We start from the raw sequence: 144,179 nt of genomic DNA, 5'->3' as shown, positions 1-144,179 counted from the left end.
CAATGCTAACAGCTGTATTATATTTTGTGTAAATTTAGCATCATATCATTAATTTGCCAACAATATCTTTTCAGTCTTTCTATAAACAATGTCAACAAGTATTTTTGTGCTCTGTTTATTTGGAGGGCATGATGCTAGACAATTCCGTGAATAATAATAAAAGCCAAGGCTTCCTTAACACTCATTCCCCGCAAGCGTTGCTCTAAGCGCTTGGGCAGATTAGAGTTCTTATAATAACCTCGCAGAGCTGGACCTGTTCTGATTTGTATTTCGCAGATGAGTAAACTGACCACAGAAAGGTTCCTTGGCTGTGGCAAAAGTCACATCAATACAGTGCCCTAACAGGGCCTCAAGCAATGCCTGTCTGGCTTTGCATTCTGTGCCTCTAACAGTTATTCTCTATTTGCACCAAAGTGCAGAGGCCCTGTTCTCGGGGAGTTTCCCGTCCATCCTGCTACTGTGTTTTAATCTATTCCAGAATCTACTTTTGTAGAAATGAGTGCATGCATTTTCCTGACTTTTTTTGCTTTCTACTTTGGGACACAAATTTGTTCAGAGCATATATGGTGATGAAAGTTTTTCATCTGATAAAATCTTCACTGTTCATCATTTTTTTTTGTTTTCAGTTTTTGTTAGTTTACTATAATGTGTCGACTGTGTTTAAATTCTAATGGGTTAATTTGGGCAAGTTTTTTTTTAAGTTCAGTAAATGTAAGCTTATGCTTTTTTGCTCTTCCTTTACTGTGATAGTGCTGGGTCTTCAGCGTTCAGCCCCTTCTCTGAAATACCTCTTCGATTTGTAGTGAGAATTGAGAGGTAATTATCACTGAAAGTGAGATTAAAGCAACAAAAATTCCATGAAGCAGAGTTCATTAGTAGGGTGGCATTTCACAGAAAGTTTTTAAGCAAATACGAAGGTGTCATGAGCATGTATGTCCCAGGATTGACATTTATAGTTCAAGATAATGATGATGAAGATAACCTGTCTTTCCAGCACCTCTGTCTCTGTCCCCTGGAGGCGTGGGTACCTGTCTGTGCAGGTACAGGAGTGAGGGTGTGCTCTCCGCCTCACAGTTCGTCCTGTCCTTATCCTACAGGACAGCAAATAATTACCCTTCTCACTTGCAGGCCCAAGTATGTTTCCCCTATACCTGGTGGACATTCTCTGATTTTTTTTCTGCAGAGAAATACAATGGTAACCGCTCAATATATACTTATGTTTATATATACCGTTTTGTAAGGGAGCAAAGATTTTGACAGAGAAGAGTGACTAGGTTTTGTTGTTCTTCCATTTTTCCTGTGTCCAAAGCCGTTTGCTCACATACGTCATTGAGCGTGATGATTTAAAATGTGCCCCACATACCATACATTAGCTGATGGTCCCCCCCAAGCCGTGCTGTATTTTGTCTCAAGAATAAGTGTGGTGGTTAATTTTATGTATCAGCTCGACTGGCCACAGGATGCCCAGATTAACCCTTTCTCCTGTTGTGTCTGTGAGGCTGTTTTGGGGTGAGATTGGCATTTGATTTGGTGGGTGGTCCTCCCCAGTGAGGCCGGGCATCATCCAATCCACTGGGGGCCTGAATGGAACAAAAGGCAGAGGGAGGGAGAAGTTGCCAAGCTGGGACATCCCACTCATCTCTGCCCTTGGACTGGGAATTTATTTCACCACTGGGTCCCTGGTTCACGAGACTTTGGACTCAGACCTAATTGTGTCATTGGCCTTCCTGGGTCTCCAGTTTGCACATGACAGATCTTTGGAGCTCTCAGCCTCTGTAATCATGCGAGCTGATTCCTCATAACAAATATGTATGTATTCTGATTATCTGGAGAATCCCACGAACACAACAGATTCTTTAACTCCTTCACCTTTGCTTGCTGTGACTTGAGAGGTTATCGTAAAAACACACCCCAAAATCCTTTCCTGCAGCAAGGTGACTCAGTCCCTGACTTTGAGTTCATCCTTTAGTCCCTGAATTTTCACAAGTATCTGAAACGGAAAGGTACTAAAAGGACATAAAACAAATCTGATATGATCCTTGTCTCGGAAGGACTTATAATAAAGTTCCCAGGTTACCGTGAGCAGAAGGTGTCTTCTCCTTCAGAGGGGATCAGGTAAGGTTGGGGGGTATTAGACGCAGCTTCATGGTGAAGGTGATGCTTAAACTTTAGGCGGCTGGGAGAGCACGGGTTTCCTTGCGTTCGGTCACACTTACTTGTATGTACTATGCTCCAGGTTCCAGAAAACTGGAAGGCAAGGCCATTCAGGATACATCTGGGGATATAACGGAGCATTCCATTGGTTTGGTGTTTACTCAAGGAAAAGCCAGTATCCAGGGGGAAGAGTAAAACCAGGCTGCATCTAAACTTGAGGGGCTTGAATGCCAGGAAAGGGGCCTTGGTAAAGCCTGGAGGAATTGGAGGAGCGTGAACATTTCTGAGCTTTGGAAAATTTAAGAATAGCGTGTAAGATGGATTAGAGACAGGATGAGAGAAGAACTAGGTGACGGCATATCGAGATCCAAGGTAACTAACACCTTGGTGCTTTGTGCAGCCGCTGTTTAATTCAATTAGAGTCTTCTGTTCTGATTAGTTTTTTTAATGAGGTGGTTGAACTAATTTTTTAGGAGGCTTAATCCACTTTTTAAATTTCCTCCTTTTGATTAATTATGAATTTGTAAGAACTCAGAGAGAGACATTAATACAATGACCCTTGGCTATATTTCACCACAGGGTTCATAAATCACTTCATGGAGAATTGTAACATTTAGGAGAATTCTTCGTAGCAAGTGTATTTTAGTTCACCTGATGTTTCAAACTCCATTTGTGGCGCATGGCACTTGGTGTTGGGGCATGTTAAAGAAGAGAGACAACTGCATTTATCGAGACGATAATGACACAGCTGTGTAAGTTCCGATTTACAGAACATGAAAAGCTGTGTCTTCCCTCCTCAGCCAGTACAGGCTGCTTTTTGATGATGGAATGAAGGACTACTTGTGTTTTTCCATCCTGGTGTACTGCTGAATCCTGACAAGAACATCTCTTGCTCTTATTATTTATGTTAATCAAATTGCATGGTGCACCCTGATTAAAAGGAACGTTTAGACCAATCTTGGGATGATTAGCAGGGGTTGGTTGTAGAATGCAAGTTCTAGGCAGGTTGACATCTGACTATGAAAGGGTTTCAGTGATTTGAAACTTCAGTCGTATGTCTGTACCTCACTTTCTCAAAAATATTTCTCTGCTTATGTGGTGAGTAAGAGGCTCTACAAGGATGTCACCAGGCAATTGTCAGCTCCAAGAAACAGTTTCAGTAACTATTTATGGCCCGCAGGTGGTGCTGCAAACAGACATGCACTGAAACATGCCGCATTCTTTCTCTAGTGCATGCATGTCCTGTTGCACTGCATTATGTTTCTTCAACATCTGGCCCTTAGTGGCCTTGTCTGATCTGAGCAGTGACTTGCTTCTCAGGACACATGTACTTCTGTTAGGTGATTGTTTCTGTTCTGGAGTTTCCAAGATAATCAATAATAAAGTGTCTATTTCATTAGAGAAATAGGCATTTACTACCCGAATCCAAACTATAGTCAAATATTTTTCATTTTTCTTTTATGGAGAAAGATATAACTTATGCAGTTCTAACCACCATGCTCTAGAGAAGCATCCTTCTGCTGTCCTAGATCCTATAGCTACTGAGCCCGGTCAACAGCTGTTTTCTCAATGCTGGAGACCCCTTTTCTCCTCGTTTGCAGCTGTGGTGAGGGAGTGACCCATGTCTAAGCAATGCTGACTTGAAGGTGCAGAGGTTGTGGAGGACCAGACTCACTGTGCATGCGTGGGAGACGCCCTCCAAGATAGAGTCTGTCTGTTTCAGATGAGATGAAATTCACTGCTCCAGTTTGATGAGTTCCAGTTCTCATAAAATATGCACCAAAGTGCTCTAAAAATTAAGAATAATTCAAGCAAGTCTTAAAGATGTGTAAAAAGAAGTATATGCTGGAAGAAAAGAATATTCTTTGAATGTATTTAGTATTCATTCAATATATTTCAGTATCTAGATCAAATCGATTGGACTTGGGACGTCAGAATAAAATTAGAGATGCAGAGGTTGAGAAAGGAATGTTTGGAGGAAAAAATGATAACAACAATGATAACTCCGATTCTGTTTGGTAACATATATAACATTTCATTTCAAAAAAACAATATTTCTACAATTACTCTAGCCATTGCATTAGGTTCTGTGTTTTAATTCAGATGAAGTAAGAGAGGGTTCTTGGTGTTAAGCACATGACCGTCTTAGGGGAGAGAGAAGCACATCAACACTTCACTAGAAATCCCAATTTTCCCGTTGCTAGACTGTGAGGCTGCTTCCTCTTTGAACACATTAAGATCATCCATTAGTTCAAGTTTTTATATTGTTATACTAGGAAGTATGCTGTTTTCCAAAGTGAATGAATATAGCTTCCAAAATTTCAAATCATCCAGTTCTCTTTTTGTTCCTGTCTAGAAGCACTGGCCAAACTCCATTAGCAAAGCATAAAAACTAAACACTGATAATACAAATTACCGAAATCACCTTAGATCTCCAAACGGAGGTCAAGAAAGTAAGACAGCCACCAGAACAATGTTAATTAGTGAGCTTAGATCTCCATGTGCCTAGAGTTCTTTTCTGTACTGTTAGCTTATTTGACCTCTCAACAATTCTATGAGATAGGCAGATAAATTAAAACAGCTTTTTTTCTAGAAGGGGAATCTATATTCCCAAGGAAGTCTGGTTAAAAAGTAGTACAATTAGCCTCAGGCCTTTTGATTTCAGATGTCTTGCTCTTTCAACCATTTCTCAGGATGACTCATAAGGGATTTTTTATTTTTTATTTTGGTACCAGTAGGAGAGCCTCAGCCTGGAATTGGAGAGCACAGCCCTCGCGGCCAGGTCAGCGACTTCCTAGTGGTGTGACCCTGTGGCTTCCTTTACCAACTGTAAAAGAGCTTAAACTAGATAATTTTCAGCTGTTAACACTTGGTGATTCTATTCAAAATAATTCAAGAGGTTTCAGAAAAAGATTACACCTACAATAATATATTTTATTGATGAAAGTTTCCCAGGAGGTATTCTGAAGACGTTAGTTTCACGTATGTCAATATAGATTAGGTCATAAAAGAGCTTTATGGGTGATTTGGTTTGGGATACACAGGGTGGAACAAAATTAGACATACTTTTATTTGTGGTAGAATCTGCAGTCACTGAAACAGAAGAATGCAGAGGGAGACTGGAAAAGAGCACATGGGACGAACACATGAGCACATCAAGAAGGCATCACGGGCACCTTCTGGGTGAGACGGTCCAGAGGGTGCATCCTGGGAAGACCCATCCCAGCCAGACAGTTGGAGATGGTTCTCAAGCAGCAAATCATCGCTGTATCTCCCCGTACTCTGTCTCTTCCAGTACGGTTTTGAGGGGGCTAATGGCTAAAGACTGTGCATTTAAAGACATCTTTGGTGGAATAAGAATTAAAGAAGATTCTTCCCAAATATAACTACAAGCATAAAATTTAGAATGTCTTCATTCATAATCTCCTCAGCTGTTGAGATTATTTTAGTTCTTTATTTATGACAGCGTTGGATGAAAGGATTTCTGACGTTTCCTGGAATTTCATCCTGAGAATCCCTGACTTAATTAGCTTAGCGTGCTTTCTGATGTTGACTTTATGATACAAACCCATTAAATTAAATCTCCCAGGGTTAAGATTTTAGTTAATCACCAGGAATTACACAACAGCCTTTGCCTTCCAGATCACTGGAGCTGTGATGGGTAGTTGCCTTGGTGCACAGTCTCCACAACTCCTGAGGATGTTTTTCCTTGTTACCATTTTCACCATAAGAAATCTGTGAAGCTGGCCTGAGTGTGTCTGGCATCCCCGGGCCACCTGAGAGAGCTCACCAGTAACTAAGAGAAACGTTCTCCGCACCCTAAGTCACAGGCAGTCCCAGGGAGGGGCGCCTTCCTTCAGTGTGGTGTTGAGGTTAGCGTTATCCTGTTTAAAACGGCATCACTGTGTGCCTGCAGTACCTCAGAGACAGATTTACACACGAAAAGCCTCAATTTGTTGATACATAATTTGAAAAAATGTTGTCCTCGTTTCTGACAAATTAATGGGGAACTTGTCATGTTGCCTTCTTTCAGCATTTTTTCCTCTTTTTTGTATTTGGTTTTTGTTCCTGTTGGTGGTGGGGTGCATGGCATTGCTTCATTTACTTTTCAATTAACAGCTTCTTTACAAAGTATACTTGCTTCTTGAGTTATTTCTTCTTATTATTTCAAAAATTGGGAAGGAGAGAGCTGGAAAGAAGATCTGGTACCATTTCTGTCAGCTATTATTAATCTCAAGATTCACAGCCCAGTTCACCACAGAGCAATGATTCATCCGGAGGCACCTTGCAATCAGTGCAAATTTAATTGGATTTTACATCTTTTTTAGGGGAAAGTCAGGCCTTCTTTGAAGCTCAGTGTGTGAATATTTATGCGGCACGCAGAAAGGAATGGGAAGGGAAGCTCTCTTTTTGTAAAGTGAGGTGTACACAGCATTATTCAGGTGCCTTTGATAAAGACTGGAAGAGTTGCAAGGCGAGCACTCACTTATTCCTATGTTTTTGCATTTTTATATTTATTTCCAAAATCTTACCTGATGTTTTCCAGGCCATGAGGCTGAATAGGGCAGACTGCTTACTATTTTCATGAAACTGACCTCCCAGGGGGTCCAAGAGGGACCAGGAACGTGAAATAAGCAAATGGAAAGATAAAAATATGACACTGATGAAGGTGATGCAGAGAATTTTACAATATCAGGAAAAAAGAAAAGCGACAAACTCGTCCAGGAAGGCTTTTCTGGGAAGGAAAGACCTCAACTGAGACGTAACTGCAGAACAAAGCCAGCTCTGTGATGGGGAGGCTTCAGGGGCAGCAGGAGGGGCAGTGGCAACGCCAAGGACGGGGTTCCCACCCGATTCTAAGTACCACCGAAGCCACCAGCAGGGTCTCGGCAAGATTCAGTGGCACAATTCCATTCCTCTTGTCTGGGTCTCGTGGGCAAAGAGAAATGCAGCGACAGGAAGGCAGCTCAGAGTCCGGAATGTGGCTCTGGTCGCTGCCCCGCTGGGCACGAGCTCAGGCTTTGCACGAGGATGTGCTGGTAGGAAACGCGAGCCTGACTTAGTCGTGAGGCGAGGTGTGGGGAAGCTCACCCAGGTCAGAGGAGGGGGACCAGAGTGAGAGAGGAGGTGGGCTGGGAGTGGAAGCTTAGGCTCCGGAGGGTGAAGGGAGGGAGGGCCTCGAGTCCTCCGCACCCAGCACTAACCACAGGCCCATGACTGCGAGACCTCTTCACTCCTTGAATGGCACCCGTGCGTGTTTTAGACCATTTTCTTCCACCATAATAATATCAGTCAGATGAAAGGAACAGTAAAGAAAATGCAGGGACTGTACTTTTCTTTGTTCTCACTCTGAATGCAGAACCCTGCAGTGGAGACAGAGGGATCCTGAGGCTGTTAATCCCACCCTTCCTCTGGGCCTGTGAGGATGCTCACCCCGGGAGGTGGTGCTGGGTCCTCCTGATGCCCCTGTTCAGTACTAATTGTATCTGTTTTTATACCAAGTTAATAATCTGTATAGATTATACATCTACATAAGAACACTCACAAAACTGAAGTAGGAGAAGACAACACAGGAGTGGCACGTGCCGACAGGAGCTGCTGAGGCCGAGGGGCTGGGCGGCCCTTCTGCTGGGGCCAGGAAGGGCCTGCCTCCTGGAGGAGCCGCCCCCGGGGATTCCACCCGGGTCACTGACCTTGCCTGGGAGGGAGACGGACAACACACATGCGTCCTCCCCTCGCCTCTACTGTCTCCCGCGCCGTCAGAGCGCCCGCTGCTGCCCTTTCCTTTCCTGCCTCGACAGGGGCGTCTGATGCTCCAGCACCACCTCACAGAGCACCCCCCCCGCCCCCCGCCCCGGGTGCCGAGGTCGGGCCTGCGTGTGGCCTGTGCGCCCTGCACCCTCGCTCTGTCTCCTGCTGGTGCTGAGGTGCTGGGACGCAGGAGCTGTCTGGATGGAGACCAGGCCCGGAGGAGCCGGTCCCTCTGCACGGACGCCTGGAAGTCTGCGTCCTGATCGCGTCACAGGCAGAAGACAGAGAGGGAGGAAATCACAGCCAAGGTCAATACAAGAGAAGGTTGGAAAACGCAGTTAGAAGACAGGAAACAGCTGGCCTCGGAGGCGGAGACACACCTTGACCGGGACAGCAAGGGGGTTCAGGAGGCCCTACACGTGCTCCCTAAGAAGCGGCTTGCCGGCTGGGTGCCCCTGGGCAGGTGACCGCTAGTCCCTGCCTCTCTGTAACGGGAGGTGTAACCATCAGGTGACAAAGACGTTCGGAGCGTCGTCTGTGTCAAGAGTGGATGCGGCGCACAGAGCAGCTCAGACGCTGTGCGGCCCCACGTGGGCTGGTCCGTGGCCTCCACCCCTGGCTGTGGGCACTGCGCTCCTCTCCCTCCAGGGCAGCCTCCCGTGTCGCTGCTCCGGCCGGACCTTTTCTCCTTCCTCTGGCCCCGGACCCTGTCTTCATCTGTCTGCAAGCGTAGCTCCTGGGGCCTGCTGTACTCGGGTCCCTGGCCGGGTCTGGCTTGTCCGGGCTCATGGACGGCACCTCACAGACCAAAGGACGGACTGCCTGTCTCTCTAGGTTGCAGGCTTGGTGTGGCAGGGCCTGTTCATCAGCGACCTGGGCGGGGCTGGGGGGTGGCGAGGGGCCGCTCTGCGTCCGGGCTGAACGTCCAGCAAGACAACCGTGCAGCATCCGCACTCGCAACCAGGCGTCTGTCATGTGTAGCTGTGGGCGCATGTGTGCGTGTGTGCATGTGCGTGAATGTGAGTGCACGTAACGCATGTTTGTGCATGTATGCATGCATGTGTATGTGTGTGCAGACAACCTGGGCTATGTAATGGTTATTTTACATCTGCAGATTCTTTGGGGAAAACTCTATCCTCGTAAAAGACTTGATGTTAAAAAAAGCAACACTGGGCCCATGTCGAAGGCATGCGATCCCTGAATACTGCTTGACAGACACACTGCTTTCTGTCCGGGCAGTAGGCGGCCGTAAGCCCTTGAAACGCAAGTGAACAGAGCAAGTGAACCAGGGTCCTTCCTGTCCTTTGATTCAGTCCTTTGAACAGATACATTTTGCACCTGCATTTTCTGGATAATCACCCTAAGTTTTCACTTGCTTTGCTGTGGAACTCCGACCATCATGTCAGATTATAAATAATGCCTCTTTTAAGAAAAATTTTAACTGTGGTAGAAAACACATCAAAATTCACCACTGTTAGTGCAGCCGTGTCAGGAATAAATTGTTATGCAACCCGTGTCTGCGATCCAGAACTTTTTATCTTGAAAACGTGAGGCCCCTCACAGCAAACTCCCACTCCCGACCCGCGCCCCCAGCATCCTGTACTCTTTCTACTTTAATTACGGCCGCCTGACCCTGTGGGGACCCTGAGTACTGGACCAGTGACCGTCCCCCTGACAATCTGTCCCCCTGAGACCCTCTCGGTGGCCAGAGCTCCGAGCAGACGGACCTTTCCGCGTGGGCCGCGTGGACCTGCGGGGCCGATGCTCCCGCAGGCGCCCTGCCCAGGCCCCGCCCCTGCCACAGCCCCGCCCCCCGCCCCGGCTCCACCCCCCGCCCCCGAGCTCCCGCCCGTGGCGCCGCCCCGCTTGGCCTCACACCTGGCAGCACGAGTTACCGGACATTTTCCTATAAAAATGTGTTCTTGAATTACACTCGGGGGAGGCTAGAATAAACTTCATTTCGGGCACCGTTTGGTGAGTGGTGCTGGGGGCGAAAAGTTCCCTGTGCACGTCCTTAAGGAAATGTGTCCCAACACTGAGGAAACAGTAACTTCGGCTGGCGCTCAGTCCCACGCTGGACACACTCATGGTTTCCATCATGGCTTTCTTGATATTGCTTGGGGAGGAAAAGAAAACTTCCGAGAAGAACGGTCCTTCTGAAGGAGCGGCTTCCTACCATTCGCCTCGTCTCTCTCCTGCCCTCGAGGCGCGGGGCGGGGCTGGAGGCGCCTCCCTCGGCTGCGGACCCGCGCGCTCCGGCTTCAGGCTCCGGTAGGTGGTCGCGTTCCGTCTCGCGGGTCCGGGCGTCGCGGGCGGCGGCGCCGGCTGTCCCGCCCGCGGAGACGCCCCGTCACTGACAGAAGCGCGCTCGGTGCGTGTGTGCGCGTCTCACGGGTCCTGTGACGTGTCCCTCGTCCTTCCAGCCGCCCGGCTCTCCTCTGCTTCCCGTAAAGAAACTACGTGCGTTTGTACAGAACCAACCCTTGTGCCGTCGGGCTTTGCGGGGATCAGCGTCCCTGAAGTTGTCCGCGGCGGCGCTGACGTCGGGAGACGCGGGGACCCGGGAGGCGGTGGGCCGGGGCGGGGCGGGGCCGCGTCGACGGGTCGGGTTCGCGCTGCTGGCGCCGGCGCGGGGCTCCTGCTTCGCAGCTGTGTGTCAGTGAAGCGCAGTAACCGGGAGAATGTAAGTGCTTCTTTAGAAGCACTGGTTTAGGCTGGTTTCACTAGGGAAGTCCTGGGGCGACTTCCGGGTCCCAGCGGGTGGGGCCGCGACCCCAGGGCGTCCCGTCCCCGGAAAGGGAGCCGCGCGGGAGCTGCGAGGGCGGGAAGGACGCGGGATTACAGCCGCGTAGACGCGCGCACACGCTGCGTGGGTGATACGTGTGTACACGTAACGTATAATCAGCGTGCGTTGCTAGCCATGTGGAGGCGCGCACGCCGCGTGGGTGATACGTGTGTACACGTATAATAACCAGTGTGCATTTATAACTGTGCGGACGCATGCACACTGCATGTGTGACATATATTTATATGTAATATGTAATAAACAGCGTGTGTGTTCATACGTATCAAATGACAGGCACGTGACAAAGGGCTAGAATTTTCCCTTCTCTCCTACTGACCTGGAGGAAACAGATGACTCAGTCTGGTCTACATTATGTCCCGTCTGGTTTTATTTGAGAAACAGCATCAAATGGACGCATATTGGGTCACATTTATGTCCAGTGATTAACATCCCAGAGTCAGGATTAAACCACAAGAGGCAGGAGATGTGGTTCAGTCCATGTAACTCCATTCAAGTAAGTTGGGAAGCTATTAATTTCTAAATAAAAGGCCCTTAATAGTGTGCTCTTCGCTTTAATGCGGTTTTTCAAAGGCTGAAAAGCTGTTTAGGTAAGACTTGAACCTCCATAAATACTGGCTCTTCTCACGCTTCCCCGAGGAGACGCCTCGGAGAGAGGAGCGTTTATACCCGCGGGTTCGGGCGCGTGAACCGTCCAGTCTCTCCACACTCCCGCAGTCACTTTGGTGCCTGGCAGCTTGTCCTTGACGGGTAATTATACTTTATGGAAACTTAACCCCAACTGACGAGGGAAAATTTTAACACAGAAGTTTTCTGATTAGTCTCTGTTAAGGAGATAGCTGTGGAAACATCAAGTGTAAAGGTCAGATAATTTGTAATTAAAAGTTCAAATAACCTTTTTGTAAAATCATACATTTATTTTTTTGTTTTTCTAAAATTGTACATTTAATGTGACTCACGTGTACGGTATTGTTTATTCCTTTTAAAATATTTGTATTCACTATTATTTATTTTTAGTGAAGTTTAGTTGATATACAGTGTTGTGTTAGTATCAGGTGTACAGCACAGTGACTCAGTTATACATATACATATATATATATTCTTTTTCAGATTCTTTTCCCTTATACAAGATATTGAGTAGAGTTCCCTGTGCTATACAGTAGGTCCTTGTTGTTTATCTATTTTATATACGTCAATCCCAAATTCCTAATTTATTGTTTATTCTGAGTTCATAAAAAGACTAAATTCAGACATTTGATACAAGGAATATGCATGTTATATATTTAAGGAATCCTTTATTTTCTTTTTGGATCTCTAAATACTTTATAATTAATCTTATTGACCTTGTATTATTGAGAAATGTATGAGGTACATGAACTTGAATAAGTAGGTGAAGTAGCATGTGTGAGATAAAGGGGGTCACGATGGTGCTAAGTGGCCAGTAACTTACTGCTTGTGCCTTTCTGACACAAACCCATCTGCTGAGGGAGACACAAACCTTCTCATTGTAGAAGAAACCACCGAGGCTCCAGCACAGGTTGTCTGTGTCCTGGTGCTTTTAGAAGGTTTGCAGGAGAGCAGTGTAGCAGGAAACCAGTTTTCAGACTTGCAGTCCTTTACCCCCCTCCACAGTGTGCAGAGAACTCTGCTCCACTTGAGACTTGGAACTTCAGTGCAGTTTTTTTTTTAATTAATTAATTTTTATTTTGGGCTGCATTAGGTCTTCATTGCTGCGCGCGGGCTTTCTCTAGTTGCAGTGAGTGGGGGCTACTCTTTGTTGCGTTGAGCAGCCTTCTTATTGCGGTGGCTTCTCGTTGTGGAGCACAGGCTCTAGGTGCGCGAGCTTCAGTAGTTGCAGCACGCGGGCTCAGTAGTTGTGGCTCGCGGGCTGTAGAGTGCAGGCTCAGTAGTTGTGGCTCACGGGCTTCATTGCTCCGCGGCATGTCGGATCTTCCTGGACCAGAGCTCGAACCCGTGTCCCCTGCATTGGCAGGCAGATTCCTAACCACTGTGCCACCAGGGGAGTCCTCTACTTCAGTTTTATTCATGAGGAGATTTGACCACAGTGAGTTGAATGGGGTGGGCTGTTGCCCTGAGGCTCTGCTGGGACATGCTTTGGGCTTGTGCAGATTCCCTGTGTCACTGGGAGGGCAGTTCTGTCCTATTCCCTTCCAACCCACTTTTCTCTGACTCCACACCACTCGTTTCCTTTGGGGGCATTTTAGCTTCCAAGCCGTGGATTTTAAAACAAATTGATTTAGAATAAAGCACAAACATTTAAAAATATAACTCATGCTGTGACCAACTTTTGTTTTATTATTTCTAAACAGTGTAATTTTCTTGGATTGGAGGGAGGTCAAATGTAAATTATTTCCTATAACATTCAATGAACGACTTGAGTGATAAACTTTTCCCTAATGTCTTAAACCTTAATGTGTAACTTATCTTGCTAAATTACTGTGTTTTGTTCCTTTTTTTTTTTTCTTCAAAACTATCACTAAATTCCAGGGGAAGTAAATTGAAGAACTGACACTTTGTAATAGGACAAGGTTACCATGCTAACTGTTGTACAACTTTAAGAATTTCTGTGTAGCTGATTTCATTAATGAAATGGCAAATTTCCCACACAATAAATACCATTAGAAATTTTGGCTGGGGAACTCTCAGGAAAGGTGAGTTGCTTTGATAATGTTACATTCTTAAGCAGTAAAACTTAGTAAAAGACTAAGTGTTTGTAATTGAAGGAAACTGTGTAAACACTTAAACTATGGTATAAGTGGAGAAGATGTTGATGTTTTCCTAAATGACACTCCTCGCCTCCCACTTGTCTGTGGACCTTGTCAGGATCTAGACGTTGAATCAAAGAGGAAACAGTGGTGATTGTTTTGTTCCACTTTTTTTTCAAATGGATCAACCCTGATTTTAATGTTTTATTTATTCCTTCAAAGCATCTTTCCACTCCTGTTCTTGAAAACCTTTCTTCAGTTTCCTTTATGAGATAGAACGGGAATTTAGCTTTATGTGGACTGTAGTTCATTTACGTTTTTTTTTTTAATTTAAAGATAAATCTCTACAAAAAGTACTTTTTGCATCTCTGTTAACTGGCCCAATAGTACACTATTTTTAAATCTTGTGAAGTCTTGAAGTAGGCAGAGTTAGCTTGTTTCTTAAAACAAACGCAGCACAAAATTATTGTTGAAATATTAAAGAGCATTTCATAAAAGTTGCAGTTTCAACCTGTATAGAGTGATGGGGTCAAGGGTCATACACTGGGAGGCTATAAACAATGGAAATTTGCTTCTCATCGTTCTGGAGGCTGGAAGTCCAAGACCAGGATGCCAGCACGGTCAGAGTCTGGAGAAGACCCTCTTCACAGTTTCAGACAGCTAGCTTCTCACTGTGTCCTCACATGGCAGAATGGGCCAGGGATGTCTCAGGCCCCTTTTATAAGGGCACTAATCCCATTCATGGGGGCTCCTCCCTCATGATCTCATCACATCCTAATGCCATCACACTGGGCAGTAGGATTTCAACGTATGAATTTTGAGGGGAAACATACATTCAGAACATAGCAGATCCCCCCAAAATATAAGTAAAATTCTGATCCTCGATTAAATCAGCTGTGGTTAAGCTGGATGCATTACATGGAGCGGATCATTGGCACTGTGCATAATTAATGACTTTTAACAATTTTCTGCATAGAAGCTTTCATCAGAACAGGGTTTTGGGTACGGTGCATACTCAAAACAGCCCAAATTAAATGATAAAAACACCTGCACATTAGAAATGGATAAGAAAAGACTTCTATAACACATTGGGGATTAAAATTCAAGGTTAGCCCCAAATTTCTACCTGAAATAATTCCATTTGGCCTTAGTTGATATTGGTAAATAAGGAATGTGGAAATTTTTTCTCCTACTACACCTGTCTAATATTATACCTCCTACCATGCCCCCTTACAGCATGCAGTCCATAGCCAGAACAGGATGTGAACAGCCCTAAAACTTGTACATACAGTACCTGTACTCATGGAGTTACCTAGTATAGATTTCCAAATGTTTAAGGAGGAGAACTTTCTTTTTGTAATTTCTTTTTTTAAAGATTTATTATTTATTTATTTTTGGCTTCATTGGGTCTTAGTTGCAGCCCGCGGGATCTTTCACTGCGATGCACGGGCTCTTCATTGTGGTGCATGGGCTTCTCTCTAGTTGTGGCACACAGGCTCTAGAACGTGTGGGCTCTGTAGTTGTGGTGCGCAGGCTTAGTTGCCCCACAGCATGTGGGATCGTAGTTCCCTGACCAGGGATCGAACCCACATCCCCTGCACTGTAAGGCAGATTCTTTACCGCTGGACCACCAGGGAAGTCCCTAAGGAGGAGAACCTTCAAATGCCATTATTGTAATGGTTTTCAAACTATGAATGTAAGAAAATAAGGAATTTTCAGAAATGGTGTCATGTTGTAGTATAGATCAGGGCATGTAGGTGGAAGAGGCAAGCGAGCTGAAAGGAGGAAGGACAACAATGACCCTACACTCAGCATCAGCAAACCCACCACAGCATCTTGACTTTTAGTGATTTTACCTGTTAGGATTTGACATACTCCAATTCTGAAACTAATTACAGTGTGTTTTTTCCACACCACCAAGCAATTCTCCAACTCTCAGTGGGCACTGACCGGGTATCCCACGAATTTACTTCAATTTTGACACTGTCTACCTGGAGAGTGACAGATCCCACAGGCAGAGGGCTCAGCTCCACAAGACGCCCCACTTCAGACGCTGATCGCAGGTGCAGGTTGTCACCTGTGCCTCTGACCAACTGGCTACAAATCAGGGGTTTTCATAACCCCCTCCTTGGGTTAAACTAATTTGCTAGAACTGCTCACAGGACTCAGGAAACCGGTTTACATACCAGGTTACCTGTTTATTGTAAAAGGGTGTAACTCAGGAACACCCAGATGGAAGAGATGCACAGGGCAAAGAAGTAGGTTGGGGCACGGAACTTCCATGCTGTCTGGGCATCACACTCTCCCAGAATCACCACCACCGGTTCATCGACCTGGTCCTCTGAACCTTGTCCTTCAGAATGTTTATGGAGGTTTAATTACATAAGCCTGATTGTTAAATAACTGGCCATTGGTGATTGACCTCCCGGGAGGTCAGTGGGGTGGGACTGGAAATTCCAACCATCTAGTCACATGGTTGATTCCCCTGGCAACCAGTCCCATCCTCAGGTGCTGTCCAAAGGTGATCCATTAACATAAACTCCGGTGTGGTTGAAGGGGGTTTATTATGAATATCGAGACACCTTTCTTGCTCTTATCACTTAAGAAATTACAAGGGCTTTAGGAGCTCTGAGCCAGAAAAGGGGGCAAAGATCAAATATATATTTCTTATTATAAATCATAATATCACAACATATTTTTTGGAGGGAGAGAGTTTTTACTTCAAATATAGCTTGAAAGCCAACATTTTATTACATGGGATTTTTTTTACACAGACTTCCACAATACTAGGTTTGAAGCATGTTAACTTTTAGCATTACTCGAGGTGCCTAATAGTAAAGGAAAACTTGATGGGTAAAAGTCCTAAGTGCACCCAGAGAGCCTTAGAAAACTAGTTAACTGGAAACAAACTCCCACATGTTTGCACTGACCAATGGGAAGTGTTGGAAGAAACTTTAAATTGGGTTTCATGATACTGCCTGACATCAGAAGAAAGGTGGAATTCTAAATACTATCAGTCCTGATTAAAACACTTTACTGTCCCTGTAGGGTAAAAGTGGATTTCACCTTTAAATAGACCTCTTGAGAACAATTAGGTTTTATGTATTAACTTAACCATTAATTTACAGATGTAATTCAAAATGTAATGCTAAAAATTTATTCTTAGTAAATAAAAAGCCCACAGAAATGCTAAAATCAGCCTTTTGTGAATGCCAGCAGTGGTATTTATGTTGTGATTTTTGCATTTGCTTTCTTGGCTAGACCTTAAATACATATAGGCATTGGAAACTCGAAAGCAGAGTAATTTCTACAGGAATATGTTATCCAGGTGTACATTTTACATGCTCTAAATCTCTTCCTTTGTGAAGAAAAAACTAGCCATTTTATGTATGCTTACATGTATGTATGTATGCATTTACAATTATTACATCTTTATGGATGAATATGTGAAGGTCTTTTCATCCTAAGGTGAGGATAACACTTTTCTGTGGGCTCTGTGTTGAAGAAAGGGCGGTGTTGGTTAGCAAATGGGTAAAATGTCAGATGAACCATCATATTCCTGTTGAAAACAACTTTGATTTCTTATACATGTAAACATGCAGGGAAACTTCTCCTTCCGTACTCTTTTCTACTCTCTCCCTGTAACAACATAGGCTTCTAGTTCCCCAGGATATTCATCATACCATCTGTAGTTTACTGAATTTTACTACATGCCCTTTTCAGTGCTTTAAATTGTTATGGATGTGTGGATAGATAGATATAGAGGTATCTGCATATATATGTAAGCATATGCACATACAAATAAAAATTACTTTTTCATGGTGTACTGTATTTACATGGTATAAGTGAGATGTGAAAAATAAATTCTTTTCTACTGTCCGTCTAATATTAGGTATAATTCTCAAGATCATTTTTCTTACTAAGGAACATTATAAAGAGCTGTGAATTGAATTAAGATAATCTAATGAAATAACATTATTTCAAAGTTGAAAAACTGTTAAAGCTTATCTAATATAATCCCCCCATTTTTTAATAGTAATACCCATTTTTTCTCTCTGAACCTAGAGAACACTTCATTGTAATGAGATGAAAGATGACAGGGTTTATGATAGAAAAGTCAGGAGTGCAAGACCTTTGAGTGGGTTAGAGGAGAAGTCAAAGATAGTTTATTAGAGATAATAATGGACACTTCTTGATTTCCTTTAGAATCATCCCAGATCTTAAGAAGCGGTAAAGGATACTTTCTTACCTCAAAGCCTTGTAGATCTTTTAACTAGTAGATGTAAGTGCTAGAAAAAAATGTAGTAATTGCCTAGCAATATCACCTCATCATTTAAATATGAATATTGAGGTCCAATAGTAAGATGGTTTGTACTTGGTTTTTGTTTTAAGATGAGAGAATCCAGAGATTGAGAAAGGGAGATATGAATGAAATAAGAGCAATGGAAATGACTGATTGATGAGATTTCAAAAATTCCAGAGTAGAAAAATGCAAAGTCTGATGAAGAGTTTGATTTTGAATTAAACAAGGCCACTCAATATAGTGTAAAACAGAATATTTAAAAAGAAAAGATGGATGCAGTTCCCTACGTATTTGTTGGATTTGGGGTAAATAGTAAGGATATTATTTTTAGATGGCTTTTTTAAAGGAAAATGGGAAGTAAGATTATTTTCTGAGAATAAATATGGCCACAGGGTTATAACTTTAAGAAGAATGGAGAAATCGGAAGATACCCCTGCTGAGGACTGGAGACAATATTGATGCAGAAGGATTGGTGGGCAGAGTTTGAGAACCCAGCTGAGTTTGGAAACCATAAAACAATGGTGGCGTCAGCGCGCAGCCCTGTGACTTTTCTCCAGTAGCTTTCAACAGTTCAGGGGTTTTGCACATTTATCCGTCCGAGTTTCCCCCTCACCCAACACAGACGCGCTGTCTGGTCAGTATAAAAGAATACCGTAGCAAAAATGTTTGGGATACCGACAAAATAGATGCCATCGTCTGTGGTCTGTGCTGGATAAGGAACGTCTCTCAAACGGTCTCTGCTGCTGTGTCCTCAAAGCTCGCGGCTGGGCCTGTGGGCTCAGGCCTCACTTACTGCCTCATCCAGCAGCCCATCACTTTCCTCTGCTCCGTGAACGCCCTTATTCAGTGTCTTCGTAGTAGATGGTCAAGGCGCTCCTGCCCTAGAGTTTCAACGCTTTTCTAGACCTGAATGCCCATTCCTTTACACTTAAACATTGTCTGAGTTCTGCTGAATCTACAAATTCACTCTGACAGTCAGAGTGTATAACTACAGGGAAAATGTGTCAACTCTAAATTTGAAGAGAAAAAAGGCTTTAGAAATTCAAAAGAGTAACCGAACCCTGGAAAATATATATTATTCAGTTTAATGTTCAAATTTGCATTCTTTTGTTTTGCCAATTTAGAAAACAAGCCACTTAGCCCTTTTCATTTATTTCATCTTATTTCCCCAAATTTACTCATAAGACTAAATAAAATAGAAGGTTGTAGTTACTATTTACAACAGCTGCTTTATTTCCTCCAAGTGATAAGATTTTTCAAGGGAATAGGAACATGCCAAATTACCCGCAGTGTTAAAAATCTTGGAAATGAGGTTTTTGCTGCTCATTATTCTTGTATAAATGTATCAAGGTGAACTGGTAAAGAGAAGCTGTATGTGTTCTTTTCCCTCCCCGCTATTTGCTGAAACATCCTCAAAAGAAAGAGCTTCGTTCTCATGTCCTTGTCCTCTCCTGTTCCTTCCGTTCTAATTTTATCTACGAACCTCACATTACATGTCGGAGAGAATGATTTTGTTACTCCAAACCTTGGAAGTAAGGACACACTTAAAATACAGAATACACTTTCTAAAACAATAAAACCCCTATAAATAAATAGAACACAGTATTTCTTAAAATACTAACCATTCAAAAAATACAATTATTTGAAGAAATGACCTAATGATAATCAAAATGTTTATTAGAATTTGCCCCCGGAAATGATCTTGATCTACTGTCAGTGCTTTCAGTACTCAGTACTATGAGTAGGGGCATAGTTTGAATAACCATCATTTCTCATAACCCTCAAACTTTTAATATCTAGCACCTTGATATTTATAGGGGACTTAGGAAAGTTTCTTTCTTTCTGGTCTAAATTTGAAGATGGAAGTCAGTATTGCATACTTTTTAGACTGACAATGCTAAAATAGTTTTATTTAATATACTTATTTTATCCACCGTATGTGTAACGAGTGGCACATCTAAAATATAATTAGCCTTTATAATAGTAATATTCTGTGAGCTACTTACTCAGTTTATCACTTGAGAATATAAAATTGAACTTGGATTTACTTGAACCAGGCAAATATGTGAGTCCGTGAAGCTGTTCTCTATATAAACTAGCACTGTGGAATGAGAACTCTACATGTTGTAAACCTAATTCTATGTATAATATTACATAATGTAACTTATATCATCTCTTTGCCCTATTCAAGGGCATCACCCTAGCAATTCTTCCCTCTGTCCACGGCATCCTCATCTCCATGGTTTATCCTTTATCGCCGTGAGCACATAGACAATTTTTTCCACCAAAAAATTTAACTTTCTTGATTTTCTTGAACGACCACTTTATTCCGCTGCTTCCTGTCTCCAATTCTTTCCCACTCCCGTGTCATTATGAACCCACTCGAGTCATGTGTCTCCCTCACCCCGTTACCGAAACACTCCAGTGTCAACACTGAGATTTGTGTTGTCGAAACCATAACCAGTTCTTAGTGCTTATCCTGGTGGGTGTCAGTGAGGCAAGTGTTAGCAGACTTGTTACAGTCGCTCGTATCCTCACCTGGAAATATTCTATCACTCGACTTCCAGAAAAAAGAGGAGTGTAGCTTTCCTCCAGTCTCACTAGTTACTCTTCCTTAGATTTTTGGAGGAGAGGAGTTCCTTCTTTGCTTTTTGATCTTGACATCTTGGAGAGTCCTGGGGGTCAATCCTTGGACATCTCTTATTTCATCCAGTTTCATGTCTTGAAAAACTATACTAACTGTGAAATTTGCATCTTCACTCAAGATATTGGCCCTAAATCCAGCTTCATATAGATACAGCTCAACCTAGCTCTTTGGATGCCCAAAAACCGTACTAAAATTAAGATGTCCAAACCTTATTCTTTTTTTTTTTGTGGTACGTAGGCCTCTCACTGTTGCGGCCTCTCCCGTTGCGGAGCACAGGCTCCGGATGCGCAGGCTCAGCGGCCATGGCTCACGGGCCCAGCTGCTCCGTGGCATGTGGGATCTTCCCAGACCGGGGCACGAACCCGTGTCCCCTGCATCGGCAGGCAGACTCTCAACCACTGCGCCACCAGGGAAGCCCCAAACCTTATTCTTGATTGTTCCTTTCAAAACTTCTCTTTTGCATTTAAAAAAATTGTGTCCAGCTTTCCACTTGTTGGAGCCAAAATCTTTCTTCTCTCTCCCATTTTTCATTTACTCCACTGAGAGAGCATCTCTTCTCTCAAAACATATCAGAATCCAACCATGTCACACTACCTCTGCTGTTACTGTTTCATCTGCCGGGATTATAATTCTGGCTCCGGACGGGGTTTTTGTCTCTGTCTTTGGCCACCCCTTTCCACTCTGTTCTCAACACAATAACCAAAGTGAACTTATTAAAATAAACTCCAGTCACGTCTGATCAATATCTCTTGGTGACTTTCTACCCAACTCTTCCAATGGCCTGTGATGAGTCTGACTGCTCAGCCTACTGCCTTTGAGCAGAGCTGCAGCCCAGCCCATGACCCCTTCTCCAGAGCCACAGGGGCCTGCTCTTCACACATGGCCTGTACTGCTGTTCTGTCCACCTGAACAGCCTTTCCTCAGATGTTTGCATGGTTCCTCCAGGACTGGCTCCAGTGTGCCCTCACAGCCAGGCCTTCCCTGCCTCTTCTCTGAGATGAGCACTTGCCCCCAGCACCATGCCCCTGCTTCCTAGTCCCATTTACTGCTTTTTCTCCATAGCACTTGTCATCAGCTGGCGTACTACCTACACTAAGCCATTTTATTTGCCTCTCCCAGTAGGATATATGCTCCAAAAGAACTAGGGTGATTTTTTCCCCATTTTGTTCCGTGCTGTATCCCCAGTGCCCAGATTAGTTCCTGCCTTAAATACTGTTGAATTGATCAATTAATTGTAGGTGGTGTTAACATCTAATTATTCTTCACTGCAAGGCAAGTGAAACCGTAGCCTGTTATGGCCGGGAGAAAGTCTCCTCATGCATTTAAACGTATCAGAATCCATTTACTGCTGGCCGTAATCACTAGCACTGTGCCAAGCCGTCCAGACGCCCTCTTTGCACATGTCAAGCTCCAAGGTCTGCTTCTGTTCTTGCCTTTTGCCATTTGTGTTGAAGTGATTGATTGCTTCGACCTGGGCTTTTAATATCTACAGCAAAGAGTTTTCAGCCTTTTTCTCACTGCCATTATTCCCAGTTCAGATGTTAAGCCCAGGTGTCATCAACTATATTCCTAAAACTCTATCAATTCCAATTCCTCCAAGTTTTTAAACAACAGAAATGCTGAAAGAGTTTGTGCGCGCTCGGAACACGCCTGCTTCTTCCTGTTATCCTGGAATGTTCTTCTGTTTCTCATATTGTGTTTTAGCTCTGCACGTCCTTCTTTATCCCTCCAAATGCCTGCTCATCTGTGACATCACGGGTAGCCTTACGTTTTTGTGAAAAGAAAGAAGCTTCAGTGTTGAGCCTGACCTGAGCAGTGCTAGCCCATAATGCAAATGTCACAGACTCTGTGCTGCTTCTTGTGAGCAACATCACATATTCGCCCTGGCTCCAGTAAACCAAGCTTTTGCTCTTTCCTGCCCCTGTGTCACATAAATGTACGAGACCAGAGGTTGTGCTTTATAAACACAGAAATAACTGCATCCTGCTAGTTATTTAATGTACTTCATTCCATTCCTGTGAGTCTGCTGTAGATTTGGAGAAGAGGTTATCCTTGGCGGTGTGGCATACAAATTTGTTTATTTTAGCTGATTGAAGGAGAACTGTTTCACCATGTCCGAACTTCTGGCCCTTTGAAAGCATCGGAGCATAGTTGCCAAGTAATACAGTTGTCAAAGTTGTTTTTTTTTTCCTTTCATTTTCTTTCCAGACACCTTATCATCTAATTTAGTTGATGCCTCTGGCTCACCATTACTGCTGGCACCAACAGCTCTCAGGCTCTGTGGGCACAAGACAGGCCTCCTTTGGCATGTTCAGAACAGAACGTAAGTGAGAGAGCTGTAAAACCAGGGGAAGGCTCTGGTCTAAATTGTGAACGGATTACAGCTTGTAGAAGGATGGGGACAGCCTCCCTGTCAGTGTCGAGAAGCAGCGTCCTGTGCCAAAGCAGGTGGTTTGTTGAAGGTTAAACAGCTGTTTGCAACAGAAGTTACAGTTAACAAAGCATTTCACAAGTATCAGTTTATTCGATTTATAAACCCCTATGTGAAGAAGGCGAGGCCCTGAACCCTGCTGTGTGATAAGAACACTCAGCTCAGAGGGATTAAGTGCCTGCCGAAGGTGACACAGGCAGTGAAGCGCGCTTCAGGCCAAGAACTGAGGTTTGGCGCTCCTTCCAGCTCACACCTCATTTCTTGTCATGCTTGTCATGTGTTTGGCACGTCCAGCTCTAGACATTTTATTATATTGAAAAATTCTGTTAACTGAATAACACTCTGGAAACTATGAAGAAACAGAGGTGCAAATTGAAGTGATGAGATTAAATCATTTAGAAGAGTGATGCATCAAAAAATAGATATTCTTTTAAAAGATTTTTTTTTTTGATGTGGACCATTTTTAAAGTCTTTATTGAACTTGTTACAATATTGCTTCTGTTTCATGTTTTGGTTTTTTGGCCAACGGTCATGTGGGATGTTAGCTCCCCAACCAGGGATCGAACCTGCACCCCCTGCATTGGAAGGTGAAGTCTTAACCACTGGACCACCAGCGAAGTCCCCCAAAATAGATATTTTTAAAAAGACCTAACTTCAGATGTTTTTATCCTCCTCTGAATATAGGAACATAATGTCATTACTATTTAGCCCTGAAGACAGTCTACTGCATTTCTTTTTTCCTTTCTTTTTTTCTTTGTATTGTCTCCTCAACTATTGATAAAATGTGACCTTCTGGAAGACATGGATGATATCCTTTATTTGTCTATATTCCTAATGTTTCATACTTGTGTACGGTGTGACTAAAGCTAAGTTATCGGTGAAATTTATTTTTAAGGTTTTCTGTACCCCCTGCCACACATACACAGATCTATAAAAGTTTGTTAATTTGAAATATGATTCAGTGCGAAGATTCCTCTGTTGGCGGTTGGAGTAAAAATGGTCAAAATTTTAGTAAATGTGAAAAGAGTACATCCAACTAAAAACTCTTGGAATTGTTAAAGAAATAGAAAAAATGACTGAAAAGTTTAGTATTGACTATTTCTCACTAAGGTGATTGGAGTATTTTCAACTAAAAACATACAATATTTTATAATATGAACAGTCATTTAAGTTCAACAATAAAAAATCGTGAACATAATTTTAATATCTTAGTACAATTTTTCCCTTTGTTTTGTAAATAAATGTAAGAGTATTGGGGGGAATGGCTCAGTTTGCTGTGAGCCTTGTTCAGGTTTCAATTCTTAAACTTTTTAAAGAGATTACATATAATACCTCCTCCAAATTTCGTAGATTTGAGCATTATTTGTCATAATAACAAAATGAAAGTGATCCTATGACCCAGAAATTCCACAGCCGAGTATATACCCAAGAGAAATAAAAACATGTATTCAGACAAGAACTTGTACAAAACGTTTATAGCAGCATTGTTTACAATGACCAAAAGGTGGGAACAAACCAAAAATCCATCAAGAGATTAATGGATAAGCAAACTGTTGATACTCACATAATGGAACATTGAACAGCCGTAAAGAGGAGTGGCGTTCTGATACCTGCTACAACACGACAAACCTGATGTTGTACTACACAGAAGAAGCTGTTACAAAAGATCACATATTGTATGATTCCATTTGTATGAAATGCCAGGAATAGGCAAACCTAAAAGACAGAATGTAGATTAGTATTTGCCCCGGGTTGGTGGGATGGGGGATGGTGAGTGACTGCTTAATGTAGGTACAAAGGTTTCTTTTGGGGTGATGATGATAACGTTCTAAAACTAGATTGTGGTGATGGTTGCACAAATGTATGAATATACTAAAACCCACTGCATTGTACACTCTTCAAGGGTGAATTTAATGGTATATCAATTATATCAATAAGGCAGTTATATAAAAAGTGTAATTACACTTTATATTTGTTTATATAAAATAAGCAAAGGGCAAGGAAATAATTTTTTCTCATTACATAAAATATAAATGTTAACTACTGAAGTTTAAATATTAATGCTTTCCCCCCCAAATAATTGCAGTGGTCTCATGGGAAAAACAGATGCTTTAGGAAAATCTTTGTGGAATCTAGCAGCAATTACCATTTTTGCATTAGGTACCCGTACTAAACAATTTCTATTTCATTTAATTTAAAATATAAAATTTGAGTTCAAGGATAAAATAATGCATTTCAAAATTTTGATGTAATTACCTTGGAAAGATTTATTTGTCTTCCTTTAATTAAAAAGCAAGATTATTGTGTAAAGTTTATTTTTTCCTTTTAAAAGAAAATTCAATTTAGAAGATAGATGTTTTTATTGCCGAATTACTTGATATTTTCCTTTTTTTCTGCAAGAGGATCTATCCTTGCATATATTAGAACACTGTGCTAATGCCTCCAGGGGGATAAAAAGGCTTTGGCCATTTTCTTTCTGGAAAATGCCCAAATGAAAATTGCTTGCTCACTTGGCACCATCATTGAGAATTAAGTCATGGGTCCAGGCGTCTCCATCCTATTCCCAGAGCCTGGTCCTGGTCCAGAACAGTCGGGGGATGTGAATTTCATCGTGGTTGACACAGGGTTATTGCTCCACATACAAGATTTTGCCAAAGATTCAAAATCATTTAGAACTTTTATTCCTGTTTGATTTTCACGTTTGCAGAAGGGTACACATTACGGTAGTGGTTAGCAGCATATATATTGGGATCATGTAGTCCTAGGGACATTATTTAAAGTCCTTTAACCTGAATTTCTGGTATTTTATTAGAGTAATATGCATCCGCCATTAATGGTTTTGATAATCACACAAAGCTTTAGCATAACAGCGGAAGTGGTTGTAACAGTGATAATACAGCTGCTTAAATTCTATCCTCCCTTCTGTCCCAAGGGTTTATCTCCATTCGGTCAACAAACTTCACATGAACTGGGAATTACTAAGCTCCAAAGGATGTTTATTCTGGAATTCCTAGTAAATTTGGAAAACATAGTCACTTTAAATACTTGTAACAAAGGCTGGTGGTTTCCTAAAACTCAGCAGGGTGACAATGGCAAGTCACGGTTACTGGGAGTTAAGGTTTTCGTCAGGATGCAGAGGATCTGTACTTAGTGCAGATCTGCCGTGGATCCTGTGCGTTCCCATCTAACACCATCCCCACCTCTTCCCCTTCCCTTGTTAAGCTCCCTGACTGCCCCACCCTGACACGGCCAGTTTCCTTTCAGTGAAGTGGACCCCATCTTGACTGTAGAAAGGGACCAGTGTCTCAGTCCCGCCGTCCCATCCACCGGCAGCACTTCCTGTTGTAGTGATTGGCGTGTGACTCGACTCCATGTGGTCCAATAGTGTCTGTGTAGGGATGCCAGGAGTCTTTAGAGAAACAAATAAAAAGCTTCCTTAGTCTCCTGAAATAACTTCCAAAAGAAATCCTCCATCCTTAGAAGTAGGTGATGTAAAAGCAAGTAGCCCTTTAGCTACTTGGAGCTAAAAGGGGAGCTGGCATTGGAATGAACTTGCTGTCACATGATGCAAAGCAGAGGAAATGAACAAAGACTGGAATCTTTATGATGTTATTGCTCCACTGAATTAAACCACGCATGAAGACTCCCTGCCCATTTACTTGCTGTTTATTTGAGCTAATAAATCCCCTTTATTGCATGAACCAGATTGAATTATATTTAATTTGTTTGTTTTATTTCTGGCAACAGAAAATATACTGAAATGCCAGGTAGAGTCATATATGTATTTTCTGTTGTTTCTTTTGGATATGAATAATTCAAAAGATATAGCCTAGTGCCTAAAATCTATTTTTTCATACTGTTAATCATAATTATTACACTTTAAAACAAAAAAGGAAAGTTTACACTCTCGACTAGGGAACAATGAAAATAGTGTGTGGCTTACATGTTATCATGAGTGTTAAAGAAATAAAAATAAAGTCATTCCAAGGATGATAACAATTGACAATATTTAGTAAGAGACCATATATTTTGTCATGATAATTTGTATGTATATTACCTTTAATTGAGTGTATTTAATTGAGAGTAAATGCTTTATTATCCTCATTGCCTGTTTGTTACGTACATGCATATGGCCCACAACATCTTCTGCAAGTAAGTCTTTGCATGTGATGGATTCAGGTGGTTACGTGTAAGAGCAACATTTAATGTATTTGTGGAAGAAGGTTAAATAAAGTTGGCAAAAGATGGATTATTTCCACACACATGTTAATTCTACCTAAAAAAGTGCTTTTTTTTTTTTACTTAACAGTTTTTACTGCTTAGACGTCTTGAACACACTGGCCTTTTTCTGTGGATGTTGCCTGCATGTCATTTTCTGTTTGCCTACCTTCTTGCAGGAAGGTGCAGCTGTGCTTGTCTTACTGTCTGTGTTTTAATGGCGTGTGGGAGTTGAGGATGGATTGTTTAATGATCTGCATCGAAATTTGGTCCTGAGGCACACATAAAAAATACTGTCGCTCTTCTGTCCATATCCAGAATCAACACTGGGCAAGGCCTGCAAAAAATGTGTGAACCACAAAAACGCTGGAAAGTGAAGGGTCCTGATAAATACTAATCACTCACATTTGTGCAGACGTTAACATTTCAGACAGGTTATGTATCTGTTATTGTCTCATCTTGTTGCAGTGAGTCTGAGGTTGGGAAGTCAGGTTATTAAACTTGCTGGGAGGTTAGGCCCTGTTTTACAGTGCAGGTTGTATTATTATTCAGGTATGGGGAGGCTGACAGGTCAGGAGACTATGCCGTGGAGAAGATGGCTTGTAACTCTCCGTTCCCAAGAGCGGAGGACACGCCACTCCATGGGGGCCACACGAGGAGGCACCAGGCTCCACCAGGAAACAGCAGGAGAGGGGCAGCAGTGGGCAGGAGTCTCTCTTGGGCTTTCCTGGGAAGGAGGAGGGGAAGCAGGTAAGCAGGCTTAGGACTGGCTGGTTTGAATATTTCAGTGGGCTCTGGGGCAGAAGGGCTGTCCCTAGTTGTCTGGTACCTGGCTCTGGGGTTATTCGGGCAGATGGATGGTGACGTGGAGTGCAGGAGCCACAGAGGAGGTGGTTCGAGTGTGTGCTCAGGATTGGTTTGTTTCAATATGAAAGGTGCACTCACAGGTGTGGGGTGAGGTGTCTACTACGTCTGGGACTTGGCTGGCCCTGGGAGGGACAGTCCTTCCAGGATAACAGGGCCCAGATAGCAAAGCATCTGAATAAAAAGACGTGCTTAATACAAGCCCAAGCACTTTGCCCACTAAATATTTTTTAATATTATAATCATGTATTATATGATTATAATCATATTATAATCTTATGAGCATTTAATCTTGGTGAAGAGAAACAGTACTGTTCTTTTTTTTCTTTTTGTTTTTGCGGTACGCGGGCCTCTCACTGTCGTGGCCTCTCCCGTTGCGGAGCACAGGCTCCGGACGCGCAGGCTCAGCGGCCATGGCTCACGGGCCCAGCCGCTCTGCGGCACGTGGGATCTTCCTGGACCGGGGCACGAACCCGCGTCCCCTGCATCGGCAGGCGGGCTCCCAACCACTGCGCCGCCAGGGAGGCCCAGGACTGTTCTTTAATGGAGTGATTCGCTGAATGTGTAGAAGACTGCAAAGATGAAGAAGGCTTTTCCCAAAATAGGAACAAGCAAAATAGAACTGTGTCATAGATTTCATTTGCTTCCACATTTCTCAAGTCATATTCTTTGTGGAAGGTTTGCCTGTAATCTTTAATTTATTGCTTTCTTCTTTACTTTGTAAAATTTCTCTTTATTAAATCTATAACCTTCAGGATGAGGCTGAATATATGCATATTGTATCAATAGGGCTTTCTGTGAAAGTAATTGGACAAAAATCAGGTAAAAATGGTGTTTCTTTTTAATGGCACTTTTATATAATTGTATAAAACTTTAAACATATTTAACATATCTTCCTGGGGAAATTACAAAGAGAAAACATAAACATGGGCCCAGGGTTGTATAGGCACTCATGCTGGGAGAGGTAGACTCGGAACCTGTAAAGTTTACTCTGGGGAACAAATTCCAGAACTGCAGAGTAAGGACCTCAATGAACTCAGTTTTCCTTTAACGCAACACAAATATGACAAAATGAGGATAATCAGCCATTTCAGAACTTCGGCAATTAACCAAGGCCGCAGAATGAACTGAAGATCTTCTGTCCAAGAGGAAATATTGAACCACAGCATGACAGCAGGCTCTGAGCTGTCCTAACGGAAGGCTGTTCCCATTCTCCCCTCCACAGCACACACACACAGTAGCTCAGTGACACAGTAGCTGAAAGCCAAACTCATGGCAGACGATGGAGAGATGTGACCGTTTGTAGGACTCCATTAAAGCGCTATCTTCAGATCACAGTTGATATTTTGTCCAAGTTTGCAGCTCCCTGGGAAATCTCAGAGTATTTGACTCAGAGCTCATCTTGGGGTGAGGGGCAAAATAAAAAGTCGACCCCTTATTATTACAGAAACAATAGAAAACGTCTGGTAATACTGTGGGTAATTAAGCCTGCAGTTTCTATTGGGGAAACATGATAGGGATCAAAAAAACTCTGACAATTCCTGTTTATCTAAAAGGATGAGTGAATGTGCAGAAAACATCTGAGAAAGGAGAAGGCACCCATCACTGACCTTGGGCTGATCTCAAGGCTCTGCACAAGCAGGAAGTGAGAGGTACAGCTCTCTTGTAAACTGGCTAAAGTTGGAAAGTATGTCCTCACACACAGACCCCCTCACCCAGGAATGGAAGATCTATATTGGAAAGGCACTTAAGGAAATCTAACCAATCATTGGCTCACCAGTAAATTATAATGACCAAGGTGTGCCTCCTCGGAAACCAAACTTTAAAATAGTAACAAGAACTTAAAAGACAATGTTAGAAGACAGCTCAGTGGCCACAGACCTCAGGAAATACAAATTCTGTTTTTTTTCAAGAGTTGTAAAATAACAACAAGAACAACAGTGACAAGAGACTTGGTGGGGTGACACTAGAGAAGTTATAATACATAAACTATCTAATTTTCAACAAAAAGTATGAGACAGGCAAAGGAACAGAATATTATGCCGTATGCACAAGGGAAAGAAAGGAGTCAACAAAAATGCCATGAAGGAGCCCAGATTTGAGACTTAGTAGAAAGAGACTTTAAATCAATCCTAATAAATAGGTTCAAAGGACAAAAGGAAATCATGTCTAAAGAATTAAAGGAAAGTATAAAACAAGTCTCACTAAAAAATATCACTAAATAAATAGAAATAATTTTAAAAAGAACTGAATTGAAGTTCTGGCATAGTAAAGTAAAATAATTGAAATGCAGAATTCACTGGAGGACTTTGACAACAGATTTGAGCAAGCAGAAGAAAGAATCGGGGACCTTAAGGGTAGGTCAGTAGAGATGCTGCAGTTTGAGGAACAGAAAGAAAAAGCAATGAATAAAAATGAACAGAGCTTCAGTGATGTGTGGGACACTGTGAAGCTTCTGTGTGTGTGTATATATACACATACATACAATGTGATCGAATACACACACACAGAAGGAAAAGAGAAAGGGAAAGGAACAGAAAACATATGTGAAGAAAACAATGGCTGATAATTTCCCAGATTGGATAAAAAAATTATTAGCTTCACTCTAAAGATACTCAACAATTTCCAGGTAGAATAAACTCAAATGGATCTACCCCTAGACACTTAAAAAATGACATGTACAAGGGATACCTAAGATTAATGGCTAACTTCTCATCAGGAATCACGGAAGCCAGAAGACATAAGATGACATTTTCAAAGTGCTGGAAGAAAAAGGCTGTTGACTGAGAATTCTATATGCAGCTAAACTCATCTTCAATAACAAAGGAAAAATTAAAACATTTGCAGAAAAACCCAAAAATCGAGAGACTAGCAGACATGCCCTATATGAAATATTAAAGTGAACCCTTCAGGCTAAAATGAAAGGACAGTAGGTGATTTCTCAAATGCATACAAAGAAAAAGCACCAGTGCACTGTTGTAAGGAAAAGCAGTATAAATGTACTTTTGGTTGTATTTTTCGTCGTATCTGCTGTAAATATAACTGCATAAAGCAGTAATTATAAAACAGTTTGATGACCTTTAAAGTATAACAATGTAATTTGTATGATAATACGAATGAGTGGGGAAGAAACAGAAGTATATTAGAGTGAAGATTTTATATGATATTTAAATTAAATTATTATTAGTGTGAACTGCATTGTTTTAAGCTGAAATGTTAATTGTCATCTCCAGGGCACCCAATAATAATACAACTGAAAATAAAATACAGTAAAAGAAACAACAAGGAAATTTAAAATGTATGCCAGAATAGATCTACTTGAAAAGCAGAAAAAGGCAGGAATGGATGAGTAAAGAAAAGAGACAAAAGACATGTATTGATAGAAAGCAAGTAGCAAAACGACTATAAATACTACGTTAGTAATATATTAAATTTGAATGACTAAACAGCTCAATCCAAAGGCAGAGATTAGCAAAATGGATAAAAAATAAATGTGATCCAACAATATGCTGTTCATAGAAGAAACACTTTACATTTAAAGAGACAAGTTGAAAAATAAAAGGTTGGAAAAGTATACAATGCAAAGTTTAACTGATATGGGGCTGGGAGAGCAAGACTAAATCAGACAAAATTGATTTTAAGACAAAGTTGTTACTAGAGACAAAAAACAAACTTTATAATAATAAGGGTGTTAATTAATGAGAAATATATATGGTTATAAACATAGATGCACCTAAAACTAGGTCCTCAAAATAAATGAAGCAAAAATGGAAAGAATTAAAGAGAGAGATAAGTCAACAATTTAGTTGGTGATTCAATACAGATTTTCAGTAATGGATAAAGCAACTAGACAGAATATGGATGAGAAAATAGAAGACGAACAACATTGTAAAACAACTAGGCTTAGAAGACATATATAGGACACAACACTTAACAGAAAAAAAGATATTTTTCTCATGTGCACATGAGATACTGAAAAACACAAAAGTTTTTGAAAGAAATTAAAGTATTTTAAAATAAATGGACAACCAGTTTTCGTGAATCACAAGACTGAACTTTACTGAGATTGCAGTACTCCCTGCATTAATCTACAGATTCATTGTAACCTCATAAAAATGCTAGCGAGTTTTTTATAGAAACTGGCATGCTGCTCGTAAAATTCATATGAAAAGGCAAGGACTCACAACAGTCAAAATAATTTTAAGAAAGAATATTGTTGGAGGATTCACCCTTCCTGATTTTAAAACGTACTGCAAAGCTGCGGCAATGAAGGAGTTGAAGTATTGGCGTGAGGATGGACGCGGCTCGCTGGGACATACGGATCGCTGGGACATGCGGATCGCTGGGACATACGGATCGCTGGGACATGCGGCTCGCTGGGACATGCGGATCGCTGGGACATGCGGATCGCTGGGACATGCGGCTCGCTGGGACATGCGGATCGCTGGGACATGCGGCTCGCTGGGACATGCGGCTCGCTGGGACATACGGATCGCTGGGACATACGGATCGCTGGGACATACGGATCGCTGGGACATGCGGATCGCTGGGACATGCGGATCGCTGGGACATACGGATCGCTGGGACATGCGGATCGCTGGGACATGCGGCTCGCTGGGACATGCGGCTCGCTGGGACATGCGGCTCGCTGGGACATGCGGATCGCTGGGACATGCGGATCGCTGGGACATGCGGATCGCTGGGACATGCGGCTCGCTGGGACATGCGGCTCGCTGGGACATGCGGCTCGCTGGGACATACGGATCGCTGGGACATACGGATCGCTGGGACATACGGATCGCTGGGACATACGGATCGCTGGGACATGCGGCTCGCTGGGACATACGGCTCGCTGGGACATACGGCTCGCTGGGACATACGGCTCGCTGGGACATGCGGATCGCTGGGACATACGGATCGCTGGGACATACGGATCGCTGGGACATGCGGATCGCTGGGACATAATCGAGGGTCCAGAAAGAATCTTCATGTTTATGCGGAACTGACTTATAACAGCAGTGTCAGGGTCACTCAATGGGGAGAGAAGAGTCTTGTTAATAAATGGTTCTGACACACCTGGATATCCACGTGCAAAGAATGAGTTTGCACCTCTGCCTCTTAACATACTCAAAAATCAACTCAAAATGGACCGTAGCCTAAAATACAAGAGCTAAAGCAATAAAACTCCCACAAGAAAACATAGGAGTAAACCTCCGTGACTATGGTTTCTTACATATGACATCAGAAGTAAAAACACTGAAAGAAAAAAGGTGATAAACTGGACATCATCAAAATTAAAAACTTGTGTGTCTAAGGGCACCATCAAGACAGTGATGCTGATGTGTATGGGGTTCTTCTTGGGCGCTGAAAAGTTCTAAAATTAGTTTGTGGTGATGGTTGCACAACCCTGTGAATACACGAAAAAGGCTGGAGTGAATACTGTACATGAGTAAATTTTATGGCATGTGAAATACGGCTCAATAAAGCTGGAGGAAACGTTTCCATTGTCCTTCTGATAGATTTGAGGACAATTATGTAAGTTCTCTTGCTTGTAAGATATCCAGTCTTCAGAGACAGTGATCGTGGGTCACAAATGAGTGTGCAGAGGTAAGATGTATTAAGAGGGAGGAAGAACAGTCTCCTTGTTGAGTGACATCCAGAGAACTCTTTTTACACTTTCTACTTATTTTCAGCAAAATCTGTTTCACTCGCTTTCTATATCTGGGAAAAATTTATCTGTGCCGTTCATTCATCCCTTCGTCATCCATTTATGCAGCCATTCATTCATCCTTCCATCCATGGGTCTATCCACTACACTTTATGAACTTCTTCGCTCAGAGAAGAGTCCTGATAAGAATGTGGCTCATACATTGAGTAAGAGCATAAACAAATGAACAAAATAACTCCCCAAATACTCAAGGATACTTTAAGAGCAGAGAGCAACATCATAGTGAGGAAGTGACTGTAAGCCTGGGAGCTTGGATACAACTATACAGGCAGATACTTGGCTGGCTTTTATCCAGGCTGAGGTCCCACTGTGGGACCCACACAGGGGCGCCATGTATTGCAGGAGAGAGAAAGGTGCCTCCAAACATGGATGCTATTTCGCCCCACCTGTCACATTGAGATGTGATGAAAATGATGTAAGTGAGAGAATAAACCAGATGGCAGCGTGGCAGCAGGATCCACGGTCTGCACAAAGGATCAGCAAGCAGGCCAGCCTCGGTGCCAGTGTGCCCCTCACTCACGTGGGCTTCCTTGTCTTCTTGGTGTCAGAGAGCCCGAGGATGGTTCTGTCTTCCTGCTCTTGACCAATCTGAAATCCGGAAGGAAATATTTGCTCTGATGGACAGCTATTCTCCTCCTCCTCTGTCTTCTTCTCCTTGTTTTTCATTTCATTAGAAAAGGTGAAGTTCCTGCAATGCAGAGTGAATAGAACATGTCCTCTTTCTTAGGTGGCTTGTGACATATTTACACCAGCTCCTCTTATGCAGAAGCAAGCCTTCCTACACAGCTGCCAGCTTGCTCTTCCTTTCACTTTTAAATCCTCGGGTGGAATGCAAGCAAAGCTGTGTCGAGTTTATTAATTACTTTGGATAATAACTTTACTAAGTACAATGTGATCAACTTTCAAGTATATGCCCTTTGAAATACATTTTTCTGTAAAATATTTTCTTCTGGTAATAATTGTCACATTTATTTGGGCACACCATGAATCTGTGTGGAGGTTTGGTTTTGTTTTTTGATGCACATATCTTTTCGTTTTTGGCTGTGTTGGGTCTTCGTTGCTGCGCGTGGGCTTTCTCTAGTTGCGGTGAGCGGGGGCTACTCTTTGTTGTGGTGCGCGGGCTTCTCATTGCGGTGGCTTCTCTTGTTGCGGAGCATGGGCTCTAGGCATGTGGGCTTTAGTATTTGTGGCTCGTGGGCTCTAGAGCGTAGGCTCAGTAGTTGTGGCACACGGGCTGAGTAGCTCCGTGGCTTGTGAGATCTTCCCTGACCAGGGATTGAACCTGTGTCCCTTGCATTGGCAGGCGGATTCTTAACCACTGTGCAACCAGGGAATCCCTGATGCACATATCTTTTTATGAAGGGATTTTTTTTATTGGAATGCAGATGGTGAAAACATCTGTATCCCTGTATAGATTGATGATTTGTACTGTGATAAGCTGTGATTGGGAGGGGCTCCAAACTCTCTCCTTTCTCTGATTATAACTGGAATAGTCAAGGCACTTGGGATTTTGCCTTTCTTCTTTATGTAGAGCATGAAGAATTGACTTTTGTAAATTCTAAGAAATATTATGAGGAAAATCTCTATTTGGTAGGATTAAAATATTTTGTGGGGATAAACTCTATTATAAATGGATAAAAATCTTAGATACAGCAAAATCCAAAGTTTCTCAAATTGTGGCCTAAGTCCTGCTAACTCAGAATCACCCAGAATGCCTTTTAGTGATGGATGTGATGAACGGCCACCCTTCCCCATAGAATGTCTCTGGTGGGGAGGGGGGCGGCTGCATCGTCACTACAGATCCAGGTATTACCTGTGCCCACAAAACCTTGAGAACTACAGAAGCTTGTAGGACCCTCCGTTAGAGCTCAGCCTACTTGAAAAGCTGGCTCTGATAAATCCAATGAGTCCAGAGTTGTTTTCCATGGGAAGGACTATAAATTCTGTCTAAAATCTTCCAATCTGATAATGCTCTTCCGACTGGCTTCCTTGATTCTGTCTATGTTGCCACCATTTCTCACCACCTGTATTTGAATCCTGTCATCTCTATCCCTTTTTTTTGCCACTCCTTTCTCAAAACAGGTGCAGTCTACTTATCCTTTCCAGATTCTAGACTTCTCTTAATCTCTTCCACTAATATCATGTATGTGGTCAATTACCCATTTTTTCAAGTCCTTCTTAGATGGGAACGTTTAATTGGATACATTTATTTTTCCCATGGAGTTAATGAAAATAAATGACATTTTATATAGGTACATTAGTGTCGGGACTCCGGAAACTACACAGGCCTGGAGAGTCAATCCTTAGCCGTGGTGCTGGTGAGCCACATGGCTCCATGACCATCAGTAATCCTCAGCAAGCACCTTCTGTGTGCCGGACACTACATGTGTGCTGGGTTACAAGAGGAATATAGCAGTTACTTTAAAGAAACTCCATTCTAACGAACAAAAGAGTAATGCAGAAATTCACAGGAAATGGCAGGGTGCATCTTAATGTAAAGAACACAAGTGGGGTCAGACCAGGGACCAAGCACCATCACTTCCTTGTGTATCATGTTTAACAAGATTCAGAGTCTGTAGGGACTCACTAATGGGGAGTAAACCCAGTGACGGAGATCATAACAACCGCTGAGCTTGCTATGCAGATAGATTAGATAATGATGCTGATAACACTAATAGAAATTTGTGGAATGTGCTTGGGTTTCAGGTGGTAAAACACCCAATTATGTCTTGCGTTGTGGTGGAGGAAGGCCCAGGACCAGCTTTCCCAGGGCAGCTAGGCTGGAGTCCAGTACTGCCATAGGAAGTCACGCCAACAGTCTTGAAGTGTGGGACAAAGCGATTGTCATCAAATTCTGGGAAGCCACAGGGACTAAAACAAGGCAGATTATTAGACAAACCCATGAGAGCTGCAGGTCCACTCTGACACTGATGGGTCTCCTCGACGGAGGCCTGCAACTTGGCCAGTGTCTTATATATCAAATTAAATTGGATGGGACTGGCTTTAATGAGGTGGAATGGATTATCTCTAGCCTTCTAGCCTTCCTGGACGTGTGAGAGGAGAGGTGTTTTTCACTACTTACTGTCTGTGTGTTTGGGAAGAGCTACGATGCCAGAGAATACCTAGAGTTCAGAAACAGTGTCCATGCCAGCCCTGTTCCCATGGGGCAGAATCTGAAGTGCACCGTTCCTGGTGACGTAGAGGGAGATGGTGGATGTGGGGGTAGATCTTAACCTTTCAGTCATTCTCACACAACACACATGTTGATCTCCAGGTTAGGATTGTCTTAATGGTAGGTAAGTAGATAATCCATGGGATCAGTGCAGAAAAACAAAGACATACAGAACAAAGACAAAAACTCAGTTACTTAATGTTTTCTGAAAATGTATGGTAGGAGTATCTCAACAGCAGTCTAAGAGGCCATTAATGGAAGGATCAGTGTGGTTGAAGTAGATGGATCGTGAAGCGACAGTCTTTTGTAGGCTTGGGAAGAGTTAAACTTGTTTGCCACCCATCAGGAAGAAGCCTGTGGGGATGGACAGGTGGATGATATGGGACAGGGACAGTGAATCTCAGAGGTGACAGTGGTGTGTTAACAGTTAGGACTGAGATGAGCCAGCATCCCACGACTTAGACTTCATCGCTCCCTCCAGGAGTCTACTACGGTTAGATGCTCTGAGTTTGGGGAAACATAGCTGTGCGTTAGAACAGGTAAGAGGGAAGGGAAGGAACAGTTTTTAAAATTCTCATCAAGAATAGCAGATTTATAAATTTCAAAAAGTCAAGCCACACTTAGGATGGCACTGTTTTGCTGATGATCGTTTTCCAAATACGGACACCTTAGGCTACCAGTATGAGGCTCCGAGGGCAAAGAGCACAGTTCATTTTGTGTTTGTCACAAAACGCTATACACGTGTGCAAATGTGGCTTTCAGAAAATTTGATTCCATGCATGGAATTTTAACAGGCTCTAGAGATCTCCCCAGTATTTTGACCACAGAACTTCTCTGGCAGCTTCCTTTTTAGCATGATGAGCATCTCCCAGCCCTTCCCAGCAAATCCCAGGTCTTTCTCAAAAGATTCCTGGGCCTCAGGGCAAAGGAAATGCAGTGTCACTCATGTCCAATATATTCAGTGAATCAGTCTTTCCTAAACTAAAAGAACGAGTGGCGAGAAAAATAGCAGTAGGATCTTTTTAACCATGAATTTCCATGAAACCCAAATAATCACTGAGATTAACAGGGGACTCCAGTGGTATCTAAGCCTGCTCTTTCCTAACCACCTGGGCCGGCCTCGTTTGAGACCACAGGCTCTCAGGCTCCAGGCCTCCTCCAGGCTCAACTAGGACATCTCTGAGTTATATTAAGTACTGGCATGTGTTTATGTGGCTGGCCAGGGAATGTACTTTAATTCTGAGCTGGTTCTATATTTAGGTTGTGTCTTTTGTCAGATTGGATATAGTTTATACAGTGGATATTCTCGTGTTTTACCCCATATGTTCTCCATGTGTGATGCCTGGACCAACTCCATCAGCACCACCTGGGGACTTGCTAGAAATTCAAATTTTGCCTCCACCCTAGAGCTACTGAATCAGAATCTCTGACAGTACAGCCCAGCGATCTGCCTTTCCATGAACTCTCCAGGTGATTTTGTTGTACAGTAAGGTTTGAGAACTACTGTTCTAGACAAACGGAATCCAGATCTAGGAAAATGAGTATGTGATACCAAAGCAAGACGGCATTAAACACTTCCTAAAGGAGACATGCGGAAGCCTGAATCCTGGATGTCTTTTAGGGACGCTTACTGTTAAACACACAGAAGTGACTTACTCCTTTCAGTCATACTTCACTACCCTCCTTGTTTTCCCTCCAGAAGTTGACACTGTGCTGTTACTTTAGTAACCCGGCTGTCTCTATTGAGTGGTAATCTCTTACACGTTAGGTCTCTATAATATTGTTTTACAGCAGCTGCTTTGGACGATATGGAAAACTGAGAAAAGACATGTTTTGGATGAGAGTTTTTAAATATAAAAGTACATTCACTCTGGGGCTTTTCTGCTTACGAAGTAGAATACTACTTCAAATTAAAAAAAGGTTTGTTCGTTAATTTCAGCCATCTACATTAGGCTATTTTATCAGTAATCTTAATCCTAATTTATCCAAAAGTCTAATTACTAGGCATCTTTTTTCTGTACTTGCCTTACTGTACATTCAACCGTGTATGTCAAACTATTAATTAGTTTACAGTGATAAATTTGTCCTTCCAGAAATTAATGGAAGGTGAGATGTTTCATTCTATGAGATGATGTGATATCGAGTATACGAAATGTATTTCCTTTTTAATGATGATACTCTGAGACATATAATAAATCAAAGAGAATAACTGTTAAATGAAAACATTTAAGGAAGGTCGGTGGGAAAGGAGATGGCTGTGGTAACTTTTGCAATCAGAAAAAGCAATGTTGGTATTATTTTTTTAACATCTTTATTGGAGTATAATTGCTTTACAATGGTGTGTTAGTTGCTGCTGTATAACAAAGTGAATCAGCGATACATATACATATATCCCCGTGTCTTCTCCCTCTTGCGTCTCCCTCCCACCCTCCCTATCCCACCCCTCTAGGTGGTCACAAGGAACCGAGCTGATCTCCCTGTGCTATGTGGCTGCTTCCCACTAGCTATCTGTTTTACATTTGGTAGTGTATATATGTCCATGCCACTCTCTCACTTCATCTCAGCTTACCCTTCCCCCTCCCTGTGTCCTCAAGGGTATTTTTTTTAAAGCCTTTTGACACCACTTCATGATTTCAGACATTGAGGGAAATCCCATATTTTTATAAAAATTTTCGTTTTTGGAAAAATATGTGGAAATCTCATCATGCTAAAAGCATTAGAACCACTCTGAACGTATTCGTTCACTTTGCTCTTGCTATAGGAAGTGACTTCCTAATCAGTACGCTGCCGCTTCCCCCTCCCATTGTTCCACGTGGTGCAGAGAGCACCCCACTGGCGGCAGTGAGGCACACAACGTCTTCACGTGGATAAGATGCTAGACCAGTGGTTAGGTAAATGAGCTTCATCCAGCCAGAAATCCTCCCAGAGCTCTGTATTTAGGTCTCTGGCCCAGATTTCCTCAACCTTTTGGGCTGCTGCATATATAGAGTAGAATGTGAATGAGTTTCAGAAGAACGTAAATTATCTAAAGTTGTTCCCTTCTGCAATAAAAAAAGGTCAAATATTCATTTGTAAAGATTTTCGTTCGTCACTGGTATGCTATTTTCCATCTATATGCATTTTGCTTCTGATACAAAAATGGTATTGTATTGTTACCAAGTCCAGTTTTTAGACTATTTTTCAATCCATTTATATCATCAGTAATGATTTTGCTCTATTTGTAAGATTTTTTTAAAGATGTCTTTGGGCATGTACAGAGAGGGTAATGATTCTATATGTATGTTAGGCTTCTTGCTCTGGAAAATCTTGCTGTCTGAATTCTACATTGTCTTGGACTACCTGGTATGTATCTAATGGACTTTTTCTGCTCTAATTGTACTAGGCTTGTCTGGCTAGCTAGTCAGTCAGGTTAAAGGGAGTTGATAACTCCCGTCCTTTGCAGGCTGTAGTGAGGGACACCACCAGGGTGGTGTCAGTGGAAAGTAAGTGTGAACTGGCATGAGTAAGGGTGGGGCCACAGGTGGGTTGGTTGGTTTTCTCCCTGGGGTGTTTGGCTAGAGTACAGTTGGCAAAGGTCGAAAGGTTTTCTGTCTTCTTAGGCGGCTGCTTGTGTGGTTCTGTGGCTAGAGAGAGCAAGTTTTTCTTGGAGATTTATTTGGTCTATACCCACAAGTAGTTCCAGGTGACACGTTCCTTTGGGACCAGGATTGCAGTTGTTCTCCAGTCTCCAGTAGGTCTACCTCCTTCACTCCAACTTGAAGTGTCTTCTCATGTTTATTTTTTATATAATGTCTAGTTTTCAATTGTGCCTTGCATTCAGGAAGCAGAAGTCGATATTTGATTAATCTTTTAATACTGCATTTTTCATATTATTCATCTGCTAGAAAGCCCAGATACCAACCACTGGTTAAAGGATGTGGTCAGAATTTATTTGCCTGGTATTTAAGGCCTGATTTGTTACAGCAGCTTGCAGAACTAAGGAAACCTTTTGGTTACTAGATTACTGGTTTATTATAAAAGGATGTAGCTCAGGCACAGCCAAAATGAAGATGCACAGGCCAGGTATTGGGACGGGGCAGGGAGGTTCCACACCCTCTCCAGGGTGCCACTCTCCCAGCACTACCATGTGTTTCCAACCCCAAATTTCTCTGACCCTCCCATGTTGAGGTTTGTGGAGGCTTCATTACAGACACACGGTTGCTTAAAGTCATTGGGCATCGGCGATTGAACACACCTTCAGCCCTTCTCCCCTCCCCAGAGGTCAGGGGTTGGGATTAAAAGTTCCCACCCTCTAGTCACTAGGTTGGCTCCTTTGGCATCCAGCCCCCATCCTTAGGTGCTGTCAAAAGTCACCTCATAAACATAACAAAATATATCTTTATCACTCTCAACACTTAGGAAACTCCAAGGGTTTCAGGAGCTTTGTGTCAGAAATGGGGAAGAAGACCAAACATATATTTCTTAGAATATCACACTCTTCCATCTGCTTAAGTCACAGGTTTGTTTTAGACAACAAAATAAGATGTTTCAGATGAAATTTCTTTGCCAACTGTCTTGCACACTGCTAGGTAAAAGTAATTTATTTTTCTCAATACTCATAGTTGATATACACCCAATCTCCCTCACATTATTTGGAATAGAGAAGGTGCTCTGTAATCTCTTGAATTGGTTGGTTAAGCGTCATAAAAGGGAAAGGGTGAACAGTAAGAGAGAAAAACAAACTTTCAGCAATCACTCTTCTGATTATGGTAAAAGATAATTAATTGCATTCTTTGGTGGTAGAAGTCATAGCTCAAGGAAAAAGAGAGTGGCAAGGATGAAAGATTTTCTTCTGACTGTTAAAGAAGCATAATAATCTTAACAATGAGGCACAAGTTTCCCTAAGGATCTGGATTTTGGAAGAAATTCGAGTGTTTTTCCTTCTCAGTCCAGATAACTGCAGCAACTGGACCATCAAACTTGTTGCCAGAATGCTTACAAAGCTTTAGAAGGAAGCATCCAAACAGGCAAAAGGATAAAATAAACCCCACGCTCCCTGGTCCACTTCCTTAGAAGAGGAAGAGATGAGGCAGTGTGGCTACAGCTTGTCTTAGACTTGCTACCTAGTCTACTTGGAAAACAGCTTAGGGTGTCTAAGCTCCTGGAAGTGCTCTTTTACTGTTTGAGAGATCAAGCTACAAGGCTAATAATGCCAGCATTTTTAAAGCAAGGGCAGCTCCTCTGTTTGAAATTGCTATAGCAGGAAAAGCATGGGTTACTTCGATGGGGTAGACTTTGAGCAGAGGAATCTCAGCTGTCATGTGGGGTGAGCCTCCGCCCTCAGCCTGGGGTTTTATTCCACCCTGGAGAGTCTAATGTTTTAGAAATTAGTGTCGTCTTCTGAAAGTCACCTTTGTAAGCCTTAGAGGACCAGGATGTAGACTGAGATGGGGCTTCCTGGTGTAGAACCACCTCCACTCCAGGTCTGCCTTCTGGCTCTGTGATGTCCACACAGAGTTGCTACTAGAAGTAATTCTTTTTTTCCCCCTACTTTGCCGATTTGGGATTTCCTCCTGGCCGGCTCCTTTCTTAGCACTCAGCTCACCAAAAATCTTACTGGGGCCTCTCTCAGGGAAGCCTTGTTGACCCCTCTAAGGGGCACTGGGCTTTCTGCAGAGTTTTGTCTTGGAAATTCAGCTGCTTGAAGAGAGTTGATGTTCTTGTTGAATAAATAAGCCAAATTGCTCTTTCTCTGTCCTCTTGCCAACCCAGGACCAGTTTTCCACCAACAGTCCTCCCCCATGGCCTCCGTTTATTCTTTCCTCAACCTTCTCTTCGAGATGTCATCTCATCTGTGAGATGAAGCCACTTAACCTCCTCACTTTCCTGGTCTTTTCCTACTTTCAGGATGTGTAGGTTTGGACCCACATAGTCTAGAGGTGGCACATGCATAAAAATGTGAAAATTTCAGAAAGATACAAGTCAAGTATTTTGGGAGTTGTCAAAATTCTCACCTCCTTGGTATAAAAATGAAAACTGCATCACCAGGAAAAATCCTAGTATGTCCTCTTGTGTTGAGCTCAATTAAACTTTGAGTCATTTGTCGGTTGGGACTACAAAATTCAGGCAAAGAGGGCTTGGCTTCCCTGGTGGCGCAGTGGTTGAGAGTCCGCCTGCTGATGCAGGGGACACGGGTTCGTGCCCCGGTCCGGGAAGATCCCACATGCCGTGGAGCGGCTGGGCCCATGAGCCATGGCCGCTGAGCCTGCACATCTGGAGCCTGTGCTCCGCAACGGGAGAGGCCACAGCAGTGAGAGGCCCACGTAACGCAAAAAAAAAAAAAAAAAAAAAAAAAAATTCAGGAAAAGGAAACCACTTGTGGCTTCCGCCCAGTATCACAAGTCTTCATGGATCACTATCCCACATACACAGTCTAAATAGGTTCTAAATAAACCCATTTCAGGCACAGTGAAATAAAAGGACATTTCTGTACTAGACTAGAAATGCTAACCCGACAGCAAGGAGGGCCACATGGAGCTCCTTAGAAAAAGATCTGGGTGAATCCTTAGGACAGATGTCCAAGCACAGCCTGCACCTGCCATGATCAAACTAAAGGACATGTTGGCAAAGACCAGTTCGGGGTTTATATCAGATCTAGTGAGAAAAAGGCATGGGAAGAGGTAGGTCATAAAGAATTAACATCGCAACATTTATAAAATTTGGTCTCTGTGCTTACCTTCCTCCTCACAACAAATCCATTCAGGATGGGGTAATGTGAATGAAAACAGTGTGAGATGTGTAGTGATATGAATTAAAAATAATTACACTTGCTGCATATGAAAGTGCAATAATAGGAATTAAATGTGCCATCTTTCATAGGCATGCTTTCACATAGGTAACCTCAACATTCAAAGAATGCTGCAAGGCAGATAAGCACCATTGTATCGATGGGAAAAGGAACATTTCGCGTACTCTATGCAGTTTTGCACAGTCTTTTTGGTTCATTTAGTGTGCTATGCTCAGTGCCGCTCTTGACTCTGGGCACCTTCTTTCCTTGGCTTGAAAAGTCTCCTTCCCACCCTGATTCTCGTTTGGTTCATGCTGACTCATTCAATAAACTCTGTTCTAGATTTCATTTTCTCCAGGGCTCCTCCATAGTCTTGGATGAGTTACACTCAGAATTTTCTCACCTGTCACCACACATACCCCACCAGCGTGTTTCCTCGTCCATCTTCCCACTAGCCTAGGAGTTCCCTTTAAACAAGGGGAACGTCTCACCGTTAAGGAATCCCAGCTCCCAGAACTGAGCCTAGTCCGTCACCAGGTGATAACACCCGCAGGATGAATGGGTGGCATAGCTGATTATTTATTAAGTGAATTTAACACACTAAAAACCAAGCTCCTTTTCTTCAGTCATAGCAGACATTCTCTATAAGTTTAGAAGAACTTGTTTTCATTTCCTCAAATGTATTATATCATCTTATATTTTGCCTAAAATTGTGTTCTAACAATAGGTATTGTCCGCTAGCAGACGGACTCTTCTGGGACTACACACTTATGAAATATACAAGAAGTTATGTAAGAATAAAAGAGTTAAGATTATATAGCCTGGAGTTTTGAGAAGTGGATAGCTATGTAAATTTCAGTTCTACAAGTTCATCTGTTTGCTGGTACTTACGGCTTCATTTAAACAGTAGACACACAACTGTTTCCTAACCGGCTTCTCAGCATTAGGTGGTCCTGATTCCTCTTCTAATTAAGACTGTGTGTCGACTGGATTGCACAGCCAGCACATTTATTTTCTAAGTTTAAGAAATCATCAGTGCTGTGTGTATGTCCACATGTTACTCAGATAGTTTTGTTAAACTACAGATAGTTTCAAAGTTACTATTTTAACAAAGCGTGTGTATAAGGCTTTGATAAGTGAATAATAAACCGGTGCTTCCCAAACTTTACTTCCCATGAATCATCCTGGAACTTTGTTAAATGCAGATCCACATTCAGAAGGTCTGAGGCGAGGCCTGAGATCCTGCATTTTTTACCAGCTCTCTGGGATGGCCTGCCTGCCAGCAGCTGGACCAGGACCCTAGGATAGGAGTTCCTGTCTGTTTCCCTCAAGCTTCATAACCCTCAGAATGGACTTAATAGTAAGTTTAGTAATGACAATACAAGAGATGAATAGTTAGAATGTCAGTGCTTCTTATTGTTTCTGTCACTGTGAATCACATTTATTCTGTTGTTCTCAGTACCCACTGTATGTCTTAAAAGAGCCTGTGGAGCATGAGTTTTAAAGCCAGATTTCCAGGATTTGTCTTCTGGGTCACCCTTTACTGGCTGGTTGTCCTTGAAAAGGTTCTGTAATTATTCTATCATGTTACTAATGTTGGGCCACCTGCTAAACCTAAGATCCCTTATCTGGGAGTTGTTTTGATGAGAATGGGTAAATCCACATGAAATGGCGGCAGCATGGGATATAGTCATTGTGACAGTAACAATCTCCCTTAGAGCTGGTGAAAGAATGATCAGGTTTAGGGATGAAAAGGATTCTGTGGTCGCCCACCTCAAACCTTCCTCTGACATTTGAACCCCTGTGATATAGGGTGCCCATGCCAACCTGACTAGCAGCTGAGAGGCCGCTGCGCTTGTCTTTACTGTGACCCGGAACACAGGAGCTTCCCCTTCCTGTCCTGAACCCCCATCTCTGCCTCACTCTCTCCTGCGGATTCAGACAGAAGCGACCCCTCATCTTCCCATGTGCTGGACCTTCGGCGTTTGACAGTTGCCGCCAGCTGGCCCCCTTGCTTTCTCCTCTCCAGGTTGAAAACACAGACCCTCCTTTCCACCCCGTCCTCCTGCGTTTATCTGTAGTCTCTGCGCACCCCGCAAATAGACCATCCAGGGTGAGTGCCTCGCCTCTGGGCTGGAGGAGCCCAGGTGTGTGCTGTTCTAGGCCAGTACTTGTCTTTGTGCAGCCCAGACTCACATTAGCCCTTGCGGCCACGGCACGGTGAGGACACAGTGAGGATGGCAGCCTGCCACCTCCCACTGACGATTCTCCCATGTGGGACCCTGTCCCTCCTGCTCCCGGGCCTCCTGGGCTTTAGGGTTTAGGGGCCCAGGGACCCACTTACTATTATCCCTAATAATAGGGATAAATGCATCCTAATATGTTCGCCTCATGCCAGTTCATGTGGATTTGGGTAATATTTCCAGCAATGAATTGCTGTTCCTCCAATTTTGTATCAAAGGTAAATATATGTATAAATATATACACATCAGCCTGACGTCAAAGTCTTCCTCTAAGTCAGAGATAAATCGTACGGGGGAGAGTTCTAAAGACACAAACGTAGTGACTGGTATTTCTTTAAGTAATGTCCTCAGATTCATTTCTATAAAGCTATAATTATCAAAAAAAGGGTTGTGATACATGATTTTATTTATAGCTACTTTTTCCAGACCAGTATTTTAGTTTTACAAGGAAGCATTATTGCATTTTTAATTACTGGGGAATTAGTTGTAGGCTTACCAGTCTCTATTAATTTTTCTCATTTCCATCCTGCAGCCTGATTCTTGGTTATTTAAGCTCTCTTTCTCTCTCTCTTTTTTTTTTACCTAAGTTTCTGAAGCAAACAGACACTAAACTTAAGAAAAAATCAGCAGATTTTGTTAGAGATCGAGCAGGAGACATTGAAGTGACTGCACATTAATTCTAGTTACTTTCAGCGATTGTTTATATATTCCAATATTTATTTCCTTCCATTTCTCCTCTTAACATTTGGCTGTAATAACGAAAAAAATAATTGGCTTAAATGTGTCAACTTTATGAGTGTCCCCTGCAATTTTAATATCTCCTTCTGTTCAGCGTTCCGACGGTGCAGATGGTAGTTTGTTTCCCTTTGGCCGTCAGACTCCATTAAAAACTTTGCTCCTGACTGTCAAGACCTCACTGCTAAGAAAAAGGCATGGGTAAGACGGTGGGTGGTGAGGCTAGAATGCGAGTGAGTTTAGGTACGACCCAGGGGACGGGCGATGAAGACAGTGCTGATGACTCAGGAGACACCCCGTTATGTCAGCAGATGACACCCCCAGACACTGCTCAGCAACACCCAGTTGGCAGGAGCGTCCTTCTGTAGACTCACTTTGGTTACTCAGTGTTTGTCTCCTGCCTGACCAATGGGCTGACCCTGACCCTTGAGCTGCACGGAGCCCTTCACTGTGATGCCCGGTGCTCCAGCAGGACCAAAGGACTCTGGGCTCCCACCTGCATGTCTCATTGCTCCTTGTCATTGCCTAAGCATGGCCACAGGAGTCCCTTGCCTTTATCCAAGTATCCACCTGGATGTGATTATTGCATCTGATAAATACCTCTTGAAATAAGAACTCAGTTTAATTACCAGGCCTCGCCTTATCTAAAATGGGTATTAGTGCCGGTGGGGCCCTCAATTTGGGGGTACTCTCTGACACCTTCACCCTGATCTAATCTGAATGAGCACGTCACTATTTCTTTAATCTTTCCCCTGCATTTCTTTAATTAATTATTTACTTCTTTGTCTTTTGAGAACATTCCCTATTATCCATATTAACTCTTGTTATTGCATTCCCCTGAGTGAATGAATAGATGTGACTTCTGTAGTTTCTGTGCTTTTGTTTTATGGCAAATCATCATATTTGTATTATATCTTTTCTGGTATTATGGGTGACATAAATTTAAACCTTGGACCCATAAGTCACGATTCAAAAGACATCAACTTGCTTTTTGTTAACTGAAAGGTAAGTGGCGGGGGTGGAGGTGGCCTTTGCCTTCCGTGGCTTCTTGCAAAGCAAAGCCATCCCTGCGGCCGTGGATAGAGCTACAGTACACGTGAGGACCAGATGTCCCTGTGTCCCCAAAGAAGACATCTATGGGGCAGCGCACACTGAGTTTCTGAAATGAGAACGAAGATGAGTCATTTTGAGTCAAGGACTCATGCAGCCTATAAAACAGAAAAGGAAAGGCAAGTGAAGAGCAGGTGTGCAGGCAGAACGTGAACCAGCCCCGGGGGCCTGCCGGTGCTCTCCTCGGGTGGCTGGCTGTGGGCACACCTGTCTCAGCCTTACCTGGGACTGAGAGCAAAGGTAGAATAGACTTTTGCACCAAACGTGAAAGTCCACCAAATTTCACTCCACATCTTTGGTTTTGTTAGACTTACATTTGTCACATGTCATTGGAAATAAGGGAAGCAAGGGCTTCCCTGGTGGAGCAGTGGTTAAGAATCCGCCTGCCAATATAGGGGACACAGGTTTGAGCCCTGGTCCGGGAAGATCCCACATGCCGTGGAGCAACTAAGCCCGTTCACCACAACTACTGAGCCTGCGCTCTAGAACCCGTGAGCCACAACTACTGAGCCCACGTGCCACAAATACTGAGCCCACGAGTCATAAATACTGAAGCCCACGTTCCTAGAGCCTGTGCACGGCAACAAAGAGTAGTCCCCGCTTGCGGCAACTAGAAGAAAGCCCGCGTGCAGCAGCGAAGACTCAACGCAGCCAAAAATTTAAAAAAAAAAAAAAAAGAGAGAAGAAATAAGGGAAGCACACATTATTTTTGCTATGAAACTTTTAAAAATTGGCGTATAGTTCATTTACAATGTCGTGTTAGCTTCAGGTGTACAGCACAGTGATTCAGTTATACATACATATATCTGGTCTTTTTCAGATTCTTTTCCCTTGTAGGTTATCACAAAATACTGAGTATAGTTCCCTGTGCTATACAGTACGTCCTTGTTGTTTATCTATTTTATGTATAGTAGTGTTAATATGTTAATCCCAAACTCCTAATTTATCCCTCCCCCCCTTCCCCTTTGGTAATCATAAGTTTGTTTTCTGTGAGTCTGTTTCTGTTTTATAAATAAGTTCATTTGTATCTTTTTGTAGATTCCACATATAAGTGATATATGATATTTGTCTTTCTCTGTCTGGCTTACTTCACTTAGTATGATAATCTCTAGGTCCATCCATGTTGCTGCAAATGGCATTATTTCATTCTTTTTAATGGCTGAGTAGTATTCCATTGTATATATATACCACATCTTCTTTATCCATTCATCTGTCTATGGACATTAAGGTTGCTTCCATGTCTCGGCTATTGTAAAGAGTGCTGTAGTGAACTTTGGGGTGCCTGTATCTTTTCAAATTATAGTTTTCTCAGGATATATACCCAGGAGTGGGATTGAAGGATCATATGGTAACTATTTTTAGTTTTTTAAGGAAACTCCATACTGTACTCCACAGTGGCTGTACCAATTTACATTTCCACCAACAGTGTAGGAGGGTCCCCTTTTCTCCACACCCTCTCCAGCATTTATTGTTTGTAGACTTTTTGATGCTGGCCATCCTCTTCAGGCTATGCTACTTATTGTAGCATTTTTTTCTGTTCTGCTATTGGGCATTCATTTTCTTATTAAGCATTTATGATTGGCATAGGCTGATTACACTAGAGGTCTTAATCTGTTAATGGTCTCTTGGAATTCATTTAACTTATACAGTTTTAAATTTATACAGGAAGAGGGACTTGTGATTAAGCTAATCCAGGGATTAGCAAGTATCTCTAAGGAAGCAATCTGGCAAAATCAGATTGTGAAATAGTCTACAGGTCAAGCAATGGCAATTCTTGGACTGATAAATGGCATGGGAGGAAAAGAGGAAATGGTTACAGATAAAAGAGATTTAAGAGAAAAAGCAAATAAATCCAAATGTGGACCTTGTTTAGACGTTGATTTAAACAAGCAAACAAAAAAAGATAAAAACACCCCTAAGACTTTTAGGGAAAACTTCAGGATGAATTGAGTATTAGATGATATTTAGCAGTTGTTACCAATTTTATTAGGTGTTTTCATGACATTTTTGTTGTTTAAAATTTCCTTTTCTGTTAAGCATGCAGATATTCACAGCTGAAAGAAAGTGGTATCAAAGGATTGCTTTGCTTTAAAATTCAGCAAAAAACTAAAGGGGGTGGCGACTGACAAGACAGGTGGCCAGTTGTTGACGTTGTTGGAAGTGGATGGTGGGTGTGGGCGGGGTCGTTACATTATCCTCTCTAATGGTATATGTTTTTGAAAATTTTCGTAATAAAAATACAATAAATTAACAAAAAGAATATTGCTAAAGGATTTAAACATTTTACATTATAAGATTAATGTGAAGCTGTGACCTTCAAAACTCAAGGTTTCTGGTGAAGGTAAATGAATCAGAAACTTGCTGTGAAGCTCAGAGACGAGAGGCAGGAAAGAGACCTGTATTCAGTGTAAAAACTAGACAGCGGGTTGGGTTTAGAGGGAAGAGCTCAGGAGAAGCTTTAACGTCAAGATGTATTTTTCCCTTTTAAATCATCATCATTGCATTTTAAAGCATTAATACTCCTGCTATAATTTATACCTCTTCTATTCTGGCCTCAGGAAACTTAAGAGGCTGCAGAGCCATGTTTGTGTTCTAATTGGAAAGAAATAGCACCCCGTCTTGATCCTTGCCTGTCTGTTATGGAATTCCTTCCTGGATTTAGTATCTGATAATCTTTCTTTTCTGAAATATGCAAGCTGATTTTTCCTCCTAATGAGTTTGGCCAAGTACAAAGTGAAAATACCAGTTACCATCCTTCGGTGCAGGAGGGGCTTCTGCTCCTCGAGGGGTGGCCGTCAGCCTCACAGCTGCAACTGGACCCTGCCTCATCTACTCACACTTCTGAGTATCTCTGCTTTGTTCTGTATTTTCAGTCTTTTCTTGTCTTCTGATTCTTTGTCATCAGCATTTATACATGAGGTAATACCTCTGATCTTCGATTTTCTTTGCCTTCAGTATACAACAATTAAAGATAAATTTTCCACCTACCTCTCTGGAATCCGTTCCCATCTCTCTGCACCCAGGTAACCCCTCTAGCACCCATCACAAAATGATAGGTACTAGACACACGCACGTACAGAGAGAGAGCAGCATGGAGACAGAGCGAGAAGGCGGCCACCTGAAGGCCAGCGGGAGGAAACCACCCCTGCCAATGCCTGATCTTGGACTTGTAGCCTCCAGAACCGTGAGACATAAATGTCTGTTGTTTATGTCATGCAGTCTGTGGTTCTTTGTTATGGCAAAGAACCTGGCACACAATACTTATGATCTTCCAAGTTTCGACCAATTACCTTTCCAGCTTCTTCTCTTGCTGCTGTGCTGTCTACCTACTATGCTCCAGTTCGAATCCTGACAACACCTTCAGGCTACCCTGTTCTTAGTCTCTGTGCCTTTGCCCACACCCTTCGAAGTCATTCCCTCCCCTCCGTCACTTTGTTTATCCTTCAGGCTTTTGTTTAGATCACACTTCATCAGGACAGTCGTCCCCATCTCTAGACGAGTTTAGGTCCTTCCGGCTTTTATTACTATGGCCTGTGAAATCCCCTCTTTCATCATATCAGTCACACATTTCATCACATTAAATGGTGATTTAATTAGTGGAAGTTTTGACTGGGTTAGATTAAAAGCTCAATGTCAGTTCTTAGATATTTTAGGATTTCAGAACTGAGATGAGTGTTGGAAGATGATATGGAAACACGTTAGTGTTTACCAAAATTACTAGAAGCTATTTGAAGCTTTCTTGGAAAAGAATTCCAAACCTTAATAAATGCTTGAACTAAATAGATGCATTTTATATTTTTTAAAGAAAGCAGCAAAAATTCTAGAAGTTGATGGTAGTTCTTATCTGAAAGAGGCCCTTTTTGGCATTAGTCTTTGGCTCCTTGTGATAAAATATAATTTCCCTATGTGACATTTTATCACTTAACTGAAGACCCATGTAATTTCAACTAATAACTGGGTTTTATAGAATAAAAATCACATTAAAGCTTCATTATTTATGGAATCGATAACAATAATTTAAATTCTTAATCATTTTTCTGGGGGTCATGCTTTATATTCTAAAAGAACCAAGTATGTGAATATAGCAGAATTAAGAAATTGGAAAAATGAATTACCTCTGTTATTAGGAATGTGTCCATTTTCATTTCATATCCCAATTATAGCAGTTCAGGGGTATACTAAAACAAATGTTTCATAGAAATGAAATTATGATAATTAATATATGCTTACTTTGAAAAAACAGATTATTGGCTTTTTCATTTATTTTCCTTTTTTTCTTCTCTTCCATTCTATTATTTTCCTCCCTCCTACTCTAAAAGAATGAAGATAGCACAATTTTTTGCACTTTTTCAAATATTAATATGCAAAATAATCATTTAGGAAGAGCTTGTTAAAATCTACATTTTGCATCATCAGCAGATGCTATATTAGCAAGTCTGGAGTGAAGCCAGGAATCTAAATTTTTATAAGCACTGAGAATGATCTTGATAGATAGTGTCCACTCACAGAAACTCCAAAGGCTTCTGAAATTATGGCTTATTTAGCAGGAAGTAAAATTAGATTTAAAGCATAAATGTATGATATATATGACACACCAACATGGCTAAGATAAAAATTTTAAAAAGAAATAACTGAAAACTATTCCTGATACCTTACTCACATTGATCGTATAAAAGCAGTCTGACTGATAAAATGATTTGTGCAGGGGATGTCTTTGGACAGAGCTACTGGAGTGAACTGTGTGAGTCCTTTTGCCCTCAAGCTCGTGTGTGGTCTCAATAGAACCACTCATAAGCTGACCATGTGTCCTGGCAACTAGAGGAACGTAGTGGACAAGTGTCTGACTCTTGCCCAGATAAGCTAGAAGATGAGACACTGGTGGTTCCTCTTTCAACAGTGGAATTAAAGTAGTTTGTGATCAAACTGTGCTCCCGGTTTGTCAGGGAATGCTTCTCATAGGCTGATAAGACTACAACATGGGCAGACACACATACACATACACACACCCCAAAACAACAGTGTGGGCTGACGGGGCAAGCGGGCATCCTGAGAAAAATGCACCACCCACATCATGCTAAGGCTAGATAGATATTGTCAGTGAAGACCTTTGGAGAACCACCAGAAAATTAATAAGCGTTAAACATCTCCAGGTCCAGGGGAAAATAAATCATCTTATGATAACACCAGTTACATAAGAACTTCACTATCCTAATATCTGCCTGCATACTGCTACCCCCATATAACACTGAAAAGGATTTAAAAAAATTATAATTTGCAACATAGGGGCAAGTGAAAGAAGAGAAGGACCTTGTCTCTTTCTGTCCTTACAGAGGCCAGCTCATGATTTAAATCAATTTCATTTAAATCAGTTTCATCGCTTGGGATATAACATGGAGTCAGACTTTTAATCACTAAGTTGAGAATGTGTTATGTAGTTACAAATAAATTTTCCAGTTGTTCAATGGATTAAATAAGATGATATTTGCAAAGCACTTAGAATAGTGTCTAAAATATAGGAGACACTACATTGATTAATATACACATATGATAGTTACATGGAAAGACAGACTGTAGGAGCAAGTTCACGTGTTGTAATGATCAAATTATTTAAGTAACTTACCTCACAAAGTGACTGTCATATAGTAGGATAAATATTGCGTAATTATCAAACTTCTAAATGCCCTGCAGGCACTAAATCCTACGGGTATGTGATTCTATTAGGACAAAAGAGATGAACAGAGGACTGGTGCATGGTAGAAAGAGCCCACAGGCAGTCAGGGTATTTGGGCTCTGCTTCTAGTTTTGCTAGGAATAATTTTCAGGACCTTGGACAGGTAACCAAAGTTGTCAAAACTTCCTCTTCATGTGAAGAAAAATTCAGCTGCATCGGGGTTAGCAAACTTGTCTGTGAAGCACCAGAGAGTAAAGAATTCAGCTTTGAGGGACAGACTGTGTAGGTCAATTGCAATGACTCATCTCTGTCCTTTCAGCAAGGAAGCAGGTACTGACAATACACCAACATGTGATCCTGTGCCTGTGATCCAAGAAAACTGTGTTTATACGTTCCAAAATATGAATTTTATGTAATTTTCACTTTTCATAAAATATTATTAATTTTTAATTAAAAATTTCAAATATAACAATTATTCTTAGCTCCTGGACCATAAAAAATACATGGCAGACTAGATTTTGTGCTGGGGCCAGAGTTTTCTGACCCCAAAATTAGAGTATTTCCAAGAGCCATTATATTCTCAAGTTCTTGATTCTGTTAGTATGACTGCTGTCCTCTTTGACCTGCTTTCTTGTTCTCTACCCACATCCCTATTTCCTCCTATCTACCTGGTATTTTCCGAAAATTACCTATAGCTGCAGGCTCATGAACCTTGAAGGGCAGTTGCAAACAAAGATATTACATTCTTTCTCTGATGTTTAACTTCTCTTCATTTATCAGATTCTGAAGTTAATTCACCTCATTTCAATATATTCTTCTGAAATCTATAATCATAGCCAGCATAGTTCTAAAGTGAATGTAAATATTACCAAGACTCGGACCAAGAGTAATCATTCATTAAACTGAATTCAATTACATAAATCAAAAAATAAAACCTTATTCCCACAGAGGGCAAAGGTAAACAATCTCAAGATTTCCTCGATGGTTGTAAATGCTTGTTATTTAAACAAAATAAATGATAGTTCAAATTTTTCACTATTTCAACTTTTCCCACACACCTAATACTGTTACACTTTGTCTTGCTTCTACTTTTACCTAGTGAAAGTTGCTGCTTCTTCATTGTCAGATTATTAGCTTATTATAATGACTTTTAGGATTACTCATCCATATTAATTTTGCTCTAGTCAGACTTTACTGTTCCCCCAAATTTAAAGTGTCATTATATTATGAGGATAAGTGACTTTCTTTGAATGTCCTAAATTCCGGGTTTTTTACTCACATTCTAGTTCTAAAAATGTTAGATTTTGCTAGAATATATGATAAAAGGCTAAAAGAGACATAATTTTGAGTTCAGAATAGATCCTAAATATTATCATTTATCTATATGCAGCACCACTTTTTTGTGGCAAATTGATTGGAGAAATAATTTTTTTAATGTATTACCTATTCATGGGTAAGAACATTACAGATACATTCTTTTACTTATCAGATAGAATAATTTTCCCAAAACAAACAGCTAAGAATCTTCATGCAAATTTTTAACTTCTCTGAATTTTAGATTATTCTCCTCAAAACTGGAAGGTTAGAATAGATCCAAAAGTACTGGGGTTGAGAAAAATTTGAGACCTTGAAGACAATTACACCAAGAGAAAAAAACCCAAAAAGTGAAATCCCAGGATTCAGAGTGAAATAGCTGCAGGTATGATAGAACCCTGACCTCCTGCTCTTTGGTGACTCCTGCTGGCCATGTAGAGAAATGCAGAACAGGAGAAAAATGCACGACCCTTCTGCGCAGCTTTGCCTGCACCAGCTTTACTTCTAAAGATGCTCATTTGTTTTAGTATATTTTGTTTACTTTCTTTTCTCCTTTCCAAATAGTCATTAATTTAAATACTTAAAATTTTAAATTTATCCTGTTTCTTTTTCAGTACTATATTTATCATAAAGTACAAGGGTGTTGACTCCTAATTTTAAAAAAAATGAAAATGATGAAACAGATTTTTCAGTTAATTAATTAGTCCTATTTTTGTAGCATTTGACATATTCTTCAACATTAATTAGGTAAATACCAGCAATATAATAAGCCTGTTATTTTTGTATGTTTGACCTTAATAACTTATTTCTGACTTAAAATTAGTTTAGCATTGTTATAAATGATGACAGTTGCTAACTAGGTTTTGCTTTAACAGCACTGGCTCGCTTCTTGTCATTTAAGCTTCTTGAAGATAAAAGCACTGTCACATGAATCAGCAGGGCTTCAGTACTTGTTAAGTGAATGAATGCATGAGTGTTGCTCCTTAATCTGCATATGTGTGTGTGTGTGTGTGGTGTGTAGATTTATTTTGTGTTTGTAATGTTTCAAATTTCATCGCCCCCAGCTACTAACTGGAATTTCTATTATTTATTATGTGCCTTATTGCCTCTACAAAAAATATAGTTTTCTTGAGTGTAAGAAATGTTTTCTGATTTATCTTCTTATCCCCCAAATTTGTCAAAGTCTCAAGAATCCCTAATCCTAGTCCTGTTTCTAAAAAACTACAGGAGTTGTAAATTTGGAAGATACACAAAACTATAATTTATTCTCCAGAAGACATTTTAGGGGTGGAAGTATTTTCCAAAGAGTAATCAATGTTAAATAAACATTTATTGCATATCTATTTATTTATTCCATTGTGTGTTGCACAGTGAACAAAGAGAAAACAAATCTCTGTTCTCAAGGAATTTACAGTTTAGAGGGAGAAGATAACCCACACAGAAACATATGTAACACAAAATGATTCAGGCCCTGCAGAAGAAGTATTTATGTAACACAGTGGGACACAGAAGATGGAGTGATCATTTTTACCTGTGGATTTCGGGGAGGTTTTCTCAGAGATGTTACACAATTCCTCAGACTGATAATTTTTGCACCTGTTTAATCTGTACAAGTAGTTAAATACGTAGTTATATGAGAGAGAAAATATATATGTATATCTATTAATAAAATATATAAATATATATAGATTATATATGTGATTAATGTAAATATAAACAATAATATATGATTTACATCCTATTAAATATTAAATAATGAAATATAGTATAGTATAAATATATTAGACTTTTTATCAATTATAATTATAATATGAATATATATAAAATATAGAATCTATACGTAAATCGAATATAATGATCAAGTTCTGTGCCCTTGACTTTTAAGGAGATCCTGTGTCTCTCCAGTTCTCTCCTTACCCACTACTACCACCTTCTCATTTCTAGATCAGTGAACCAACTCAGAAGCTGTTTCCCACTTTGTTCCCGTAGAACCGTTTACCATGCGGTTGCCAGATGTCCATTCTCATCAGAGCCTTGCTCAGTTTTCCGTTTCTCAGGGAGTGTCCAAGCTTCTTAGCATGGTTCCGGAATAAGCTGCCCCCTGCCCACCTTCCCAGCCTCAGTTCTTTTGCCTCTTCTCAGCTCCCTGTGCCTGAACCACCGTCAGGGTAAGATCTCTCTTAAATTCTTCAAATGGGCTGGGGTCCTCCAGTCGCTCCAAATGCACCTGTGATTCAGACTCCGTCTCTTTCCCACCTTGACGTCACCTGCCTCCGTGGCCCCGACAGGCTAATATCGACTGAATGGTCAGGAAGTGACAGAGCTGCTGCTGCTTCTTGGAGTCTTTCCCTGACCTCCCTCACCCTGGTGCCAGGTCCCTGCTAAAAATCCCCATTCATACTTTATTTGAGTTATGCGTTCCATCTTCCCCATCCTGTGTACAGTGTTATATCTGGAGAGTGGGAATCACTCCTGTTTCACAACAGCTTGCTTTGAAAAAGTTTCATGCTCAGTAGATCTTTTTGAGTGAGTAAATGGAATGCCGTCTGAAAGATAAGCTCCCAGGCTTTCAGTAAACGTTGGAAAGCTTGTCAGTGCGCCTGTTTCTCCATCCCTCCCCGTTGTGCAGTGGAGAGCCCGTGTCAGGAGGCTCTGTCATGCCGGGCAGCATGGGGCCGGGGAGAGTACAGACCTATTTTCCTGTGTGGGTGAACTCGTTGATGCCTTTGAATCCGACATTCCTTATCTGTAACAGGCACGATCACACCTCAGAGGATGGAGGAGGAGAGGAAGTGTGTGCCTATATCGTGCCAATTCAGAAGCAGTTCTTCCCTGTCCCACCTTCGCTCAGAATACCTCTCTTTTCCCCAGTCAGTCTCGAGAAAGGACAGCTCTGAGGTGCGGCATAATGCGTAACCCGTCCTTTTTTCCCCCACGTAAGAAAACGTGCACTATTTCTAAACAAGAGTTAGAGAGAGAAGCACATCGATGCGTTTCGTAACGTTTTAAGAATTATATTTTTAAACTATTTGATTGTCCCCGTTTTCCTTAGAAAATGTATTTTACCATCTTTTTATTGAAAACAATGGGTAATGTCAGGCAGTTCTATTTGGCCCCATTTTGCTATCCTTTCTGTCCTCAAGGGCTCTGGAAGCAGTTCAAAAGGGAGTGGTAAGGGAATCATCTCCTTCTTGTACATGCAGTTTGGGTTGTCAAATAGCCTTTGAAAATAGCCTTATATTGTTTCACTTCACAGTAGATAAAGCCTGGACTTCTGTCAGCCGCATGACCTTTCTGGTTCCTCAGGTACTCCTGCTTTAATCTAAATATTCTCTGTCCTTAAGGGCCTTGTTAGAGCACGTCAGTGAAAGGCCATGTGTCCTACTATGCTCTGTACGTAAGAAATTGAGCTCAACACTGAAGGACAAAGCTGAGGTCTTAGACCTAGGACTAGCTTTAGGTGCTTTTGCCTGAAAGAGAAGAGCCAGCCCTTTAGTTGAGGCTACATCCACTTCGTCCTCCTATCACTATGGAAACTTGCCTCTCATTTTGTTTTCAAACTTTCAGGCTACTCATGATGTAGCAGAAAAGCTGTGGAGAATAGTTAAGTCAGGAGGTGGGAACCATCTTTTAAAACAAATAGTCTAGTGGTTAAATGTGCAGGCCCTGGAGCCTCACACCCTGGGTTCAAATCTGCTTGCAAACCATGTAAGGCAGGTTTCTTAACCTCTCTGTGCAAGCAGTCAAAGACGGAAGATAATAATAGTACTTTCTTCCTAGGTTTTTGTAAAATCCTTCAGGACATTGTCCGGCACAAGATCACCATCAATGTTATTAATTATTATTGGGTTTCACCTTCCAGCAATGCCAGGTGAGACAAGTGAGTGAATGGTCCCATGGAAGCAATAGGGGAGTTACCAAAACAGTAAGGCATTGGATCATGTCTGTGTGTTAGGGTCAAGGACAGACGTATTTTATTTCAAATAAGCGAGAAAGCAAACAAGCCCTCACTGCGCCTGCAGGGGCTCAAGCTCAAGAGAGGGGCCCCGTCAGCGACTGTGCCTTTTGGGGTTTAACCTCATTAATACAATTGGTTATATCAAACCTAAGTGTATTGTCGTGAGAGACGAGAAAGGTATATTTCATCATGCATTTCTGTAGTGATTCAGCAAAACATAATTTAGAGGAAAAATTTAGAATTGTGATGTTACCAGGAAATCGATTATGTGGATAGTTTCCCATCCCTTCCTCCCTCTCTTGTTTCCTTCCTCCCTCCCTCCCTCCCTCCCTTCCTTCCTTCCTTTCTTCCTTCCCTCCCCTCCCTCCTTCCTTCCTCTCTCCCCCCTCCCTCCCTCTCTTCCTCTCTTCCTTCTGTCCTTCCTTCTTTTCTTTCTTTCCTTTCTTTTTCGGGGGAGGAAGTTGTTTACTTATGATGTGGTGCTCTCCTGGCCAGGATTATTTTGTCATGTGCATTCACCCTTCGTTGTGTCGGTCAGAGAACTGTGCTGAGCACTGAGGTGACTGTCAACAGCAGGTGCAGCTCACAGACCGAAGCCAGGATGCATGGCAGTGCGATGGGCCTAAGTGACGGCGTCTTGTTGGGACACGTGTCTTGACTGAGCCTGCACATGTTTTTTCCTTTTTACCCCCTTTTGAATTCTTAGTTCTTTTTTTAATCTTTCTAACTTCGTGCGAAATGCCACAGTGCAGCAGAAAGTATGTGGGCTCTAAAATTAGAATGAAGATCAAATGTAAGGTCTGGTACTTATCTGGGCAAATTATATAACCCCCTCAGGCGTCAGTGTCGGCATCTGTAACGTGGAGAGAATGCCTCCCTGCAGGGTTGCTCTGGGATTAAATGTCTATGGGATGCTAATGTCTATGGCATTATGTACACAGGATGAGATGTAAACGCAAAGCCCCTCCTCCCTGTCTGCAGACCCTGAGCACCTGAGGGCTGAGGCTGTGCCCATCTGTTTGTGTTGCTCCACAGCTCTTGGCTAAGTCCCTTTCACGGCATGGACGGTACAGAAAAGTCCCGTCTCAGGGTTGTGGCTTCTGTGTCATGATCACTTCAACGCAGAGAATAACATACACAGGAAATGTCTGACTGATGTGGATTTGTTTAGCTTTACTTTCAGCTCTACCAGTTTGCTTCACGCATTCTGTGCTTCTGTTACTTGATGCATACGTGTTTAAGACCGTATGTCTTACTGCTGGATTGACACTTTTATCATAATGTTATGTCCCTTTTTTTCTCTAGCAAGTTCCTTTGTTCTGAAATTTATTTTATCTGATACTAATGTTGTGACTCCTCCTTTATTTTATTAATGTTTGCATGTTACATCTTTTTTCCATTCTTTTACTTTCAACCTACCTGTGTCTTTTAATTTGAAGTGAGCCTCTTAGAGTTGACAAGCCCTGATTCATCTTAACTAGGATTTGTATTTTCCTGTTCAGTATTAAATTCCGAGAACTTTGAAAGGTGATTTGTCCACAAACGCTGGTTTAATGCATAAATTTACATATCACAAATGTGAATGAAGCTTGCACATACTCTATATATTCTATATCTTATATTGTTTGCATGTGTAATATATGTGTATTTATCCCACATTGTATCAGATTGCATGGTGAATTCAGTCCAGTGTAAGGGAACTGGAGATTAGATACATGAAAAAATTACTTAACCACAGACAAATGAACAATCTAATGGCTGCAGACTTAGATTTAATTGCCTTACCAAAGTAGGTAAATTTACAAGGTGCTTTAGATATGTGCACTGGTATTCAGCCCCATGGTGACCTCAGAGAAAAGGTTGTCGGACGGTCTTCAAGGCCTCCAGGTGAAGCACCGTTACAGTTGTGCATATGTGTGGGGTCAGTCCCCCAGATGTGTTCTATCAGCAAAGTAGGAGTAGATATATTCTATGAAGTTTGTCCTACAATAAACTAATTTGGGAGGTGAATATACTAAAATACAAATGAAAATACTGAGGATTTCCACAGTATCCCAAATACTCATGTGTGCATGGCCGTGTATTTGTGTATGAAAAATAAGAACCTACTGTCATGTGTCATATATCACCAGACACATAATAATGAGAATTTATGAAGAAAGAAAAGAAAAAGAAACAAGGACCAGACTTAGATAACTGAAGTGTTAAAATGGCATCAGTCTATAATATAAGAGCAGTGTTGACCATGGAGTCAGGATGCTCTGACCATCCTGCCAGTGGCCAGTGAAACCAAAGGCAAGGGCTGTGTCCCTGGGAGAGCACTACAGGGTTAACTGTCGTCTCCCCCTTTACCCTCCACGTCTATGACCAAACCCCTCCTGGGTGACACGTTCTTGGTATGTAGAAATAGTTTCTGTCAGGTCACATTATGGTTGTATAGCCCCTTACTTCCGGAAATCATTGCTTACCTTTCCTTGGATTTTGAATATTTAATGACTTAATAGTTTAACACTAACAAAGGTAATCTCATCTTTATGTCTTAGGGATGAACTTTATTGTAGATTCAAAATGCTAAAAACATATGCCAGGGTGGTTAGGGTGCTGTGGCCCCCACATCTGCAGAGCAGGAGTCCGGTTCTCCTCACTCAGCCTGTTCTACAGCACGGGGGTTGGGAGCACGGGCTTGAGGCAGACTCCTGGGGTTCACGTTCCATCTATACCAGTTTACTGATTGTACAGCTCTGGGCAATTTAGGAAGATTTCCATGGCTCTGTCCTCTCATGTGTAAAATGGGGCTAATGACAGTGACTTATCACAGGGTTATTATGAAGATATAACATGAAAACATATGTACAGCAATTCAGATGGTGCCTGGCACACACTGAGCATTCAGTAAACGTTCGCTATTTGTAATAACTTCCCAGCATTACCAGTATGCAGGACCAAAGCAGACTGATTGGTTGATTCCCATATTCATACTTAAAGTTCCTCTTCGGTTCCTGGAAATGGCACCAACCCGGTTTCTTAGGCCCCAAGCTTAGCCGTCGGCGTTGATGTGTCTCCCTCCTTCCTTCGTGCCTGCTCCCCTGAGCAGGGTCGGGAAAGCTCTGCCTCTGTGTCTGCAGACAGAAACTAAGCCCCTCAGCCCCTGGGTCCTGTGGCACCACCCGCCCCCCCCAGCTGTGCCTGCCCACACTTCCCGCCCCGTCGCTCCTAGGGCATCAGAGTCCATCACCCACAAGCTGGAAAAGTGACTTCAGACCCAGAAGTGTGCTCTCGGCCTCGGCACCTTGTCCCTAGGGGCGAGGAGGCCGTGCCCGAGTGGGACCAGCCCCACCCCCAGCTGCTGCTCCCTGTGCCCCCCCGTGGCCATTCACCTTTCGTCTGTGCTCTTCTGTCTGGCCCTTGAGCGCATCTAGCTCACGTCCAGAACTTTGCATCTTGGCTCCCTAGAATCATTCTGATTTCAGTTCCCTTATTTCCACCTCAGGGTGCTAATTCTGACCACCACGTCTAAAATACCCCATCCCTGTGGACGTGGAGGGCATTGTGCTCAGTGAAGTACGTCAGACAAAGGCAAATGCTGTGTGATATCACTTATGTGTGGAATCTAAAAACTACAACCAGCTAGTGAAGATAACAAAAAAGAAGCAGACCCACAGATATAGAAAACAAACTCGTGGTCACCAGTGGGGGGCGGGCAGTATAGGGGCAGGGGAGTAAGAGGTACGAACTATGATGTAGAAAAATAAGCCACAAGGATATATTGTACAACATGGGGAATATAGCCAATATTTGGTAATAACTATAAATGGAGTATAACCTTTGAAAGTTGTGAACCGCTATATTGTATATATACCTATACTTTTACCATTTTACAGCAACTATATTTCAATTTTTAAAAAAGTGAAGCTGCCTTCAAAAAAATTAAAATAAAATGCTCCATCCCTAGACAGGCTTGTCCACATCACCACGTTTAGTTGTCTTCACAAATCTCATGCAGTAGCTTATTATTTATTTCCCTCTTACTGTTGTGTTAGAATATGGTCCTCATTGTGATCTTAAGTACCTAGGGCAGTGCTGAGCACAGAGTAATTCTTCAATAAATGTTTGTAGAATAGACAAATTCAAGAAGAACTAGAAAGTAGTAAACTAGAAAGTGATAAATTTGCAAAAATTCCATAAGGTTTCGGTTTCAGGTTACTAGCCTTCAAATATTTACCAAAATATCCATATTCAATAAGTAATTAACCCTGCATATGGGCAAGTGATTTTCAAGTAAAGGGACTGAACTGTGTTGCGTATCTTATAAAATGTCATAAATTAAAATATTTTGAGATATTATATTTTCGATAATAAAAGAAGTCTTCTTCCACTAATCCCAGGAAGAAGTTGGTATTAAACATTGTGCTTTTAATCTTATTATTGTTTTAAACTGTCTTGAGAATAAAAGCAATTATAACTTTACATTAAAAAGAATCTAGAGGCAAACAAATGAACAAATCAGAAGATGAATAAGTAAACTGAAGAAATGAAATGGCAATTTAACTTGGACTCCAGTTTACTGAAACTGATTTGCCAGGCGTTTCTCTGGTTATGACGTATTAAAAAGAACAGGTTCTAATTACAGCCCTTAAGAAAAATGGGTGACTCAATCATGTTTTTCTTTTAGTGTTTATAGCATACCATAAAATCCCTTTTTAAAAGTTTGTTGTGGGAAATATAGACATATTCAGAATCATTGCAGAAGGTTTGACTGTTGGGTAAACAGACTTGTCCATTTTGTTTTCTGTTCCCTTGTAGTTTAATTATACATGAGCTGAAGTGCGTAAACACGCTGTTTAACCAATCTGGGAATACTTTCAGATGAGGGAGTACGTGAGAACAATGCACACGCACACACACACGCACACACACACGCACCATGAACCTACTGCCTCCTTAACATGTCCAAGGTGCAGATGTCTGTCCCAGGATGCTTCAGCTAGAGGACTAGGTCTATGGAATCCAGTTTGTGCTATTACTTTCTCAGCTTAAAGTAATCCCCACATCATCCTGGCTCTTTATTTTCTTGGATTTTTTTTTAACTTAGTAAAAACTTCTTGAGAAGAAAAGGTAATAATAATACTTATAATAACAATATGACGACTTGAAAATCATTAATAGAATTCCTTTCCTTTTCTCCCCGCTGTGTTTTTTGTTTGTTTTTTGTTTATGCTATAGCAATAAAAATGTTTTCATACGCAAATGAGTGCAGACTTGAAGTAAAAATGTGAGTCTGTAATTCTATTTCCTTATGTTCTACATCTGTAGTGAAGGATAAAGAGAAGTTGCTTTAGCTTCAGTGGTTATAACATAATAAAAGATAAAATGGAAGTACTCTAATCGCAGGCCTATCTTGGCAGACACTTCCCTTTACATATGGACTTTATACTGTTATACCTACCAAATTACCTAGTCACCAGTGGTCTCTAGCACCTACTGACAATGTATTAGAAAATCCTTGAATGGAAAAAAACATGGTAAAGAAAATGTAGTACCCTTGTGTAGAAGATACCCTGGAAAAAACAGGACAATTACTTTGATCATAGCAATAAATGCCCACAGTAAATATCATCAACCATTATTTATTCTTTCATCAATTCTTTTTCCTTCTCTTTTTTAAAGACCTATAAAACCATTCCGCTATCAACCACATCCAGCTTACTTTGGATTGTGTTAAACGTGCTCCCTCCCAAAACACAGCAAAGTTGTGCATTACTTATGCTTAGTATGTATGGTTGCTTTCTCACTTTCATTAGTTTGTTTGCTATGGTTTGGTGCAAGCAATTTTAATAAAGTTTTACAAAGTAGAAAACATTCTTATTTTGCACATATATGGTTTTTCACCAGTTTATTTCAAAACCCAAACTAATGTCATTACTTTAAAAATTGAGCTATTAAGTTACACACCATTTAACTTCCAATTGCATTCTGAACCTAATTTAACTTTAAATTTACCTTTAAGCCATTAAGAAAATAAGATTAGTCGAAGTGCATTGAAGGCCACATGGCTGTCTCAGGTCTTTCCATTTCTTTCCTTTTTTTTAATTTGATACATTTATTTATTTATTTTTGGCTATGTTGGGTCTTCATCGCTGCACGCGGGCTTTCTCTAGTTGCAGTGAGCGGGGGCTACTGTTCGTTGCGGTGCGCGGGCTTCTCATTGCGGTGGCTTCTCTTGTTGCAGAGCACAGGCTCTAGGCGCACGGGCTTCAGCAGTTGTGGCACTTGGGCTCAGTAGTTGTGACTCGCGGGCTCTCGAGCGCAGGCTCAGTAGTTATGTCGCACGGGCTTAGTTGCTCTGCGACCTGTGGGATCTTCCAGGACCAGGGCTCGAACCCGTGTACCCTGCATTGGCAGGCAGATTCTTAACCACTACGCCACCAGGGAAGCCCAGGTCTTTCTATTTCTGATGTGGAAGTTCATTTCAAATGGGCTTGTTTACTTAGCTCAGTGTGAAATTACTTTGTTTCTTGAACTGCCTTCCCGCTCTTGAAATTTGTTAAACCATTTTGGTCTTCCCTTTAACAATTTGTAATCGGCTTTCTTTTGACTTTCCAAAATGTATTCCCATAATCTTAACTTATGTATTATCTTCATTGGATGAAAATGTGCCATTGGCCAATTTTCTCTTTCTGTGCAAGTTTGAGAATTCCCACCATGATTTTGATGTCTTTGGCCTGATGTCTTCAGAAAGCACAGGTGCTCTGCTTGCTTCCAGTCTTTTCCTGGAGACCTTGAACCACGGTATGTGTGTGGCCCGTCCTCTGTGTCCAGTACTTGGGCACTTGGCATGAGAGGGCTTGTCACAGGGCAGACTCTAATCAGTGGTCTCTGCATGAATGATGACAGGAGTGTTTTAGACAAATTAGATATTCCCCAAAGATCCCACTAAGAGTTTCTAATCATCTTACTATGTATCATGTCCAAGCACACTCAAACACATGAGATACAACAAAAATCAGACAAAATACATAGGGAAGCTTGTCAACAAATCTGAAGGAGCCATATTAAGTCCTTGATAAGCTCTACATAGCAATATTCCCATTCTTGGGAGAAAAAATTTGCAAACGAAAAAACTAACAAAGGATTAATCTCCAAAATATACAAGCAGCTCATGCAGCTCAATATCAAAAAACACAAACAATCCAATCCAAAAATGGGCAGAAGACCTAAATAGACATGTCTCCAAAGAAGACATACAGACTGCCAACAAACACATGAAACGATGCTCAGTATCACTAATCATCAGGACAAATTTATGAACCTCTCTTCCCTGTAACGTGTGCCTGGTTATTTCTCTGCTCTGTTTTTTGTTGTTTTATTTTTAAGTCTGGATTACTACTGATAACTGCTCCTTGAATAGGTTAGGTTCATCTTAATCTTGGTAAAAGAGTATACTCAGACCTTTAGCCAGTAAAGTTTCTAGTCCCTGCTGTTGGATCAACTTTTGGCCTGGAGAACGTTTTTAAATCTCAGGCCATCTTAAAGCTTCCTTGCTGTTACTTGCAATGGACTCTTCCGTATGCCATCTCTGTACACGCACACAGGCTTCTACCAGGGATGTTTGGATGTCTTAGCACCCCTTAGTTTCTGCTGCACATATGCACTGATTTATAATAGAGGGGCAGTAAGACAAGTGGAAACTAGTGCTGACTTTATTACCAGTGTACAAATTCAAGTCTTAAATTTGTGGATTTTATATAAAGCAACATATTCTTTCACTGCCAGAATTCTATTCATCAGAAATAGTGTATGATGCATCTAAGCTACAAGATTATTTAAAAGCAACTACTTGAAGTATTCATTTGATTTGTGTGTTAATATTTCGTTGTTGTCCTAACATAGATATGTATCTATGTCATGATATGGTCTTGTTTCTTGGGAAAAAATTAACTGTCAAAACGATGGAGCTAGGGGGCTTCGCTGGTGGCTCAGTGGTTGAGAATCTGCCTGCCAATGCAGGGGACACGGGTTCGAGCCCTGGTCTGGGAAGGTCCCAGATGCCACAGAGCAACTAGGCCAATGAGCCACAACTACTGAGCCTGCGCATCTGGGGCCTGTGCTCCGCAACAAGAGAGGCCGCGACAGTGAGAAGCCCGCGCACCACGATGAAGAGTGGCCCCCGCTCACCGCAACTAGAGAAAGCCCTCGCACAGAAACGAAGACCCAACGCAGCCAAAAGTAAATAAATACATTAAAAAAAATGATGGAACTATATTTGCTTATGCTTTTCATTTGCTCAATGCATCAGGCTTTCTACTACCCAGTCAGTAATTTTGCAATGTCTCATTATTATTCAAAATTGTGAATTTTTGGTTCTGCAAAAATATCACATGGTTTCTTAATCTAAAATTGCTAGGAAAAAAACAGTATATCACAGCAATTTAATGCTTTCTTGACCATTCTCAATATGTTGATGTAACTTTTATCTAGAACTTCTTTAAACTCGAAGTGTCTCATTCCTATAGCCTTAAACACACGAATTATTTTATGCGAATTCCATTTTAATTGAATATATACTCATACACCCACCTCTTACAGACATGGTTCTGATACTACATGGTTGTTTTGGAGAAAATACTATGCAAAATAATCTGTAGTGTTACAAAATCTTTAAATGTACTATAATTTTTTTTTCCAAATCTAGATGACCAAAATCTGCATAACTTTGGATAAGTCATTTATAGATCTCTACTTTAATTATTTTATGATTCAAGTGAGAGTAAACAATTGTGCTATAATGCTTAAAATGGCTAATTATGGACATATTTGTAATTATAGTTCTTGTATGTTTGTAATTATAATTGATTATGAGCATGTTTATAATTTTTATATGTATCAGTAAAAGTACACTCTCAAGTTAGGTAATGCAATATCAGGAAGCCATTATACATTTTCATGTATAAAGTAATTATGGAGCAAATTAGATAAGACCTCTTTTAGTCATTTTTTAAAATTACTTTTCTTTCATTATTAAAATTACACATGAAGATTGTAGAATATTAAGAAAATACAGAAAATGTATGCAAGTCAATGCAAATAATCGATAATCCCACAATCTAGAGCAATAATTCTTTAGAGAAAAATTAATTGGGCTGAAAAACTCCTTTATTTCTCAGTAGCTATATCTGCACTCTCTTTAAGTTTAACAATTTGTTGAACTAAGTTACTTCTCTCTTTTTTTGTTCTTCTCTTCCTTCCACATTGTATATTGAGCTCCAGAAGGTTCCGAGCACTCCTGTAGGTGCTGGGGGGCTGTGCTGGATAACTCAAGGACAGTCTTCTTCTCGCTTAGATTATGCTCTTCTGGGGAAGTCAAGGGCTAAAGGGTCCAAAGACCAGAGACACGGCTTTATGCCCAGTGCAATCAGCACCTCCATTACATCATCAAAGCCTCAGGTTCTTTCCATTTTTCTTCTCTACTCCTCTTGGTGTTTAATTCATTAGGTTGGTTTCACTGTCACATTACAGTCTATACTGGAGTCTGTACTAAATATCTCCTATTCACATGCAGCAGGAGACAAAGCAAACCTGACCTCTGAGCCCAGAATAGAAACGATTCTTTTTCATTTGATTAGGCCATTAAGTCATGAATCAAACCGTGGAACAGTAAAAATCTTCGAGGGATTACATATGTTTATCAACTTATAAAATTGTTCTCATTCATAGCTGTACTTAAAATTTTCGGAAAAGCTTATAAACCCACGGATGCCTAGGTCCCGTGCTGGGCCAATTAAATCAGAATCTCTGATGCTGAGGATTTGGCAACTGTACTTTTAAAGGTTGTGCATTTTCAGCCAGACCTGGGAACCGCTGGCTTGAAGTGAGGAGGATTTACTTTTTTGCCTTATGATGGGTGGAAACTCCAATTAAATTGAGGATGTCTAAGAAAGGAGGGATTGATTTGGGGTAGCAACCAACCACGTCCCGATTTTTCACACTTTTCTGGAGGGTTAAGACAGAGGGCAGGTTTTGTGTGGGAGGGGGAGGCAGGGGGCATCCAGCCTGTGAGGGACACGGAAGGCTGACCTGATGTCTGCGCTGGGTCTCGAAGGACAGTGGGAACTCACCAGACAAGTGTCTGACAGAATCAAGTTCACAGGATTCATTGTTCACTCCGATGGCAGTGTGGGGACAGTATTGGGGACAGAGGAGGAAACTGAGGCAGGGACACATTTAGAAGCTATGAGACAAGCCTGGTGAAGACAGAGACTGTGTGTGGAATTAGGTCAGTGATAGAAGATGTGAAGGCAAGGCCCCAGATGCCAGGGGTGGACAAGGGTGAAGGTGCAGTGGTCAGCCAACGCTGTCCTGAGCCTTGAGGCGAGCACTGTTGTAGGAGGAGCGCCCATTGAAGCAGGCTGACCCCTGAGCCTGGAGTAGAAGTGATTCCCTGTGTCTGCATCCCTGGGGGTCCAGGAAAGGCGGGGAGAAGACAGGCTTGGAAGGTGGTGCCTGTGTCGTGTCGGAAGGACCAGAGTCCCTGCAGGGAGCTTTGCCAGGGACACAGGGCAGCAGTCCTGTTGGTCAGTGGAGTGTGGTTGCGAGTAGGGACGAGGATTTCTGGGTTGTTTCCAAAGGTCATTGATTATATGGGCTCGGTGACCACCATTGGAAGGGAAAAAAAGCCTGTTACATATTGTGTGAAGTAGTGAAGGATTAGAATACAAGTTTTAAAAGCAGTAATGGCAACGTTTTAGGTAACTAGCAGTGGAATGGAAACGGCAGTGTTGTAAAATACTCTTTTTGAAGGTATTTCTGTGGGTTTCCACAATTCTAAGGGAGGACATTGTTCTTTTATTGCCTCGACACAGTAAGGGCTTCAAGGTCTTGTCAGGATTAAGGTTACCTCTGGCTTGTGTTATTACACCGTCATGTTCCTGATAGTTTTTGTGAAATAAGTGAGAGATTGTCAAGTCTATTTTTTTAACTGTTCTCTGTTATTGAATTTTTGTGAACAAGACATGTTTTAAAAAGTCTCGGGAATGCCTGACTCATTTTCGGGTTCTTCTTTTGTTGATATAATATTGCTCTCAGTTGCTGTGTTCTCCTGGGGATGCTGGCTTCCTCTGAAACGGTCGGATTTGCCTTTGATTGTAACAAGACTGTTGTTCAAGTGTCCTGGAGCTCTGATTTCTCAAAAAGAGAGTCTGCACAGTTCTAGAGGGCCTGAGAATCTTTGTAATGTAGTTCAGTATTTTACTATGTCATGTAGAAGTGTCTTTCGGGCATCTTTAAGTGATATCAAAATAGTATTAAAAAATCCCATCTTGGGACTTCCCTGGTGGCACAGTGGTTAATAATCCGCCTGCCAATGCAGGGGACACGGGTTCGAGCCCTGGTCCGGGAAGATCCCACATGCCACAGAGCAACTAAACCCATGTACCACAACTACCGAGCCTGCACTCTAGAGCCCGCGAGTCACAACTGTTGAGCCCTCGTGCCACAACTACTGAATTCTGTGAGCCTAGAGCCCGTGCTGCGCAACAAGAGAAGCCACCACAATGAGAAGCCTGCGCACTGCAACAAAGAGTAGCCCCTGCTCACCGCAACTAGAGAAAGCCCATGTGCGTGCAGCGATGAAGACCCAGTGCAGTCAAAAATAAATAAATTAATTAATTTTTAAAAATCGCATCTCTTGCTTACCTATTCCTCCATTTCCTTTTTGATTCTAAAATATTTTAGGTACTTTCATGTGAAATAATATCCTTATATAATCAAACCATACAATAGTCTATGGTTGTATTCTGCTTAGCTCAGTGAGTATTTTTGATCAAAGTATAAACTTGCTAATCTTCCTTATTGCAAAATATATGTGGATAATATTCATTGTTAAACTTAAATCCAAATTACCCAACAGACAGCCATGGAAGGTCCTGTTATACTTAAAAAACGTTTAGAAGGTATTTCAGGAGACAGGAATTCCATAGCATCGTATGGATCATATATCATAGTGTGGCAATGAAGTGTCTTCAGCTAATAAACAGAAATTAAACACAGCAAACCAGTGCTAAAAATTTGGATAAATAGTGACTAATCCTTTGCCATTCCTCTGCTTCCTCCACGTGACTGGTGAATGGCAATTGATAACAAGTCTCGAAATAGCCAGCGCATCACAGAAGGATCTTTAAATCATCACAACCACTCAGGATATCAGTTTCTTCCAACCTGTGAAATAAAAGGGTTGAAACAGTGGGTCATTTTTGCTCTAAATTTAGCACAGTATCTTCCCACATCCTAGAATGCCCTTGTTCACTTTTCTGCCTGATGATATTCTTACTCACACTTTAAAAGCCCATACAGATGCCACCTCCCTTGGGAGGTGTTCTCAGTTTGCCAGAACGTGTCTACTACTTGCCCCGCTGTGCTCCTGTCGCGGCACCTTTACCTAGCTTTGCCCGTAGTGTGAAGACTTAACTGTCGTAAGGTCTTGAGTCAGGCTTTTACCTCATTCATTTTGTGTATCACTCAAGTGGTTTCAGTTGCAAGTGATAAAAATCCAGCCCTAAAATGGCTCACCCAGAAGAGGAATCAATTGGTTCATAACTTATAGCTGAAGACGTAGAGGCGGGGCTGGTTCTAGGCTCACCTTCACTGAGGTCTCAGAAGATAGCACTGGGATCCAGATCCTCTTCACTCCTTACCTCTGCCTCTGGCTTGGTTCCTGTGTGAGACTGGCTCTGCCCTCACAGCAGTCAGGTGGCCTCAGCTTTACAGCTTCACAGCTCAGAGAGCAGTGATTCGGAGAAGCTCAGTTTCAGAAATTCCTCTGCAAAACCTGAGATTCGCTCTGAGATCGCAACCTTGGGGGGAACTCTACCTTTTAATCTGTTAGCAAAGGAGATGAAGCTAATGACCTGCCTGGTCCCTGTGCCTCATCTTTGGAACCCGCAGGGACTCGTGTCCAGGTTACACAGAATGAGAGTAAGAAAGCGGGGTGAGCGCCAAGAAAAATCAAGGGCTCTTGACAAAGAAGGCGAGATGGATACGGGGCAGGTAACAGCTAAGAAGAGCCATTATACCTCTGTACACATGGCACAGAGGTACCGTGTACCCTCAAGAGTACAGTGACACAGAGTGGAGGAACAAATGAAGTGTACTGAGTGCAGGAAAAACAAATGAACAAGGAGAGCAAGGTAGCTCTACCAGAGCCAAGGCCAATGCAAGGCCCTCTCTGAAATTATGCTTCTCAAGGCTGCATTTTAAAAGGATTAGTGTTAAAAATCCACAAAGTTAATAAAGAGATGAAAAGTGCTCCTAAGAATGACCATGGACCAAATAATATATTTCTTTCAAAATAACATTTTAGTTCCTCGTGAGTATGAATGAGAACAGTGGCATGGATAATCAAGAAAGTTGTTAATAAGGAATGTTTTCTTTCTTAATTTGAAGTTAGAGAAAAAGTGGATGACACACTTTTTCCTCTTAAGTATGTTTTACTTAAGGTGACATTTTTCTTTTCCTCGAATGTTCTCTGGCTGATGGGATCCGTGAAGAATGGTTGGGGGGAAGCGAAGCTGTAGGTAAACTATTAGGAGAGTAACACAGGTAACTGGCTCTTCTTTAATTTTAAAATTTATCTCCTATTTAATGGTCTCTGGAAACTTCAGTATAATTCTAATTAAAACGTAAAATCCAGTTTGAGTAAAATGTATGGTACGGCAAGAGCTCAGCCAAGAGACCAACAGGATGACAAGACGTAAAATCTGTTACAGGAGCGCCCAGTCTAGACACAAAACTCCTCTGTCCTTTTCCTGCTCTAAGAAGAGCACAACGCGTGTATTCCTTGTTGTGGCAGTTTAACAAAATCATGGCTAAGAAACTATCTGCGTAATTTCGTTGTTCATGCTCTTCAGCTTTCCGCTGGCAGAGACCTGTCCACCTGGTAAAGTGCTCTGTCCCTCACGCAAGGACACTTCATGAGTGATGAGGAATTACCGTCAAATGAAGAGAAATGCAGACCTAAGCAAGAGGCTTATTGCAATCAGTGAACACGTTGTTAATAATCTAAAGGGTTAGAAAAGTGGTAGGTTTATGGCAAGCACCGTGGCAACAATGAACATGCCTCTCAGATCATGGCCTTTGGGAGCATGACCGACACAGGGCCACATCGGCCCTGCTCTGAGTTCTGCCTGTGTTCCCTCCCAAACCGTGTGTCCTGTGGCTGCTCTCGGCTGTCCACTGACTGTGGTAGGGACGGGCGTTGGCAGGCCCATTTCTGGAAGACACGGGAATCCTCTGACGGCAGACTTGGCCTTGAGGCTCCTAATAGCCTTCCAGACCTTTCTGCAGCCTGTGTGGCACTTGAGGAAAAATCCACCCAGGCTTCCCTCTTCTTCACTCAGACTCAGCCTTGCGTCATGGTTCTTTGAGCCAGACTTCCTGGGCCCCATCTCCTTTTCTTTCACAGATATTTCTTCCAGTGAAATTCTTGTACGTTTGACCCCATCTTGGCATTGCCTTCTCAGAGGACCTGGACTAAACATAACGTGCTACACGGACGATTCACTTTATCGTTAGACAGCTGTGCGGCGGGTGATGTCCATGCTGGACCCTAGGGAGGCAAAGGCAAGAAAGACAGCTAGCACTCCAGTGAGACCTTACCATGCTGAGAGAGAGGATGCAGCACAGTAAGATCGTTCTGATTTATGTTGTACAGATGTGTCACAAAAGGAAAAGGATGTGAATGGTGGAAATGCACCAGAGAGTACAGTCGTAGAATTCTGAATATCAGAGAATATGACATTCATCTGTGTGGAGATAATTATGCAAAGCACAGGTCCTGGTTGGGGAGCAAACATCCCTGATTATTAGGGCCTACTGAGCGTGGGCAGTTGTTTATCATTCTACCTGAAAGGTTGGAGAATCCCTACCGTCCTGGAGGTCTTGTTAAAACTCAGCAGGTCTGGGATAAGGTCTGAGACCATTTAGATTTTCAATAATGGTTTTCCTGAGATACGTTTCCATACCATCGGTTTGCTCTTTGAAGTGTATGGTTTGGTGGTTTTCAGCATGTTCACAGAGTTGTGCAGTCGTCGCTACGATATAACAAGTCCATAGTGCAGACCATGGGTCAAATAGCAAAGCGCTAAGAGTCTGGCCAGCTTACCATCCCACTCTTGAATAGTTTCTGTAAGGCCAACTGAAGTGAAAACTAAAATCCCACATGGATCTGGCTTCATGGCAGGGCTAGTCCTCAGTCCTGCCTAAGGTCCATTCATTACAGTTTTCACTGAGACTTAGGGAAGTCCCATAAAGAGGGTTACACGGGAAGCTCAGGGAAGTTTGCTCAGAGGAGCAAATGGGTTGAGTTTGAAGATGGACAAGGTGTCAGTTGGGTTTGATTATTAACCCCTGGAGAAGGCATTATGCACAAAGATGCTACGATGTGAAAGAATGTAGTCTCTTCAAGACCTACGAGATGTTCAGCACGACTGTGATGAACAGCTTGGAGATGGTAGAATAAGACGAAAGTAAACTATGACCAAATACGAAAAAGCCCACGTTCATGTAGGAGTTTGGGTTTTATCTAAAGATGATGAAGAGCCATGAAACAATGTTAAACCACAAAGAAACATGATTAATAGCCATTGTAGAAAGGTCATTCTGGCAAAAGGCTAGGAGATCAATTTGAAAAATTTGAATATGATTGTAAGCATCCCAACCAGACGGATTTACCAGCAACCGAAGCAATACTTGTTAAGGCCCCAGTAACTCATTTGCAGTTAGATTGAGGGAAAAACAGGGTAGAAAGATGGCTAGAGCTTTGTGAGGGTGCAAATAAAAGGTGTGGTACAAAAAGGAGCCTTGGATGAAACCCAGGACTGTAGCTTCTGCGACTTGAAAGGACGGTACGAACATTACCTGAGCTATGAGGAAGGAAAAGGAAAGGTTGTTTGTGTATTTGATTTCCATTTATCTATAGGGGTTTGGAGGTTAGGCAATATGTGGCTTGAAGATAAGGAGTTTTGAGTTTTGTCCAGCTGTTTGCTGAGATCATGGTTGTGTTTGAGATTGCTTGGCTGGGGAGTGGGACAGCATCATTTCAAGAGGGATCAGAGATAGAAAGTCCACTCAAGGAAACAAAAAGGGAAGATTGTAAGCAAGGAAGAAGGTCACGGAACGGAGCTGTCAGTCAGCAAGCTCCCTGGCCACAGCGAGAACTCGGCTGTCTGGACCCAGAAAGGGGCCCTCACCAAACCTGACCACACTGGCAACCCGGTCTCAGACTTTCAGACTCCAGAGCTGTGAGAGATTCTTTTGTATTAATCAGATGAACAAGTTTATTTGAAATTTGGTCAACATGCATAACTGACCTAAAAACTTCAGTAGAAGGATAAGTTTGAAAACCAGCGAGAAGGCATCTCCACAGAGCAATTTCCCAAGACTGTAAACCGGATGTGACCTAGCCTGACACCATCTTCACTGGCAGAGGCTCAGTAAGCTGGAGCTGCCTGCCCTTCCCCTGCAGCAAGTTTAGTCTGGGGGTTATTTCAATGCAAACTCCACAAGGGAAAGAACTTTGATATTGTTTCCTGTTGGTCTCAACCTAGTTATGAGGCCACCACACCATTTACAGATCTCATACGCCCAGTTCTATATTTGGGCATGGATATTTCAACAATTTGCATATGTTTTCCAATATTATTTTAGGTAATCAGAGTAACAAGTTACAATGGAATGAATGGGTTTAGAGACAAACACAGCTGACTGACTAATGGAACCAAAATAAAAGTTTTCTGACCAGCAGGAGGGAGGCGGGCTGGCTTCCTGTAGCCTATTGGCAGCACGCACGTGGAGCATCAAGGTCAGTCAGCACAATAAAGGACCTCACGCTACATCAGGACAGCTTCAGAGCTTACCTTTACTATCTGTGAAGACAGTGCTACCAGTGTCCATTAAAATAATTTTCCTTAAGTGCCCTTTAATATTTTCATCTTCTAAATATCTTTACCTCTTATGAAAGTCTCTGAAGACTGTCATAACTTGCCCCAAGAAGCAGTAACTTGACCAAACTGGAGGAGGGAAGCCTGGACCCCTCCCTCCCTATTATATTAGGGTTCTAAACAGAACATCAGCAGCATAGACGATGGATCGATAGATGATAGTTAGACGGATGATGGATAGATATTGATAATAGATAGATGATAGATACATAGACTGTAAATGGATGGATGGATGGATAGATGATAGATGGATCAATAGATGATATAGATGAATGGATAGATGGATAGATAGGCTATAGATGATAGGTAGATTATAGATAGATGGATGGATAGATAGATGAGAGATTTGCACACACAGATGTTATTTAAAGGTCAGTTTTTAAATGCAATTTGTTTTTAAATATTTCACCTTTATTAGTTTGTTATTTCTAATAACTCTACAATTAACGTACTCATTTTATTTAAGAGTAAATTACCTCAAAGCTTATTTTAAAGGCCAAAGTAACTTAAGTTAGGAATCATGCTCTTAACAAGAAAATTTCACTTAGGAGTTGTAAGAATCAAATGAGGCTATGTTTAAAATATTTACTTTTAGCATCTCATAAATAATTTCCCTTGATAAATGCTGACTACCTTGCCTTTGCCTTGGATGTTCCCAAAGCCGTACTTTAAATGGTGAGTCAATGTCCAGCTCATTGGTCACATCCAAACGGCCTAAGGTGTTACACTAAATACTTGCACCAGACAGGATTCCAGACTCTGGCGAGGTAGCTTCCCATGGGTCACATAGACCCTGCCTTGCAGAGTTTCTTGTCCTCAAATGCTTGGGCCAATGACATGTACTCACTAAATAGAACTCTGTTAAGGTGTACTGAAGCAAAATAGAGCTTTTCTATTTTAAGAAATGTCAGGGCACTGTTATTGATTTGACGTGATATACTGGGTAAAGTCCCGCTGCTTTCAGGGAAGTAGAAGGAAGAAATGTCACAAAATATAAGACAGGTGATACTCTGGTATTTCAGAGGACAGGTAAAGCCTGATGTAGTAAGGAGTAACATATTTGTAACACTTGCCAATGATTTTAATATGGAATTGGGATTGATTTGATTTTTTTAAAAAAACAATAGGAAAGAAAGGTGGAAAAAAAGGATTTTCAATATTAAAAAGATAACACTGTATATTAAGCAATATTTATAAAGTTTAAAAAAGTTCTATGAAAGGGGAAGAAGCAAGCTAAGATCTATAAATAAAACAACAAAATGTGATTTGTTAGTATATTTTGTGACTTTTTTGAAGTTAAAGTACTTTATATATGTTTATTGAATCTTTGTTGAAAACCTACTATGTGCCAGGCTTTTTGCTGATTTATTCGTGGGGGATTCTGGCCATATAGTGATCTGAGCAAATGTTTTTTATTTTTGTTATACCCAAAACCCTGCTCAGGGGAACTCACCACTAAGAGAACTATGGTCCACTTTTGGACTGAAGTAGGAGTCTAGGAGACTTCGGACGTATCAGGGGCCTGAGGATTTTTGCACGTGTGAGATGGCCTGTCAGCAGGCTTCTCAGCATCAATTCTGTGTATGTGTATGGCCAGAGGAAGGGCGTATAGTGGACTTAAGGGAATCCCAGTAAGAAAGGGAAAGGGACCCTCCTCGGGTTGCTCTGTGCAGCTGTGTGCGAGATCAGCTGTTTCCATTGACACCAGAGACACTCCTTGCCCCTGGGCATGGGGTGCCCTATATTCCTCTTCTGAAAAGTCAGGGGATTCAACCCATGACACACTGTGGGAATTCAAGGGGGGAAAAGTCTACCCCTTGCGTTTCAACGGTCTTTCACTCCAGAAGACCCAGAAGTCTAACCTGCATGCCTGTTACTGAACCAAACTTTTGTCTGCTCACCCGTGCAGGAAAGCCAATCTGCTGACACCAGGTTGTGGTGAAGGAAAGTGCACTGTTCATTGCAGGGCACCAGGCAAGGGGTACAGGCACTAATGCACAAGAGACCAGAACTCTGTGACGATTTTCAGGGAGGAGATTTTAAAGGCAAGGTGAGGGAGGGGAGTTGCAGAGTGCATGAGCAGCTCGTGTATAACTCTCTGATGGGCTGATGGTTAGGTAACAGGGTGGTGTCACAGGGATTTACATGACCAATTCTCAGTCTCCAGCCAGTCTGGGGCCATGCAGTTAGCTTCTCCTATCTGATGGGGGTTTTAGTATCTGTAAAACAACTCAAGAATGTGTGTCAGACACTGTTATCTATCTCCTTCAGGGAGGAACTAAAGATTCTGTGACTCTGCTGTATGGCTGATCTATTGTTTAAATTGTTACCAGTTCTCCTGGTCCAACTGCTATCCTTTGTTTCTACATGTCTTCCGGTCATTAACACTTGAGCCAGCCTTCTGTGACTTAGGGAGCCTGGGAGACTAAAGCTTTTCTATGAGCAAGAGGCAGGTGGAGGAAATGGGTGTGGTGGGTGCTGTCTGGGGAAGGCCCCACAGAGTCCTGCTCGGTTCCATGCCCGCTGATGTCAATAGGCAAAGATTTAATTGTGCAAGCAGACCTGTAATGTCAAACGTAATGAGAATTGCCAAGCAGATGCAGCTGACATTCACATACAAGTTTCTGAAATCATAGATTCTGATGTTCTGTAGAACACCACATTGCCATAAACTAGCAGCAACTGTCAACAAACATGAATTCAGGAGTCGAAATCAAGAGCCTCAGTGGAGAGCATAAAACATGGAGAAATGATACTAGGCACTGTTGGCTAATCTACAGTCACTAATTTTCCATTTAGGGCAGGAATTCTCAAATTATGTCTCGCAGTTTTTAAAGAATGTTTGTACGTGTATCAGTTAGGATTGTACTCAGACTTAATAAATAGAAAACCTACCACAACTGCTTAAATAAAGAAAGAATGGGGCTGCTGTATTCCACAGGAGTTCCAGGCTCAGGCAGCACCGCAGTCGAAGACCGTCAGCAATCTTCCCACTTCGCCATCTCTGGACAGCACATGCCACTGGTAGCGACACCTCTGACTTCATGCACAGCCGTGGGTGACAGTCCATGGGAGCTCAGACAAGCTGTTCATCTCTCAGCCTCGTTCCTCTCCAACACCGAGCAGCTGTCGGCAACATCCCCGCCCCACCTCCAGGGGCACAGAGCCTGAAGGGCAGGATGACGAGGGGGGGGTTAAAGCTCGCGGAACCGACCCCTGCTCGTGGGAGACGGGCTGCTGCTTCTTTAAACCCTGGCTCTGCAAACTTTCTCGGTTAACAGACAGTAAATATTTGCGTCTGTGGATCCAGATTTTGCTTTTCCTGGAACCTGGTTTGAGGAATGAGGTTTCATTGTAACCTGGGCACTTTGGGTGTTATGGTAAGAGACTCCGGATGCTGTTTAAACTTGTATTTTAGCTTGTGGTCACCATGTTTATGTTTAGCACATGAACATGTTTACTCCTAGCTCTAGTCCCAATATCAGTTCAGTTTTCCCAGCTCCACTGCTGTTTGGGTCTGTTTCATGACTGTCTTCCTCTGTGTCTCTGACTCAGTCCCTGCTGGTGTCCGCTGCAGAGGTGGAAGGTGCTTTGGGGGCCCCTGGCTGCTGCCGGGTAACCCTGTGAAGTTGAGGTGCGGCTGGAAGTGACTCGGCCAGGACCTCTCGTGCCGCTAGGCAGAGTGCCACCCCCGCCAACAGTAGGTGAGGCATCTGCCGTGCCCGTTTGTGGCTGGAGAGTCGGGGCTTCACGGCTGCCGCTGGTGCTGGGGAGCGGACTCCTGACCGTGCCCTGTGCTTCTGTGGTGCCTGTAGATCACACAACCCGCTGGGCCAGCTGGGGCTTCCCTGCTCTGCCGCCCCAGGCATGCGGCCCCCGCCGGAGCCCCGGTGCTAGTGGGTTGAGGTTCCTACCACATACGTCTCTCTTGGGCTCCCCTGTCCTGGCCCTTGGTCTTGAGAGGGGAGGCTGTCTCTTGCTTTTGGAAACTCCTGCAGGTCTCTTTGACCCCCAGTTCAGCGCATGTGAGAGATAAAGGAAAACCCAGCAAATGCACCACATTCTTGTTCCTCAAGTCCCGAGTCCTCTAGCACAGCCAACTTCTCCCCCCTCCCCAGATTTCAGAGTCCTTTAACCCATTTCTGTTGAATAATTTCCAGGATATTTACTTTTAGTTAGAGAGAAGAAACAACAACCAAAAAAGTGAGCCTACACTATCTTGTTCTGGAATCAGAATGTGTGTAACTTTTGAAATGGCTTATTTCTAAAAAACATATTTATTTAGTATTTTTCAACATTTGAAACTTGCTCACATATGTAAAATCATTCAGTGCTTGCATCACCGAGGGATTTTAGATGTTAGTATGTCCGCGCTAGTGCTGAGAGCTGAGGCACGATGAATGGTCTCGCCTCGTGCCCGGGTGGCCTTACACCTGAGCCGCCTGCCTTGCCACACTGGCTTAATAGGGATTCTTTAGGCGTCTAAGCAGTGAGGATGCCAGTGGCCTTGTGCAAAGCCCACGTTTGACCAGATCATCTTTAAATGTTCTTCACGATGTATTTATGCCATAGTCAATACGAGAAACAATTTAAAAACTCAGATTAACATCAGATGGTGTGAGCACTTGTCCCAACTGTAGTAAGGAAGTGTGGCTCTGGGAACATCATCTATCTTCTGGGCTCCAGCTCCCTGTATGTTTCTGAAGCGTTCGGTCTATGATATAATTGCCTATGACCAAGTATGTTTGTTGCACAGAGTTCTAGTTCAGAAGGAGACAAGTGTCAATGAGCCTAGCCTAGTTCTGAGGTCATGTAAAAAAAGCCTTGTGCAGCATAAGAAAGGAGCATGAAGTATTTACTAGCTCATGGCACTATTTTAAGTGTGCTCATATGTCTTTTTAAAACCTTTATGAGATACGGTCCATTTTTACCCCTATTTTACAGTAAAATAATATACAATATAGGTAGACATTAGTGACTTCCAGCTGCTACTAAATGCCAAATTTAGGATGCTGGGTCCTCAGCCCCATGATCTGAACCCACGAATAACACAGTCTAGCATTTCACCCTTTACAAGTGCCTTTTCCCATTTAATCGGTACCATGACTCTGAAGGAGGATGCACTCTGACGTGCCTGGCTCTGTCTCCTCACCTGCAGATCAGGAAGACGGCACTCAGCGATACCTCCAAACATCAGTTTTACCGTAAAAGTGGGCCCCTCCCTCCTGCCTTCTCACTGCTTCTGGCGTTTCCTTCACTCTGCTCTTGGGTCTTTCATTTCTGTGACTCTTAACTTGTCCTTTTGTTTACTTTGCTTGTAATTTTTTTAAGAGTCATTAGATTTGTGTTGGAAGGACTTTATCTGCATGGGATTAAATTCTTACCCACTTCTACATCCTCAGTCATTGCCCACCTCACTCTGAGTTTACAAGTGTATAAGAAATTTGAATATACACTCCCTCAGTATGCGTGTGAAGTTTTATGCTCTAAGTGTCTATCCCTCCTGTTGGTTGTGTTAGTTTATTATGCCAAAAATGTTTTATTTTACATTCACTTTCTATGAGCGTTTAACTATGAGGTTTGTGGAGATTGGATTGTTGCCCTTATTTCTTTGCTAAAGCAGAAGTCATATTTCAGTAGCTTCTTGGGTTTTATTCTATTCATTCTGAAAATATACACATGACTCTACCTGATCATGCCATTAGCAGAATAATTTTCAGAACTATGAAAGATAGAATCATAAAATATTTCAGCACTTTAAGTAGAAAAATTTGTATTTCACTTACAGAAGACCAGAGATTCTGAACACTTAGAATTTTTTTTTCTAGAACTCATTTTCTCAGTGGCTAATGAAGTATACAATAGCATGAAAAAATATTATATTTCATCATTTTACCATTAAGGTTAATATTGTAAAACACTTTGTAATACTGGAACCAACATATTCTATTCTTTCTGCCTGACAAATTTCTAGTCACTCAGGTGAATGAGAATCACTTTTTGTCATTGCTTCACATATGCATAAAAATATTCAAATACCTCTTAAAACATTATTTCCAGAGTGTGTGCAAATAATTAGGTCATGTTATAACATGAAAACAATTTAAATGAAAAGCAGATACAATTTATTATTACAACTTTAGGCTCACGTCTTATTCCAGCGTATCATAAATACATAGCCCAAACTCACTTACAGTATGTGACCAAAATACATGGGATTCTTAAGATTTTCAGAACATTTTGGAAAAATAAAGCAGGAAGGATTATTCCTTACCTAAGACTGATTCATAACATCGGTATGTGATATATTTTACCTTCTTTTCCTTACAGAGGACATAAAATGTCAGGTTTGACTCCCAATAGTTACAGGGGAGAGTAAGGCACAGTGCCAGCACTCATGCCTCTTATCAAAGCCCTGCTCTGTCTGATTCCTATTTTAAAAATATTTTTTCCAAACACTGTAGCATCACAGGTATAACTCTCATTGCGTTTCAGTGAGCAACCTCAGTTGCACTCTGCAGGTCACTGAGTTTAGTTAATCCCTGTGCTGCCACTAGACTGTGGCAGGAATAGTTCCAATTCCAGGAAGTCTCAGGAAGGAGGAGGAAAGTCACACCCCCCTCAGTCATTTCTAGTCTCTCTGTACCATCAGGCCTGCAGTCTGGTTACATTGTGGTGTCACCTCCCAGTCGGATAAGTACTGGCTGGGTCTGCAGTTAGGAAACTGTGGCAGGCCACGTGCTGCAGGGCAGGTGGGAGCTGGGAACGTTGCTGGCAGAGAGGGAAAGAGGACGCAGTGCACGTGTTCTTAGGTGGCATTTGCCGCGAGGCTCCTACCTGCTTCTCTGCTTTTCAAGGGTATGGTTTAAAAACAATCCCTTTGAGAATATGGCAAGGGTGCACAACTGCAAGTTGAAAATATGAGTCACTGGCAACTTGGAATTTCCTAGTGTTCAGGCATTTGAGGCTTTGAGTCACTGAGGGCCTGTTATCAGTGGGCTCCCACCCAGAGGAGAAGCTGTGCTTCCCCAAGGAGCAACAGTTTACTTCCGCAGTTTTTATTCCATTTATCAGAGTTTCTAGTATTTCATTTCAAATAAATACTTAGGAAAATGATATAACTTGAATTAAGATTTATTAATTGTCAAGGGCTGTTCTCAGGGCTTTCTTTACATGCTTTGCAAATTTAGATTCATGTAATCCTTATAAAACCCCCTTGAGGTGGATACTGTTGTTATCTCTACTTTATGTATAAGAAAAGAGAAGCAGGCAGAGTTTACTTATTCACTCAAGGCCACAGAGCAGGTAAATCTCTGAGCCGGATTCGTAAGGAAGCAGAAGAGAGCTCAGGTCACGGGCTCCCAAGGCCTCCAGAGACTCCTGAGAAGTCTGAAAGAAAAACCAAGAGCCCATTGTCTGAAAACAAACAGTTGTTTTCTTTTATTTTCCACTTAGAGTTTGTAAAACTGAAATTTATTCTTAAGTTCCATAAAAGCTAGTTTTTCCAATTATTCTAAAGAGATAGATATCATACTCTGCTCATTTTGAAGACAAAAATTGCCCTCTTTAATTTTCAAGAATTGGAAGCAGAATAATGAAATCTAGCACCCTGTGTTCTAGTCTTGAACTGAGATGCCCTGGGTTCTGGTTGAGTGAAAACTCTACCTCTAAATTGCTCAGGAAAATATGGGGGCAGGGTATATGGGCTCAAGAAAACGAATGAAGAGTTAAACCCCCAAACAGCTGGGCCTCAAACACCTGGAACCAAAAAAAAAAAAATACTTCTACAAGTCAGTTTCTGTTGATTATTCATGATTTTCTCTATTAAGTTAACCTTTTTTCCGTCTCTTGCTAGCTTTCTCTATGTGGTAGGAAAACATAGCCAGTGAACATGCCCACTTTCATATGTTATCACTGCAACCACTGGGAGAGGACTGCTTCTCTTCTTCAGTTGCAAATTGAAACATTTGAGGAAAGACTGACACAGCTGTGGCCTCCTCGGGGTAAGCACGTGTCTCAGAGACATTGCTGTGCTCGCGGGAGCCGTGTGGTGAGATGAGGCTGGTGCCCAGAATCAGTGCAGGTGAGCAGAGGGGATCCACAGCACAACGTAGGATGGGGTAGCGTCAGGAACACGGAGTTGCAGGGTTAAAGACCAATTCAAACCCTGGCTCCGCTGATTACCACTCGGGTGATTCAAGTTTCTTATTGGATCCCTTTCACATTGTGTCATTCACCTAAAAATGTTACGACAGTTAACTGAGGAGATATGTAAGCAAATAATACTGCACTAGCTAGCGTTGAACTAACTGGCTATCATTTCTATCTAAGCCCTTATGTTGATTCAGTCCGCGTAACAAGTTTACGCTGTAAATATAGTTCCTCTCCCCCCGTCAAATGAGAAACTGAGGCATAGGGAAGTTAACCAAGCTGCTCTATGCTGATATTTGGTAAATTTAAGAGCCAGGATATGTATATGTTCAAAACCTATTAACCCTTCATGATGCAAGCTCACAGCTCATTTATCACAAGCACAGGCACACTCTTCCAGGAGACCGCCACGCTCACGTAGGGTTTGCCTCACACACCTCTGTGAATCGGGCTCGGAACGATGTCCGTCACTCTTCGTGAATGATTACCCACCTTGTCTCGTGCGTGACAATTCAGCATCTCACCTGGAGAGGTGGAGGAGCTAAGAGCATGGGGTCGAGAGCCCACCTGCCTGGGTTACGACTCTGGTTGTGCCCTTTACCAAGCGTGCAGCTCAGCCTGGATGTCAGCGCTTTGTGGCTTGCTTTCTTTCCTGTTGAAAAGTAACTGTAACAGTACCTACGGTCCAGGGTTATTCTAAGGAAAAAAATGAATCAGTCAGTACCTGTAAAGGCTTGACCCTCAGTAAACACTCAGGAAATAGTGAGCTGCTACCATTGCTATTAACCACTACTATCACCACCGTCACCACCACCATCACATCACCATTACTAGTTACACTACCATCACATCACCATTACTAGTTACACCACCATTACACCACCATTACTAGTTACACCACCATTACACCACCATTACTAGTACCACTATTATTATTACTACCACCACCACTGTGAATATCATGATGAATATCCTTCTTCTGAATCTACTGTTTCTATTAACCACTTTTTAATTTTCAGATCCTATTTTAATTTTTGTCCCTCATACCTCGTTTAGTCAAGAAGTATGTATAAAGTTCTTAACCTGCACTAAACTAGTAAAGAGATGGTGTTTAACATACTAAGGGAACAAACCGTGTAGCTGTGGAATAAATGTGGTCTGAGGAGACAGCTGGTCATGTTTACCAGGGAGCTTGTTATTAAATTTCATGAACATATTGTAGATAATTTGACCTACAAGAAGCACTGAGATGCTCTTTTTCTCCCATAGTGTCATTTTCTTTTTGCCTATACTTTGTAGACAAATCAAACTAAACTAGATATTGAAGGGAAACTATTTATTTATTAGATTTATCTTAATCTAAGAATATTAGAATGTCTTCTGGTTTTATTGCCAGTAAATACTTGCAACGTATACAAAAAGTAAACAAAAAATAATATCTCAATAACATTATTTCCATACATAAGTACCTCTGAATAAAGTGACAGCATCTTCAAATAGTCAGAATTCATTGTACTGGATGAGTGACCAATTTTAGCTTCTAACTTGACTCTTCCATTTATTATTTTTGTGAACTTAGGCAAATGCCAAGCTTCAAGTCTCAGTTTCCATATCTGTAAAATAAGACACTGCAGCTAGATTGTCTCTAAGGCCCCTTGAAGCTCTACACACAGTACACAGAAACCAAGTGCCTTCTAGGGAACTTAAGCTCATCCATTTATCAGCATATACAAAATTTTACAAAGAAATAGAAAAATAATTTTAAAGGAACCTGCCAGGAACAATGTTTAAGTGCTTTGGAGGGTAATGGATACTCTCTGATTCAGTCAAATAAATAATATTGACTTACATTGGTTGTACTGTGCAGAGTATTTTAGAATAATCAGATGTTGAATTTTTCCAGAATTTGAACCAGGAGATTATGACTGTACCAAAAAGAAGAGTTTGAATTTTAAATCATGAAAACAATGCAGCGTTTGAGCTTAAAACCAAACAGGAAGGGAGAACAAATTCAGTAGGGCAAACATATTTATCTTAACTCTAAGTCCTAAGTTTACGTTTCTGGATGGGAAAGCTAATAGGAACGCTGTTTTGGTAGTGAAACTGCTGGGTGAGGACCCACTCTCGGGGTGGGGGGGTTGTCAGCAGGCAGGCTCTGCTGGCCTCTCGCCTCCACGCGCAGGGAAGTGCCGCTTTCAGGGCCCGAGGTCTCCTCTGCACAGACACACACCTTCCAGGCCGTGCATCTGGTGTTTTTGAAACTCTTTAATCCAAACCTCCTTTGGATAAGTATGAAAAAAACCCACAACAATTCAGGCCACATACATGTGCTTGGCCATGTGCACCCTACCCGCCCCCCCCCCCCACGTCTGCTCATCTTGCAAAGCAAATAGTGAGACGGGCAAATGCTTCTGGCTTGTCACTCGCAGGCAGCAGGTCCAGTGTGCTCACGTGCCTGGAGAGGGCGTGGGGATGGGAGGGCAGAGAGGAGGTGCCTTTCTGGAGCTGCAGCAGGAAGGGAGTGGGGAGAAGCAGCCCAGACACAGCCAGGAAGTAGGTCCCAGGCCTCGCAGACTGTGCTAAGCTGTCTGGATGTCACCCTCAAGGCAATTTGGAGAACTTGAAGACTTTTGAATAGGGAATACAGTTTATATTTTATTTTTATTTTTGATTGAAGTATAGTTGAATACAATATTGTTAGTTTCAGATGTACAGCAAAGTGATTCAGTTATACATATCTCTATCTATCTATCTATCTATCTATCTATCTATCTATCTTACTTTTCTGATTCTTTTCCAGCAGAGGTTATTATGCAATACTGACTATAGTTCCCTGTGCTACACAGTACGTTCTTGTGGTTTATCTGTTTCATTTATAGTAGTCTGCACCTGCTAATCCCAGACTCCTAATTTATCCCTCCCCCACTTCAGTAACCATAAGTTTGTTTAATATGTCTGTGAGTCTGTTCCTGTTTTGTGAACAAATTCATTTGTATCATTTTTTTTTAAAGATTCCACATATAAATGACATTTGGATTTATACTTTAGAAAGATCATTTTGGCTACCAGGCCAGGAAGGAACGGGAGGGCGGAGTCTGGACAGGGAGGCTCTGTGAAGAGGCTGGGACACCCCAGGGACCAGAAGACGCGGGTGGAAGCACTGATGATCGGTTAAGGGGGAATAGGGAAGAAAAGCGAAGACGTTGCAGAGATCTGTCTGGGAAAGTCCAGCATTAGTGCTTCCTCTGGTAGGACGCTGAGTTGTACGTGCTCTCACAGGAGTAGAGGTGACGCTAATTTCTTTGCTTATAAAATGGGACGGCAGTACCTTCATTTGACGCATATTTATCGTGTCTATTGTGCGCTAAACACGAACACTCCAGGGGTTCAAGCAGCTCATAGCTTCCAGCTTGTGGTAAAGATTAAAGAACTCTGCAGAAGCATGTGGCAAAATAACGCCCTCAATACTGAATGTGAAGATTAGATCACCAGGGTGTAATGTCTCAGATTCACTCGCTGTGGAAGCTGCATACTTCCAAGAAGTCATGAAACTCATCTGAAACCTAATTTGCCCATTTTCATCTAGAAGTTACAGAGGCTTATCAAAAAAAAAAAAAAAAGGCAATCAGCCGATGGCAGTGATTGTACTGCTCAGAGCTCCAACACGGTTGCACTGATGTTCAAAAGCATAGATACTCAAGTTGTCAGAAAAGAAATGACAAATTCAAGAAAACTGAATGTGCTTGCTGGTTTCAGTGTCCTTATAAGGAGAGACTAGGTTACCAAACAGGTCTTACGTGAATCCCGATCATGAGTAGGTAAACTAGTTGTACAAGAGCGAGAACATGATGCTGCTAGACCCAGCTAAAGCCTCTCTAGCTGACTCCCTACCGCCGAAAACATGAAGAGGTGAGGTGTTTCAGGATATCCTGATATTAAGAAAGCAGCAGTGGAGTCTTTTACCAGGTACATTATACATGGTGAAATGTCAGCCTGCTGAGGGACCCCTATGAAGGTTTCCTGCCATCCCAAGGTAGAGCCCTAAGCCTAAGGGGCTAAAGTGAAGAGCACTTAGCTTAGGACCTGTCTTGCTCACAGGTGCACGAAGTAGATGGAGATGAAGCACAGATGCACACAGACAGTCCCAGGCTGGGGCGGCCGATGCTGGGATGCTGAACACGGTCCCTGGGAGGGGAGGAGCCTGCTGGAGCAGGCTCACTGCTCAGGGCGGCGCAGCCTCTAAGGGCTCCTGCGCAGAAACGCTGAATGCTGTTTTCACTTTTCACCTGTTTTCATAAGAGTGAAACTTCTCTTTGGCTTTCTTTCAGTTAGTGAAAACAGATACTAATGTAGGTCGTTTATAAAAAAATAACGTGGCATAAAGCAAACTTTCAAAAAGCTGGGGATTCTTCATTACTTCTCATAATTTTTATATAAAAACTTCCTTTCAGAATGACATTTACCCCTTAGGTATGACCAGAGCACTGTTTTGTTTTGTTTTTTCTAGGAAACAGTGGTATCAAGGAAACCAAAGGAAGAAACACTTCTAGTTTAATTTATTTTTCTTAGCATAAGAAAAAAACCTTCAGTTTTGGGTTGAATTGCACCCCCAGCCAATTTATATATTGAAGTCCCAAGCCCCAGTAGGTCAGAATGTGAACGTATTTGAAGATACAGTTTCTAAAGAGGTAACTAAATTACAGTGAGGTTACTAGGGTGGACCCTAATCCAGTAGGACTGCTGCCCCTATAAAAAGAGGAGATCGGGACACAGCCAGACACAGAGGGAAGACCTTGTTAAGATGCAGGGAGAAGATGGCCACCAGAAGCCAAGGAGAGAGGCCTTGGTAGAAACCAGCCCTGCCGGCATACTGGCCTCAGAGTGCGAACCTCCGGAACTGTGAGAGGACACATTTCCGTCGTGTAAGCCACCCAGGCTGCAGTGCTCTGTTACAGTAGCCCTAATACCGTCTCAGTTTGTGAACAGCATCTGTGCTAAAGGAGAGGTGTAACAACTGAATGTTTAGAAATTTCTTATCAGCTGTGTGAAACAGTACTTGATGCTTCTAAAGCATAAATTAAAACTGTACGTCAGTTAAACTGACTTCTAAAAATAGACGCTGAGGAGCAGTGTGGGCCTCCCACGAATGGAACAGACAAGGAAGCTTTATTTTTAACCATCTACTTATAAATTATTGATAGAGCTTCAAACCATTGGTAAATACTGCAGAAAATCATCCCATTTACATGCCAGATTGCCTCTGAAGGGCTTGCCCTCCTTCCGTTTGTGCCTTGCAGCGATGGAGAAGGTAGTTGCCAAATTCCTAAAGAAATTGCCCTCCCCATTTAAGCTTATTGCTAAAATTACAGTGTTCAGCTGAAGACAGTAGGAGGGTGGGGCTTATTCTTAAAGATGGGATTCAGTACTTCATAGAATTTTCCAGGTATTTTCTTCATCAAAGGGTTTGTCACTGGACAGCAAATTCTTCTTGCTGGTATGCAGCTGCTTGCCTGGAACACGTGTTATCTTATTTTCATAGTGTACAATCTCATAAATGATACTATGAAATAATTACTTATCTAGTGATCTATCTAAAGCCACACCTGAAAGTGCTCAGATAGTCGCTGCCACTGTACATGAGTCCAACGGCTTGTTCTTGAAAGGCTTAGAATTCTTAAAGGAGATCATGCGAGTAAGAAGTAACTTGCAGGGATCTTGTTAGCCTGGGAGGCGGATTGCTGAGCACGTGTACTTTTAATGTCAGGAGCTCAGTAATCAATTTCTTCCTCTAACTGTGAAATTCAATCTCGACTAAGAATCTAAGCCCCCGTTTGAAGCAATTAATGGGAACTTCTAAATATAAGTGTCACCATCTCTTGTTTTTCCACCCTCAAAACAGTCTCAGAATGGCTTAAGCATTATTAGTAAAAAATGCGTCGAATAACTGAAGGAGAGGGTTAATTTGGTTCAGTATCATCACCCTTTATTTTCTGTTTCCTTAAACAGGCATCAGGTTTCTTCGTGTGTTTATGAACGTGTGTCATACAGCAATCACTCAAGTGTTTAATTAGCGTCTGGGAACATGTAGTATGTACATATGTGGTACTAGGACATGTGTTTTCAGTGACAAGCACATAAACTATAAAGGGTTTTTTACTTTACTAAGGTAACTATTGTACTCTACGATTGAATTCACTCTCCGTACCAAGTAGTGTGCAAGGTCCTGTGGATAAAAGATGTAAACTCGCAGGGCTCACGTTTGGTGTCACAGAAAGATGCCACTGGACGGTGGGCTGTGTCCTTGGTGCCCGTCACGCAGGTGCTGCGGGCCTAGGGCCAGGTGTGCTAAGTGCCCTTGTATGGCACTCAAAACGCCCAGCGCACGCCAGACTGGGAAGCCTTGTCTCACGTGCTCAGCGGCCATCGTATGGTGCTGAGCGCATCAGGAGGTGCGCTGAGTCAGCAAGCAGGTGCCACGTGACCACGTCAACGCTGAGTGCCGGTAGGAGGGCGTGTAAGTGCTCGTCGCGCGGCTTGCTCGCTGCCTTCGTGTGGAGTGCCGTGTGGGGTAGAGGCATACTGGTGTTGGGAGAACTAAGGAACGTTTCATAGAGGGAGTAACATCCTAGCTGCCCCTAAGATGGTGAGCTAAAGGCACAGGCTTTAGTGCCAGACAAGCCCAAGCCGGGTCTCAGTTCTGCCTAGCGAGAGCTCTGATATTGGTCAAATTATTGAGCATCTCTGAATGCCCACTTCCTGCTCTGTGAAATGGGGCTAATACCGTCAAGTTCGTAGAGCTGTGAGAATGAGGTGGGCCACCTCCCATACAGCATTCAAAATCATGGCTCTGACATTAGACCAGGGTTTGGTTTTGAATCCACACCCTTCAGCTCCTAGTTAGTAACCTTGGGCAGATTTTGTAAATTCTCAGTGCCCGTGAGTGTCCCACATATAAATGGAAGACACCTGGGTTTATAGTAAATGAACACATTTAAGTAAGTATGCTTAGCAGCATTCTTCAGACATAACAGTAAATGTTAAATATTTGTTATTCCTGGTTTATAGTAAATGCTCATGGCTCAGTAATTAGCAGCTCTCAGCCCTTGGATATCCATCTAGAAGTGTTAGAAAACATGGGAGATTGGCCAAGCGGAGGAACAAAATATACTAAGGGAAATGCATGTAATATTTTGACTCTGTTTTTAATGGTCATCTTGAGCATATTAGAGAGGGCATAGGATAGGATTGGGAAATAAATCGAGAGGATAATCATTATCATCATAATGCTATTCAGCAATTATTAGTTTTAGTAAGCCATTTTTTTATTACATCAAGTTAGGAAGGCATGGTGAGTATGTACGGAAGTCATTCTTTAGCAGATACCTTCAATAGCCCAACAATTACCCTCACTCTGACTCAAATACATGTCTTCCTTACCAACAGAAATCCTATTTGGTTCATGTGTCAATGAGTCTAACCCAGGGAATAAAAAAAGATCACTTCAAACCAAACAGAGTCACAGAATTCCCTATACTATTGATTAATCTGTAAAAGAGCATGTGACTCAATCCTGGCCAGCAAGACCATGTTAAAGAACTGAGGCTCATAAGAAGAACTGTCTCTGGCTGTCCTGATGACCCTTTGCTGCCACCCTATTAACTCTGTCGTGTGAGTGCCTGATGGCTGGTGCCACAGCAGCCCTCTTGGGCCAATACACCTAAGGACAAATGGTCACGTGCTGGGGAAGGTGCAGGGATGGGCAATAAGAGAGGGCAGGAACCTTCAGGGATGTCATTATCTACACTGCTCAGTAGTAAAAATAGGTGATTTTAACTTCTGAAAGGACCATGTGACTAAATCTCTAAGACTCTCAGACAAAGGTCCTCGGACTCAATAACCAAATTAAATTGGCTACATCAGACTAGTTTTGTGAGGAGATTTATAATGATAACAGATACAGGAGAAGAGACTAGTTTGAATGGGACAAAGATGAGGGTTTTTTCATAATTGTTCATTAGAATGTACATAAATTTGAGTAAAATAAGTTAATAATAAATAACTAACCAATAGTGAGAAATTAGATGAGTATATCCTTGCAAAAAGTTGAATATTGATGGAAGAGAAAGGGATGGGTATTAACTTCAGAAGACAGAGGCTTAAGATACGTTTTTTTTTTTTTTCCTTGTATTATACAGACCCTAATGTTGATGATTCTCAAGAAGGAAGGAATGGGACTTGACACTGTCAGTGAAGAAACATTTGAAACAGTTGAAAATATTATCCAGGTTAGACAGGAAGGTGGGTGAGCAAAATAGAATCCATGAGCTGGGAGGACCAGAAGAGGCCAAGTTAGATGCAAGCTTTGTCCTCAGGAGTGGAAAGTATGAAGGTGGCAAGCTTTTAAAATCATAACCATAGCAAAGAAGTTCAGGGGATTTAGAGCCTGTGCAGGCAGAGATAGAAATCTGGAAGTTCCAGTCGCCTGGTAGATAAGGATGGGGAAATTTGAGGTACCATATCAGAGAGAGCATAGTGTGTCCTGACTCAGTAGGTGATCGATTCTTTACAAGAGAAAGGAAGGAATTCCTGGGAGACAGTGAAGCAGCGATTCTCTGGGTGCAGACATGGAAACTGAGGCTGCTGCCCCCTCTTCAGACTGAGATGTGTGGTCTCCATGAGACAGGCGCTTTAGAAAGCAGTTCGCTGTTGCTTTTCGAATAGTAAGGTGGCACTGAGGTCGTAATGAACTTACAGGGTTAGTGAGTAAAACTGAAAGTAAAGACCATCAGGCTTCCTCATCTTGAGTGACAGGCAAGGGGTTCAGTCACAACAAGTGACCACTGCAGGCTGTCCCTTCTGGCCCCTGACGGGGCGCGAGGGTCTCCTCTGGCTGGAATCCTCTTACAGCTGACTGTCCCGGGGCCCGGCAGCTGCCCTGCAGTGTCTGCAGATGCTTCCTGGTCCAGACCCAGCTTTGACCTGATAGAAACATTCAAGATCTACAGTGGGTTTCCTATCACTTTCAGTGCTATTTTGATTAAGTTTTAATCTTCATATCAAAATGCCCAAACCTAATATCTTTATATTTCCAATGTTAACTCAATCTATGAACTCTCTGACCAAAAAGCAAACCATTAAGACTTGTTCTCTTTAGTCAAGAAAATGATACCCCCGTTTATTTTTCTTGGGTTCCCTTTCAGTATGTTGTGTCAGTCCGATTGCTTGGTTTATCTGACTGATGCATCTGTGTGGCCACCAGCCCCTGCATCTGACCACGGCTTCCAGTATCACTTCTGTATTCCTTAGGCGGCTTGCAAATTTATGTGCGTCATTATCGTGCTAAACTGGTCATTTGATTGGGGAGAAAGCCTAAAGAAATGTCTTTTAGTGCAAACAAATGTGAGGGATCAAATTTTAAATCCCTTGAACTGAATAGCACTGCATGTTGAGTTTCTACTGTGGGACTCTAATTACCCTCTAATGAGGAATCACACCTGACAAAACCAACTAATATATTGCAGGGGAAAAAAAGATTTACATAGAGAAACTATTTGCTTACCTCAGTATCAGTACCGATATGTTCATTTTCTCCATCCATTACCCACAGTGAAGGGGAATGAGGCGGACACACACGGAGCACAAAGTGAGTGAATCCACGCCTGTGATTAAGGCATGAGCAAGGAAGTACCTTGTGCATTTGAATGTCTCACTCACAACAAGAGCTTCTGTCTTCAGAGAAGAGGTTGTAGAAATTTAAAAAGAGGTTACCTTACACAATTAAAAACCCTTTTGTAGGACGCATTCATCCAGACCTGTAGCAAAGTTGCTAAAATTTATGGGTCCAAAAGCAGCAATAATAACTATTGACATTCTTTCAAAAGGGCCTGCACAAATGAACATTGAAATAAATGAATGAATATTGCTCCCGTACTTAGGTTCCCAATCCAATACCATGACTGAATACTGCTATGACATTAGGCAAGTTAGATTTTTTGTGTCTCCTCCTATAAAGTGGAGAAAGTAATTGAACCTGCCTTATGCAGTGCTGGAAAGTAAACAAGGTAATGTGCTTATGTTTTTAGTACCATGCTCAGTTCATAGCCAGTGCTCAATTAAAACTACACAGCTTTCAAAGAGAGTTTTCTCCATTCTACCCATACGTTCATCCCATGAGTCACAGAACTCAGTTTTATCTCTATGGCATTATGTGGTCATAACTTGCAAATTCATGTTACGTTCATGTCTCAGTTTAGTAACTTGTGACTATACATCAGTTTAACTCTCATGCATGTTTGTGCCAGGTCAGACAGATAATGAAGTTACTAAAACATCCAACAACACTAAGAATTCACGTGATTAACATGGAGTCAGAATAGCATTTCATGAAGAATTGAACATGGCAGACAGCTTTATTCTCTGCATGCGCTCGTATCTTAACTTATACCATTAAGCGTCTGTATTCGTGCAGCAGAGACTTACTGAGTGCCGACTGTGTAGCAGGCACTGCTGGGTGCTATCACGGGGCGGGGAGCATTGTTCTGGGGCCAGGAGTGCTGACTGCGGGGTTCTTGTGTTAAGGGTTTACAGCAGAGCAGAAGAAAGTTCTGCTTTTCTGTCCATGCGGAAGATGGGGCAAGCGCGATAATCTGCTCAGGCGGCTAACAAAATACCACAGAGTCTGGGGCTTAAACAACCGAAATGTATTTTTCTCAGTTCCAGAGATTTTGAAGTCCTAGATCAAGGTGCCACCAAAGTAGGTTTCATTCCATGCATCTTCTCTTTGCTTTAGGCAGCCTCCACCCTGCTCTGTGCTCACAGGACCTCCTCTTCCTGCATTTGCAGACAGTAAGCTCTCCGGTATCAATTCTTTAAGGGCACTGATCCCATCATAAGGGCCCTACCTTCATGACCTCCCAGAGGCCTCATCTCAAAATGCCATCACATGGCGGGGGGATGCGTAGGGCTTCAACATATGAACTAGCGGGAGGGGTCAGCAAGGGCCTAAAAATTTTGAACGGAAGCTTCAGTTTAACTCCAAGATGCTCAAAAATCCAGATGTATAGTACAGAAAAAATATCAGTCTGTCTGCAAAAAAAAAATGCTGAGAACATGCAGCGTGACTGTTGGCTTGGGTCTGAGTGGGGCCCGAGATGTTGCTCGTGGGAGTGTTATCACACCTGGTCCTCCCAGGACCCTGGGGTTAAATGTACACTGTCCCAGGTGGAGAAATGTTTCAGACTTGAAAGTTCCCGCAGTTGTGTTATGGAAAAACCACGCTCAACTCACATATTACGGGTTTCTCAAGATTACGAACGACCAAAGATGATTTCACAGTTTCACATAATCACCATTACCAATCACAGCAGAAAACAAACTTCTGTTATTAAGATCAGAAGAAAACCTAAACACAAAGCAGTAGTATTCACCCCACAAAAATTTCACCACACAGCCCCTGGCAACTCTCTGCTTCTGTGAGTTTGAATTTTTAGGTCCCACATGTAAGTGAGATCATAAAATATCTGTCCTTGTCTGGGTTATTTCACTTAGCTAATGTCCTCCAGGTTTACTGTAGTTGTTACAAATGGAAATCAAGATTTTGAACAATAACACAACATAATTTGTTTACACAAATTTGAAAAGAAACATGAATATCTGGGAAAAAAGGTTCCATGTTAAAACTCTGAGGATAATCAGTAAAGTATCACAGCTAAAGGAATACCTAATACCCCATAAAATATAACTAGGTAAATTATTCTGAATATAGACTTGAAAATGGAAATTGAAATTGAGAGGTTAAGAAACAAAGAAGTAAAAATGAGATGCTCTCACTAGAAATTTTTTGCCAGTTTCAGAAAGAGACAATGATAATGAGAGAAACACTATTTGACATGTTTTCGAGTTGAGGAAAGACAAAGATCTGCAGCTTCAGAAACCACAAACATGAAGAAAGATCAATAAAAAGAAATATATATACATATAGACTATATTTAACAGTTTATATATGATTGCTCAAGCATCTGAAATTCTTCTTAAATAAATAAATTAACTGTTCTACACATGTATCTTTTTTCCCAGTTTTACTGAGTTATAATTGAATAAAAATTATATATATATATTTCAAGGGTACTACATGGTGATGATTTTATACATATATGCTATGAAATGATTACCAGAATCAAGCTAATTAACACATTCATCACCAAACATAGTCACCATTTTGTGTGTGTGGTGAGAACAATTGTGATCTACTATTTTAGTAAATTTCAAGTATACGATACAGTGTTATTAGCTATAGTCACCATGAGGTACCTTAGATCCATAAAACTTATTCCTCTTACAACTGAAAGTTTGTACCCTTTGACCAACATCTGCTGAATATATGGTCAACTAATCTTTGATAAGGAGACCAAGAATACACATGGGGAAAGAATAGTCTTCTGCACAAGTGGTGATAGAAAAACTGGTGAAGAAAACAAGGAAGATCTAAGGTGCTGGACAACAGTATCGTCTAAGGTAGGGAGATGATGGCTTCAATCAATATTTAAGGTCTTTGTAATGTTTGGGAAGATTATGAAGATATTCATTTGCTTTAAACTTAAATTTTTGCTGTTATTTACAAATTTAATGTAACCCCAGAAAGGTATAAAAGTAGGTGAGATCATTTGGGGAACAAATTTAAATAAATCAATGTTTAATAAAAAAAGTTGGCCAGAAAAACACATAGAAAAAATGAAACAAAATAAGATAATATAAAGCTTCCAATGGATATATTTAGTGAGTAACTTTAAAAAAATTAGAGCATACACTTCCTAAGCAAATGTCAGATATTTATGATATAGTTCTTAAGTATTCACGTGTGTATGAAAGAAATCTATGGAAATTAGAAATCAACAAGTTTATGATGGCATTTGCCTCCGGGGTGAAGGCTAGCAATATGATCAGAGAGGCGTCTACGATAAACTCCGTCTGTATCGGTGGGCTTTACATTTTGACCTAGAAAGTAAGCACTTGGCTATTCCACACTTTTTTTTTTTTTTTTTGCGGTACGCGGGCCTCTCACTGTTGTGGCCTCTCCCGTTGCGGAGCACAGGCTCCGGACGCGCAGGCTCAGTGGCCGTGGCTCACGGGGCCCAGCCGCTCCGCGGCACGTGGGATCTTCCCGGACCGGGACACGAACCCGTGTCCCCTGCATCGTCAGGCGGACTCTCAACCACTGCGCCCCCAGGGAAGCCCCACATATTCTTCTATTCACCCCCATCACCATCATCATCAAAATCCATTCCATCTTCCCACATCCTCAAAAGTTGTAACTGTTCCAGCATTAACCCTAAATCCAAAATCCCTTTCAAATGTCATCAACTCAAAAGCCCCAAATCTTGTCATCTGAGGCTCAGGGTGTGATTTATCGGGGCAAATCCTGTCCTTCTGGGGGCCTGTGAAACTAGAAAACAAGGTATCCACTTCCAAGGTATCCACTTCCACTTGTGGAAAACAAGGTATCCACAATGGTGGGATGGGCGGAGGGTAGATATTCCCCTTTCAAAGGGAGAAATTAGAAGGAAAGAGGGAGACATGGGTCCCAGACAAGGCCAAAACCCAGCAGGGCAAATTCCATTAGGTTTCACAAAGTAATTCTCTGTGACTTGATGCTCCACCCTCTGGGCCTCCTGAGGTAGCAGCTCTGCCCTCAGCCCTAGGTCCCGTGTGGCCAGGCCTCTGAATCTGTGGACCTGCCCTTGGGGTCACTCTTCCTTCACTTTGTCTCGTTTCTCTCTCTCATCCATGCTGGCAGTGTTTCTACTGGTATAAAACTCTCAGAAACTTTGTTGGCCTTTTGTGCAACCCATGGCGTCCAAGCCATCGGAGGAGAGGGTCCTCCACAGATCACTCCTGTATAACGCGTCTCTACCCTGGCTCCTGTGGAGATGCTCGGTCGTGTCCGTGAGTCATACACCAAACCTCTTTGTCCACAGTCCTCTAGCCACATGCCTGCTGGTCTCTAGAGCACACCGTCTGAGGCTTTTCCAAGTTACCAAGTGCTAGGTCCTTTTTAGTAACAATTACCCCCTCAATTTATCTCTTTTCTCTCACCGTTTACTGCAGACACCTAGGAGAAAACAGTGTGCACCTTCCATGCTTTGCTTAGAGACCTCAGTGGAACGTCCAAGTTCATTGCTTCTAATCCCACTCCAGAGTAGAATTCAGCCACGTCCCCTGACTCTTGATAACCAGGATTGCCTTACCTCAACGCTCCAATAACACGGTCATCATTTCCTTCTAAAGTCTCAGCAGAAGCACCTTGAATGTCCATATTTCTAACAACAGCTCTTCGAAACTATTCAGGCTTTTTCTCTTAAGCAAAAGTCTCCCAGCCTCTACCCATTACCCAGTTCCAAAAGCATTTCCACAGTTTTAGGTATTTGTTAAAGCAGCACCGCACTTTCTAGTACCAACAGCTGCATTAGTTTCCTGGGGTTCCAAGTGCAAAGTATCACAGATTGAGCAGCTTAGAGCAGCAGAGATTTATTCTCTCAAAGTTTTCGAGGCTAGAAGTCCAAGACCAAGGTTTCAAGAGGGCCCAGCTCCCTCTGAGACTCTGGGTGTTAGAATCCATCCCTGCCCCTTCCCAGCTTCTGGTGGGAGCTGTGGATGCCTGGCCCTGTCTAGCTGGAAGCTGCGTCCCTCTGGTTTCTGCCTTCCCTGTCACATGGCCTTCTTCCTGTGAATCACTTCTCTTCCTACAAAGATCCCAGTCATGTTGGATTAAGGGCTGTCTCTACTCCAGCATGACTTTATCTTAACTAATGACATCTGCAATGACCCCATTTCCAAATAAGGTCACAGTCTGAGGCGCTATTGTTAGTATTTGAACATATTTAGTTGGAGGACACAATTCAACCCCTGAAAAGAATCATCGATATAATAAACAGAGGATGTTATAAGAGCAAAGAAAAGAGACCGCCATTCCAATCTGGGGCGCTTGGGAAGACTGTCCTTGAGGAGGTGGGGCTTAACTAGTCCACATTGTTGCGTAGGAGTTACTTAGGCCAATATAAAGAAAACAGATGCTTTACCAAGGTTCAGTCAATTGCATAAAACGTGGGAAACGCAACCTGTGCTGATGGTAGTGGATAAATATCAGGACATCTTTCAGAGAAGGTGAGATCCTTGAATTGATGAGAATGTGTGATGTCTTTATGGCAGCTGTTATGACACAGGTTATAGTTGAACCAGTGGAGCTGAATGAGTCACCCAGGTTAGTCAGATATGCAGAGCTAATAAGAGAAGAGGAAGATGTTTCAGTGGAATTTGGGGGAAATGCAATCAGTGAGGGTAGAGAACAGTTTCAAGTATTCTTGCTGTGGTTGGGAAGGAGAGGTAGAATGATAGTCAGGGGGCCTGAGTGGGTGGAGTGCATTCTTTTTTTAATTTTAAAAATTGAGATACAGTACACTGAGGTAGGTGTACTTAAGGAGAAAAAACTGTTGAAAGGTTACATGAAAGATAACAAAGAGAGGGAATCCATGAATAACTTATGGGGTATGGTTTTTGAGAGAGTTGAGATTCAGAGCATAGATGGCAGGACTCACTTTGGACAGGAGACTAGAATTATGCAAAATCACTATAAAAAAAGGTCCAGCTTTGATGATATTCTCTCAGTGGTTGTCAGTAATTTCAGGCCTCTTTCATGTTCTTTGCAATGAAAAAAGATCCACGAAACAGAAGCCATGGCATAGATCTGATCTCGAATTGGTCGTTTCCTGTGATCTCAATGAGAAACACCTCCTCGGGTCCAACTGTGTCAACCCGGGAAATGAACTTTTCTCTGACTCTCAGGCTTGCTCCGCTGAGGGATGGGAAAAGCTAATCTCTTGCAAAGCGCAACCCCGGTCAACAAGAAACAGTCTCAAAGTGGCAATCTTATTCACGGTTATTCACTCCCCTTACCAAGACTCTGTTTTAGAGCTTTCTGAAAGAAGTCTGGTTTTATTTTATCCTATGTGCATTAATAACTACTGAATTCTATTTTATATTAAAACCCTAGCAGCTCTTAAGTAACATTCTATCATATGGTAATAAATAAATAAATCAAATATTTATTTATTAAATATCACATAAAAGAATACAGCTGAAGAACTCTAGTCTTCCTTGTTTTTTTTTTTTTTTTTGAGGTACACGGGCCTCTCCCTGTTGTGGCCTCTCCCGTGGAGGAGCACAGGCTCCGGACGCGCAGGCTCAGCGGCCATGGCTCACGGGCCCAGCCGCTCTGTGGCATGTGGGATCTTCCCGGACCGGGACATGAACCCGTGTCCCCTTTATCGGCAGGCGGACTCTCAACCACTGCGCCACCAGGGAAGCCCCTTCGTTGATTTTTATTTTCATTTTTGTAGGCATTTGTCATGATTTGAATTGATGTATTGGTTCTGTTTGTGTGTTTACCAATAGAGAAGTTTGTTCATAGCTGCCATTATATGAAGCAGATATTAAAAAGATAAATGGGAAGAAAGAACAATTTATTGTTTTTCATGTGTCTGTTCATGCATTTATGATGTTTTCTCATTAGTTATACTTCACATAGTCGTTCAGAATTTTCTTTGGTTTTCTTTATAGTGTTCCTGTCTAGACAAAAGAACATACATAAAACAAAATATGGAATACTAGGAAGAGATCCTTTATATTCTATTAAAATTAGAACTACCTCAAAATCACTAATCATCATTAATTGTGAAAAGCAGTAACTAATTTCCAGATGTTTCAATTATAGGAATAGTTTCTTCTCTTTAAATCATTTGATGAAAAATGAAATCTTAAAACGTAGATGCCACCACTTTGCTCAGTCTTTCCTAAGGTTTTTTTTCGTTTGTTTGTTTATCACTACTTGACACCTCCTTCTTTACCTGCTCTTCCAAGCTCAGGACTTGGGTTATTTTAACCTCCTTTGTAACCTGCATATTCTGTGAGGACGACTTCATAAACTTCACACAATTTCCACTCATCTCCCTCCGTCCTCTCGAATTTTCCTTCTCTTCTTCCTCATTACACTCCACATCCACGTTTCCATTTGCTTACTGGAGCACTGGTTTGATATTAGTTAAGTATTATTTTAGGTCTGGGCTGAGAGAGGCTCAGAGATGAATGGGATTTAGCCCTGTGCTCACATCGGTTATGATGAACAGCCAATAAACCAATAGACCCACGGTGACCAACAGAAGTGCATCAGGTTTGGCTTTGGGAGCACAGAGGAAGTGGTGGCAGCGCACCTGAACGAGCAAGAGACCAGGAGCATCCTTAGAACCGACACATTTGAACCGTCTGTTGAATGAGAGCAGGTTTTCACAGAGCATTTAGGGCTTCGGAAAGGGATTTGTGAAGAGCAACCTCAAGTGCAACAGCTTTGGGGAAAAAATAACCGCTTCGGAATGACGTCAGCACAGTAGTCAGCACGGAGGACCCTCCTATACAGTCTGAGTGTCCTGGGTTTAAAGTCCTGCCAGGCAGCGTGGAGGAGGAGGGGGTTATGGTGAGGCTGAAGGTGGGGAGATGAATTTGAGGGCTGCTGTGTCAGTATAAGAGACTAGGAGGGGAGCACGGGCTAAGACACTGTTTTCACTCTGCCCGGTCACCTCCATCCTGGTGTAAATGACAAAATCTGCGCCCCCCGCCTCACAGCACTGACGTCTCAGCATCACAACCGCTGCCCCGCCCCCCAGCCCTGCCTACAGTGGATTCTCCTCATTCATTCAGCGGATGTTGGAGTTGTGATTTCTATGTTCCATGCGCCAATGTAGGTGTGCAAACGTGGCAGTGAACAAAACAAAGACTGTAGCAGGGGTTTATCTTCTCGTGGAGAGGACAGTCACTAAGTGAGCAATCGTATAAATAAATAGTGCACTAGATTGCAGTCGGCAGTATTGAGAATGAAGACAGCAGGGTGAAGGGTGGAGCGGTTGGTGCCGGTTCACCTGGGAGGATGCACTTGATGGGATGTCGCAGCTGCAGGGGCCTGGAGGAAGTGGCAGGGAGCAAACCATGAGAGGCTGTGCGAAGAGGTCCCAGGAGAGGCCCGGCAGGGCCCTGCATCCTGTTCTGGGGCATCATTGACACCGGGAGGGCATTTGACACTCTGAGGCTGGACAGCATCACCTTGGAAGAGACCGTATGGAGAAAAGTGCTCTGAAGCCTGAGGCTCCGTGCCTTCCAAAATGTATGGATTGCAGGAGAAATCAGCTGGAACCAACAGAAGAACCAAAAAGTATCACTGGTGAGGAAAGAGACGAGAGAAGGGAGCAATCTGAAAGGAAAAAGACGAGAGAAGGGAGCGATCTGAAAGGCAGAGGAAGCCGTGTGCCCAGAGAGAGAGGAGATGGTCAGCGTCGTCTTAGTTTCTATTGCAGTCCCGTCTGGGATCACAGGCTCAAGGCGAAGTGCACCTGCTGCTCCCACTGTCCAGTGGTCAGGGATCCGGGCACAGCTTGTCTCAAATACGGTCACGTTGGGGTGGGATATTCCACATGTGAAGTTTGGGAGGACACGATTCAGTCCATAGCAGACATACAGCATGGGGAAATTACATCATCAAAAAGCTTTTAAAGAGTTTTAAATGGCAACAAAATATTATCCTGAATGTACGTAACACATTTTTTAAACCAGTGATTCGTATTTGGACATGTAATCTGTTTTTGTTTTTAATATAACGTTGTCGTACACATTCCTATGCGTGGATATCTATTGATATGACTTATTTCCTTAAGCCCTACTTAGGCAAAAGGATGTAAATGGTTTAGGCTTTAATACATACTGCTGAATGGCCCTCCCAGAAGGGCTGCAATATATGAAATGTTATTGACCTGGAAAACAGAATGCCTGTGTCATGTCTGCCAACATTTGACTCAGTTAAAATTCCCAAAGATATTCTGCAATTACTGCAAACAATTTTCTTGAGAGTCCATTAGTGCAAACCTAAAAAACAAGAGCAGGTTCATAAGATGTGTCATGATATGGTCTGCTCTTGGAGAGTTCAGCAAGGGAGAAAAGAAAGAGCCTCTCCATTTATAGGACTGAGGGATGAATTTACTTTACAATGGTACTATTTGAAGAAATGGCTAATTATCTTTCAAGTGCCCACCGTGCACATCCCCCAGATACCTGCCAAGATTGCAAAGCACTAGAGCCAAGAGTGAGTCCCTGGAGTTTAAAGGAGATGAGACAGTTTGCAGGAAGACTCACAGTGATTCTTAGTGATGAGTAAACTCGAATAGTTCAGTAATTTCATTCAGTTGGATCCGTATTTCCAAATTCAGTTAATGATGTCTGAAGATTTTCACATGTAACAGAAAACCTTGTGGCTTTGCTGTATATTGTAATGAAAGCTATCATTTTTGGCGCCAGAGTAAAATGTCACACAATTCGTTATGGCATTAAGGTAATATATTGTTCTATAAGGTCCCCGTTCAGATGGTTAGGATCATCAGTCAATCAGTAAGCATCTATGAGGCAAACCTTTGTTCTGTGCGATGCTAGAAATCAGGAAGTGTGAGAACCCCAACGCTGAAAGAGGCATCAGCTAACTCACTCAGCAGTTGTGGTGGTGGTGAAGAAGAAGGGCATTTGGAGGGGAACGGGATGCTCACATTGGGGATTGCTTGTCCGAGGTGTACCATGGTCACAGTTTCTTCTGAGGGTAAAGAAGTGCTATAGGTGACGCACCCTCCATCAGCCAGACTCCCTGTGAGTGTTCATCTTGAGCATGTATGTGTGTGTGTGTGTGTGAGTGTGTAGATTTCTACCTTCTAAGCCAAAGCAGAATAGAGTTTTATTTTATTTGTATTAAAATTCCACAAGACCACTTACGACATCTTTTAATAAGGGTCACTTGCCAACACATTTTTTAAAATTTTGCTGGTATAAAAAAATCTTGCTTGTTTTTGTCCTTGGTGAAAGCTATTTTCTTTCAGTGCTCTGATGGTTTAATTCCCTTTTTATGCCTTCCATACTTTACGTTGGGAATAAAGCTGTGATGTTGGTAATCTGGTTCTTCCCTGTGGCTAATTTAATATTTCTTTTTGTTTATACTATTATAAAGTTTCAATGTGATATTTTAGGTGTGGTTGTCTTCTTAATTATCTCTATTATTTTAATTTTCCTGAATCTGAAGGGTTAGTTATTTCAACAATTTTGGAAAATTATTAACCATTATGTCTTTAAATAGTGTCTCTCCACTGTTACATTTTTGAGATATGATGACCTTGAAACTGACTTAATCTTCCTCGTTCTAGAAAATTTCGTTATTATCCTTTCAGAGATGGCTTCTGGCCAGGCTGTCTATTCTCACCTTTCAGAACTCAGAGTAGATGCACGTTAGTGTCTAACCTCTCATAACCTCCACATCTGGGTTGTTTTTATTCCACTTGCAGAGTATTTGCTTGAGATCTGCCTAATTCACTGATTTCACTGGTTTCACCGTTCAGCTCTTCATTAATCCTTGGTTATAACGTATGCCATTTTTATAAGATCGTCTTATTCTTTTTCAAAGCTATGTGATAAATTTTGATAGAGTCTATTCTTACAGCTTCTTTTTCTAATTCACCTTTCAATTTTTTAAACATATTCTACCCAGTCATTTTGTGTTTCATAGTTGCCAATGATAATTTCAGTGGTTTACAGTTCTGATTCTGTACGTGTTCCAATGTTATTAGTATCTGCCGATTGCTTTGTTTATGCTAATACTTCTTCACAAATGATGTCCTTTACCATTTGTTTATGCTTTTGACTGTGTTCTCATTTTCCATTTATCTTTGTCTCTGGGATTCTTGGTGTCCGGTTTGGTCATAATTAGAGCTGTTTACTAATATTCCGTGTCTCTCACTTAGCATGTCCACAGGGTTCATCCATATTGTCACAAATGTCAGAATTTCCTTATTTTTTATGGTTGAATAATATTTCATGATATGTATATACAACGTTTTCTTTATCCATTTATCTGTCAACAGACTTAGTTTTTTTCCCTGGCTTAGCTGTTGTAAATAATGCTACAGTGAACATGGCAGTGCAGGTATCTCTTCGAGATAATGATTTTATTTCCTTTAGATATACATGCAGAAGTGGGATTGCTGGATCAAATGGTAGTTCTGTTTTTAATTTTTGGATGAAATTTCGTACTGTTTTCCATAGTTACTGTACCAATTTACATTCAACAGTGTGCAAGGGTGAGCACATATTTATGTGACTGTTGGCCATTGGTATGTCCTCTTTGGAAATATATCTAGACAGGGCCTTTGGCTATTTTAAAATCAGATCATACGATTTTTTTTCTATTGAGTTGTATGAGCTCCTTATATATTTTGGATGTTAACCCATTATCAGATAGAAGGTTTGCAAATATTTTCTTTCATTCTATAAGTTGCCATTTCATTTTTTAAATTATTTCTTTCGCTGTGCATAAACTTTTTAGTTTGATGTAGCCCTGCTTGTTCACTTGTTTATTTTTGCTTTTGTTACCTGTGCTATTGGTGTCAAAAAATCCAAAAATCATTGCCATGACCAAGTTCAAGGAGCTTTTTTCCCTGTATTTTCTTGTAGGAGTTTTACCATTTTAGGTCTTATGCTTCTCCAAATTTGTAAAACATTAGCTCCTCTAAGAATGTTTTCTTGGGATCCTACTAAAAGGAAAATACTTTCATCTGCCCCTGGATTCCCAGAGCACTTTGGACTTTCATGTCATTTATTACTTTCTGATGTGCAGCATATATAAGATTCTTCTCTTCTACTTAACTATAAGCTCATTTCTGTCTGAATTCACTTCAGCGATATTTGTCAAAGTGGTGTCCACAGGATGTTGTGTGTGTGTTGGGGTCAGGGGGAGTGAGACTCTCTTAGCAAGTCTGAGAGGTCAAAACTATATTCATGATAACACTAAGTTTTTATATCCCTGTTGGACTGTGTTTACATTTGCACCAGGTGCAAGAGCAATGGCGAGTAAAACTAGTGCCTTAGCATGAACCAAGGCAGTGGCACCAAACCATAGAGTAGTCACAATATTTTTCACTTCCACACACTCGGAGGTTAAAAAAGAACTACAATCACAGTATCAGCCAGGCTGTGTTATCCTCCTGAGTTTGGGGTCTTTCTCCAAGTGCGTTTGAGTCATTGGCAGAATCCCTTTCCCTGTGTGTAGGACCAGTTTCCCCATTCCCTGTGTGTGTGTCAGCCACTGGTTGCTCTGAGCTTATAGGGGGTGTGGGCATCTCCCAGCCAGGCAGCTCCCTTCTGCAAAGCCGGAAGAAGAGTGTGAATCTCTGACCCTTTGTGAGAGTTCCTACCTAACCAAGACTGGCCGCCTAGGACGATCCTTCTCAGATTGCTTAACTCAAAATTAATTGACTTGGGACATTACAGCTGCAAAACCCCTTCACCTCTGTCATCTAATGGAACCTCATCGCATGAGTAAGATATCAATACATCAAGGCCACGAGCTCAGCCCACAGTCACAGGGAGGGCGTCATCCACAGCGTGCACCAGGGCAGGAACTAGGAGCTATTCCAGAATTATTCCCGCCGCAGCCCGTGAGCTTATACTCTAGTTTAGGGTTCCCGACTAGGCCAAGGTTCAGCTTTCTCCGGGAAGTTTACTAGATAGCCATATTTATAGGTTTCTGTTTAAATCTGAATCAGATTCAGAATCTGAATGTATCTCGTGAATCAGATGTGTCTTTGCTGAACTATACCAGCAACTCCTGTGCAGCCAGCTGCATGTCCCTCCCTGGATCTTCCCCTGAGAATCACTGCTCTATTCAGTACGACATCTCACCTGGCTATCACTTTACTAAAGTATTATTTTCCAAACTACAGTTGGGTTCATGAGAGGACAGATAACATAAATGGGATCATTAAAAATTAAGAGGCCGAAGCAGCAGCATCATTCTAGCCTTGAGAATCGGCAGTCTGTTGCTGAGGCCTTGATTTATAGAGGCCAGCCCCTCTCCCGCATTATAAAACTGAGCTAATAGCTATGTCTCATTAAAAATAGTAATCGCCTCTTGGCATCAAATCAATAGGCTTTTCCTCACAAGGAATGCTCTTAAATATTATCAATGATTTAAACTTGGAATCTAATGCTAAAGGCTGCAACATTGGCAGTTTAGATCTAAATGCCAGCTGCTGGCAGACACAGTTTTGGGCAGATTACCAAATATACTTTTGTGCTGCTTTTAAAGCCAATTTCCCTAAAATCTGTTCTACAGAAATTAATCTTATGACATTAGCTATTTGGGATATAGTTACTACCTTATTGCTTCTTTTTTTGGATTTTGGATTATTTTCATTGATATATTATTGACTTAAAATATTATATTAGTTTCAGGTGTACAACATAGTGATTCAGTATTTTTATACATTACCAATTGGCCACCACCATAAGCCTAGTTGCCATCTGTCACCGTACAAAGCCATTACAGTATTACTGACTATATTCCCTACACGGTACATTCATCCCTGGTTTGTAACTGGAAGTTTGCACCTCTTAATCTCCCTCACCTATTTCACTCATCCTCTAGCCTCTCTCTTCTGGCAATCACCTGTTTGTTCTTTGTATACGTAACTCTGTTTCTGTTTTGTTATCTTTGTTCGCTTGTTGCTTTTTTTTTTTTTTTTTAGATTCCGCATATAAATGATATACATCATTTGTCTTTCTCTGTCTGACTAATTTCAATCAGCATAATACTGTCTAGGTGCATCCATGTTGTAACTGCAAATGGCAAGATTCCAGGCTTTTCTGTGGCTGAGTAGTATTCCATTGTATATCTCTACCACAGCTTCTGTATCCATTCATCCATTGAAGGGCACTTACGTTGCTTTCATATATTGGCCATTATTAATAATGCTTCAATGAACCTAGGAGTGAATATATCTTTTCTAATTAGTGTTTTTGTTTTCTTTGGAAAAATACCCAGAAGTCAATTTGCTGGATCTTCTGATACCTAGACTGAATATTTTTAATTTTTTGAGGACCCTCCATACTATTTTCTATAGAGGCTGCACCAATTTACATTCCAACCAGTAGTGTACTAGGGTTCCTTTTTTCCCACATCCTCACCAACACTTGTTATTTGTTGTCTTTTTGATTTGTTATTTCTTGTTTCTTTGCTTTTTGTTATTTGTTGTCTATTTGTTAGTCATTCTGACAGGTGTGAGGTGACATCTCATTGAGGTTTTGATTTGCATTCCATGGTGATCAGTGTTGCAGAGCACCTTTTCATGTGCCTGTTGGCCATCTGTCTGTCTTTGGAAAAATGTCTGTTCAGATTCTTTGCCCATTTTGTACACTGGTTGGTTTTTACCCATATTAAGTTATATGAGTTCTTGTATATTTTGGATATAAACCCATTATTGAATATATCGTTTGCAAATATCTTCTCCCATTCAGTAGGCAGCCTTTTTCTTTTGTTGTTAGTTTCTTTCATCGTGCAAAAGCTTTTCAGCCTGATATGGTCTGTTCTGTTTATTTTTGCTTTTGTTTCCATTGCCTGAGGACACATATCCAAAAAATATTACCAAGACTAATGTCAGAGTAATGTTTGACTAATGTCAAGACTAATGTTTATAACTAATGTTATGAACATAATGCTTATGTTTTCTTCTGAAATTTTTTGGTTTCAGGTCTTACATTTAAGTCTTTAATCCATTTTGAGTTGTGTACATGGAGTGGGAAAGTAGTCCAGTTTGATGCTTTCGCATGTAGCTCTCTGGTTTTCCCTACACCATCTATTGAAGAGGCTGTCTTTTCCCATTGCGTACTTTTGCCTCCTTTGTTGTATTCTTATCTCTCCTCTTGATGATTCACAAGGCTTTGAGAGAAACTGACAAAAAAAATGTCATAAAATTATATGTGATATAAGTGTGAATGGGACGCATGTGTTCCTTATGGATAAAGTGAGTAAATTTCAGTGTATAGATTTCACTGTTTCTCTTTTGAATGCTCACAGGCCTTTATTTTTGCTTTCTGCATCTAGACTACCCTCCAGAATGTTGAGATTGCCAGAGAAGTGACCTCCGCAAAAGGAAAATATTACTCCACTGAAATTCAAGTAAGACCGTTACTTTTCAATAAGTCATTGTGAGTAAAGTTATTGCTCTGCCAGAGAATGTTATTTATTACCTACTTAGAATTTCCCAGCATCAGGTATTGTATGTGTTCACTTCACATTATGCAAAGCCCATTCTACAGGATTTCAAAGTATCGTACCCTGCAAACCCCGACTGCAGCCCAGGACAGGTGAGATGTTATAAATGACGAGAGGGGCAAAGGCAGCTGTAAAGGGGGTGATGGGACTTCATTTAGGGTGGTTATTCCTAGCCTCGACACACCTTCTGCAATCACAGGAGAGGATAAATGAGGAGGACAAACGCTACACTTGGTCTGTTGCACACACTCTACCCGCATTGCCTGCTCTCACACGGAGTACTTACAAACCACGTGTCTCAGCGTGCACTGTTGATGGATTTCTTATAGTCTCTGCCCTGACCTGTAGAATTTCACTTGTGCCTCCCACGTGTTTGCCCACATTTAGAGCTAGACTGGCTTTTCCCATCTGAATGGAAAACAGCCCCACGAACAAGAGCACACTGGGCAGCCGCTGTGTGAGCCGCCCTTGCAGCTGGGTCCCCTGCCCCTGGATGGCGCGTGCTTCCCAGCCCACCAGGCTAAGGGGGTCTCAGCCTTCCCGGGCATTTTCCTTCTAATTGCCCAAACAAGGTTATTATAATACAAATACGTAATATCTGAACTGGTAAGTTTGAAGCTATTGCTGCTTTTCTGTGCTGTGAAGATGTTTGAGACCTTTGACCTTGTACTTTGATTCATCTGTCCCTGCTCTGCCCCCTCTTTGTGTTAAATGTCACATCTGCTCACAGGAAGTAGCTTCCGTTGGCCCATTTGCCTCCGGACTTGTTATTCAAATTCCCAGTCCTTTCAGGCATATTTGTGATGTTAGAACCACTGGCTTCACTAGTAAAACATCTCTACTTCTAGTTGTGCCGACTGTATTGTCTGTCATGGAAAAAATGACACAATTGTCAAACGCAAAGACGCTTAGTCTTGAGTCCAAGACTGACTTCATATTCAAGCAACTTTCTTCATGCTTTATAACTCTGATCTGCACTCCACCAGTCTTGCTTACAAGGGGATCTGATGACTCTGCAGCCAGGGGGAGGTGTGGCTCCAGCCCTGGTGTCTGGGGTCCCTGATCTCTGAGGTGGAAATGAGGAATGCTGACTTCCGTTACGGTTTTCGTTTATTGCTATTTCCATGAGAGTTAGAAGGAAAACACTCTAGTTTCTCTCTGTGACTCCAGCATCTACTATCATGCCAACATGTACAGGGTCCCAATAAATATTTCAGAAAAATTAATAAGTTGATGACAGTGTTTCTGGAGTTGCATTCTGTGTATTTCAAAGACATCCTCCCATAGATAAAAGTCTGCTATGTGAGGGTAGATTCCTCTGATTACTCTCCTTTCCAGCTCCCAGTCAGTATGGGTGGATTTCTGGAAGCTCCTGGCATTGCTTTCCTAAATGGACAGATTTTAGTCTAGGCTGCTTTAGTCTTGATAATCCCATCTCTCCCTTATCTGGAAAATTCAGTCAAGAGAAAGTTGGATAATTCTGGTTGCCGAAGACCTATTGGCAGCCCCTCAGGGCTTAAAACACAGTATGTTTACGCATCTGTGTCTGGCTAAGAAGATTCACAGGAAAGTCTTAAGGTCACTGTGAGATACCTGTGGTGATAAAGGAAATAACGAAAAGTTCTAAAATAAAGTCTCATACATGTTATCACTTTAAATGCTGAGTGTGGTATCGTAGCTGCAGGACAGAACTGGAGGAACCCTGGAATGTGGCAGCTAAACTGTGATGCTCTCCTGTGAGTGTGGACCGAGTTTTCCTACTTCCCACCTCCACTCGGCCCTCCTGCTTTCTGCACTGCAGCTGCCTTCCTTGCTTGCAGGCTGGGGTAGTCCTGGGGATGGCCACCCTGTGCCCAGGTGATAAAGCCCCTGCTGCAGTCGGTGCCTTGTCTCCTAACGTCCCTGAGGGTTCCCCTCCGCTGTGTACAAGGGCCCATCGGTAGCATGGCCTCTGCCGTTCCCACAGAGCAGGAGTCATCAAAGTCCAGCTGGTCCAGCCTTGTTGGTTTCCTGAGCAGACTCAGAGATGCTGGTACCAAGCCGAAGTGCAGGGCTCCAAGCTCACTGGGCAAACACTGACCTTGAAACAGGGGCAGGGCTGGCTTCATGGGAGGGGGAACCACCGTGCACTCACAGGCACCAACGGCGCAGCCGCCACTGGTTTAATCTGCATTACAGTTCCCTCTGTGCTGCCAGGTTCCACAGGATTTGACAAATGCACCGTGTCAGGAAGTCACCACTATAGTATCCGAGAGAGGACTTTCACCACCTGCAAATATTCCCTGTGCTTCACCTACTCAGCTCTCCTCCTTCTAACCTTCTGGAAACCACTGATTTCTAATCATTTCTGCAGTTTTACCTTTTCCCAAATGTCCAGTGTTTAAGTCTTTTCACCTGGCTTCTTTCACTGAACAATATGTATTTAAGATTCATCATGTCTTTTTGTGGCTTGATAGGTGATTTTTTTAAGCTGAGTCATATGCCACTCTATAGATGTACGTTTATTCCTTCGTCTGTTTGTTTATTCACTCACCTAAGAAGGAAATTATGAAGAAAGCTATTATAAACATTCAGGTGCAGGTTTAATCCATTTTTGAACCATTTGGTTGAATACCTGCTAGTGCGACAGCTGCATCCACGGTAAGAATATAGACAGTTTTGTAAGAAGCTGTAAAGCTGTCGTCCAGTTCCTGCCGACAGTGAGGGGAGTGCCTGATGTTCTGTATCCTCGCCAGCAGCTGGTGGCGTCAGCTGTGACATTTTTTGTTTATGTTTAATATTAAACTTTCATAGTATCTTTGTAAAATTAGGAACCCAAACATTTACAAGACACTTCAAAATATCCTCTCGGAGTAAGTAGAGATGTTTTCTTCCAAAATAAAAGTTTATGAACACTCTCCCAGGCGAATACACATTATGAGCAATACTTGGTAGGGGACACTGACATTAAAGAGTTAAGAACAGAAGAGTTAAGTGGTTATAATTTATGCAGGTTCTAGGAGGGAGAGTCTAGGAAGCCATGGGAGAAACTGAGTGAGATTTCTTGTTTCTTCTCCTTTTCCACCTGCCCCCTCCTTCCTCTCTCTCTTTCCACACACACACACACACACACACACACACACACACGCTGAGAACCTTAAGGAAATTGTAGGTGGTTGCCTAACATGTAAGTTTTGGAGCTAATAAATTGGAAAATGCAGTTTAAAACAAGACAAGTAAATGCACAAATGAACAGATACAGTACGGAGCCTCTTCAAGTCATAGTACATACTTTGTCAATGTTTATTCCACATTGTCCTCCGCTTCCCTGCAAAGTGCAGCCATACCACTGGACATTTCTGACTTCTTGAGATTCCAGTTGTTCATAAAGTCTGTAACCACCACTCTTTCTCTCATTTCACCCATTTTCTGGTGTTTATCTTTATTGTTGCTATCTGGATCTAGTTTTGTTTCATCTTAAATCTCATCTTTCCTCAATGCTGTGAACTCTGTGTGGTACTAATTATTCAAGGGAATCCTCTTCCCTCTGTTAAACGCCTTCTTACCATGCAAGACCCAGACACAAATCCCACCATCTTGCACAAAGTTTTCAGGTGTCCTAATCCTAATTAAGTACATTTTTCTATTCATTTGCATGATAACATTTTAGATTAGGTTTGTCCGTTTTCCCTACCAGAGTGTGAAATCTTAGAGAGAAAGGCTTGCATTTTGCTTTATTTCTGATAGTCCTTGTTCAGCCCTAGTTATTTGATGTCTGAGCCCTGGGTCTCCAGGCTAACGCTGCTGGCGCTGACCACCCTGGACCAGGTGTCCAGTGAACTTAACCTGCCTCAGACCTATGTCCCTATACCTTCTCCAGTCTCCACACCCATTTCTTTGCACCTCGCAACCCTGAGATATTGCGCCCGGTTCTTTGAACCTGATCCTTGTGTTTGATTTTCCTAATGGACTTTAACATAAATGTGACCCCTGGTCCTTTTAGTTATCTCGGTACAATTCTATCATCCGCCTTTGCACAAACTAAAGCTCCAAGAGCCACCACCTGGCTAGCATTTTCCTGTTCCACCTCCACAGACTGGCAGAGGGCACTCAGCGGGTGCGTTAAGGCGCTGTTTACTCAGTGTGCATGCTTATTATGTGTTTAATTGAATTGCGCTGAACTGGTATTTACATCACTGCTTCAACAAGTCACCATCTTGAGTATTTAAAGAAGAAAATAACGCTAGTACAATGGACAATGGTTAATAGCTTTCTTATTCCTTTTTTACACTTTATTTCTTTTTTAATGTGGTTGCTAATATGTGTATTAAAATGTTCAAGGTAAGGAAATGATGCGAAATTTCATCTGTAAGAACGGCGCTGCACACAGCGTCCCTGTCTGTGCCGGGGCTCCAAGCACTGGCTGGTCTGTCCCATCACGCGGCACTGGCGGAGCAGCCAGCCTGACCGCCTGGAGCCGGTGCTGAGCTACTCTGCTTCTGAGTCCAACTCAACACTAGCAGCTTTCTCCCCACATTAGGTACATGTTCATTCCAGAACCCAAAGACGGCCCAGCAGAAATAGTACGAGGGGCCGGAAACAACAACCTGTCCTTTACTGTGAAAGGGACTGTTGACAGTCTCCACCCACCTGGACCCTAGAAACTTGGGAGGAACATACTGAATCCAACACGGATAAGAAGGATTTACGGGTGAAATTAATAGAGTGGAAATACTTGCTCACTGTTAGCCTATGGCTTTATTGTGTTTTCTAAAATACCCTTAGATGTCATAGATCAATCGGTGTTTCTCAAAATAGAGCACACACTAGAATCACCCGGATGGCTGGTCACAGCTCAGGTTTCTGGGCCCCTGGCCCAGAGTTTCTGATTCAGTAAGTGTGAGCTGGAGCCTGAGAATTGGCATTTCTCAAAGTTCCCGGGTGCTGCTGAAGCAGGGAACACGCTTTGAGAGCCACTAGAGACTGAGACGGGTGACTCACGTTGCAAAGCAAGGTATAAGTTGACCGTGCTGCGATTTGTCAGCTGAATCCTGTCTGCTTCTTCCTGAGTTTGTTCTGTGGGTAAGGGGAGCTGACAGCAGTCACACTCCAGGCTACGAGGTGCTCTAAGGCCCTGCCCCAACTCCTGCGTGTGACATTTACACGGCAGAATCGAACACTCAGTACATTTCAGGAGAGATTCAATTTTAGTATGAATATTGAATATTCTACGCACAAAATATAGTATCTTTACAAAAAAGCATAAAAATAAAAAGAGAAAAGATTTCAAATTAATGTCAGTAGCAGACCTAAGAACTGAGGTTCTTTGACTCTTAATTCTGAATTCTTTCCTGAGTTAAGTTCTAATGTAGGCTGATTCTCCTCTAGAGAACATTTGAGTGAGGATTATTTTGTGAACAATGGGCAGCATTTGGTTACGTTATGAGCATTTTCTATTTTTAAGATTAAATTATCCGTAACAGTTGTTTGACAGCTTTCATGCATCCGCTCATCAACTCAACAAGCGTGTACTGAGTACCCCCTATACACCATGGATATGGTTAAGATATAAATGTGCCTCTGTGCAGCCCGCGGTCCAGTGATTTGTAAATGGGTCTCTACAGGGGAAGGCCATGCTTTCTGCTTCTGCTTCTTCCTGGAACAGTTTTATATCTCACTGCATAAGATGGTGTGTGTAGTGCAAAATTCAGCTGTTAGCTGTGCTTTATGACTGAGGAGGTCGGTCAGAACAAAACTAGTAAAACTCATGTTTCATGTTTTCTGCTCCTCAAATTGCAATTCAGATTGATTTTTATTCAGTGTGTCATATTAAAAAATAAAGGGATATTTTGGATTCTCTCCAAAGGATATATTTCTGTGTCACAAACTCAGATGGCTGCTGAAGCAACCAACCTGCACTACTAAATTAAGGGACAGTTGTTGTGTGCAATGAAAATTAAGTACGTACTGATTTAAGTTGCTGTTGACAACTTCGGTAGCATCAGTCGGGGATGCCTGTTCCAGTCCGTTGGAAATGCATAGCGCCAGTGGAACTGTTTCTCTTGAGGAAAGACATAAAGACTTGGCTATACCTAAGTAATACGTCGTAATTCAAATGGATGTTCTTTTCTGTTTGAAAACCTCAGAAAGGTATGGTCACAGCAGGTTCTCTTCTTATTTTTTCCCTAACATTTGCCAGTGGCTTTATTTTAAAGGTGTATTCTTTCAATAAATCTTCTGCACCCTTTTGCAGATGTGTAAGCATGTTAACACATCCTAGCGACACAGATGGCAGAGCCTGCCCATGTCACAGATCATCAGGCTGGTCCTTTGGGGCAGGAGCTGTTAGCAAGTCAGCATCCCGGGCCAAGTGAGGGGCTGCCACCTGTTCGCCTCTGCAGTAGAGGAAGCAAGGTGGCCAGAGTGTCTGTAGGAAAAAGGTGGAGCGACAAGATAATGCGAGTGAATTGGGCTGAGGTGGAATAGTGCGATTACATTACAAATGGCCTTTCGTTGCCCACAGGCCATGCTGGGTTAGAGTACTTCCTAGAGAAGCAGCTTGTTATTTTTTTCTCTTTTTCCAGATTTTACCAGTGCAGAGTTTTCTGTTTTCATCTGTCTTGCCATATGTCACAAATACTCATTCTTTTTTAAAGCTGGCAGGTTTATGGGACTTTTGTCAAAAACATTAGGCTGTTTTTTTTAATATTAGGCTGTGATTTTCCAAGAAACAAAAGGCTCAGAGAGGTGTCAAACTGCCTGCATTAAATGTAGCTGTTTGGTGATGGTAAGAAGACCAAAATTCTACTCTAAAAATGGTATTTAGTCTCAGTTTGTTTCATCAGAATCAACATTGTAAGACAAGGGAGAGCAACGCTTTGCAAATTTTTATTAATCTTGAAACCTCGAGTTCTTGGCCCTGGTTGTTCCCATGCGCCAGGTGAATGGGCCATTATTCAGTTCATTCCCCAGAGTGCAATTTGAGAGTTTGGCAAATCACTTACTTTGCTCTCTTTGGTTAATTAACTGCAAATTGTTTTGAAAACCCCATGCGTTTAACACAGAACTATGAGGGGAACCCATTCTGGAGATGAGACCAGTGACACCAATTACTGTTAAATGTTTGTCCTCAATAAATTCGTATATGATGACAGGACAGTAAAGGGTGGGGTCTCCACATCCCGCTGCGCCCACTTACCTCCCATTGCTTACCAGACCCCGCGGAGTCCGAGACCATGGACACGGCTACGTGTGGCCGGATAGCTGAGAGCGGGCGGCCCAGGCCGGCCATGGATGTCCTGGCGAGAGTGCCGGGCTGCCTGGCACTCACTCTGAGCAGAGCAGAAAATGGCAAGGAAAGGTTTGTGTGTCTGATTAGTTTTGTTTGTTTTTTTTAAGAACAAAACCGGAAGCAGTTTGTTGTCCTCAGACTCTCCTGGCCTGGGAGGTGGGGACCTCTGGCTCAGCTCCCCTGTTCTCTGCTTGGGAGATGGACTCCTGTTCGTTAGGCCTCAGTTATTGCACCTGTGCAATAAGGAGCTTAGCCCCAATCCACTGTGACATCCTTAGCACACTTTCCCTAAGGATTAAGGTGGCAAGCCTACAGGCATAGGCATAGGATTATTTTTGAGAATACAAATAAATTCGAAAAATACAAAGTTAGTCACGCCTTTCTCTTACAGTGTGCTCATTTGCTTTATTTATCATATTAACAAAAGAGCTAAATCTGTACGATATTCCAAATACCTATAAACAGGTAAAGTAAGCAATGATTGTAGTATTTGTCCACAGTCTATAGTATTGTAGTATTAATTTCAAAGCAAAGCTTCATTTTTAACATTGGAAAAAACACTAAAATGTGATTCTACTTAGAAGACTTTCCTTGTGGCTTAGATTCACCTTTTGTCATTTGAAAGCTTAATTTCTTCTCAGATGCAACCAGGATGCTTACATTATTTTAGGTACCTCGTTAAAGCCTTTGAGTACTCTTATCTTCCTATATTAATATAAAGATACAAATTCCTTGGTAGAAACATACATCAGTATAATTTATTTAAAATAGCTATTCTGGTTTCAGTGCTGTTTTCACAAAGGGGTAGTTATCCTCTTTATAAAGTACGTCACAAAACTCTAAGAGTTGAATCCGTAAGATAAGGGTTTAGTGTTGTCCTTGGTAACAAGATATATGAATTATTACAATTTAATGAGTATCTTTTATGGAGGCCCTCTACTAATCGCTTTACACCTGATATTCATTTGATGATTTAAAGATGAACAAGGTGGCACGAATGAAAGGCTAAGAAAAGCTTATATGACATTATTGTGAACAGACCCCAGCCCTGCAAATGAACAAGATTCGCTTTCAAATGAAATTTTATGCATTCTACATTTAATTAAATCTAGAAATGGCTTAAGAGGATTATAAAGCATAACAAAGGATGCCACTTTAGAATAACCACTAGAAACTTCATTTCCAGCCACTGCCCTAATTACGAATGGTTACAAGTATCCACTGTACACCAAGGAGTTAGAAGACATACCTATAGTTTATGTTGAGGTGGAAACATATTTCACTCCATGAGCCAAAATGTGTTAGAATCTCTCAGCAAAGAAAGGGTACCAGTGACCAACTTGTTGTTTTAAATTTTGACAATATATTTAATTAAAGTCTATTTTTAGAGAATCACCTCATTATGCTCTACTTTTCCTCTTGCCCTTAAAATGTTTCATTGCAGACCTTTTAATGTTAAATTCGTTGCATGAATTGAAGTAATGAACCAAAAGCTGTGTCGTGACTATTATTTATGTGATTAAAAAGAAAATGTTATTTGTTTTCAACGGTGAAAAACTTGATGCTTTTGACTTTAAAATATTATTTATTTATGAAATGTGCATCAGATTCCAATGTGATAAGTTCTTCAAGATACGAAAGATGGTGTACCAAAGTGGATACATTTTAGTTTAGATTTTAGAAAAAATTGGATTCAGCATGCAAAGACAAAGAAATCTAAGTGTATGTGTATCTTTGACTTGAGTTTCTTTATTAATTTATATAACCCTCTTATTAACAGAAAGTTTTGTCTGCTGTCATGGCAGCAAAATTCATCTATAATTTTATTTTTGGACTTTGTTTTAGTTACCAATTGCTGTGCATTAAATTAGCACAAACTTAACGTCTTACAATAACTTTTATTTATGGTCTCCAAGTGTCTGTGGGTCAGGAATCTGAGCGCAGGCTGCTGGGCCCTCTGCAGGGTGTTCTCGAGGTGTCATCCTAGGTGTTGGCCAGGGCTGGCGTCTCATCTAAAGTTCTCAATGCTGCTTCTGATCCTATTTATTTGAGTTATTCACTCTGGACCTCTCTCTTTGAGCCAATTAGATAAGAAGGAATCAATTAATTTAAACCACTTAAAACCACACAAGTAAGAAAGATAAAGAGAATTCATTACAGTGCAGGAGTCTGATATAGGAAGTATTCCGAGAGACCCTAGAGGTGCCCCCAGGATTACAGAGAGCTGCAGACACAGCAGCTGTTCAAGGAGCAGAGCAACAAGCAGCAAAGTGTGAGAAATAACACAGAAATGTTTATTTGTGGGGGCATCTCTTTCGTTGCATAACTTTGAAAATGTTTTCAGCTCTAATAATTTTGGAGTTCAGACCAGCAGATTTCAGACTAGTCAGAAGGTAAAGTTGTTTTCGGGGTCTTCAGAAAGCACACAGTCTAAAGCCATCACCTAGCCTTGACGTTGCCAACCCTCCTGGTCAAACAGGAGGACCCACTCCTAGAAAGTTAAGACTCTTGCAGGGTTTCTAATCATGACAGTCACCATTTTTGAAGGTGTTAATGACGGTTCCCTCTACCAGGATCGTGGCTGTGATCTCCTCAGCATCTTTGTGGGGGAGCCTGTCTTATCTCTACTTACTGCAGCTGCTTATCCTCGGAGCCGTTGTGTGTGTGCAGAATCTAAGATGCTTTTGTTGGCTCAGCGTTTTTGCCTTTGTAAACGCATGCCGCTGTAATTTTGAATCCAAGCAGTCCCTCTCTCCTCACTCTACCGCATTTAAAAGAATAAAAGTAACAAGGGGTAACACTGGAAGCTGGAGGATGGAGAAAATTCAGTAGTGATAGCGAGATACTGAGGAACAATAAACTTAGTTATTTGAAAACATGAAAAAGGGTTTCGAGTGATGGATGGTGACAGTGCAATACCCTGGTCTCCTATGGTCTGATGAATAATGTCATGGCCACCCAACACATTCACCAGTGCCAGAAGGTAGGGGAAAGTCACCACAGCACCCTGGAGACCCACGTCACACTGCGAGATTAACCTTCGGAATCACACTTGTGCATCCAGAATACATTGAATCTGGGTCAGGTATTTTTTAATCATATTCTTGAAAAATCTAAATTCCATAAGAACTTTATGTCAGAACAGGGTCAGATCCCACCTATTTCAGGGAAATGGTCTAATCATTTAAAGAGTATTTACAGATATTTAGTAAAACGTTATCTCCCTCCTAGTGTGTTAACATTGTTTACGATTTTCTTCAGAATTCTGTTTTCTCATTGATCTTTAGCAGCCCACAGTGTCATTTAAATGATTGCAGACAAACATCAAATTTAAGAATGTTTCTGTGTAATACAAGGTCATGTCCTTGTTCAGATCTAGGATGGGCGTCGTCCAGCACGAAACCTGTAATACTGCGCGCGTGTGTGTGTGTGTGTGTGCGCGCGTGTGTCCATGCCAGTGTACTTAGAACTATTTACATGAGGTTGAGGACAGGAGCAGATGAGTGTGGTGTGAGCTTACTAGTCGCATTGGGGAGTAACTTGGCAACTTCAAGGAGGGATATTCTATTTGCTACTCTGTTAAAAGACGAACCGAGTCATATTAAATATTGTGAGGATTTATATGATCAGAAAATTGATTCCGTTCGGGCAGCACCAAACCTGAAGTGGTTAGGAGCCCTCCACCCACAGGGGCTGGGAGAGAAGCAGCAAACGTGGAGTGAGGAAACGATGAGATCAGCTGTATAAGCCGTTGCCTTGCTTGGAAAAGCCTATGGCTGTTTCTGATTGGTTATCCTTAGGTTTTGATTTCTTAACCGTGACGCATCTCGGGCTGAGGTTTCGGTTTGCTTATGTAGGCTGCTGAGGCACTAAAGCCACCTCGGTCTGACGGCTCCCTTGTTGAATTAACTTAACTTTTCTCATTTTAGGGCTCTAGCTTTTCCTGCTCATAACTCAGTAACTTCAGTGAGAGAGACTGTTGATCATTCATTATTTTGAGCACTTTGAGCAGGGCAGACATGAAAAAACGTTTTATATTAAATAAGTGGTTTACTGAAAGGAGCTTGAGCATTGGGAAGAGGAAGAAAAAAGAGAAAAGAAATCTATAGATTCATACATTAATTATTGTAGAAAGTTTTGCCTTCAAATAAAATCTGTCTTAATGTTTTATGAAAAGGTCATGTTTAGTCACGCTTTTCTTCTATCTTATATTATATTTTCATTATTATAATATTATTTCTACATCAGGAAGGAGAACAGATATAAAGAAGATAAGAAATAAATAGACTGAGGGCAAAGAAATTAAAATAAATGATATTGTTTTATACAAACTGCAAGTGGGTATGAACTGCTCTAACAATTAATAGTTTAATAAATAGCAGAATGATATAAATCAGAATTTTAAAAATAAATAAAATAAACTCAAAATGGATTAAAGACCTAAATGTAAGGCCAGACACTATCAAAGTCTTAGAGGAAAACATAGGCAGAACACTCTATGACCGTAAATCACAGCAAGATCCTTTTTGACCCACCTCCTAGAGAAATGGAAATAAAAACAAAAATAAACAAATGGGACCTAATGAAACTTGAAAGCTTTTGCACAGCAAAGGAAACCATAAACAAGATGAAAAGACAACCCTCAGAATGGGAGAAACTATTTGCAAATGAAGCAACTGACAAAGGATTAATCTCCAAAATTTACAAGCAGCTCACGCAGCTCAATATCAAAAAAAACAAACAACCCAATCCAAAAATGGGCAGAAGACCTCAATAGACGTTTCTCCAAAGAAGATATACAGATTGCCAACAAACACATGAAAGGATACTCAACATCATTAATCATTAGAGAAATGCAAATCAAAACTACAAAGAGGTATCACCTCACACCAGTCAGAATGGCCATCATCAAAAAATCTACAAACAATAAATGCTGGAGAGGGGTGGAGAAAAGGGAACCCTCTTGCACTGCTGGTGGGAATGTAAATTGATCCAGCCACTGTGGAGAACAGCATGGAGGTTCCTTAAAAAACTACAAATAGAACTACAGCAATCCCACTACTGGGCATACACCTTGAGAAAACCATAATTCAAAAAGAGTCATGTACTGCAATGTTCATTGCAGCTCTATTTACAATAGCCAGGACATGGAAGCAACCTAAGGGTCCATCAACAGATGGATGGATAAAGAAGATGTGGCACGTATATACAATGGAATATTAGCCATAAAAAGAAACGAAATTGAGTCATTTGTAGTGAGGTGGATGGACCGAGAGTCTGTCATACAGAGTGAAGTAAGTCAGAAAGAGAAAAATAAATACCGTATGCTAACATATATATATGGAATCTAAAAAACAAAAACAAAAATGGTCATGAAGAACCTAGGGGCAAGACAGGAATAAACTCGCAGACCTACTAGAGAATGGACTTGAGCATATGCGGAGGGGGAAGGATAAGCTGGGACGAAGTGAGAGAGTGGCATGGACATATATACACTACCAAACGAAAAACAGGTAGCTAGTGGGAAGCAGCCGCATAGCACAGGGAGATCAGCTCGGTGCTTTGTGACCACCTAGAGGGGTGGGACAGGGAGGGTGGGAGGGAGGGAGATGCAAGAGGGAAGAGATATGGGGACATATGTATATGTATAGCTGATTCACTTTGTTATAAAGCAGAAACTAACACACCATTGTAAAGCAATTATACTCCAATAAAGATGTTAAAAATAAATAAATAAATAAATAAATAACTTAGCAGTTAAATGCTTTCTTCACCAGAGAACTTGCTATAATGCTTTTAAGTTTCCCTGAGGCACTATGTTATGTTCCTTTATAGACCTTTAACTATTTGAACAAAGATAATAACATCCAGAAGGATCTAAAAATATAATTAAATATTAGATGTCAATTAATACAAATAAATTGTGCTATTATTGATATTCTATAAATACTCTCAGAAATGAGGAGAAAAATCCTCAGAAATATGTCTGAAGAGGACCTTGGTTATATAAATATATGTGTAGAATTGGAATAATTGCTTCCCTCCAGAAATAATAGCTTTAGGTTCTAGAGAGAATTTAATTTCATATGTAAAAAGGCAATTTTTCCTAAACTCAGTGTCTACTCATGGCATTGTTGTAAGATAGTGTTAATGTAGTTCTCAGGGAACGGAGACTCTCCAGGGGTTCTTGGTCCGTATTTGCATTTGAATAAGCAGAGCCCCCTAAGTGAGAACAGGCGCTTACACACCTGTGTTCTCCTTGCTTTAATCACAGCCTCAGTTGCCTGCTGTATAAGTTGCTCTGAGGTGAGGGGAAAAAATGCTTGCATCCTGAGGAGGGCATTATATCTCTTTTGTGTTTCTTTCTTGTTTGATTTTTTTTTTAAGAAAGCTCTGAAGAGTGAAAGATGTCTCAACTTGAATAGGTTTCTCTCTAGAATACCCATCCAGAGCTATCACCTTAGTATGAAGTGACGTTTCTACAATTTACTCTTCTGGTTAATTTCTCTTTCTAGTGGAAGAATGTTTTTAATTGACATATAACATTGTGTAAGTTTAAGGTTGAATAAGGTGATCATTTGATAGATTTATATATGATCACCAAGGTAGGGTAAGCTCACATCCATCACATCACTTAATTATTTCTTTTTTGTGGTGAGAACTTTTAAGATCTACTCTCTTGCACCTTTGAAGTATATTGTACAGTACTGCTAACTATAAACACAGTAGTATGCATTAATTAGACCCCAAGAGTTTAGTCATCTTCTAAACTTTGATCAACACTTCTTCAATTCCTACAACCCCCAGCCCCTGGTAACCACCATTCCACTCTCTGTCTCGATGAGCTTGACTTTTTCAGATTCCATGTATAAGTGAAAACTTACAACATTTCCTTCTCTGACTTACCTCACAGCATAATGACCTCATGGACCATCCATGTTGTTGCAAATGGCGGATTTCCCTATTTCTCGTGGCTTAATAATAGTTCATTGCATATATAAAAAATCTTCTTTATTCATCCACTTATGGACACTTAGGAGGGTTCCCTATCATGGCTATTGTGCATAATGCTTCAATAAATATGGGGTATCCTGTTATCCTGTTTACATTTCATTTGGATACACACCTCAAAGTGGGATTGCTGGATCATATTGTAGTTAAATTTTTATTTAAAAATTAAAAATTTTAATTTTTACCACTGAACTAATTTACATTCCCACCAACAATCAAGAAGGATTCCCCTGTCTCTGGACTCTCTCACACACTGGTTATCTCTTGTCTTTTTTATAATAGCAATTCCAACAGGTATGAGGTGATATCTCATTGTGGTTGTGATTTGCATTTATCTGATCATTAGTGATGTAATTACTGTTGTGTAAGGACTTACTAATGCCATTTTATTATTTTCAGAATATTTTGTAGTATAAATTGTTCCTTTTATTCCTTCTTATGATGCCTCCCTTTGTGAGTTGGTGATTTTCCACAAGGTAATTGCAGTTAGCTGTAATTAAAAATGCAGTAACATATTGAGTAATAACTAGATGGAGATAGATGGATGGAAAGATAGATATAGAGATAGATAAATAGATATGATATAGAGGTAGATGATAGCGATAGATAAATAGATATAGATGAATAGATAGATAGCAAGAGGTAGATCTTGATATATGTAGAGATAGATAAGTCATATGTATGTATATGGTTATAGGTACATATGTTTTACATATATGTACATGTGTGTATATATATGGTTGTATATATAGTGTGTATTATATATAGTTATATATGGATAACAAACTTTTTGCTAAAGTAGGCTTTCTGTCAATTTCTAATCTTTAAGAAAATAAACTTAGTAGCACAGTAGAATCTCTGTCTCTGCCGCTTATATATGCAGCAAGCGTTTTCGCATCCACCTGCCAGGTACAACACCCCCAAAACTTCTCTCTTTCCTCTTTGTGCTCTTCTACATTGAATAAAAAAGCTGAAGACATTTTCGTCCAAATAATTGAAAACAGATAAAGGTTACATTCTTCAGCCAGCCAGACTTGGATAAGGCAGCGAATAGAGACAGCTCAGATAAGAGGAAAAGATAGCTTGAAGGTTGCTTCTAGAAATGTTCTAAATTGGCCCGTTACCAATCATGACAAGTTTGTTCTTTAACATCGTGCATTTCAGTTTTTATAAACTGTTCTGTAAAAAACTGTCATTCAGTTTTCATAAGAACCTCATACCCTCAGTAATTCTAGGAACGTTGTATAGATAAACAACTAGATGTCCAACAAAACAGCAAATCAAGTTTCTATCCTGGCCTTCTGGCTACGATCTCAGTACTTTTTCTTTGACACTTGGTCAGAGACTCTTGCGGATACTGGTCAAGTCAGGTGAGGTGTTCTGAGATTTTACAGAAGTAATTTACCAGTACAATCCCACCAACTACAGCATCAGAAATAATAAGGACATAAAGAAGAGAAATTTTTGTATTGAGCTCATAGAACTCCTGAAATGAACTCCAGTTAATCACCTTCATATATTTTGGTGGATAAAGATCTGTAAGCAAATTACTGATATTAAACTTTTATCTCAAGATGTAAGTGAACTACACTTTTCGTTAAAATTGATGTTTTAATAACATGTTTTTTGTTGGTAAATTCTGAGCTTTAAGGAAGAATCCACTCACTTCCTCTACATATGCTTTTGGTTATCATTGGGTTTATTATCTGATTTACATCTTTTCATTACACCTTTTCTAGTATGGAGTTTTGAAATTTAATAATGTGATAATTTAAAATCTGCAGGAAGCATGTGGATAACAACTGTTTATTCAGTGGAACCATGAGAGGCGAATGGGTGACGTAGGGAACATTGTTTTCTAACTGTAATTTGACTTACTGAAATTCTCTTTCGAGGAATGCAAATCATCTTAACTGAATTACTTTTCTGACTCTTCCAATAACCGTAGAAAGAATATGGAAGACATATAGTATTTAATTTACTTCAAATTGAATGTCAGTGTGTTTTTATCATTTAGAGAAACTTAGATATGTACTTTCAATAAATTATACGTATTGTACCTGTAACATAAATCATATTAAGTGAAAAAGAAAAATCCAAGAATTTTTATCCCCGTATGAGAATATCTTTAGAACTTTTGCCTAGGATCCCATTTCCTTTACCCTAAGGTTTGCATATGCATAATTAGATTTTGTATTGCCAGATAGCTCTCCAGAATGGTGAACCAGACTATTACTGTGGAGAAAAAAAGTTCTACTTCATTATGTCCTATTATCTTTATTGCTTTTTCTCCCATATTAAGGTTTTCAGTACCTCTCATTTAAAACTTTGAATATGAAGGTATGTGGGGACACGGTGTTTTTTCCCGTAGTTGTAGAACTTTTCCTAATATTATCTGCTCTACAGTAAGTTTTTCTGATTGATTTTGGTGGCATCTTGATTTATATATTTAGTTGCAACTCATAAATTGGTCCATCTTAAATCTCCTCATTGCATTCCTTTGGTGTCCGGAGCTGTACCAGCACCACTGTGTTTATTTCTTTGGCTTTGCAGCGTTTCTACGCACTTGTTTTCTGTTCAGGATGAGCCCCGCGTCAGATGGCAGCACAGCCCACACGGCACGGTGGTCAGCTCTCCTGTTTGCTGCCTCTGCACCAGGCAAGTCCTCGTGTCAGTAACTGACTTCAGACTATTAGAAAGAAACAGCATCTCCAGGTTAAACTTGCGGGCTCTGCAGGTGGGGAGGGGAAATCATGCACTCGGGCAGCTTGTCCTACCAGCAGTTGTCTTTCCGTGTCCTGAGCTGCTACTGATTATTTCTCTGGAAATGGGATGGCCAGTAATTTTACAAGACAGTACAGGACAAGTGGAACTGAATTAGAGACCTTCTCCATCCTCCGTGTAATCTTCAGGCAGCTGCACAGCCCACTCTGGTTCTGCAAGCCCCTGCATCCTCCTTTGCTTCAGTGTTTCAGAAGGTAAATCTGGTGCGGTCCCAGCCCTGCTAGTTTACTTTTGTGACAGACGATAGATATCAAGGAAGTGTTTATAATAGAAAAGGAGACAGAATTATCGCCAGAAATATTAATATCATCAGCAAAGTACAGTAAAGCATCCATTTCTTCCTTTATGTCATATTTTCTTTTAACTAACAATGTGAAGCTTCTAGAACTTTTTATTGAATAGTTTGAGGAGACAGCCTAAACAGCTGTTAGTGCTGCAATTCAGAGAACCAAAGTGTGCTTCTATGATCCCCTACTTTCCCCACAGCCCAAGTTATTATGACCTTGGATTTTCTGGTATCATAGTCACGAGGAGGTTCAGACCTGTCAGCAGAAAGTAAACAATATAGTAGAAAAGTGAAGGGATTTCAAAGCTAAACTGCCTGAGCTAATGTCCACTTCCAACACTCTGTCACTGGGACCCTGGAGGCAAATTATTTTCATTTTTGTTGAAAATTTCACATGAAATGCTTAGTAGAGAATTTGCTTGTAGATTATGGTTAGGGTCATCTTACGTGAGAAGTGACATCCAAGGAGACTTAGTCATGCTTAGGTGTGGAATGCACTTTCTTGGGGAGAGACTTTCTTCCATTCGTTAGGAGTATTTTTTTTCCTTTGCGTGTTTAAAATTTTTATATTTACTTATTTAGTTAGACAAAACTGTTGAAACAAAATGGATTAGGATCCAACTTCAAATGTGCTCCCAGAAGAGCAAGTCAACTAAATCAGAGTTAAGCCCACAATTCTGGTTGAGCAACCTTTGGGGGATTTGGGCCCAAGAGGACCAAACCCCATTTGTGGTTGCAGATCCTGAGAAACTACGACAATGATGAATGCAGCTCAGCAGCGGTCCAGCTCGTGCATGGTCCTATCTGGAGCCCGTGGTGAACGTAGAGGCTGGTCTACTCAAAGCCCATCTCACTCATCTTCCAGGGTACCTGTGACAGTTACAGCAGGGATGCAAAGCTACACAGAGTTCCTACACTCCTTGTATGGGATTTAAGTTTCATCAGTCACTTGATGACTTTGATCAAATGGGCAACTTTGATTCTGAACTGAATTACCTGGATAAAGAAACACGATTAGGGGAATCTGCTTTTCGGGTGTGGATTTTAGCAAGAGAGATTGGGTGAATAATAAGGTGAGAGACAATTAATTCAACTCTTTATTTTTGGTTTATCACTCCCCCAGTAATACGATCTTGCTTCTCAAGGTCTGAATGACGTAGGTACCAACCTCACTCATCCATATGGTTGTTTTAGAAGGACAAATGGCAAGTAAGTCGGCTGGACTTTACTAGACTTGCTGCATGACAGACACTGGACTATAGCACTTTAATACCCTGACTGACTGAGTCCTCAGGCCACCCTGTCGAACGAGTCCCATCAATAGCTCCAGTTCACCACAAATGAAAGTAATTTGCCCGGGTCACAATGACTGAGTGTTGGAAGTGGACATTAGCTCAGGCAGTTTAGCTTTGAAATCTCTTCACTTCATCACTAAACTAACTGTTAATCCTCTGCTGACAGATCTGACCCTCCTCGTGACTATGATACCAGAAAATCCAAGTCATAATAACTTGGGCTGTGGGGAAAGTAAGGGATCATAGAACACTTTGGTTCTTTAATTTGCAGCATTAATGCATGAGGCTCAGTCCCTAGACTTGGGCTAAAACTCGGGAAATGTAGCAAGCAGAAACTTCCTGAATAGTAAGAGGAACAGTGTGGTTCTCTGCTCTCTCTTGAAACCTGGCCTGTTGCGTCAGGCATTTTTGAACCATACGCCTCCTAAGCCAGGTGTTCCCTTACTCAAGTGTCAGAGTCCATTCGGAGTTTCAAAAACTCGAGAGGCACGGGTACTGAAAGCACTGGGCAAGAAGACCTCAGCTGTTGAAAGAGAGTGGCAAGATTGAGAGAAATGAAGACCAGATGGGTCTCCTAGGAAGAAAGAGGACTGATCCCTGAAGTGCTAACTATAGACTTTGTGTAGATGATATTTAAGGCAACTTGGGTGAAGGAGAACAAAACACACACAACGCCCGAATGCCAGAGGGTCGTCACACTTGTGTAAGTAAATATGTCTGCTGTGTTCCTCATGGGGCAACACTGGGAACACAGCGTGTAGCACGTTATTGTTTCCCCTGAAGCAGAGGACGCGTGCACATTGGTAAGCAGCTTTCTCATTCATTATCTGTTTGACTTTTCATCTCAAGCCTTAGAACTTTCTCCAGAACCATGGGGCTACAATGAGGTGTACTGATTAGAGACTTCCCGGAGAAAGGTAGCTGGAAACAACGTATCAACTCCTTCTCCAGAGAGAAGCGAGAGGTTTAAAACAGTCCATCTATACCTTAAAGGCATAAACTCAATGACAATAAATATTGGAGCATAAAGTGTTCTCCTTGCTGTATCACTCCCAAAAATTTATGTGATAATTTGCTATAATTAATTAGCTGAAATTTATCTTTTTCATTTCTTTTATCTTAAAAGAAAATTGAAAATAAATGGATTGTAGTAGTAAATAGAATTTAGAATGATTGGTATGACTCTGAATTTGGGGGCAAGTTAAGTTCACTCAGGTTATAGTTTTTTCTTTTTTTCTTGTACATTTTCTAATACTTGTATTGTGATTCACTGGGTTGAATGTTTCACTTCATCTTGAAGGGCTCTAAAGAATGGGTACAGTTTAACTGAGTTCATTTCCAACCATGCCCTTACAAAATGGACCACTGTTCACAAGGCAGCAGGAAAGTGGGGAGCTCACAGGGGATCATCCATGATGTCCATTTATCCCATTTTTAATATAGTCATGGACTTTTCCTCTTCGCCACACCCTGCGGCTTGCGGGATCTTAGTTCTCCAACCAGAGATCGAACCCGGGTGGATCCGGGTCGGCACTGGAAGCGCCAAGTCCTAGCCACTGGACACCCAGGGAATGCCCAGTAAAGGACTTTTAACTAGCCTTTCATATTTAGAAAAGGTTTATATTTACAGAAAAGTTGAGAAGGTAGTACAGAGCTCCCGTGTACCCCTCACCCAGTCTGTTCTTACTGTGAATATCTTATATGAGCACGATGCATTTGTTACAACTAATGTACCAGTAAAAAATACCTGGTTTTCACTGAAGCCCCAGGTCCATGCAGGTTTCGTTAGCTGTTGCCTAGCGTCCTTTTTCTGTCCCAGGATCTCATCGAGTATGCCCTGTTATATTTAGTCCTCATGTCTCCCGAGGCTTCTCTGGGCTGTGACTGTCTCAAGTACCCTTGTTTTTGATGGCTTGGCAGTTTTGAAGAGTACTGGTGGGATATTCTATCGAATGTCTCTCAAATGGGGTTCCTCTGATGTTGTTCTCCTGATTAGACTGGGTTCCTGGAGCAAGATGGCAGATGGAAGCGCCATTTTCACTGCACTGTGCGAAGGGCACATACTGTCAGCCTGCTCTCCGCCTTGACCTGACCGTGACCTCCTGGCAGAAGTCGTCACCCCACCTCCGCCCCCGCCTCCTTACTGTGCTTTTTGGAAGGAAGTTACTAGGGACAGGGGCAGCCCACAGCTTGGGAGCGGGGACTTACCCTCCTCCCTTTTATGTAGGGCAGAGCAGCTACAATACTTATTTGGAATTTTTCTGCAAAGAGATGGTCTCTTCTTCCCCATTTGTTAAGTTATTCGATCATTTCTTTATGTCAGTATGGACTCATGGATTTTTATTTTGTACTTTGGGTTTTAATCCAACACTACTTTATTTATTTGTAGTTCACCTTTTGTTGGTTCACCTTTGGCCCTGGGAACTCTTTTCAGAAGATGGCTCCTGTGCTTCTGTAACACCCCCCCCCATGATAGTGAGCTTTTGATTTGTTTGTTTTGTTTTGTTTTGTTTTGGGAGCACATACACGTTCTAGCTCCACAGAATGCTCCGGGATCAGCTTGTCTATTTCCTCCCCAAATTCTGGACTCAGCCATTTCTCCAGGAGCCTTGGTTCCCTTTACTGGCAAATGGCACTAGAAACCAAGATCTGGGCGCTCTGTGTCCTCACTGCTCCTCGGAAGACCTTCTGTGTAGGCACACTCAGCTGACAGGCTGAAGAAATGTATGTGTGCATACACACTTGCATAAACCTATTTCTCATCGTGAATTATGATTAATTTCTCATCTCCTTTGAGTAAATACCAATGAGCACAATTGCTGGTCTTATGATAAGAGTGTGTTTAACTTTGTAAGAAACCACCAGATCGTCTTCCCAAGTGGCTGCACCTTTAAAGCATTCCCACCAGCTGCAAATGAAAGTTCCCGTTGCTCCACATTCTCGCCAACATTTGTAAGGTCAGTGTTCTTGGTTTGGCCAGTCTAATAGGTGTGTAGGAGCATCTCATTATTTCAGTTTGCATTCCCCTCATCTACCTCTGTTCATTTTTTAAACTGGAGTATTTAGATCATTCAAATATGCCAATTAAAGTCTCCAGTTTTAGATTCAAAGTGATTATTGACATAATGGATTAATATCTACTGTGTGTTAACTGTTTACTACTCATTGACCTCTTCTTTTTTCTTCCCCCTTTTTCTGCTTCCCTGGTTTTCATTAAGAGTACACGTGCATTCTGGACCTGTAGTTTGGTGCATCATAGTTTTGGAAAGTCTTCGCTGTTATGACTTGTGGTACCTCTTCTTCTTCACCCTCTCTTTTTCTCAGTATCGGCGCTGCACGTGTCATTGCTCTGGAATTTCCCCCACGGCTCTGGCATATCGTTCTTCTCCTTGCTGTTGTTTGTTCTTACTATTTTTTTCCTTTGTATTTCAGTTTGGGAAGTTTCTGTCGACATCTTTTCAAGCTCACTTATTCTTTCCTTGGCCATGTCTGGGCTTCTGATGAGCCCACCCAATGCACTCTTCATTTCTGTTTTAGGGCTTTGGTTCTAGCCTTGCCTCTTGAGTCTTTGTGAGAGTTTGTGTTTTTGTTCTTGCACGCTGCTGACTTTTTCCAGGGTAATCCAGGTGAAGGCTCCAGCAGCCAGCCTCTCCTCCAGGCAAGCTGATCTGAGCTTTCTCTGTACACATCATCCCTCTAGACATCAGCGTGGCAACTTGTTACGAGACCTCAGTGCTCTGATCATTTGATGAAAGCGGTCCAGGTTTTTTTCTTGCTGCACATGTGGCATAGACAGCTTCTAAGCTCTCTGCTCATCAGAGCTGAAACCAGGAGCCTGTTTTTTAACTAGCAGTGTTTAGGCTGTTTAATATATGCCTTTGACTCTCTGTGCAGGAAGTCATGCAGTAAAGATTGAAATATATACTTTTGGCTTGGACATTCCTAATGGTTCTTAGGACCAGAAGAGAGAGGGTCATTATAGGGTTAATGCAGAATTTCACTGTACGACTTTCTCATGCACTTTGTTGGATTTTAAAAAGCACATGTGTTTGTAATAAAATCTGCTTATATTTGTAGTGAAGAATGATATAATACTTCAAGTTTAAAAAATAAATTATAAAAGGAATATAGAATGACTAAACGTAGGTAGGCAATGCCAATGCAATTCTTGTAGCAAATATATAATATTTAAACCTAATAATTCTGTTCTTATTGATGAGCTCTGTAAAGGGCATCCCTGCCTTAGAGACCTTTCAGTTTTATAAGGTTATGAAAAATACATAATGATTTTCCCTGAAAAAAATTGTAGTGGATACATTTTTGTACATAGACACAGAATTTAATCTAAACGTAACAATTTACTAATGTATTAGACCGAGAACAGGATGTTTAGTTACCTCAAGTTTGGGTGGCTGATAGCCCAGCCATCCATGGTGTGAACCTCGAAGTATATCTGCAAGTAAGATTTACTCTTTTCAAGGGAAGAGCTTTTAATTTCTTTCTATTTTAAATTATCCCCATTATACCTAGATCTGACTAGACATCTTTTTGTTGTCCAACAAATGTGGCACTGAAATGAATAAAGTCAATCCTGGATTACCTGGGCATAAATTGTGCTCACAGTGGATTATCCTGACAGTGTTTTTCTGCCTTTTCCCTGCCAGCCAGTTTTTTTCCGGCCTAGATATCTTACAAGTAAACTCCAAGTACATCCCTGTAAAGATTACCTTAGGAATGACATAAATGTGAAAATAAATCTGTTGAAAATCAGTCTAACCCGAAAACCAAATAAAAATAAGGTAACGATAGCCCCCTTCGTTGCTAAACAGAGTTGGCCATGATAAAATAAAAGGGCGATTGCCACCATTTGGTCTGTGACACTCAAGGATTTCTTCAGGAAGTCAAAGGAGCATTGTAATAATCCCAACAATTGCTTACAAAGGATTAGTTTCGCGGTACTTTAATCCTTGGAAGCAGCAGGATGAGAATGAGCCAGATGAGAAGCTACAGGCCTACTTGTACTACTCACTAATTAGCTTCCCTCTTAGCCGAGCCGTGGACCTTTCCAGACGCTATGTGCCGTGTAAAGGCCCCTGTGATGACTGAAATCCACGCATGGATGCTGTGTGATTGCTTCTTTCTAAAAGTCTAGTATTTTAGAATCAATGTTGTTTACCAGTGAGTGCGGAAATAGGGTATGAAGAAAATCAGACCCCAAACATGTCATGTAGTGCAATCAGGACAAAGTACTTTGCCGTAGGCTATGCACGGTGGATTTTTACAAATTATTATGACATGGTGATATTCAGATAAATTTCATATCTAAGGAGGATATAACACCGGGGGGATATAAGAAATCTATTTGACTCAGTAAGAAAATGTTTAAATAATGCGTTTTTACTCTGTACCATATGCATACTCCATAATGGTGGGAACTATTACTGCTCATATTTGAACTGATTTTGATAAGACCTTTATTATCCAAGAAATATTATATTTCATCTTCTCCTTTGTGCCATGCCTTGTGCTAACCCTTGACGTGTTTTCTCTTTTCATCCTGACAGCATCAGTATGTAGCCAGAGGTCTTGTACTCCATTGCACCAGTTAGGTGACAAAGCCATCAGACTCAGAGCTAGAATTCCAAGCCAAGCAGGTTTTTTTTTTTTTGCTATACACGGGCCTCTCACTGTCGTGGCCCCTCTCCCGTTGCGGAGCACAGGCTCCGGATGCGCAGGCTCAGCGGCCATGGCTCACAGGCCCAGCCGCTCCGCGGCATGTGGGATCTTCCCGGGCCGGGGCACGAACCCGTGTCCCCTGCATCGGCAGGCGGACTCTCAACCATTGCGCCACCAGGGAAGCCCTGTTTTTGTTTTTTTAAAAAAATATTTATTTAGGCTGCGCTGGGTCTTAGTTGCGGCATGTACACTTCTTAGTTGCGGCATGCATGTGGGACCTAGTTCCCTGACCAGGGATTGAACCCGGGCCCCCTGCATTGGGAGTGCAGAGTCTTACCCACTGGACCACCAGGGAAGTCCCCAAGCCAAGCAGTTTGATTTCAGAACTGCTCTGTGTTAATACTTCTCAATTAAGACAATTTTAAGAAAAATGAAATAATTATCAACGAATGAGTGGTGAGATTCCACTTTCAATTCTTTTTAAAAGGGAGATAACAAATATTTTAAAAAAGTGTTTTAGTTTTATACAAAATGCTGCAGTTGCAAATATAAAATTATTTTGTTTTAATGGGACAAAAAGATCTACATGCTACATAGTGTCAGACACCCAGTCTCAAAATTTATTTTCCTATCATTCTGTCTCTTGAATTCCTAGAATATGAGTTAACCTCTGTGAACGAGATCAACAAGGCTTCTCTCCAGATGCTCACGTTTCAAAGGGACACACGGAAAATTAACAAATAAAAATAAATGTCAGACTGGATATGTGTACTGTGATAAACTCCTGAATTTCTTCAGGGATTTCGATAATTTTTAATGAATATAAATGGATTATACAATCCAAACAACTATGAAAGAGTCCAGAAATGTTATCTTTCACTTACAAGTGGTAGTTTTTTTTCTCATTCTCTTCATCACCACACTTCTTTATACAAACTCAGTAATTTCTAGAACATTATATCTTTTAACTTCCATTGTGATAATAAAGAAAGCCTTCCAAACAAAGCAGCTCTGTTGCCTGGGCAACACTTCTCTTCCGGTATTCATCCGGTTCCAGATAAGGGACCATTTTAACCATCAGTAAAGATATGCAGATTATATCCCCTAATGAATGATAGGGATTCTATTCAACCTGAGTAATGAAATTCACTTGTAGGAGAAATACGTCTCTATAGAATGATTAGAACTTAGTGTTGGGCTGCAGGATTACATGGAGGCTGTAACATAATCACTCCATACCCATTGGGCATTCATTGGCAAACATTCTCTGAGCACATAAGTGATGTGTGATATGGAAGTAAATATACATAGCCCTCCTCTCCAAGAATTCATGGGCAAGTGGGAGAGACAAATGAGGACAAAAAGCTAATACTTCATCATAAGAAAAATGGTAAGTACTTTGTTTTTCCATTACAAGGTGCCACAGTGGTACGAGATGGTTAACTCACATCTCTGCCGTGTTGTCACTGCAGAGTAATTCAAATTCTGTTCACGCTGTGGAATGGAGCAGGTCAGGAATTCAAAAGCACCCTTGACTTCCTTTGAGCAGCTGTGTGTGTTTTAAGATCAAGCTGACCAATTTGAATAGAAATTTTAGTCGGAACGTTCTCTGAACTGTTCTGTCAGAGAACGTGTCATGCGGCTCCAGCCCGGACCAGGCTGCCTGCGCGACGGTGGACAACTTCCCAGTGGTGCCTCCCCCCATCACCGCCATCTGGAAACATCTCTCCTCTAAACTACTTGCAATTTATTGCCTGTGCTGGTTGTGTAGCCCTGCCACACATTCCATCGTGTCTTTGTTGTGTGCACGTGTGCCACCTTCCCTGTCGAGGTGCAGAACCTGAGCATCTTTACGTATGCAGCAGGACCAAGGGTCTCCTCACGCAAAGGAGACGCTCAGACGTTTCTGGAAGGGAATAGACCATCCTGCGTGCACATGTGTGTGTGTGAACAGCTTAACAAACGAACAGGGATTTCTCAGTGAAGAATTCTGTGTAAGCATTTCTTTCAAACGGGCCTGTTTTACGGAATTATTTTCTTATGGTTGAGTATTGAGCGGCAAAACAAACCCAAAGGGAACGGAAGGAGTATGGATGAAATCACTTATAAATTATGTAGGCTATGGCACGCCACATACCACTTTGGGGGGCATTCCAGGAATGATTTTTGGCATCAGTATAGATATTTATGAGTTGATCTGAAAATAAAGTGTTTTGCCATTGAACTTTTGGAAGAATGAAATATGATTTCATTTTCAGTTACAGCATTAGAAAAGCCCAAATTTCGCCTTCTCTTTATTTTTACATAGACCAGAAAAACTGAGATTGCTTTGTTTGTGTTTTTTTCACAATTTTGTAAAGATCATCATAGGGCAGATTATATATTCCTCATGGAAACTACATTATAACTGGAAGTTAACTGAGCACCATGAACATACCATGAAAGCAAAGACATATTCAATACTATAAAATAGTTCTCTAATTATTTACAAGAAAAACGTATGCAAAAATTGGCATAGGGCTTCCCTGGTGGCGCAGTGGTTGAGAGTCCGCTTGCTGATGCAGGGGACACGGGTTCGTGCCCTGGTCCGGGAAAATCCCACATGCCGCGGAGCGGCTGGGCCCGTGAGCTGTGGCCACTGAGCCTGCGTGTCCGGAGCCTGTGTTCCACGACGGGAGAGGCCACAACAGTGAGAGGCCCGCGTACCACCAAAAAAAAAAAAAAAAAAAGAATTGGCATAAATATATATATGATATATGCTGATTAAGAGAGGGATTCATGGTACACCCATAAACACATGAATGCACAACTCTACTGTAACTGAGATTGCTTTGAAGTGGATTGTTTGGGAGTGGAGGGATGCGTGAGTTTTGTATTTTGTAGAGACCAGGAAGATAGGGGTCAAGAGTGCATCTCCTGTGCCGCCTTCTACTGTTGTGTTTTCTGCTCCTGAGGATTTCCTCAGTGTTATTTGTGCAATGAAAGTGGCCTGATCTGATTCAATATTAATCTATATCTCTACTAACAGCTTGATTTGGGGCCAGAAAACCTTTTTCATTTGTCCACCCTAGTCTTTGACACTAGAACATAGAATGAGAAATGCAAAGCAAATGGATAATAGCGACGTAAACAAGTCAGGAGTCAGGTGGTTTCCTGACAAAGCTGAGGGACAGTAGGAAAGTGACATCGCAGGAGCGAGGGGAGATCACTGCCCGACTCACAGCTGCCTGTGCGTCTCAGGGAGACCCTGTCCAACTTCACCTGTAGTGCTTCCAGCGGCTGTGATGCTGGAGGGAAAACGGACAAACCAAACCAAACCTGTGTCTGTCTCCCATTCACGGCAGTTAGAGTGCGGTTGTTGGATCTGCTCTGTCTATGCCCCGACCACCAGACTTCTCTTTCTGCACCACCTGCTGCGGGGGCCCCTGTCTGGGGGGACCTGTGTTTCAAGGCAGGACCAACCAGGCTTGTCTCAACTAAAACACAACACGTGCACATCAAAAGAGAAAAACAGAATAATCAGCCTAGAATTTTGGAGGATGGTATTCTTCAGGAGATTTGCAGGTATAATTTTGATATAAAAATTAATATATTGTATTCACTTTTTTGCTTAACAACACTTAAAAATAATGTTAGATACAGAACTTGACAGATACATTGGGCTCTATTTAACTAAATACTTTTTTTATAATCGATCCTTTTATAGATGATCTTATTTGCGAAGCAGAAATAGAGACACAGATGTAGAGAACAAATGTATGGATCAAGGGGGAAAGGGGTGGGGGAGGAGGGATAGGGAGACTGGGATGGACACATATACACTATTGATACTATGTATGAAATGGACAACTGATGGAAACATGCTGTATAGCACAGGGAACTAACTCACCTAGTGCTCTGTGGTAACCTGAATGGGAGGGAAGTCCGAAAGGGAGGGGATATCTGTATATATATGGCTGATTCATTTTGTTGTGCAGTGGAGGCTAACACAACATTGTAAAGCAACCATACTCCAATAAAAATTAATTAAAAAAAATAAAACTAAAACTGATACTTTTCTATAGCTCTCAAATATTACCGCATGTTACAGATGAATGGGCATTTTCATGTTTTATTATAATGAACAGGGCCATATTGCAAGATACTTTAATGTTTCTGTGAAAGATGAAGCTATGTTTGTGTATATTTTACATATGTGTATCAATATAGGAAACATTTTAATATCGGGTACCACTGGCTGAAGGATGGACAAGAGGCACAGAGAGAAATAATTTTTTCCTTTTTTCTATACGCTTTAATTTGCTACTATAATTAAATCAAAATAAGCCATATACGGGGCATTGTATGACATATCACGGTCTGAACAGGGCTCATTATTTCTCATTTTTATCTGCATTGACATTTGAGAGCAAGATAATTAAATGTGTCATGTTATGAAACGGTCAGTAAGAAGAACAAAAACTTGTACCTAAAGGTGGCAATTCATTATCATATTATATTATTTAACTAAGGATTAGGGTTGTTATGACCGTATTCCTGCTTGAATGTGTCATCGTCCATAAATGGCAAAGTTTAAGTGTTGACATCCTAAAATTTTATAGTTGATGTTCAAGGTGACAATGATGAGGATCGATGAGATTCATAAAATAGGAGATCAAGGAGAGGTTTGTTTTTAAAACCAATTTGAAAAGTGTTATCAATCCAGATAAAAAATTATATTCCAAATAACTGATTGAGTCTAAGCCTTCTCATTCAAGAGAGCTGATAGGCAAAGACATATCTTCTTAGACTCAAAATCCAATAGTGTTCAAACATTCTGGAGAATTTTTAGGAGGCGATTGTGAGTTTAATTGCATTTTCCTGGGTGACTGTTCATATAGTATTTGCCACAGAGTGATAAGAATCAGCACAAAAAAGTTCTTATGAGTAATATCCAGTTTAGTTGCAAAGTTCTATTAGTCACCATTTTTTTCCCCTTTCTTTATTTTTAACACCTTTACTGGAGTATAATTGCTTTACAATGGTGCGTTAGTTTCTGCTGTATAACAAAGTGAATCAGCGATACATATACGTATATCCCCGTGTCTTCTCCCTCTTGTGTCTCCCTCCCTCCCACCCTCCCTATCCCACCCCTCTAGGTGGTCACAAAGCACCGAGCTGATCTCCCTGTGCTATGCGGCTGCTTCCCACTAGCTATCTATTTTACATGTGGTAGTGTATATATGTCCATGCCACCCTCTCACTTTGTCCCAGCTTACCCTTCTCCCTCCCCGTGTCCTGCAAGTCCATTCTCTACATCTGCGTCTTTATTCCTGTCCTGCCCCTAGGTTCTTCATAACCATTTTTTTTTTTTAAGATTCCATATATATGTGTTAGCATACGGTATTTGTTTTTCTCTTTCTGACTTACTTCACTCTGTATGACAGACTCTCGGTCCATCCACCTCACTACAAATGACTCAATTTCGTTTCTTTTTATGGCTAATATTCCATTGTATATATGTGCCACATCTTCTTTATCCATTCATCTGTTGATGGACACTTAGGTTGCTTCCACGTCCTGGCTATTGTAAATAGAGCTGCAGTGAACATTTTGATACATGACTCTTTTTGAATTATGGTTTTCTCAGGGTTTATGCCCAGTAGTGGGATCGCTGTAGTTCTATTTTTAGTTTTTTAAGGAACCTCCATACTGTTCTCCATAGTGGCTGTATCAATTTATATTCCCACCAACAGTGCAAGAGGGTTCCCTTTTCTCCACCCCCTCTCCAGCATTTATTGTTTGTAGATTTTTTGATGGGTTTTTTTTTTTTTTTTTTTTTTTTTTTTGCAGTACGTGGGCCTCTCACTGTTGTGGGCTCTCCCGTTGTGGAGCACAGGCTCCGGACGCACAGGCTCAGTGGCCATGGCTCACGGACCCAGCCCTTCCGCGGCATATGGGTTCTTCCCGGACCGGGGCACGAACCCGCATCCCCTGCATCGGCAGGCGGACTCTCAACCACTGTGCCACCAGGGAAGCCCTGATGATGGTTTTATATATCATTTTTTTTCAACTGCTTTTCAAACATGGAACTCATTTTTTCCAATAAGACAGTGCCTTACTGAAGGAGAGTTATGTCTTACTTTGTCGGTCATCATATATTAGGTTTTTATGAGAACCTGGTGAAAAGAAAATAAAGAAATTCAATAAATTTACACTTTAAAGAGTGGTGATGGACTTGGAGGAAAGAGATAGTAATCTATGACATGTTTATTGTAAATTACTTAGAAAAATTTGTTTAAGATTTTGTCGGAAATAGTGTATACTAGACGACGTGAATCAAGGAATTTTTTCCAGGCCTAGGATGCAATAATTACAACTTTTTTGGCAGTAAAAAAATGTATATGCGTGAATCATATTTGAACGTAGAATGAGGAGACGAAATGCATCGTGTCTTAGGGTTATTTTAATAAGGAGAGTTGCCACCATTTTGTGCCAACAGTTAACTGAAAAAGTAGGTTAGTGAATAATTTTTGAAAAATTAGATGTATTCACCCCAAAATACATGCCAGAATAACATTTTTCAATTTCAATTATTTTATTTATTTATTTTTATTGAAATATAGTTGATTTACAAATACTAGTTTCAGGTATAGAACATAGTGATTCAGTGTTTTTATAGATTATGCTCCATTTACAGTTATTACAAAATAATGGCTATATTTCTCTGTGCTGTGCAGTAGATCCTTGATGCATATTTATTTTATATAGTAGCTTATGTCTCTTGATCACGTAACACTGTCTTCCCTCTCCCCCCTCCCCCTCCCCACTGGCAACCACTCGTGTGTTCTCTATATATCTGAGTCTGTTTCTGTTTTGTTATATATGTTCATTTCTTTTATTTTTTAGTTTCCACATATAAGTGATAACAGAGTATTTATCTTTCTCTGACCTATTTTACTAAACATAATACTCTCCAGGTCCATTCACATTGCTGCAAATGGCAGAATTTCATTTTTTAGGGCTGAGTAATATTCCATTTTATATGTATATATACACACACACACACACACACACACACACACACACACACACACACACCACATCTTCTCAATCCATTCATCTGTCAATGGGCACTTAGGTTACTTCCATATCTTGACTATTGTAAATAAGGCTGCTATGAATATCAGGGTGCATATATCTTTCCAAATTAGTGTTTTCATTTTCTTCAAATGTATAACTAGCAGTGGAATTGCTGGATCCTATGGTAGTTCTGTTTTTAGTTTTTTTAGGAAACTGCATACTATCTTCCATTGTGGCTTTGAAGGGAGAGCTGGATTTGAGATGAACAGAATTTATGTCTTTCCTCAAGGTGTGCTGGCAGCCATCGCCTTAGTAGGTGGGGCTGGAGAAGGAGGGGCAGGGCCAGAGCCAGGTGTGAGGCGGGGCTTCCCCTCTGCTCAGTTGCTGTCACTGCCCTATTGGACAAGGTGTGGTCCCAAGTTGCTGGAGCAGAAGCCCTGAGGTTCAGGTCCAAGCTGGGTCAGTTCCCTTTAAGTGAGTCCTCTTTCCCTCCCAGTACTGGCAGCCTCAGCCCCGGAGGGGACCTGTGCTGGAGCCAGAGGGGCCGATGTGCATATTCATGAGGGTCAGGGGGTGGGGCTTAGTGGTCTGGCCGTCTTCGGAGATCTGCCTCTGATCTGCCACCTTGGAATGGTCAGTAATGGCTGCTCCCTCCCAGTTCAGACTCTGCTTAGGGTTTGAGCTGCCGCAGCTTCTCACGGCTGAGCTGCTTCTTCAGCTGTGGCCACGTATGCACCAGTGTGTAGCTGCAGCAAACGGCGCTGGAGTGTTCACTTGTCTCAGGCCAGGGCACGTCATGGGAGGCGGGGCATTTGCAGGAAACAAGTCCGACACCAGTGTGTTGTCAGTCCACCCTCCCCAGCCAGCTTTGGGAGAAAGCCAGTGCTCATCACTCCTCACCAGCAGAGTCTGGCTTCCCTCAGCCCTCCAACCAGCCACGGGGCTCATCTTCCCTTTGGTGGACCCTACAGTGGGGCGCCCAAGATGTGGCTTGAAGTTCTCACTCCCCAGGGAGGGCGCTGACCTGTGTAATCTCCCTTTTCTTCTGGGCCCCGTGCCAAGAGCACAGGGCCCAACCCAACCGTTTCTTTCCTTCCTAGCCGACTCCCTGGGGCAGCCTTGGCTGTGCGGGAGTCTTTCTGCTAGCCTTCAGTTCGTTTTCAGTGAGCGTTGTTGCAGATGTAGCTGTATTTTCTATGTGTTCCTGGTGGGGTGTGTCCCCTGGTGGGGAGCTGTATTTTCTATGTGTTCCTGGTTCCTCAGTCCTCCTCTTTGCCATCTTGATCTGCAGACCCAGTATAGCATTTGGAATGCCCCTCCTGCAAGGTTTGTTGGGACAGAGGTTGGTCAACACACCAGATGTCTTCCTGTTAGTATTTAATAGAAATATGAGACTTAGTAAGTTTTGGGGAAAAACAGTTCAAGGGTAAACACATGAGGTATTTTTAAGGCTTGTTAATGTTAATGGAATAAATTTGCCAACACCTTTAATTCAACTTGGCCTAGATATATTAATTTAGTAAAAGCAAAACTTCGTCATGGCGTGAATGTTTACACATTTAAATGTTAACTAAGCTAAGCAGTGCTAGTATATTGATATTGTAACTCATTTCATATTGCTGATGCATAATCGTGTATAGGAAATTCTAATAAAAGTCCCGTTAGCCTGTGATGAGAGTTGCATTAGTAAACTAGTAGACCTCCTTTCAGTTACTGGGAAGAGAGCCCAGAGGCTAAGGAACTTTACACCTACTGTATGTCAAAATCAGTGTTTCAAATGTTACTCCCCGCCTTGGCAGTAAAATCCAGTTGCCCATTTACATTGCTATTCAGCACCTTCGTAAGAGGTGGTGATTATGTAGTGATGTTCTTATCTCATTCCATAGAATGAAAAGGGGCCAACAGATTTGACAGAAGCACGTTGAGTGGAAGCACACGAAGCCAGCTCTGTTTATGACTTAACTCTAGTATCTAGGAAAGACTTAACGATATTAAAACGTATTACATTAAATATCCTTTTATATTCTACAAAGCATTGTTTTCACATTTAATAAAAATATTCCTATCATGACAACTCTACAAATTCTGAGACTGAGAAGGATTGCCTGGCTTCCAAAAGACCCTGACAGTGACAGGGAAGTGATGCACACTTGTTCTGATTTCCAGCTCTGTGCTGTTACCACATCAACAAGCTGAGGGAGAGCAGGTGCATCTGAAGATGAGGAAAAGACTGGAGGCTGAATTCATTCTGGGCCTTGGAAGAAAGAGGGTGCATCAGCTCAGTTTGGGGACTTTGATTCCTTTCCTTAACTTTATTATTGTTAATTCTCCTCCAGGAATAAAATCAAACACAACAAAAATACCACATCACCTCACACTTTGAGACAGGAGAGCTTCATATGTGTTTCAACTTCTGAGATATTATTTCATCATGAACTAATGACTTCTGGGTATTTGGATTTTCTCATTTTCTTATAATAGTTAAAACTCAGACTCCTAATACAAAAGCTGTTTTATAAAATGAGAACAATGTTTTCTGTTGAACCACGGGAACAGCCTACTTACTAGCAATCCCTAGGGCATATAAAGAGGTTAAGGACGGTTGTAGGAAATTACAGGATTAAAGGCATGAAAGAATGTATAGCATTGCTTGCTGTGCTTGGCTTCTAAACACCCTTCAACCAGCTTAGATGTTTAAGAAAAAAAAATGTTTTAAGTTCACAGAAAAAAGAATTCATTCATATTTGACTGCATTAGATTCCAGTATATAAGAATACTCATTACTAGTTGTTATATATTCATACCTATTTAATGCTCACTACTACCTATGTTACGTATTATTAAGGAAAAAAAAAGCTATTCATCTTCAGAGGTGTAAGAACATACGAAGTACATTGATTACATAGTTCCTATGCTTTCTTTCTAGTAGAGGGAATCACAGTGAAGGTTTCAATTAAACAAATGCCATTATGCTTAAAATAATACTTTACATCATAATAATGTGTTTTAGTTATGGGAATTTTAAAGATACTGGAGCACAGAGGATAAAATAGAACCACAATCAGAGTTCATATTCCAGCAACGGGGCAAACTAATTACCTAAATAAACGTTGCGATACATTGTATTAAAAAATTAATACAAATATGCTCTCTATGTGCGGGAGTTGAGTTGGCAAGAAAGTGGCAGAAATCCTTAGAGATGGAAACAACAAAATGGAAGCGTAGTAAAGCGCCAACGCTGGGCTGCCCCGAGAGCATTCTTGATCCTGCATGACCTGAATCTCTCCATTTTAATGGGGTTCATGAGGAAGGAAGGAGACAAAACTTCCATCCTGCACAAGGTGGAAAATCATGGGAATCCCTCACTAAAGCAGGCTGCGAAGGGTTCTTTTCTCAAGGAAGGGGCTGGTAATGTGAAGCCCGCCAAGGGTAAGGCAGAGGGTGGACCTCACTGCTTGTGGGGGGCAGCGGCTTCAGCAGGGGGTCTCCAGTGACAGTCTGGTCCAGCCCAGCACGAGCGGGACGGCACCTCTCGGGGATGGAGCCCTGAGGGCTTGTTCCTCGGCTGGAGCCTGGTTCCCGGCATCTCAAGGGGGTGCCGCAGTGCTTCTCCTGCCAGAGTAGCAGTAACGTTGAAGACTTCCATTTCCAGACAGAGGTCATAACTCTACCGTCATTCTGCCTACTCTTGCCTGGGATAGATTGTGGATGAACAAATGCAATTTTTCTTCTATTCCAACATAATTACTCTATTAATGAATCATTTATGAGTGAATATGCTTTACAGAAACACATGTTGTGCAGAATAGGTTGTATATAGAACTGGTCTGGGCTTGTGGAGAAAATATATTTCTTCCGAATCAAGTCCATAAAACAAGTATT

This window comes from Grampus griseus (assembly GCF_964374135.1).
Source record: "Grampus griseus genome assembly, chromosome: 17".
Taxonomy (NCBI): Eukaryota; Metazoa; Chordata; class Mammalia; order Artiodactyla; family Delphinidae; genus Grampus; species Grampus griseus.
This window is presented reverse-complemented; position numbering follows the sequence as displayed.